The sequence below is a fragment of the Euleptes europaea genome, chromosome 14 (assembly GCF_029931775.1).
Source record: "Euleptes europaea isolate rEulEur1 chromosome 14, rEulEur1.hap1, whole genome shotgun sequence".
Taxonomy (NCBI): Eukaryota; Metazoa; Chordata; class Lepidosauria; order Squamata; family Sphaerodactylidae; genus Euleptes; species Euleptes europaea.
Genome location: NC_079325.1, coordinates 50,181,006 through 50,318,758, shown reverse-complemented (window position 1 = coordinate 50,318,758; position 137,753 = coordinate 50,181,006). Strand labels below are relative to the sequence as shown.

At 48.0% G+C, this 137,753-nt stretch overlaps 2 protein-coding genes across 2 annotated transcripts; one reads left to right on the top strand and one right to left on the bottom strand.

The window, feature by feature from the left end:
- Positions 1-34,741: 34,741 nt before the first annotated feature.
- PLPP7 (phospholipid phosphatase 7 (inactive)) lies at positions 34,742-71,198 on the bottom strand. Its single transcript, XM_056860647.1, has 2 exons — positions 70,745-71,198; positions 34,742-35,116 (listed from the first exon to the last, which is right to left on the bottom strand). Exons 1-2 carry the CDS (start codon positions 71,193-71,195, stop codon positions 34,752-34,754), a joined length of 816 nt encoding a protein of 271 aa, XP_056716625.1. The 5' UTR covers positions 71,196-71,198; the 3' UTR covers positions 34,742-34,751.
- Positions 71,199-91,468: 20,270 nt separating this feature from the next.
- FAM78A (family with sequence similarity 78 member A) lies at positions 91,469-120,324 on the top strand. Its single transcript, XM_056860471.1, has 2 exons — positions 91,469-91,878; positions 119,796-120,324. Exons 1-2 carry the CDS (start codon positions 91,490-91,492, stop codon positions 120,322-120,324), a joined length of 918 nt encoding a protein of 305 aa, XP_056716449.1. The 5' UTR covers positions 91,469-91,489.
- Positions 120,325-137,753: the final 17,429 nt, after the last annotated feature.

The following is a 137,753-nucleotide window of genomic DNA, read 5'->3' as shown; positions in this document are numbered from 1 at the left end:
AGGGTGGCTGCCTGGGCTGGCTTGTAGGCCAGATAAGAGCTCTCAAGGGGCCGGACCCAGTCCGCATGCTGTATGTTTGACACCCCAGATGTATACTGATCTGAGTGCCTTGGAAGAAGAGAGGGATGAAAAATGTACCCGATGGACAGTTTCCTGCCACAATCTATCATTCTGTTTGGAAAACGCCAGTCATTTAAATTTTGGGACGATGGTTGGAATGTGCACACTTTTGTCCACTTGAGGGCAGCACAAGATCAAGGCCGTGCCGAAGCCTCAAAGGGCGGTATTCAACGTTCTTGCCTGGGACCAGAAAAACCGCACCACCGGTCACAGTTCAGTTTGCAATGTCACCATGCAGTGTAGGCCTAATTAAAGTCGCTCCGTGGAGATCTACACTCTGCTCTGGCCAAGGTTTTAAACAAGCAAACAGAGGCGCCCCAATTTGGACTGGCCGGAAGGGGGGTTAACCCTTCTATTCCCGCACACTTTCATTGACCAAAACCACCACCAGTTTAGGGTTGCCTAGGGTTGCCAACCTCCAGGTACTAGCTGGAGATGTCCTGCTATTACAAATGATCTCCAGCCGATAGAGATCAGTTCCCCTGGAGAAAATGGCCGCTTTGACAAGCGCCGCCCCATCCCACCCCGAGAGGCACAGCCTCACAGGCTCAGCTAGCCACTGCAAGACAACCCAAGGTCTGGGGAGAACAGATTCATTTGGCTGGAAAGGACAGTGTGTATTTATGAGGTGGGATGTGATGGTTCGGGAGGCGCCCTGTGCTCTGTTTTCAACTATGTTTTGAGCTAGCCAGTGTGGTGTAGTGGTTAAGAGAGGTGCTTTGGAGCAGTGGACTCTAATCTGGAGAACCGGGTTTGATTCCCCGCTCCTCCACATGAGCAGCGGAGGCTAATCTGGTGAACTGGATTTGGTTCTCCACTCCTACATATGAAGCCAGCTGTGTGAGCTTGGGCTAGTCACAGTTCTCTTATAGCTCTCTCAGCCCCACCTACCTCACAGGGTAGGTGTTCTGGGGAAGGGAAGGTACTTGTAAACCAGTTTGATTCTTCCTTAAGTGGTAAAGTCAGCATATAAAAACCAACTCTTCTTCTTTTTCTTGAGGAACATCCCCAAAGCCTGGGTGCATGCCATCATTCACTAACAGCCCGATTCTGGCCCTGGTTACAGCATCATATGGGCACAGTGTTGCCAACCTCCAGGTGGTGGCTGGAGATCTTCCACTATTACAACTGATCTCCCAGCGACAGAGATCAGTCCCCCTGGAGGAAATGGCCACTTTGGCAACTGGACTCTATGATGTTGAAGCCCCTCCCCTCTTCAAACCCCACCCTCCTCAGGCTCCACCCCCAAAACCTGCAGGTACTTCTCAACCTGAAGCTGGCAACCCTATATGGGCAGGACCTTTATTGTAATGGCCTTCTGCGGGGGCCAGGTAGAACACGGAGGTGCCATCTTGGCAAGCGGCATGGGGTGCCTGTGGCAGGAAGAAGGGTTGCCAACTCCGGATAGGGAAATTCCTTGAGATTTGGGGATGGAGCCAAGGAGGGCACAGCTTGGGGAGGGGACAGAGCTCAGCAGGAATGTCTTTCCATAGAATCCGTCCTCCAAAGCAGCCGTTTTCTCCAGGGGAACTGAGCTCTTTCATCTGGAGATCAGCTGTAATTGTGGGAGGATCGCCAAGCCCCAACTGGAGATTGGCAAGCCAGGCAGGAGGGTAACCATGTGAAAGTGGAAGCCAGAGTTTCTGCCCTCTTGAACAGCTGTGTGGGAGAGATATCCTTCAGGTGCGGCTTAGTGAGAACAGCCGTCCCTGGGGATGGCTTCGGAGCACAGCCTGGTTTTCCCGTGCTTGCAGCACAACCAGCATCATCCTGTCCCCAAGGATGGAGGGAGCCAGCTCGGCGGTACAGAGGCTGGAAGGGGCTTGTAACCTTGCTGGGAAACGGCACTTGCTTTCTACAACCTCTAGACGAGAGACAGAAGAGATTCTGGGCCTGGCAGGGAGATGGCAAGAGCGGAACAGCCGGGACGAGTAGGCCCCGTAGGTTATTAATAACCTGCTGACTCAGAGGGGCTCTTGGGTTTCAGGGTCACAAGGAGCAGATGCTACGATGGCTGGCGGGGAGAGCTGACTCGGGTCGTTGTTTCCTTTCAAATATATCCCTTGCTCTCTTCATTAGGATGGCCAGCTCTGGGTCCAAGGATCTCTTGACAAGCATTGGCTGAGCTGCTCAGATGCTCTGCTGTGGAGCAGAAGGAGCCCTTGCCCTGGGAAGGCAGCGGGCCATCAGGGAGAAGGCCCAGCCCATGAGGGCAGGGAGAGCGGTAGGGTTGCCCGGTCCCTCTTCGCCACCGGCGGTAGGTTTTTGGGGCGGAGCCTGAGGAGGTGGGATTTGGGGAGGGGAGGGACTTCGATGCCATAGAGCCCAGTTGCCAAAGCAGCCATTTTCTCCAGGTGAACTGATCTCGATCAGCTGGAGATCAATTGTAAGAGCAGGAGATCTTGTCGCTTCCTGGAGGCTGGCAACCCTAGAGAGCAGGTGGAAGAAGAGGGAAGAGGACTGAGGAAGCCCTGCATGGATGGGAAGAAGAGTTGGTTTTTACATGCTGACTTTCTCTACCTTTTAAGGAGGCTCAAACCGGCTTACAGTCGCCTTCTCTTCTTCTTCCCACAACAGATACCTTGTGAGGTAGGTGGGGCTGAGAGAGTTCGGAGAGAACTGTGACTAGCCCAAGGTAACTAGGCTGGCTTCATGTGTAGGAGTAGGGAATCAAACCCGGTTCTCCAGGTTAGAGTCCACCGCTCTTAACCACAACACCATGCTGGCTCTTGGGAGGCCAAAGGACAGCTGGGGACAAGGCAAATGTAGTCATTGACCGCAAAGCATTTTCCAGTGGCGCTTTCCCAAACTGGCAATGAGAAGCAGGAGTTGTGAAATGGCTTCTTTCCGAGCCTCTTTGCGTCTTCTTCCCCACCATCCCTCTTGTTCAGGAAGAAATGCTACCAAAAGCCTGAACCAGGGAAGTGAAAAAATATCTAAGCATCTCTCCCCCCCACCCCGCCTAGACAAACCTCAGCTGGTTGGAAAGCCTCCAGGGAAACCCATTGCAGAGAGAGCCGCTGAGCAAACTATTGCTCCAGGCAGGGAGTGTGGCCCAGCAAAGGGACATGCCAGAATAGATGGGAGTCCTGCCCCCCCCTCCAATTTCTTCCCAGGGAATTCAATGCTGGCAGACATTGCTTGGATTGACAGCCCTGCAGAGCTTATTTGGAGGTTCCCGCCATCCCTGTAAAAATAGGACTCTCCTCTTAGCAATGCTAGCCGATAAGAATCAAGAGATCACTTTTAAGGTTGCCAAATTTGGATGGATAGACTATAAGATTAGGAAAACTTGGGTAAGCCATATATAGGCTTTTTAGCTATAAGTTCCATAAGATATTGTATAATTCTGTGATTCTACAATTTTAAATGTTTTTCCCCCCCCATAAGTTAATTGATATTCTGGAAGTTTGAATTATTGTATTGATTCTGCTTTTATTGGTCTTGGATTGTATCAAATAAATTTGATTTGAGCCCTGCAGAGCAAAGCTCCTCTGTGCTCACTCAGCCAACATACTCCCCGCAAAGCCATGAGAGATATTTCCAGCCCCGATTCTCGCTGACACCTGGCCTTGGAATCTTGACCTGGCAGCTGCCTGGGTTTAGCCCTCACCTGCTTCATGGACATCCTGCTCCACCCATCGGCAGGTGACGGGGCCCACGGTTGCCCTGGCAGGCCCTTGAGCGTGGCATTTGCCTGCTCACATCTCAAACAGAGGACGAGAGAGAAGGGAAGTGGCTTGAAGATGTCTTTGTTAGAGGATTCCAGAAGGGTAGTCCTGCCTGAGGCTAATGTGTGGCATACAGCATATGCTAGGTTCAATCCCTGGCATTGCCAGTTAAAAATGCCACCATAGCAGGCACCGGGAGCAGCCGGAATAGCCTTCACCAGCTGGGGAGGGACTGTGGCTGGGGAGGGAGTGTGACTCAGCGGTAGAGCATCTGCTTGGCATGCAGAAGGCCCCAGGTTCAATCCCCAGCATCTCCAGTTAATGGGACTAGGCAAGTAGGTGATGTGAAAGACCTCTGCCTGAGACCCTGGAGAGCTGCTGCCGGTCTGAGGAGACAATACTGACTTTGATGGACCAAGGGTCTGATTCAGTATAAGGCAGCTTCATGTGTTCATGTGAGCTCATCAGAGCTCAGAGGCTAAGCAGGGTAAGCCCCAGTTAGTACCTGGGAGACCATTATAGAAGAGGGGGCTCAGTTAGGAAATGTAGGCGTAACCAAAACTTAATGGTCTGGGTCCAAGCCCTAGTCTCCAAAAAACCTTGTCCAGTTTCAGACACAGAGCAGCATACCCTACACTGTTGGGAACACCAAGCCAGTGGTCGAAATTAATTAATAGGAAAATCAAGTCTGTTGGCATTTCATTTGACTCTCTTTTGATGCTTGGGAAAGAGATTGCATTTAGATCAATACGTCAGTGCCTACTAGATATAGAAATGCAGACCCTGACCTCCCTAGCTAATAGATGTTTCATGGTGTTATCCCAGTCTACTGATCTGCAGCTTCCTACTTATCTGTCAGACTGCACTGGCTCCGGAGCCGCCGTATGGGCTCTGGTCAGGACCCCTGCGCTTGCCCCTTCCAGGTCCAAGCCCAGGTGTCCTGGGGTAAAGAGGGACCCTACCGGCCGTTCGACCTTGCAGTCGTATTGTGGCATCCGGGACAGCCCGTCAGCCAGGCTATTCTCCCTCCCCGGGACGTGCCGAATTGTGAAACAGAACTTGGAGAAGAAGTCCGCCCAGCGAGGCTGTTTGGCAGACAGCTGCCTCTGCCCCAAGATAGCCTCCAGATTTCGGTGATCCGTCCAGACCTCAAAAGGATCAGCCGCACCCTCTAGGAACTGGCGCCAGATCGTGAGGGCATGCTTAATCGCCATGGCCTCTTTTCCCCCAATCGGCCAGTTAAGTTCGGGACCAGAGAATTTCTTAGAAAAATAGGCGCAGGGTCTGAGCACTCCCTGAGCATCCCTCTGAAGGAGCGCACCCCTCATGGCCTTCTCCAAGGCATCCACCTGAAGCGAACAGTCAGGGTGGGCTAGAATGGGTTCGGAGGTAAAACGCCCTTTCAGAATCTTGAATGCCACCTGACAGCGGTCATCCCAACGTACATGATAATGAGCAGCAGTAGCCGCCTGCCCCTTCCCCTTAGTCTTAAGTAGGTCTGCTTGGCATGCAGAAGGTCCCAGGTTCAATCCCCAACATTTCCAGTTAAAGGGACTAGGCAGGTAGGGGATGTGAAAGACCTCTGCCTGAGACCCTGGAGAGCCGCTGCCGGTCTGAGTAGACAATACTGGCTTTGATGGACCAAGGGTCTGATTCAGTAGAAGGCAGCTTCATGTGGTCAATTTGGCCCCCAAGTGAATGAACGGAAATAATTGCACACATGTGGGCGTCCAATGCCAGAGTCCTATTTCCCTTCCATCCCCTTGGTAGCCCCCAGATGGTGAGCATGGCTAAATGTGTCTGAGTCACTGCTATTCTACATGTACAACCAGTCCCATTGAAACATTCAGATCCTTTTTTTTTTTTTTTTTTTTTTAAGTAATACTGTCATGGGGTCAGTTAACTCTCTCCAGTGCAGGGCAGGTTTTTTTCAGAATAAATGCAATGTAAGAGTGTGGGCTTTTCCGCATTCTCAGTTTCCTCACTTGTAAGTTCCTGTTTCTTGGGGGGGGGGGGAATCGGTGTTCCAGTTCCACATGTATTTTGCTCCCTCTAGTGGTTAATTCGATATCAAACAAGTTGATATCCAGCACATCTACCTGCAGATTTAAACTGCAGGTTTTTATAATGGATAAAACTTGCTTGATATTGAATCAACCACTAAGCTTTTTTGGGAGAAATGGTGAGGTACTGCATTCACCTTTTTGGTGGGTTGTTTTTTTATATTTGTGAATAAATAAAGTACTGTAAAGTATCATAAGTATTCTTTGCTCTTTCCTCCAAGTGGAAGCAACCCAGGTAAGCGCTGCCAATATAACATCTTCCACTTTAGAGAAATGAGGAGCACATAACAGTATCTTCTTATTGTTTTAATTAAATTAATGCTTCAAAAACTGGATGAGACTAAAGGTTTATCTGGTCCAGGATCCTATTTCCTAATCTGCAGTTCACATAACTCCATTGATTCTACTTGAATGTCTCTAATCCTCTTTGAATGCCATCCAAGCAGGAGGCCATCACAACATTATGGCAAAAAAATCCACACATTAATGATGTGCTTCATTGGAAATTGTAAATTTATATTCTTTTTTCCATAATTTTTCCCATATTTCCAAATCGATATTATATCCTAACTCCTTCATCCATTTTTTCATCACTGGTTTAATTCTTTCATGTTCTAAATTCACTTCAATTAATTATTTATAAATTCATCCTATCAATCCTTTATTTCCCTTGTTTAATATAATTTCTAATTTGGATTTATTTTCATTAAATCCCTTCAATTTATCTTTATTAAATATATCTTTTAGTTTGTAATACATAAACCAGTCTTTTATTTTAAGCTCTTCTCTACTCTTTAGCCACCAAATCCCTTCCTTACACTCTATAATCTCTCTATAAGAGAAAACTTATATAAAATGTTTTATAGATGTATATTACCCCTGTTATGATAAGCAAAATGAAAAAAGGTGATTCGGATTTATATTGGAAATGCGGAAAAGATAAAGGAACATTTATGCATGCATGGTGGACTTGTAAAATTTTTTTAAAAAATTGGAGAAAAGTATTAAATGAAAGCAACTATTTGATTAACTCCAAAGTGAAAATGGAACCTTCCTTTTGTTTATTGGGTATACCTAAAGATAAATTAGATAGATGTGATAGAGTCATATGTCCATATAGTTTTGCAGCGGCAAGAATTACAATAGCTAAAACCTGGAAGCAAGTAAATAAACCTTCAATTAATTCTTGGAGAGAGAAATTATGGATGTATATGCGAATGGCCAAACTAACTGAGTCCTTACGTGGGAAGGATATGGAAGACTTTAAAAAAACATGGTCAAAGGCCGTCGCATATTGGGACAAACTGGCGAAAATGAATTTTACTAATTTAGTTAATGAGTTGTAGATAACTGATTAATAGTATTTATAATGATTTTATTATATTTACTCTTTAAAACTGTCATAACACTTCTCCGGAAGTCCAATGTGATGATGGGACACAATGTCAGGGTGGGTGGTGGTTTTTTCAGGGCACTATGAATTTTGTAATCTTTTACTATAATAAGTAGTTTTAATTGTTACCGGTATGTAAGTCCTCTATTGTATTTTCTGTTTCTTTTGATTTGTATGTTTTGTTTTGTTTTATGTTATAAAAATAATAATAAAAATTTATTTTTTAAAAAAAAACATTAATGATGTGCTGTCTGCCCAGTCTTTATTGCCAACTAAGCGCTAATATTATGAGACAGAGAAAGGGGGGAGGGAAGCTCTTTTGCAATGATGCATAATTCGATAGACCTCTCACCTCCCCAAATTGCTTCTTTTTGAGGGAAAGTAAGCTGTGTGGGCCTGAGCCCCATGGCGCAGAGTGGTAAGCTGCAGTACTGCAGTCAAAAGCTCTGCTCATGACCTGAGTTTGATCCCTACGGAAGTCAGTTTCAGGTAGACAGCTCAAGGTTGACTCAGCCTTCCATCCTTCCGAGGTCGGTAAAATGAGCACCCAGCTTGCTGGGAGTAAAGTGTAGACGACTGGGGAAGGCAATGGCAAAGTACCCAGTAAACAGAGTCTGCCTAGTAAACATCGGGATGTGACGTCACCCCATGGGTCAGGAGTGACCCAGTGCTTGCACAGGGGACTACCTTTACCTTTAAGCTGTGTGGCCCACCGTTCCTTTGCCCTGTTTCTGTTCTTCTAAAACTGCGCACCCCTAGAAATGCTAAATTTTAAATTTTTGCTTCCCAATCTCGCTCTGGAAAGTGATGCCTACATTGCTGTTGCATAACACGCAAGGACTTCCCCATCGTTGGCTGAGACAGAAGACCTCTTCCACAAAGACCTCTTTCACAAAGCACCTCCTACCTATTTCCAAGGCAAGTTGTGCCCAAAATCATCACACCAGTGTGCCAAACTTCACCCCCTTCTCATCTTTGCCTTTTGGGTAGCCCTATCTGGAGGCGACTTGGTTCAGGAGAAAGCAGCCACCGCCACCTCTGATTTCCCCATTCATAGATGCTGTAGATTTTCATTCATTCCCTCATTCACAGGTCCGGACTGCAGAAGCCATTCATTTCAATTAGGCTGCTAGCCTGCACGTCCTATTGGTGGGCGCAGATGAGTTCCCGTAGCAATAATTATTGCTCGGTGCCAAGTTTTCTTGTAGTTTGGTAGCAGAGGACATTTAGAGGGTGCCGCTCAGCCATCGCGGGGCTAAACACACAGCCCAGACTGTTACCCTTCCTGGGATCAGCCCTTTCCTGCAGTCTCCTCACCTGGGCATTAACTCTTGGTTGCCATAGCTGTTCTGCCACCGCTCAGACCATTAACTCATGACTGCTGGCAACCATCCCCATTTGTTACCGCACCACCTCTGCTAATACTACCAGCATGAATGTGACCTGATAACTAGGGTTGCCAACTTCCAGATACTAGCTGGAGATCTCCTGCTATTACAACTGATCTCCTGCCGATAGAGATCAGTTCCCCTGGAGAAAATGGCTGCTTGGGCAATTGGATTCTATGGCATTGAAGTCCTTCCCCTCCCCAAACCCCGCCCTCCTCAGGCTCCACCCCAACAACCTCCCGCCAGTGGCAAACAGGGACTTGCAACCCTGCTGATAACTAGGCTCACCAACCTCCAGGTGGGGCCTGGAGATGGCCTGGAATTACAACTGATCTCCAGATGACAGAGATCAGTTCCTCTGGAGACAATGGCTTCTTTGGTGTGTGGGCTCTATGAAGAAGAAGAGTTGGTTTTTATATGCTGACTTTACTACTTAAGGAAGAATCAAACCGGCTTACAATCACCTTCCCTTCCCCTCCCCACAAAAGACACCCTCTGAGGTAGGTGGGGCTGAGAGAGTGTGACCAGCCCAAGTTCATCCAGCAGGCTTCCTGTGGAGGAGTGGGGAAACAAATCAGTTCATCAGATTAGCCTCCACTGCTCATGTGGAGGACTGGGGAATTAAACCCGGTTCTCCAGATTGGAGTCCACCAACTCTATGGCATCACATCCCTGCTGAGCTCCCTCCCCAATCTATGCCCTCCCCAGGCTCCAACCCCAAATCTCCAGGAATTTCCCAACCCAGAGCTGGCAACCCTACCCACTACAACAGAGCAGAAGGCACCTTGATTTCCAACCTTGCATGAAACTGCTTCTGGGGGCCCCAAATCAGCATTCTGAGACTGCTTTATGCTGCAAGTAGGACCAGGAAGAAACCCCAAAGGTATGATTGCCAGCTCCATGTTGGGAAATACCTGGAGATTTTGGGGGTGGAGCCTGAGGAGGGCGGGGTTTGGAGAGGGGAGGGACTTCAATTCCATCGAGTCCAATTGCCAAAGCGGCCTGCAGATCAGTTGTCATAGTGGGAGAGCTCCAACCACCACCTGGAGGCTGGCAACCCTACCCAAAGGGCACCCTACATGCTGTTTTCACACATCAGGACATGCATGACACACATGAAGCTGCCTTATCCTTAATCGGACCGTTGGCCCATCAAGGTAAGTATTGTCTACTCAGATGGACAATGGCTCTCCAGGGTCTCAGGCAGAGGTCTTTCACATAACCTACTTGCCTAGTTTATTTAACTGGAGATGCCGGGGATTGAACCTGGGACCTCCTGCATGCCAAGCAGATGTTCTACCATTGAGCCACAGCCACGGCCCCTTCCCTATTTATGCCAGGTATGCAGGTTATTCATGCTAGAGAGGAAACAGGAATAGTTAAGCACATGTGCATACTAAGCCAGGCTCGCACAGTTTGCAATGGACCAAGCCAAATATAGCCCAGCAGCAGCTGAAAAGGCCCCTTGGTTTATCTAGTGAAGAGGACGGGCATGGGGGTGGGGGGACAACGGAAGCCCCTGGAGACACAATACACAGCCGAGGAGACACAAATTGTACAGGGTTGTTCTAACCAATGGAGGCTAGAATCATAGAGTGTTGTGAGCACAAAAAACCTCGCATGTGAAAAAGCCCCAAGGGATCCATGAGGCCACAACCAGAGAAGGCAGAGATAGAGAGCCTGAAGAGATCGTGCCTCTGGCTTGACTCTAATCCAGGGGTGTCAAATATACGGCCTGCAGGCTGGCTCTGGCCCCTTGAGAGCTCTTATCCGGGCCATGAACCAGCCACTTCTCCCAGTCCCAATCTGGGTTGGTGAGCCCGCTGCAGCCTTGCCAGCCCCCTCCCCCAATCCCACAGCAGGCTCACCAGCCGAGGCAAGCACCCCCACTGCCGCTCCCGATCTGGGCTAGTGGGGCATGGCCCAGCCTGACCTAGGGGCACTTATGTCACATCTGGCCCTCCTAACCCCTGCTCTAATCAGTGGGGCTGGTCTCCTGAGATACAAGGACATTTTGAGCAAATATAGACTTCACTGAGGAGGAGAAGAAGAAGAAGAAAAGAAGAAGAAAAGAAGAAGTTGGCTTTTATATGCTGACTTTCTCCACCACTTAAGGAAGAATCAAACCAGCTTACAATCACGTTCCCTTCTCTTCCCCACAACAGGTACCCTGAGAGGCAGGTGGAGCTGAGAGAGTGCGACTAGCTCGAGGTCACCCAGCTGGCTTCATGTGTAGGAGTGGGGAAACAAATCCAGTTCACCAGATTAGCCTCTGCAACTCATGTGGAGGAGTGGGGAATCAAACCCGGTTCTCCAGATCAGAGTCCACCGCTCCAAACCACCGCTCTTAACCACTATACCACGCTGGCTGTAGGAGTTAGTGTCAGAATAGGGATGAGGAGTCCTGAGTTCAAATTCTCGCTCTGCTATGAAGGTCACTGGAAGCCTCAGGCAGGTCCCTATTGCTCAGGAGAACCCCTCTCTCAGGGTTGTTGTCAAAGATCAAATGAGGAGCTGTGTAAACTGACTTAGAGGAAGAATGGGGTTCAAACCATTCCGTCTGTAAGCAATAAAATAAATAATGAAAAATTGTTTAACTGGCTGCAAAATCATTTCTTGCTTTTTTTCTTTCTCCTCCTCCATCCCACCCACCAGTCATCCAGACTTTCCATTTTATCCAATTCTCTGGGATGCGTAAGGAAATACGTATGGTGACCAAGTCTTCTATCCATTAAATTACAAGCCACAGAGCCAGCGTGGGGTAGTGGTTAAGAGCAGTGGACTCTAATCTGGTGAACCGGGTTGGTTTCCCCACTCCTCCACATGAAGCCTGCTGGGTGACCTTGGGCTAGTCACAGTTCTCTCTGAACTCTCTCAGTCCCGCCTACCTCACAAGGTGTCAGTTGTGGGGAGAGGAAAGGAAGGTGATTGTAAGCCGGTTTGAGACTCCTTAAAGCAGGGGTGGGGAACCTTTTTTCTGCCAAGGGCCATTTGGATATTTATAGCATCATTCGTGGGCCATACAAAATTATCAAATTAAAAATTAGCCTGCTATATTTGGTCAAACATTTAGCCAAGAGGCACGACCGGAGACTGCTCCAAGTGTCTGTCACGTAGAGCGACTCGCTTTTGAGCTATGCCATCTCCAGCTGGGCCCAAGAGATTCAGGCAAGGCAGCAAACACAAGACGGAGTGAGCGACAAGTCACTCAGGGCTTGTAACCAAAGGAGCCCGGTCCAGTAATGCCCCGATCCGGCACTTTCCCGCCCTATGCGTCTTTTGTAGGACTTAGAGGCGAAAGAACCAGAAGGGAGAGTGGGTACTGATCAAGCCCCAAGCAGGCAGCTGCCCAGATGACCCCCCCCCCCGGCGTGGACAAGCAGGCAAGCATCCAACCGGTGGCGCACTCGTCCACCTGGTGGCACAGGATGGTCTGTTGCACCAGCCGGGCGTAGCTGTCCAGCTGCACGCCGGAGTTGCTCCTCCTCCGCATGGTCTGGGCCGGATTCTACAGCCGGCTCCTGCTACCTCCACCTGCAGGGATGAAATGAGGACACATTGGCTAAGAACTCCCCCCCCCCCCGTGCATTCTGGCCCTGCCTCCTTTAATCCCTCCATTGTCACCACTTCCACCCCCAGCCCTCTTGTAGTATAGAGGGAATACGTTTCTCCACGGCCCGGGTGGGAAAGGGATAACACAGTTTCTTGGGCGGTCCTAGCAGCTCCATAGCTAATGACTTTTCTGCAAGGGGGAAAGAAGGTTCCTTTTCTCGGCAAAACAAACTCACATCTGCCTTGAATAGAAGCTATTCCTGTCCACGGGAGGGGGTGGATCGCCAGTCTTAGATCCTTCTGAGCTAGAGATCTGCCAGGACCCACGAAGGTCCAGACCAAATGATTTCGTGGGCCTTATAAGGTCCCCGGGCCTGACGCTCCCCACCCCTGCCTTAAAGGTAGAGGAAATCAGGGTATAAAAACCAACTCTTCTTTGTCTTCTTCTTTTTAATTGGTATGGAATTTTTACAAAGGATTTGAAATTGCAATTACTGTGTTGAAGGAACATGAGATTAAAGATGAGAAATCATACATATGATATGTTTCCTAAAACCCATTTGATTGGCTAACAATTATGTAGTAAATTATATGTCAATTTTCTATTTATCCATATGGCCTCCTAGAAAGTATTAAGTTCTTCAAAAGGCCTATAAATTGTAAAGGTCAGTTACGTATGGGCCAGGGTAGCCAACTGCATGCATGGAGGGGGGGAAAAACCTCTTGTCCATTTAATAGATTCATAATGGGATGTTATTTACCTCCATCTCATGGAAAGCTTGTCTGCCCAATTCCACACATTAAGCCTTTGTTAAAGAGACATGGCATTTTTCTAAAGGGAACTGTATGGGCAACTGGTTCAAAACAAAAATAAGCATTGCGAGCTGAAGGGCTGCAGCTAAATTTGTGTGCTGTGGCTTCAGGTAATTTACCATGCAATTAGCACAATTTGCATCTCATTTCATTATCAAAACCACCGCCAGGGAAAGCACATGGCAAACCTTGCTTTGTTAAAACAGACTTTGAATTAATCAACAAATCTAGGGGGGAAACATGACTTTTGGCATACCAGCAGTCCAATCTACGTACTGCTTTGTCTGAGAGCAGACGCCAATTTGAAGGAAAATATCACTCACCTTTGAGTAGTAAAAGTGAAACATGAAAGAATTAAAACTGGTGATAAAATCACAGACGAATAAGTAGGTTCAAATCAAGCATGAACTCACAGCTTGAGTCACACATAGGGTTGCCAACCTCCAGGTGGTGGCTGGAGATCTCCCACTATTACAACTTTCTCCTGGAGAAAATGGCCCCTGGAGTAACTAGCTGAATATGCAGTGATGGCCAAACTGATGAATATTGTCAATAAAAAACCAATGGAAGAATTTTGGGAGAACTGGAAATTATATTACGAATATGTGACCAATCAACTCATGTGAAACAAGCTTATATAGTTTTTGCGAATACACAGAGATGTTAAGTAGTTTATTAATTGTAACCTATTAAAGTGGAAAGTAGTGTGATGTTTTTCCGATTAAAGAATAGTACCTTTGTACAATTAATTGTTTGCTAGATACTATAGCAGATGATATAGTAGTTGATATAATTCATAGTATTGATAAGTACTTTGATATAATTCAAAGTATTGATAAGTAATTGATCAGGGGTGTCAAACATAAGGCCTGATCCGGAGGCCAGATCTGGCCCTTTGAGAGCTCTTATCCGGCCCTTTGAGAGCTCTTATCCGGCCCTTTGAGAGCTCTTATCCGGCCCCCGAGCCAGCCGAGGCAGCTGCCACCACCTCCCCAGTTCTGAGGTATCAATGATCAAAGACTGTTAAATAAAAGAAAATACTTAATAGTGTTATTGTGTTAAGCATGTTTGTATTTTAAGTAAAAAGTAAAGTAAAATAAATATCATTAATTGGCTTTGCCTGTGTCTTCTATAAAATTTGTATCTCCGGTAAAAAGGTAAAGATCCCCTGTGCAAGCACCAGGTCATTCCTGACCCATGGGGTGACGTCACATCCCGACGTTTACTAGGCAGACTTTGTTTACTGGGTGGTTTGCCAGTGCCTTTCCCAATCATCTTCCCTTTACCCCCAGCAAGCTGGGTACTCATTTTACCGACCTTGGAAGGATGGAAGGCTGAGTCAACCTTGAGCCGGCTACCTGAAACCGACTTCCGTTGGGATTGAACTCAGGTCGTGAGCAGAGCTTGGACTGCAGTACTGCAGCTTACCACTCTGTGCCACCGGGCTCTTACCTGTATCTCTAGTACCGGGCATTAAATTTTATGGTATACATGGCCTGGCCCGACCAAGTGTCCTTTATATCATATCCGGCTCTCGTAACAAATGAGTTCGACACTCCTGCTTTATATGGTTAACTTTGTATGAGGGGGGAATATAATATTACAGAATGTAGTATTTATGTTTATAGGGATTTAAATGACGATCTTGTTTTAGATATGTTTTAGATAAGGTACCAGGTTTATGAATTTGGAGTGTATGTTGTAATGTTGTGTGTGTGTTGTTGTTATTTTGTTATGTTTGAAATAATACAAATTTAATTAGAATCATAGAATCATAGAGTTGGAAGGGACCACCAAGGTCTAGTCCAATCCCCTGCACAATGCAGGAAATTCCAAACTACCTCCAGTGACCCCTACTCCATGCCCAGAAGATGGCCAAGATGCCCTCCCTCTTATGATCTGTCTAAAGTCATAGAATCAGCATTGTTGACAGATGGCCATTTAGCCTCTTCTTAAAAACCTCCAGGGAAGAAGAGCTCACCACCTCCCGAGGAAGCCTGTTCCAGTGAGGAACTGCTCTGTTAGAAAATTCTTCCTAATGTCTAGACAAAAGATTTACCCCCCCCCCAACAAAGAGCATCATTAAAATAATCAAAGCCAGAGCTAAAATACCTACAAAACAACAATTAAAACAGATGGTGTTATTTGCCATCTATATTGGGGTCCCTTCAGAAAATTAGTTACCTTGGAAGGTGGGGAGCCTATTTAGGTTTTAACTGCCTTCCCTGGGATTGTGGTTGTCCTACAGGTCAAGGCAACTTGTACTCCTCTTCAGAAAGAAATTTTTGGGGGATAACACTACAGACTGCATGTCTGGTGGATTCATGGATTATAAATCCTCCATGAGAGATAGTCTGGACTTGGGTCATGGTCTGCAGAGTCCATAACGGAGAATCTCAACCTCCAGGTGGTGGCTGGCGCTCTCCCCCTATTACAACTTTCTCCTGCAGAAAATGGCCGCTTTGGCAATTGGACTCTATGGCATTGAAGTCCCTTCCCTCTCCAAATGCCGCCCTCCTCAGGCTCCCACCCCCAAAATCTCCAGGTATTTCCCAACCTAGAGCTGGCAACCCTAGTCACACACCAGAAATATTCCCAAATATTATTCCTTACGTGGTTTGGGACCAACATATCTAAAGGACTGCCTGTTCCCTTAGGAACCCACTAGACCATTACAGTCATCTTTGGATCGCCTGCTTTGGGTGCCCTTCTGAGATTAGGAGGGTGACAACCTGAGAGAGACCCTTGCGGCACCAAAACTCTAATGATTCTCTCCCTTTCTGTTGCCATCGTCTGCCAGGGGGTGAAGATTTGTTTTGTTTTGTATGGCATTCCCTCAGTGATCCGTAGTGTAGTGGTTAAGAGCGGTGGTTTGGAGGGGTGGACTCTAATCTGGAGAACCAGGTTTGATTCCCCACTCCTCCACATGAGAGGTGGATGCTAATCTGGTGAAATGGGTTGGTTTTCCCACTCCTACACCCGAGGACAGCTGGGTGATCTTGGGCTAGTCTCATCAGATCAGATCAAGTTTATTGCCTAAGGCAGGGGTGGGGAACCATTTTTCTGCCAAGGGCCATTTGGATATTTATAACATCATTTGTGGGCCATACAAAATTATCAACTTAAAAATTAGCCTGCTATATTTGGTCAAACATTTAGCCAGGAGGCACGACCGGAGACGGCTCCGAGTGTCTGCCACATAGAGCGACTCGCTTTTGAGCTCTGGTGTCCCCAGCTGGGCCCAAGAGATTCAGGCAGGGCAGCATCCTTCTGAGCTAGAGATCTACCAGGACCCATGAAGGGCCGGACCAAATGATTTTGCGGGCCTTATATGGCCCCCGGGCCTGATGTTCCCCACCCCTGGCATAAGGCCATAGGCCGTTACAATCTAAAACAATATAACAAGAAGTTAAAATATACAAAACCAGAAACTAAGCTGTGGATCACTGCGATATGGTTTTGGAACAAAACCAGAATCATTAAAAGAATACGGAAATTAAAATACGCCTATTTGGCTCTATCCAGCTTTACCGCCTTTCGTGATTTGCTTGGGCTAGTCACAGCTCTCTTAGAGCTCTCTCAGCCCCACCTACCTCAGAGCGTCTGTTGCGGGGAAGGGAAGGTGATTGTAAGCTGGTTTGAATCTTCTTTAAGTGGTGGAGAGAGTTGGCATGTAAAAAACTCTTCTTCTTTCCTGACCGGTGTTTTAATTTTTTTTGACGTCTTTGTATATATTTTAGCTTTAATTGTTCTAATTATTTGAGGGGGGGGGGTTAATGGTTTTAAAATGTGAGTTGATGGTGCATGCTTTAGTTTGTTCGCTGCCATAAGGCGCTCTTTATTACACCCAGAACATCTCCTTAGCTGTTGAGCACTGCAGCACGTTCGACTTCCGCTTGCGAGTGTGTGATAAGGCCTTCGCTTTCCGGCTTCCCCAGCCGTTCTGTCTGCGCCAGATTAGCCTGCTGGGTTCACAGGAAGAGGATTATCTGGGAAGGAAGCAGAGCCTCAGCAGCTGTTGTCACAGGAGTCTTGAAAGAAGCAATTTTCCCCCCCTTCTCTCAAAACACACATGGAAGGTTTTGCGTTGGATTTGCCACTCTTTAGATGCACTTTCCCCCTGTTCATATTCTCAAAACTCAACAATAAATTGCCATGCAGAGTTTTGAGAATTCAGATGGGGGAAATGTGCATCTATAAAGAGGCAAATCCAATGCAAAACCTTCCATGAATAAATGGCCAGGGGGAGCTTGAAACCCATAATGCCCCCCAGCTCCCTCGAAACACACAAACACGCTGAATTTTCCTTGTAATTCAGATGGGGAATGCTAGCTTCTCAGAGGTCACTCTGTTGTCCAGATTTCAATTCTGGGTCTGCGGTCCAGATTTAAATTTGCCATTTCGTAGGCTTGCCGACCTCCAGGTAGGTATATGTTTCACAAATATTCACATTATGTTAAAGTTCATGTGATGTGAAGGTAGTCCCAGTGGCAAGGGTTTCTGGCAAGAAGGTAGTCTTTTCTTTTTGCCACAGTCTTTTAGGTATAAGGTCTCACAGGTGGCAATTTCCAATTAGTAGCCAAGTGGCAATCTTCAGATTATAGGACAGGGTGCCGGATATTCCCTATTTCGACCATTCGGGGTCTTCTTCATCTGTCATATATATATATACTTACCTTTAAGATAGTTTGCTACACATTTTGCTGTATGTGTTTAATATATTCACTGTTAAGCCATGCTATCTTTAGTCTTTCCTGTGCTAAGTTTCTAACCCCTGGGGATAGCGCAGAGGTGTTTATTTTTGGTTGCCCAACCTCCAGGTACTAGCTGGAGATCTCCTGCTATTACAGCTGATCTCCAGCCGACAGAGATCAGTTCACCTGGAGAAAATGGCAGCTTTGCCAATTGGTCTCTATGGACTCTATGGCAATTGGACTCTATGGACTCTAAGTCCCTCCCCTCCCCAAACCCCGCCCTCCTCAGGCTCCGCCCTCAAAACCTCCCGCCGGTGGCAAAAAGGGACCTGGCAACCCTACATTCCACTGCAGATCCCTTGCCCCCCCCACCTTTCATCAAGGCCATATTTGTCTTCTACGTGACTTTATTTTCCTCCCCGTTGCCACCATCTCATCCATAGTTGTGCCTACACTGCAGGGAGCGGTGTGTGACTTTCTTGTACTTCTCCCCCCCCCCCCAATGGTGTCAGAGGGTTTGAAAGGAGCAAGGAAAGGCAGTCAGGGTGTCCTGGGACTGGCTCTGACTACACCAGCCTCACTAGGCAGAAAGCCAAACCAGTAGGGGACACAGACAGGGGAGCTGGGTGGCCACATCATGGGAGCTGATTGGCAAAGCCGCGCGACACCTCCATCTCCACGCCAGCGAGCCGGAGCAGAAGTCAGCTCCGAGTCCTTATTGGAAATCTGCAGGGCAGTGGCTTTCGTGACGCCTCCGGCACAGTTTCCTTCAGGGCATCCCCTTTCGTTTCTTCACCGGCGTGAATTGAGACTGCTGCACCTCGGCCATGCCGCGGGCCATTTGCGCGGCTTGAACAAAAAGGCCTGTGGCGTTAAATTTGTCCAGATGCCACAGTTACGAGTTTCAAGTCAGCAGCCAGTTCACCCACACAGAGGGAGCTGCAGTCGATCTGCTGAGGCTTCCCCATCCCTCCCCACCGCGTCTTCCCCCACAATAGGGTTGCCAACCTCCAGGTACTGGCTGGAGATCTCCTGCTAGTACAGCTGATCTCCAGCCGATAGAGATCAGGTCCCCTGGAGAAAATGGCTGGTTTGGCAATTGGACTCTATAGCACTGAAGTCCCTCCCCTCCCCTCCCCAAAACCCACCCTCCTCAGGCTCCACCCCAAAAACCTCCCGCTGGTGGCGAAGAGGGGCCTGGCAACCCTACCCCACAAGCATGTACATCATTTTAAAAATTTCATTTTTATCCCCCCTTTCTCCCCATTGGGGACTCATCATTCTCCACTTCTTCCGTTTATCCTCACAACCACCATCTTGTCAGGTTAGGGTTGCCAACCTCCAGGTAGTGCCTGGAGATCGCCCACTATTACAACAGATCTCCAAGCGAAAAAGATCAGTTCCCCTGGAGAAAATGGCTGCTTTGCCCAAGGTTACCCAGCTGGCTTCGTGTGGAGGAGTGGGGAAACAAATCCAGTTCACCAGATTAGTGTCTGCCACTCATGTGGAGGAGTGGGGAATCAAATCCGGTTCTCCAGATCAGACTCCACCGCTCCAAACCACCGCTCTTAACCACTACGCCACACTACACATAGCTATACTTAGTGTGAAATATAAAAAAAGATTCCTGCTTCATCTGTCTGGGCATTTTGCAATGCAATCCTCAGCAGAGTTACATTCTTCTAAACACATTTTTTTTACTTCTATGGACTTAGACTAGTGTATTTGGGATCGCACTACAGGTTGAGTATCCCTCATCCGGACTGCTTGGGACCAGAAGTGGTCAGTGTTTCGAGTCTTTCCATATTTTGGAATATTTTAGAATTTTTGCATATACATAATGAGAATTGCTCAACTTTAAGGTTGACAATGAGGAAACTGAAATTGTTCAAGACTTTCTATTCCTTGACTCCATCATCAACCAAAAGAGAGATTGAAGCCAAGAAATCAGAAGGAGATTGAGACTGGGAAGGGCAGCCATGAAGGAGCTAGAAATGATTCTGAAGTGTAAGGATGTGTCACTGGCAACCAAGTTCAAGTTAATTCATGCCATCATATTCCCTATTATTATGTATGGGTGTGAGAGCTGGACAATGAAGAAAGCTGATAGGAAGAGATTCCTTTGAAATGTGGTGTTGGAGGAGACTGTTACAGATACCCTGGACTGCCAAAAGAATAAATCAGTGGGTTATAGATCACATCAAGCCTGAACTGACCCTTGAGGCTAAAATGACTAAACTGAGGCTATCGTACTTTGGTCACATTATGAGAAGTCAAGAGTCACTGGAAAAGACAATTACGCAAGGAAAAGTTGAAGGTAGCAGGAAAAGAGGAAGACCCAACAAGAGACCCAACCAGAGACCCAACTACTGAGGGCTTGTGATTAATGCCTTCATGCCAGCTCAAAAGGTCTGGTTTTCGTATCAGTCCAGATAAGGGATACTCAACCTGCATTAATCTTTGATATATTCAATGTGGCCTTTAATTCAGCTTTGTGGTGTACTTTCACACACACACACACACACACACACAAATCTAAAACAATTTTGTATGGTGGACACGGAGACAACTATTTTATTTACGGTTTGCAAACTAGAAATAAGAGCATCTGTTAGGCCCTTCTACGCCGTTCTCACGGTGCCAGGATTGTTTTTAAAAGGTGTCAGATGTTGACATTTCTTCAAAGCAATCTCAGCAGCAAGACAACCACGTCTGTTTTAGTTGTGCCAAAGGGTTGTGCAAGGTACTGAGATCGCAGCCGTTGTGCTGCCCTGGCAAAATTGCCTTGCTCGTTAGCTGGTAATGCCGTTTCATGATTAATTAGCAAACCAATCTGAGTCCCACGATCTGATATCAGTATTAATCATAACACCTTTGAAAGAACCACAAAGTGACATCCGTTGCCCATTTGGCAGCCCTCATAGCACAGGAGTCTTTGCCCTGTTCTGTAGCTTGAAAGGTCGTGGGATATGGGGCAGGAGAGAAGGCAGGATGTGGGAGGAGAGGAAGAGAACAAGATAGTGTGTGTTGTTTGCAAGTAGGTTATCACTGCATTTTTCACACCAAGAGGCAAGTTATCCGGTGCAACAGATGCTTACGTTGGCACAGGCCTCTGAGAAGGAGATCGCCCATCACAGAACAAGCTCAGAGCGCGAGGGATGGAGGAAGGAAGGTCAATGGGGGGGGGAATGTGGGCAGGCCACACAACCTGTGCAGAAAAACGGTGCTTGGGGAAAGGGTAGATTCATAGAACCAGAGTTGGAAGGGGTCATCTGGTCCAACCACCTGCTCAGTGTCGGGAATCCAAAACCAGAGCATTTTCAACAGATGGTTGTCTGCCTCTGCTTGAAGACCTCCAGCAAGAGAGACCCCATCCAACCTCCATGAAGAAGTTTCTCCTGACGTTCACCCAGAATCTGCCCCGTCTGTAAAGTAAGCCCAGCATGCCCCTGGGAGCAGCAGAGAATCTGGCTTCACCCTCTTCCATAGGACAGCCCTTTAGGTATTTGAACAGTATGATCACACCTCCCCTCAGAGTATGATCACACCTCCCCTCCTCTTCACAGTCTAAAGATACCCAGTTCCTTCAGGTTTTCCACATTAGACTTGTTTCTAGACCCCTTCCCCCTACAGTTGCCAGGTCCCTCTTTGCCACCGGCAGGAGGTTTTTGGGACGGAGCCTAGGAGGGCAGGGGTTTGGGGAGGGGAGGGACTTCAACTCCATAGAGTCCAATGGCCAAAGCAGCCATTTTCTCCAGGTGAACTGATCTCTATTGGCTGGAGATCAGTTGTAATAATGGGAGATCTCCAGCTAGTACCTGGAGGTTGGTAACCCTATCTGTTCCCCTGAAGAAAACAGCAGCTTTGGAGGGTGGGCTTTGTGGCATTATATCCTTGCTGAGCTCCCCCCCCCACGCACCCCCCAAATCTCAAAAATTGCGGCATATCCTCAATTTTCTTTCTCTGTATGCAAAGAAAATCTCTTCCTTTTCTGCATGGAGCTAGACACTGCAGAAAAACACATGCGCGTAAAAGGCCAGTGAGTATACATTGAAGGAGTCTTTCCGAGGCTGAGCTTGTTAAGTAAAAAATCCCACAAGGTCATCTGTGGCGCTAATACTAGGTTGGCTGTGGCCACCCAACCCACCGGGATCTTGACTACCAAAGAGGCCTCACAGTAGCCAAAAGCATCTGGGCAGAGGTGACGGACAGGTTCCTTTCCTTAAACCTCCAGCAAATGAATTCTTGCATAACAGTGTTACATACACACATACATGCACATTGTGTTCTCTGCAGGATTATTCCCCCTGCAGAGAAACAAAATTACGCTGCAGCTTGATAGTATTACAGGATTGGGCGGGGGGGCATTCCAGCCATATGAGGACATGCAATGTTGCACCCCCAGGCAGACAATACATTCCTATGCCACCACCATATAGACGGAGTTTGCTTGCTAGGGCTGCCAACCTCCAGGGGGGTGGCTGGAGATCTCATGGGATTACAATTGATTCCAGGCAAAAGAGAACAGTTCCCCTGGAGAAAATGGCCGCTTTGGAAGGTGGACTCTGTTGCATTATTAGGGTTGCCAGGTCCCTCTTCGCCACCAGCAGAAGGTTTTTGGGGCAGAGCCTGAGGAGGGCGGGTTTGGGGAGGGGAGGGACTTCTATGCCATTGAGTCCAATTGCCAAAGTGGCCATTTTCTCCAGGGGAACTGATCTCAATCAGCTGGAGATCAGTTGAAATAGCAGATCTCCTGCTACTACGTGGAGGTTGGCAACCCTATGCATTATACCCCACTGAAGTTCCTCCCCTCCCTAAACCCCACCCTCCTTAGGCTCCACACACACACCCCCAATCTCCAGCTATTTCCCAACCTAGAGCTGGCAACTTTATTGCTTACAAACCCAGTGCATGTGTACTGGGTAGCCTCCTCACCCACAAAAGTGGAGAATGGCCACATAGGAATGTTCTGTTTCTGCATTCACAGCAGGGACTTGTCCACAATGGGGAACTGCCCCTCTATGAAAGTTACAATTATATTTTTTTCGCAATTCAGAAAGCATTTCTTTACTTTTGGAGAGCAGCATCCTGAATATGAACGCCCCCCCCCCATGTTATTCTGTTTTCCAAACCTTGTTGTTAATATTCTTTCATTCATCCATACGCAACCTACATTTCACAAATAATGTTCCATCCCAAAATGTGTGTTTATATACTTAAGGGGGTGGAAAGGATGAACGCATAGTAGGGTTGCCAGGTCTGGGTTGGGAAACACCTGGAGATTTTGGGGGTGGAGCCTGAGGATTTGAGCAGGGGTGGGTACTCAGTGGGATCTAATGCCATAGAGTCCACCTTCCAATGCAGCCGTTTTCTCCAGCTGAACTTACCTCTTTCACCTGGAGGTTGGCCACCCTGACGCATAGTGACAACTGAACTACAGGTGAATTCAATCTCATCTATTTTCCCGGGATATTTTCCTTTTTCTTTCTCTTTTTTATTGAATTATGTATAATTATACATTTCTACAATTAACTGACTATATAAAAACCACAAAATAGATTGACAGAGAAGAGGGAAGAAAGATTGAGACAAAAGAAGGGGAAAGCGGTTAAAATGTTAAAATCTCAGTGGATGACTTTGGTCCAGTCACTCTCGTTCAGCCTAACCTACCTCACAGGGTTGTTGTGAGAATAAAAGGAGGGGGGAGGCCTAGGGTTGCCAGGCCCCTCTTCGCCACCAGCGGGAGGTTTTGAGGGCAGAGCCTGAGGAGGGCGGGGTTTGGGGAGGGGAGGGACTTCAATAGCATAGAGTCCAATTGCCAAAGCGGCCATTTTCTCCAGGGGAACCGATCTCTATCGGCTGGAGATCAGTTGTAGAAGCAGGAGATACTACCAGGAAGTTGGCAACCGTAGGGAGACCACATACTCTGCCTTGTGCTTCTTGAAGGAAGGGAGGGAGGATAATTTTAATGACAACAAGGGTTCCTGTTTACCTTTGCCAAATGTTAAAAGGTAATTCAAAGAGAGAGAGAGATTGAACAATGGCTTCCCCATTAAGCTTCTTGCTGGCTCAGATCCTATCCCGAAACAGCTTGCTAGCTTAAAAGAGAGAGAAGAGCAAAGGCAATGAAACCAGTCAGATACACACTCTCTCCCCCCGCCCCACCCCCCGTCCATATGCCTGGAGGTTGTAATCCAGATTTGCTACATGCTCGGTGCTTTTCATTTTTATATAAATTAAAACCTCCTTTGCTGCTGAATTTAATCAGCCTTAAAGTCCAGAGCTGGAGGCATGCTGGGGCTTCGGCAGCATGCAAAAACCGAGTCGTGCTGCTTCTCTCTGTTGGGGTGTGCAGGCTGTTCTGCCTGGATTTTCATTTGTAGCTTCGAGATTTGCATCCCATGTCGTCACAGGCCAGCGCTTCTCAGACTTCTGTAACCCGAGGAACATTGATTTTCGAAAGGACAAAGTGAGGTGTGCCTCACAGCCCCTGAAGTATTATTTGTACCCCACCCTCCCCAGCCTCTATGGTTTCCATAGAGTGTTTGTAGGGTTGCCAAACTCCCAAGTGGTGGCTGGAGATCTCCTGCTATTACAACTGATCTCCAGCCGATAGAGATCAGTTCCCCTGGAGAAAATGGCCGCTTTGGCAATTGGACTCTATGGCATTGAAGTCCCTCCCCTCCCCAAACCCCACCCTCCTCAGGCTCTGCCCCCAAAACCTCCCACCGGTGGCCAAGAGGGACCTGGCAACCCTAAGTTTTTGGAGGACAGTGCTAGAGCATCCTGCGTGATGCCAGCCCTTCCGGGGTCAACCTAGAAATGATGTCATTGGCAGCACTCACAGGTTGCCACCCCAACCCCACCTCCAATAGGGTTGCCAGCCTCCAGGTACTGGCAGCACGAGGGCTCAAATGCAATAAACATAAATTATGGCGTAAACAATTTATTATAAAGCAAAATAGAGCATTAACTTCATGCCGTATTATTAGTGGGCATTAGCTTCATGCCGTACAGTGAAATGAACAAATGTGCGATCGTAGTGGTAAACAATTATAATGAAGCGCAAACGCAAATTTGACAAAAGGCACACAGCCTTAATACACAGCAGCACCCCACATGCAAGTTTGAAAGGAAATTTGATGGTGGGTATGCTCAGCCCAAGAGGTGGGAGTCCAAAGAGCTTAAAAGCTTGAGAACGTGTGGCTGGTCGTACATCCACGTTTCAAAGAGGCTTCTTCAGCTCGATGTGCTTTACTTTAACCGGCAACAATTAAAGACGAATTGTATATGAAAAGCCGATATAGGACCGTTGTGCTGTAAAAAACAAAATTCTTAGATATACATTCTGTACAACAAATGCTGAGTTCTGTATCATTCCCTGTGAGCAGGGGGCGTGAACGAAGCTTACACGGGGAATAGCGTCCTCTGCATAAACTATAAGTCGTGCATACTTTCCTCCTGGGATGGTATAGTGTTCTGCTCCACTCTACCTCAAGTAGTGAGATCAGCCAATTAGAGCAAAGCAGGTGGAGCCAATTCGGCCGATGGCGAAGAGGGACCTGGCAACCCTAATAATGCAAGAGTCCACCTTCCAAAGCGGCCATTTTCTCCAGGGGAACTGTTCTCTTTTGCCTGGCAACCCTAACTTCCAAGGAGCTCCCATCGGCAGCAAGGGGAGACCTGGCAACTCTAAAACTGCATCAGGGTCTTGGTCCAGCTCAGGGGGATTCCTAGCCCCTGACCTGAAGAATGTTGTACTGTTGAGGTTGCCAGCTTCCAGATGGGCATGGTGATCTCCCAGAATGGCAGCTCACCTCCAGACAACAGAGCAGTTCATCTGGAGAAAATGGCTGCTTTGGAGAGCGGACGCCACAGCATTATACCCTGCTGAGGTTCCTTCTCTCTCCAAATCCCACCCTTCCCAGGCTCCAACCCAAAATCTTCAGGAAATTCCCAACCCCAAGTTGGCAAACCTACCCCACACCCTTGTTGAGCAAGGACTTTCTAAGGTTGTTTATGCATGGGTACTTTCACTCACTTTCACCCCCATTCTGAATCGGTTGTTCCTTGGAGTTACGGATGAGTTTTCCATCCATTAGAGATGACCTTGTGCCCAGCCCATATTTTTGATGATTGTTTTTAAAACTTCGCAGTGGGGAAGAGATCTGTCTTTCATTGAACATCTGCAGTCTCTCTCCACTGTTAATTGGGTGCCAGGTTAGGAAGAAGGGGCTGCCCTGATGTGATCTGACAGCAGTGTTCAATTTTGCAAGGATGCCACTGTGGCAGCTGAGCAAAATGCCAGCTCAAAGTTGATCAACTCTGATGGAGTGGGGAGAAGGGAGAGGCAGGTGGGTATCTTGCCATCTCTGACTGTTGCTATAGAGACCAAAGCAAATTCCTTGTGTTCAGTGGCTCAGCAGAGGCAAACGGCACAATCCCCACAGTTGTTTCCATGCAGAGATTTTACAAAGTCGAAGGAGTCTTCAGAAGCTGGTGTCCCCCCACCCCACCTCACAAGCCAATGGCAAACTTCATTGAAATAAGGCACTACCAGTTCCCAATATCCTGACCTGGATGGGCCAGGCTAGTCTGATCTCATCAAATGTTGGAAGCTAAGCAGAGTCGGCCCTGGTTAGTTCTTGGTGGGAGACCACCAAGGAACATAAGAACATAAGAAAGGCCCTACTGGATCAGACCAAGGCCCATCAAGTCCAGCAGTCTGTTCACACAGTGGCCAACCAGGGGCCTCTAGGAAACCCACAAGCAAGACAACTGCAGCAGCACCATCCTGCCTGGGTTCCACAGCACCTGATATAATAGGCATGCTCCTCTGATACTAGAGAGAATAGGTATGCAGCATGACTAGTATCCATTTTAACTAATAGTCATGAATACCCCTTTCCTCCAAGAATATGTCCATTCCCCTCTTAAAGCCTTCAAAGTTGGCAGCCATCACCACATCCTGGAGCAGGGAGTTCCACAATTTAACTATGTGTTGTGTGAAAAAAAACTGCCTTTCATCTGTTTTGAATCTGTCACCCTCCAGCTTCAACAGATGACCTTGCGTTCTAGTATGGGAGAGGGAGAAAACGTCTCCCTGTCCACTCTCTCCAAACCATGCATAATTTTATAGACCTCTATCATGTCTCCCCTTAGCCGCCTTCTTTCCAAGCTAAACAGCCCTAAGCGTTTCAACCACTCCTTATAGGATAGTTGCTCTAGTCCCCTAATCATTTTGGTTGCTCTTTTCTGCACCTTCTCAAACTCTGTAATATCCTTTTTTAGGTGTGCTGACCAGAACCGGACACAGTATTCCAAGTGTGGTCTCACCATAGATTTGTACAAGGGCAGTATGATATCAGCAGTTTTATTCTCTATTCCTCGTCTAATTATGGCCAGCATGGAATTTGCCTTTTTTTTACAGCAGCTGCACAACTGATCTCCAGCCGATAGAGATCAGTTCCTCTGGAGAAAATGGCTGCTTTGGCAATTGGACTCTATGGCATTGAAGTCCCTCCACTCTCCAAACCCCGCCCTCCTCCGGCTCCACCCCAAAATCTCGAGGTATTTCCCAACCTGGAGCTGGCAACCCTAAATAGTGATGTGTGGCCCCCATCTGCAGATATCTAAATCCCCAGATCAGGGCCACACAGATTTTCCTGCATATTTGGGGGACACTTCAGGTTTGCAGAAAAATCCGAAATCTTAAAAATAGATAAATTGGGGGGGGGGATTTAAATTTCACCCAGAATAAAAGAGCGTGCTCTGCGGAAGCACAGATATGTCATGCACAGTTGATATAGAGGACAATTATATTTTACTCCAACATAACTTCAACCAAAAGAACAAAACCCTCTTGGCTTTAAATCACTGGAGGGTAAACTATTTAAGATTAAATGACTACAAAAGGTAGAGCCGTGCCTTCAGCAGTGTGTGACTGTGAAGGAGGATGCTTTGGCAATGATCCTTTAGCAGGAGGTACTGAAAGTGCATCCCCTTTTTCATCAGAGACCTGCAGGAGGGAATGGAGTAGACGATGAGAATCACTAGAAATCCAGCAAGAGACAAGAAAATCAAAACAGCCAGCCGCTGAAGAGGGCATAAAATAAGAGGAAAGCAAAGGGGACTTTCCTAGTTGTTATCTTGAAGCCTGGCAGCGTTCCCACAACTGCAGGCACATGCAGAAAGAGGCGAAAACGAAGACTTTGACATCAAAATTGGTGTCTGGCTCATGGTGCTACCGGCAGAGTGCTTTCCCCTTCCATTATAAAAGGGAAGGCGTTTATGACATTATTCAGTACACAAGAAGGCTTCTAAAGCAGCTGTACAATGCACCTGAGATTATTTTTACACCGATTGTGAGACATGTAAGTAGAAAAAACATTTGGTGAAGGCAATTTGCAATGCTGGGCTTTCACAAATACTTGCAGAGCCTTCAAACCACGGACCGTGCCACTTCACAGTTCATCGTGAAGGCAACATCACAGTGATCGTGGGGGCTTCACTTTTGTTGTGAGAACAGCACAACAACATTTGGATGCTATCTGCTTAATTCAGAGCTATATGTTTGCAAAAACCATTGGGAAGATCCAGACCAAACCTTGGGCCTTTTATGCATGGCTGTTTCCCTCGTGGTCACCCCTCCAAGGACTTTTGGGTCTTTGTGTTGATTATGCCTGCTGTTTCCGACCATCAGAGGTCGCCGCGTTCTCCCCCTGTGCTTCCCTGCGTTTTGCCCGCGTTTTCAAATTGAGATAAAACAGGTCCCTCAAAATGTGGGCAAAATGCGGGAAACGCAGGGGGAGAATGTTCATGGAGGAGAGGGCTATCCATGGCTACTAGTCAAAATGAATACTAGTCATGATGCATTCCTATTATCTCCAGGATCAGAGGAGCATGCCTATTATATTAGGTGCTGTGGAACGCAGGCAGGATGCTGCTGCAGTCATCTTGTTTGTGGGTTTCCTAGAAGCATTTGGTTGGCCACTGTGTGAACATATTGTTGGACTCGATGGGCCTTGGTCTGATCCAGCATGGCTTTTCTTATGTGGGATACAAGGTGACAGAGTTCATCCTCCAAAGCATCCATTTTCTTCATGGGGACTGATTTCTGGAGAGGAGCTGTAATTCTGGGGGATCCCCAGGTTCCACCTGGAGGCTGGTATGCCTACTTGGACCCATACGTATGTGCTGTATGGGAGCCAGCAAGGTGTAGTGGTTAAGAGCGGCGGTTTGGAGCGGTGGAGTCTGATCTGGAGAACCGGGTTTGATTCCCCACTCCTCCACATGAGTGGCAGAGGCTAATCTGGTGAACTGGATGTATTTCCCACTCCTACACATGAAGCCAGCTGGGTGACCTTGGGCAAGTCACATCCTCTCAGCCCCACCTACCTCACAGGGTGTCTGTTGTGGGGAGGGGAAGGGAAGGTGATTGTAAGCCGGTTTGAGTCTCCCTTAAGTGGTAGAGAAAGTCGGCATATAAAAACCAACTCTTCTTCTTCTTCTTCTTCTTCTTCTTCTTCTTCTTCTTCTTCTTCTTCTTCTTTTTTAGGGTTGTGTTCAAATGCTGAATGCTCCTGCAGGATTCCTCGAAACTACTTGATCTAGACTTTGGAAAATTGGTGAATCCACAGGCAATTGTACTAGGGTTGCCAACCTCCAAGTACTAGCTGGAGATCTCCTGCTATTACAACTGATTTCCAGCCAATAGAGATCAGTTCCCCTGGAGAAAATGGCCGCTTTGGCAATTGGACTCTATGGCGTTGAAGTCCATCCCCAAACCCTGCCCTCCTCAGGCCCCACCCCAAAAACCTCCCACTGGTGGCGAAGAGGGACCTGGCAACCCTAAATTGTACTGCAATCCCTCCCACATGTAAAGAATTCTTCTAGGTTGCTCTCTGCACCTCTCTGAGAATACTTTCAGTTTCCAGTTTCATTCCCAAACCATCATCTGCCATTCAGTTGCTGGGTAATTTGATTTGCCTGGAGATTTGGCTTGTTTGACCCCATTTGCAGGTGTTGTTTCAGTATGCATTCTTTATAGTGAAATTATGTATTTTCCTTTAAAGCTGCCTCCACCGAACAGTTAGAAACTTCTTTTGGTAAGTGATTCAGCTTTAGCTCTACACAGTGTAAGTTACACTATATTTGCTTGTCTTTGCATCAGCAGTTATTGAATCCCACCCCCACCCCCAGGGGTTGATCTGACTTTTCAGAATTGGCTGTTTATTCGGTATAACACTATATTTTGCATAAAAACCTGGCAGTGCCCCCCCTCAAGGCTCCACTACATATTTATTTAAAACATTTCTTTCCAGCCTTTCCACCCAAATAGGGTCCCCAAGCAGAATTGCCAACTTCTAGGTGGGGGCCTGAAGATCTCCCAGAATAACAACTGATCTCCAACGACAAGGAACAGTTCTCTTGGAGAATAATGGCCGCTGTATGGCATTATACCCCACTAGGATTGCCAGTTCTGGGTTGGGAAATACCTGGGGATTTGGGGGGTGGAGCCTAAGGAAGGTGGGGTTTGGGGAGGGACTTCAATGCCATAGAGTCAATTGCCAAAGGGGCCATTTTCTCCTGGGGAACTGAACTCTGTCACCTGGAGAAGAGTTGTAATAGCAGGAGATCTCCAGCCACCGCCTGGAGGTTGGCAATCCTATACATCGCTGAGGTCCCATCCCAAATTCACAGCCATCATCACATCCTGGGGCAGGGAGTTCCACAAGTTCTAGTCCTAGTCCTCCCCAGGCTTCATCCCCAAATATCCAAGAGTTTCCCAGCCTGGATCTGGCAGCTCTGCCCTCCCCCACCGGTGGCCAGGGGAGAACTGGCAACCCTAGGTCCAAGGGTAATAAAGAGCGCATTGCAACCTTCTGTGTAGCTCAGGGGAATTCAGGCTCACAGTTAGGTTATAAAAGAACTAAAGCAAACAAGAACAGTCCTGTTGGATCAGCTGAATGGTTCATCTGGCCCAGCTTTCTGTTTCCAAGAGTGTCTGTCCACATGCTTCCAGGATGCCCACAAGCCAGCCATGAAGGCAATGGCCATTCCCTGATGTTTGCCTTCAACTGGTATTTAGAGGTAGAGTGCCACTGAGTTATGATGGCTCCATTGTGGTTTCGTTGAGTTACCATGGCCAAAAAATGTAAATCTCTCAAATTCCATTTTGTAGCCAGTGCAAGGGGGGGGGGGAGGATCAAGCTGTAGCTGACTTACAGAGACCTCATAGGATTTTCAAGGCAAGAGGCATTCAGAGGTGGTTGGCCATTACCTGCCTACCAGAGGTTGGCCATTACCTGCCTCTTCATTGCAACCCTGGACTTCCTTGGTGGTCTTCCATCCATGAACTAACCAGGGCTGACCCTTGTTAGCTTTTAAGAGTTGACTTGGGGGTGGAGCTTGAGGAGGATAGGGTTTGGGGTGGGGTGGGACTTCAATGGGGTATAATGCCATAGAGTTAGGGTTGCCAACCGCTAGGTAGTAGCTGGAGATCTTCTGCTATTACAACTGATCTCCAGCCGATAGAGATCAGTTCACCTGGAGAAAAATGACCACTTTGGCCATTGGACTCTATGGCATTGAAGTCCCTCCTCTCCCCAAACCCCACCCTCATCAGGCTCCACCCCCAAAATATCCTGCTGGTGGCAAAGAGGGACCTGCCAACCCTACATAGAGTCCACCTTCCAAAGCAGCCATCTTCTCCGAGTGAACTGATCTCTGTCGCCTGAAGATCAGTTGTAATAGCAGGAGATCGCCACCCACCACCTGGAGGTTGGCAGCCCTACCTGGTCGCCTAACTCACAGCTTGGGCCTCCAGTTGTTGACACCTATAGCTCTGCCTTAGAAAGCAGCCCTCTAATCATCAGCCTATTAATTTTGAGGATCTGAGAAGGAAATGAATCGGGTAGGAGAAGAAAATGGGCCGTTGCCCCCTTTCTTTTGGGAGGTCCCCTCCAGCTGCCACAGCGACTTGGAACAAGCTTCCCTTTTGATTCTGCCAAGTGCCACTGCGGTGGCTGGCTTGGCAGCAGAGGACCCTTGAAATTCCCTCTGGTGTCAAGTGCAACGGGATCCCTTCTGTGTGCCGTGCAAGCTGATGCCTCTCCAGTGACTTCCTCGGCTGGAGAGCTTTGCCAAGGATATATTTTCTATTTATTTGCTCCTTCTGTTCATTACCAAACAACAAACAAACAGGCAACAGTCCTGAGCCGAAAGGCAGCCCGTACCGACCAACGTTTCCCATCAGGGTGCCAAGCCGGTGCTCTGTTTATGGAGACCGGGCCTCTTGAGTTTCACTTTGCCAGACAGATATATGACGGGTTGGGATTTAATCTTGCTGTCCCCTTGAAAGTAGTGTTGACAACGGACCTAAAAGAAGTGTGCTCCTGTGCTTTAAACAGCAGGGACATGGGGGAGGGGGCTTTTTCCAGCCTAAAGAGAGACATGTGTGTGTAAAGTGCAGTCAAGTCGCAGCCGACTTATGGCAACCCCTTATGGGGTTTTCAAGGCAAGAGACTAACAGGTGGTTTGCCAGTGCCTTCCTCTGTATAGCAACCCTGGACTTCCTTAGTGGTCTCCCATCCAAATACTAACCAGGGCTGACCCTGCTTAGCTTCTGAGATCTGATGAGATCAGGCTAGCCTGGGCCATCCAGGTCAGGGCAAGGAGAGACATTAATACCTGCTAATGTCTGCTCGTCAGCCTGTAGTTAAAAGGCACAGGTGCAAAAGGCAGATTGAGAAGTTGAAAACCCCAGTAGCCTGTGGTGAGACTGGGCACATACTGAGTATCTACATGGGTTTTGGAACTGTCGTCACTTTTACAGGTTCAGGAACTTTGGGGGCTGTGCCCTCCACAGGATTTGGCCGCCAGACTTGGCTTTGCCATTCTACTTGGTGCTCCCTTTGACGAGATTCTTTGGACCAGCCTGCTTTCTAGGATATGATCTCTCTTGTCTATACCACATTCTCACATGTACGCATGAAGGTGCCATATACCGAACCAGACCCTTTTCCCATCAAGGTCAGCACTGTCTTCTCAGACTGGCAGCAGTCCTCCAGGAACTTAGGTAGAGGTCTTTCACATCACCTACTACTACTTGATCCTTTTAAATGGAGATACCGGGGATTGAACCTGGGACCTTCTGCATGCCAAGCAGAGGCTCTACCACTGAGCCATAGCCTTTTCTGAGTTGACAAGGAAGAAGAGTTGGTGGGTTTTTTTTAATATGCTGACTTTCTCTACTACTTAAGGAAGAATCAAACTAGCTTACAAGCACCTTCCCTTCCCCTCCTCACAACAGACACCCTATGAGGTAGGTGGGGCTGAGAGAGTGTGACTAGCCCAAGGTCACCCAGCTGCCTTCGTGTGTAGGAGTGGGGAAACAAATCCAGTTCACCAGATTAACCTCCGCCGCTCACGCGGAGGAGTGGGGAATCAAACCCGGTTCTCCAGATCAGACTCCACCGCTGGAGTTCTGCTGGGCCTGGATCTGGACCAGCCCAGATCCTCATTGTTCCTCTCAAGTGACTGACCTACCCACTAGCATGTCTCTCCTTACAAGACTTCTATAAAACTATTAAAAGAAGAGAGAAGGTCAAGGTTGGTGTACCATTTATTATTCTTAAAGTTTGGCTGTGTACCCATCTTATACAAGGGACCACAGTTGCATACAACTCGGAGAAAACCCTGCCCTTGTGATAGCTCAGTGCATTGCCAGATGGCAGCTCGTTGATCTGCACTGCATTTTTAAATTTCCTGGTGCAATGGAAAATGGGGGCAGCCATGGCTTCTCCCAGCTGTTCCCACCCCAGGCTGGTGGTCCATCCTTCCTTTGTTTGCTGGGCAGCACAGGTAGAATTGCACTTGTTACAGCAAGCAGGAGAGGAGGAATGGGTAGAAGACACTGCAAGTGTCTCATGTCCCACTTCAATGGGGGAAACTGAAAGACTTTGGCCATTAACGCATGGCTAGGTTGTCATTTGTTTGTCCCTGTTCTGTCTCACACTTTCCAATCCCGCGTTCAAAAAATTGAATGCATGGGGCGACGAAGAAGGGGCGCCTGGAGGAGTAGCCGCCACTCTGCCAGGTGGAGGCAGTGGCTGGAAGTGTGCGGCAGGTGGGGGCGGCAGCGACTGGAAGTGTGTGGCGTTGGCACTGGAAGGAGCCGCTGCCACTCCACTTCTGGCAGTGGGGCTCTGTGCACTCATCTTTCTGGGCTGCAGGCTGCTGAAAGGTGGGCTGAAATCCCGGCTGGTGCTGGGGGGAGGTGGAGGAGAGCACAGGAGAGGGGGGAGAGGGGGGAGAGGGGGAGAGAGAGGCACGGGGTCTGGGGAGGCAGAAAGGTGCCGCTGCTGCTGCCGCCGCCGCTGCCAGAACTGGGCAGTGGCTTCTCCTGGCTGGGAGTCGACCCAAGCGCGCACGGGCAAGCACTCACAACTGCTGCGATGCTTAATTTTAAATTTGGACAAAGCAGGAATTGGAAAACCTGGGGAAGTTTCGGAAGGAGGTGGGTTGATTCCACAAGCAGGAGACGACCATGCGTGTTGACTGGGGAGATTTGCTACATTCGCAGGAGAATCGCAGGACAAAACAGCCGTGCGTTAACGCTCATGGTGTTGCTTTCTGGGTTGGCAACCGGCAGCCCTAAAGTTCACCTCCAAATTTCCAGCTTCCACAAAATTCAAACTGAATGCACAACCACATGAAATAAAAAGGGCTGTGGGAGAGCGTCCCATCTTAAACAAATACACAAACAGCAACATCTTTGTTCTCTCTCTACAACCAAATGAATTAACCCACCCAATCTGGAGTCAAGAAAACATGGGCAAAATCCCACTATGGGGGTCAGCGGCACAAGCCCAGCCAGTTACCAGAAGGCATTTTACTAGATGCAATTAGATCACTGCCACGACGGAAGCAGGCTTCTTGGTTTCCAACTAAGATGTAGAGGATTTGTGTATCATCCCCATCTTCCAAATCCCACACTTGGAAAAGCATGTTTTAGTTTTCTTCGGTGTATAAAATAAGTGTGGGGGTGCTAGCATTCACCACATGGAAATCAACATTTGGCAAGTGTTGGAGGACATCCACATCAGCTCCACCAGCCTGAACTGCAAATAGCCAAAGACAAAACCAGAGAAGACGTCGGTGATGTGATGCCGTCCAACCATGACCCGGGAAATCCCCACCAAAAAGGCCCAGAGAACGAGCAAGATCCGAAGCGGGACGGCTAAGACCAGGTGGTTGAGGAAGAACTTGGACACCATGGCAGCCCGACTGGCATGTCCAGCAGGAAAAGCGTAGATGTCCATGGTCAGGTAGTCCAAAAGGCCCGGGCTGATGTCGTACGGCCCTTTCCGCTTAGCCAGCTTCTGTAAACCAGCAACGATGAAGATGTCCAGAAACAGGGCTGGAGCAGAAAAGGGGAGGAAAGGAAGAAAAGCATCAGAGAGATGAAACTGCTGAGGCCAGGAAAATGTATAACCTGGTATTTTATACTGAGATATAAAAATTCACTTTTTTTAAAGGTTTGTCTCTGTTTTATCTGGCAAATAGAAGAAGAAGAGTTGATTTTTATATACCGACTTTCTTTACCACTTCAGGAAGAATCAAACCAGCTTACAATCCCCTTCCCCTCCCCACAACAGACACCCTGTGAGGGAGGTGGGGCTTAGAGAGCTTTAAGAGAGTTGTGACTAGCCCAAGGTCACCCAGCTGGCTTCATGTGTAGGAGTGGGGAAATAAATCCAATTCACCAGATTAGCCTCCGCCGCTCATGTGGAGGAGTGGGAAATCAAACCTGGTTCTCCAGATCAGAGTCTGCCGCTCCAAACCTATGCTTTTAACCATTACATCACACTAGCTGTTAATAAATTATTATTATTATTATTATTATTAACCTGCTGAGGCCAAACCTATAGTCAAAGAGGTAGCCATCAGGTGACAATGTGCCTCTGTTGATGATGTTGCATTCCCTTGAAAATTTTAAAGTTGCTGACGCACTTTTTTTTCTTGGCACATGTACAAAACAAAAATGTGTGTGAGAGAGAAAAAGAATTACACACTATGAAAAGAGCCTGTCTGTAGAGTTTCTGCATGAATCACTGTTCTGTGCATGCTTCCTGACTGGAAATGCCCATCAAATACAGACATAACAGACACCGTCCTCTGAGGACAGGCGTGCATTCAATCATACACCCCCCAAAATTGCACTTTTTGAATAAAGGCTGACTTGAAAGGGGCAAGTCCAGCGACGTGAGTCATGCAGGGTTGCTACGGGCAGCCTCCTGTGTGTACTTTAGGCTCACAGGAGATTTCAATTAGTCTGTGCAACACAGCATACCTACAGCTTCCTTGTGGCATGCAGTTTGGAAATTACTGGCCTGTGTCAAAAGACAACAAGCATGCTATTTAGCCAAGCTACCATGTGACGACTGCCATTACCATGTGATGATCACTCCTGTTAATATTTGACAGACAGGAAGAAATATGCGTTGTCACATTTGGGGTACTTGAGCTGAGCTGAATTCAGATCTAACTTTAGCTACGGTCTCACTAAGTAATGAGAGCCAAAGTGGTGTAGTGGTTAAGAGCGGTGGTTTGGAGCGGTGGAATCTGATCTGGAGAACTGGGTTTGATTCCCCACTCCTCCACACGAGCGGCGGACGCTAATCTGGTGAACTGGGTTGGTTTCCCCACTCCTACACATGAAGCCAGCTGGGTGACCTTGGGCTAGTCACAGCTCTCTCAGCCCCACCTACCTCACAGGGTGTCTGTTGCGGGGAGAGGAAGGGAAGGTGATTGTAAGCCGGTTTGATTCTTCCTTAAGTGGTAGAGAAAGTCAGCATATAAAAACCAACTCCTCTTCTTCGTTCAGCCTCTGACCTCAACTCTTTCAGTTTGTTCAAGAGCCGCTGCCAAGATAACATCCTTACATTTCCCCTCTCCTGGGGTCTACATGGTTCTTGGTAGAAAAGAGGGATGGAAGGAAGGAAGGAAAGAGGAGGGGTTCAGACCTGACATTTGGCCTCTCTTGGTAGTAAGCTGCTCCTGAAAGAGTAGACTGCCTACCTACCCCCTAGGGTTGCCAGGTCCCTCTTCACCACCAGTGGGAGGTTTTTGAGGTACTAGCTGGAGATCTCCTGCTATTACAACTGATCTCCAGTCAGTAGAGGTCAGTTCCCCTGGAGAAAATGGCCGCTTTGGCAATTGGACTCTACGGCATTGAAGTCCCTCCCCAAACCCTCCTCAGGCTCCCCCCCCAAAACCTCCCGCGGGTGGGGAATAAGGGCCTGGCAACCTTACCTCCAGGCTATAGAAATCAGTTTCCCTGGAGAAAATGGCCACTTTGGCCATTGGACTCTGTGGCATTGAAGTCCCTCCCCTCTCCAAATTCCACCCCAAAAATCTCCAGGTATTTCCCAACCTGGAGCTGGCAACCCTACTCAGGCATGAGACTCTGCAGCTTAAGTTGCTTTAAGGCAGTGGTTCTCAACCTGGGTCCATATGGCCCCCCAGGGGGGCGCACAGGATATTCCAAGGGGGCCACAGGTGAAAATTGCTGCGGGCATTTTGTGTGGCTATTTATGCTTCTTTGTTCTTTGGCTATTTACATAGAATCATAGAATCATAGAGTTGGAAGGGACCACCAGGGTCCAACAAATCATACAATCGTAGAATCATAGAGTTGGAAGGGACCACCAGGGTCCAACAAATCATACAATCGTAGAATCATAGAGTTGGAAGGGACCACCAGGGTCAAACAAATCATACAATCATAGAGTTGGAAGGGACCACCAGGGTCCAACAAATCATACAACATAGAGTTGGAAGGGACCACCAGGGTCCAACAAATCATACAATCGTAGAATCATAGAGTTGGAAGGGACCACCAGGGTCCAACAAATCATACAATCGTAGAATCATAGAGTTGGAAGGGACCACCAGGGTCAAACAAATCATACAATCATAGAGTTGGAAGGGACCACCAGGGTCCAACAAATCATACAACATAGAGTTGGAAGGGACCACCAGGGTCCAACAAATCATACAATCGTAGAATCATAGAGTTGGAAGGGACCACCAGGGTCAAACAAATCATACAATCATAGAGTTGGAAAGGACCACCAGGGTCCAACAAATCATACAACATAGAGTTGGAAGGGACCACCAGGGTCCAACAAATCATACAATCGTAGAATCATAGAGTTGGAAGGGACCACCAGGGTCAAACAAATCATACAATCATAGAGTTGGAAGGGACCACCAGGGTCCAACAAATCATACAATCGTAGAATCATAGAGTTGGAAGGGACCACCAGGGTCCAACAAAACATTTAAATAGCTACCTTTCTACCTGTAGGACAGGGGGCCACAGGAAGGAAACAAGGTTGGAAGGGGGCCACGGTCGAAAAAAGGTTGAGAACCACTGCTTTAAGGTGCTGCAGAGAATTCTTATGAGGCTGGAGGGGAGGAACCTTAGGAAGTCAGAGGGTAAAGAGATCGTGTGTCTTGGCACTGGGGAAGCCGCAGCGAGCATAATAAAGGCAGGTCAGGGGTCTCGGTGTCATGCCGTTTGATGTTTCTGCGCAGGCTTCGCTCCCAGCGTTGTCCCCCACTCCTGTCCCCATGTTCCTTTGCCTACTAATCAGCATGCAGAATTTTCACAGTTCTGTTGGTGTCAGCATGGTTTTCCGAAATAGATACAAGTGGTGCCGTCACTCCGGCTCATGTTCCCTTGCAATCGTATCTGACCTACATTCCAAGACGGACTTGGCTAAACTGGCTGGCTAAACTGCCGCCACCACCATTGCAACCACGTGGTCTGAAAAACGGGGCCAGGACCCCTGTCTCTCTGCAGGCCCTGGCGAGCCACCATTCTCTGAAGGTGTCCCTGCTAGGGTTGCCAGCTCCGGGTTGGGAAAGACCTGGAGATTTTGGGGGTGGAGTCTGAGGAGGGCGGGGTTTGGAGGGGAGGGACTTCAACGACATAGAGTCACCTGGAGACTGGCAACCCTAGTCCCAGCCCATAGAAGCAATGGCCTTCAAGCTGTGTTCTGGGGGACATGGGGGTCCCTCCAAAGATTAGTAGCTGTTCCTCAATGATAAGATCCAAAATGGCGGATAAATTTCAGTGCCTCTACCCATCATCCCCTACAATGCTGGGGAGTGTTCCCAGTTTATGAGGACCAGCACTAGCATCCACAGGCCCGTCCCCTGTGTGCATTCTGGAATGCGTCTCTGCAACATGGAGAGGTTCCATGACAGACCTGCAGGAACCTCTGTGGGAAGGGGACCCTGCATTAGGCAGAAAGGCGTAGGGTTGCCAGATCCAGGTTGTGATACTCCTGGAAATTTGGGGATGGAGCCTGGGAGGGACAGGGACCTCACTGGAGTACAATGCCACCCTCCAAAGCATCTATTTTCTCCAGAGGAACTTATCTCTGTAGTCTGGAGATGAGGTGTAATTTCAGGGGCTCCCCAGGCCCCAGCTGGATGCCATCATCCCTAGAAAGGTGGCATAAAAATGTTTAAACAAACAAACAAAATATAAAGGTTAACTCAAATGAACATATTTGAGTCCTAATCTGATTAGGGTTGCAAACTCCCAGTTGGGAAATTCCTGGAGATTTGAGGGTGGAGCCTGGGGGTGGGGTTTGGGGAGGGGAAGGACCACATGGAGTCCACCCCCTAAAGTAGGCATTTTCTCCAGGGGAACTGATGCCCTATAGTCTGGAGATCAGTTGTAATTCTGGGAGATCTCTAGGCCCCACCTGGAGGCTGGCAACCCTAGCAATTGTGTCTCCACCTTTAGGTCTTTGGAGCCTTAGAAGGGCCAGAGGAAAGTGTGATAGGTTATCAGTACCCTCCATTAAGCGCTTCGAATTCTACCATTTAAAGCCGGAGGAAGGAGAAGTAGCCAGCGTCAAGTAACAATCCAGAAATAGATTCTAGCGGGTAGTAACTTGTGTGTAAAGTTTCGTTCCATTTCCTCTCGGATGGTATCCTGAGTATTGCAATCACCTCACAGAGTCTGGAGGAGGTCAATAAGGAATCTGCCTGGAGATCAGTTTTAATTCCAGGAGATCTCATTCGTATCTGGATGGTGGCAACCCTAGAGTACCTTCAAAATATATATGCAGATGAGGGCACTTTCAGTAGGCACGTGTTTTCTTATTGCTTGCAGCCCTGGGTCAGGGCAAGCCACCTATATAGGGTTGCCAGCTCCGGGTTGGGAAATACCTGGAGATTTTTGGGGGTGGAGCCTGAGGAGGGCGGGGTTTGGAGAGGGGAGGGACTTCAATGCCATAGAGCCCATTCGCCAAAGCAGCCATTTTCCCCAGGGGAATTGATCTCTGTTGGCTGGAGATCAGTTGTAATAGCTAGAAATCTCCAGCCACCAGCTGGAGGTTGGCAACCCTACACCTCAAGCCCATATTTTGCACAACTGTTAAAAGCATAAGAGTTCTGTTCTCCATTGCACCAAGTGACGCTATTGGCCACTACTGCCAATAGCAGTAGTACTGCCAATAGTAGCTAAGCCTCATGGTACACTCACCCTGCTCTTTCTCCTTAATTCAGCTGGGCTGAAGAGTATTTCACTAGTGTGGCAGCAGCGATGTAAAGAAGATGAAATATGCAGCTAGAATGGTTTTTTTTTTCTTTTCCAAATCCTGCTGACTTCAGGAGGTGGATTGCTGGCAGGCCTGCAGGGTTGGTGCTTGGTGTGCAAGAAATAACCTCGTACTTGCTTATTGACAACAATTAGACTTTACGGTGAAGTTCGCATAAACTACACCTGCACATAATTGCCAGTGTGTCTGGTAATATTTTTTTAAAAAATTAAACATGGACAAATGCTTGCTGTAACCTTTCTGGTGTTCCCATTCCCACTGAGCAAAAAGCAAAGATTACAGGTTGAGTGCCGGATTTCTGACCACTAAAACTCTTTAGTTATGTTTTTAGATCTCATGGCTCTACAGGCAACTCGAGTTCCTTGAAGACCCCTCAAACCAGCTTTGGAAACGCACCAAACGGACACTTTCTCTAAGAAACAGTTAAGACTTTTCTTTGTGGGTGTTCAGGTGTTTAGTGATCAGGAGAAGCTAGTATAGGTGAAGGATCTTAGTTACAGGTTTGGGGCTAATGAAGAAGAAGAAGAAGAGTTGGTTTTTATATGCCGACTTTCTCTACCACTTAAGGAAGAATCAAACTGGCTTACAATCACCTTCCCCTCCCCACAACAGACGCCCTGTGAGAAAGGGAAGGCTGAGAGAGTTCAGAGAGAACTGTGACTAGCCCAAGGTCACCCAGCTGGCTTCGTGTGTAGGAGTGGGGAAGCAAATCCAGTTCACCAGATCAGCCTCCACCGCTCATGTGGAGGAGTGGGGAATCAAACCCGGTTCTCCAGATCAGACTCCACCACTCCAAACCACCGCTCTTAACCACTACACCACGCTGGCTCTGCCAGCATCAGAAGTAAGGGCACATATTCACACACACCATTGAAATTAGATTTCCTTTGGCATCGTGGAGCTTCCGTGCTTAAGAAACTGTCCTCATTCTTGCCTGTTTCTGGCAACCTTGACGAAGCCTCCTTCAGATCAGAATCCTCCCACTGGGTTAGACCAAGGCCATTTATGCATGGCTGTTTCCTCACAGTCATCCTGCCACTTCTTCAGGGCTTTGCTTTGATTGTGGTCATTCATGCATGGGAGTTTTACCTGAGGTTCCTTGCTTTCTGGACCCACACTTTCCTGTTGGGAATCTCTGCACCAGCAGAGGCAAGAGGCAACAGCCTAAGAACTCTAGGAGAAGAGGCATACTGTGCTGGGGATGGAACGGGAAAGGACTGAATTAACTAGGTTGTCTTATTTTTTAAGAAAACTGGCCCTGTTCCTATGCCATTACAGGAAACCTGACATGCAGAAATTAAGCTGGCAGGAGTAATTGCTGGAATGAGTAGATTGTTAAGGTTGGAGGGGACAGTTCCTCGGAAGCAGAGAATAAGACATGTTTTATCTCTGACATGCAGAAATTACGCAGGTGAAACTTTTGCCGGCTTGGAAATCAGCATCGGGAGCTAGGCACTGCACAAAAAAATAGCTTCAAACAGAACAAAGAGCCCCCGCCAGAAGACTTACAATTTAATCAGATAAATAATACAATGTAAGAAGTGTGAGTGTGGGATAAGATCCCCCATAATATGTGGTGACAGCTAGTACCTTAGATGACTTTTAAAAGGAATGAAATTAATAGAGGTTTGGGAGCAAGCCTAAGCAGGTAAGTCTAATTTTATTCAATGGGGCTTACTCCCAGGAGAATGTTCTTAGAGTTGAAGCCTCAGTTTATCAATTACTATCAGCCACAAGGGCTAAACAGAACTTCCTTGATCAGAGGCAGGATATCTCTGAATATTGGGTGCTTGGGATGACATTGTTTTTTAAGCGTTCAGAGGTATTTGGTTGGCTACTTTTTGAAGCACAATGCTGGACTAGGTGAATCGACTTGGGCCATTTATGCAAGGGTGTTTGTTTGCAGTCACCCCGCCGACTTCTTCAGGGCTTTGCTTTGGTTATGCATGCATTTTCCCACCGTCAGAGGTTGCCTCGCTCTCCCCACACTTTTCCCCCACATTTTCTGGGTGTTGGCTAAACACAAATCCAGAATATGCTGCAAAACATGTGGAAACATGGGGGGGGAGAGCGAGGCTACCTCTGATGGTCGGAAAATGCAAACATAAGTCATTTATGCATGGGTACTTGGACTCATGTTCGCCCTCTGTCTGACTCGGTTGTTCCTCGGAGTTCTGCATGAGTTTTCCATCCATTAGAAATGACCTCGCTGCCAGCCCTCACAATGTTCGGGTCTTCCCATTCCTTTGTTAACCTGACTCTTCCCTCTCCCCTGAGCTCAGCCCAGCTGAAATCTCCGTGCAGAAGGCAAAGCACTGGACACAGAAGCTTGGTTTCTCTCACAGCCAATCACAAAGCAGCATGTAAAGAGGCGGGGATTCAAGTGCATTCTGCTTCCTGCTTCCTTGGGGCTCTATGAGCAAAAGAAAGGATTTTTAAAACCGAGGCTTGGATTTCTCCCCCCGCCCCCTTCCTTTCAGATTTCTCCAGGTTTTTTGATTGTTCTTGAAATGCTTTTTTATGCGGCAATTGGGTTTGGGTGGGATTTTCCCTCACAGTAAGCACTGTAAAGTAAGCCAATTACAAAGCAGCATTTAAAGGGGCAGGACTTGATTTGAATTTGGAGACTACCTAGTTAATTCAGTCCTTTCCTCTTCCATCCCCAGCACAGTATGCATCTTCTCCTAGAGTTCTTAGGCTGTTGCCTCTTGTCTCACCTGGGCACTCAGGGCCAAAATGTGAAGAGGGTGTGTGTGTATAAAGTGCTGTCAAGTCACAGACAACTAATGGGGACACCAGAAGAGATGTTCAGAGGTGGTTTGCCATTGCCTGCCTCTCCGTAGAAGCCCTGGACTTCCTTGGTGGTCTCCCATCCAAGTACCAGCCAGGGCTGACCCTGCTTAGCTACCAAGATCTGAGGAGATGCGAATCAGAAGTGGCCATGATGCATTTTAAAGCAATGGTTCATCTACCCACCCATGAGACTACAAATATAGTCTTGTAAATAAGACTGCAAAAGATGCTAGCCCTCAAAAAGGTTTGCTGTCTTGCTGGGCCATCCATGACTAACAGCCCATTCCTGGGGGTGGGGGTGGGGGGGTTAGGTAGCAGCCAGAAAAAAAGAAAAACAAACACACTTAAAATAAAAAGTAAAAAGAAAATGCCCCATAGACTTTAGCGAGACTATGCCATCTATTTTGCTGCTGTAGTCCGCTGCAGCGTGGAGGGGCGTTCCCAGGGCGAAAGGGGTTAGGATGCTGCCTAAAGGCAGCTTTGCCCCCAGGCACGCCCGGGAATGCCTCCCACGACGCTGATGTGGAACGATATGTCGGGGAAATGCTGGTGGGAGTCCGTGCCAGCATCTGAGAGCCGCGCTGCTGCCGTGGCCCAGGGGGGTTGGCATAAGTCACCCCATGCCAGAGTCTGTGCCAGTTTGCATGGCGCAAGTGGCACTGACACCAGCCACTTGGGGGTCACGCTGGCTCCTATGGGCATTTGCCCCTCCCTTCAGGATTGCACGGCCATTCTATCATTTTTGGCACCCTTGCCTGTTAGAGATCCTTACTGACCTGTTACTGCAAGTCATGATTATTATGATTACCGATTGTCGCTATTTGGATTCTCTGTTCACAATTAATTAAACTCGCCTTCCCCAGCTAACAAATGTAAAGTGTACAGCTCAAAATATTGCAGTTCCTGTTTAACACACAGAACACTCTCACAAAGCATACATTTGGAAAGGGGGAAAAGAGACCTCATTTGTAGGGGGAAACATGATCAAGTGTCATCTGAGTGTGGGGATGATTAATGATGGCAGGTTGTTCCACAGCGCCCTTCAGTAGACGTTCAAGGCATTTAATCAGATGAAAGCCACTCGAGAGACAAAAGTTCTCTGCTTACCCTTAATCAAAAAAACCCGAAGCTTTTCTGCAATAAGTAAGCAATGCAGATTCAATGCACATGAACGATGCTTGCTCCTAATTACCATATACACGTGCAGTCCCAGATACTTTGATGATGAAAAAAATCTGAAAATGGGACATGGTATGTTTAGTACCTGCTAGTGATTAAAGACATTCCCGGCAGAAAACTGAACATTGGCACCCACAGAGCTAAATAAGCTGATTATTAGAAAAGTTTAGAAATGGGGCATTTTAAGACCTCATCCTCAAGGTATTATTATTATTATTATTATTTATTACATTTCTACCCCGCTCTCCCCAACCCAAAGGTCGGGCCCAGAGAGTATGATAGCAGGGTTCATGCCTTTCTGGGTGAGGCTTTACCACCTTCCCAAACTGGGTTTTAAAGAAATCTGAGACTTCCTCGTAAGCAACAGAAATGTGAAGCTTAAATATTCTGGTATTCCTTTTAGCATCTATAAAACTGCTAGCATCAGGTACACACAAGGTAGATTAAAAAAATAATAATCCAGAAACTTTTGCCTTCCTTAGATGAAAAAGAACTTCACCAAGTTACCCCTGGGACCCTACTGCCTGGAGATCAGTCATAATAGCAGGAGATTAATTGTGAATTTTTGCACATCCACTGTTGTACTGAATGTATGTGTGGTTGGTGGTTTCATTACCACATACTGTAAAGTGTATATGTAGCTATAATATATTGGCATTGTTATCAGCATTGCTCCTGTACTGGTTTTCTCATCCTCCTGATAATAGTACAGAGGGGTCTTTTTTTCTCCTTCACTGCCTGGAGGTTGGCAACCCTATGCATTTGTCTCATGCATGTAGTCAAACATATTGACTAAATAGGGTTTTGTCTGTTTGTTTATTATTGAATTTATATCCCGCCCCTCCCTGCCCAAAGTTGGGTCATCATTTAAGTGTTATCATAAATTAATCTTAACTTTATTGTCTAATTGCTGATCCACTCTGAGCCAGAGGAGATTTTTGGTGAGTAGAGCTGGGCAGGTCAACCCCCACCCCGCCCCCAAGTTGCTTGAACCCAGGGGTTCCCAATGCATTGCCTGTGGGCTCCGTAGTGCCCGCCAACACATTTCCTGACACCCAGCAAGTGTTTTTAGAAAGTGGTCCGGGCGAGGCAGGGCTTTTGGTCAGCAGAGCTGCTGGTTGGCTGCGCAGATTTAAGGCATTCTGTTAAACAGGACTTCTGCTTTAAATGTTAAAGAGTTACCATTCATGGGCGAAAACGCATGGTCGCTTTAGCCTCCTTTAATCCCTGTTTCAGCCAGGATTCAGCCAGGATCGAACACATGTGTTTCGCCTAACGTGCGTTCGATCCTGGCTAAAACAGAGATTAAAGGAGGATAAAGCGACCATGCGTTTTCGCCCCGTGAGAGCTATGCATAACCTCGGGACCTGACATTTTGTAGCTGGCTCCACCTCCTGCAGCAGCCATTCTGTAGTTTGCCCACTACCCTGTGTTGAGGGTTGCCAGGTCCCTCTTCGCTACCAGTGGAAGGTTTTTGGGGCGGAGCCTGAGGAGGGTGGGGTTTGGGGAGGGGAGGGACTTCAATGCCATAGAGTCCAGTTGCCAAGGCGGCCGTTTTCTCCAGGGGAACTGATCTCTGTCGGCTGGAGATTAGCTGTAATAGCGAGAGATCTCCAGCTAGTACCTGGAGGTTGGTAACCCTAGTTCCAGGGTTGTTATGTAGAGGAAGGCAATGGCAAACCACTTTTGTTAGTCTCTTGCCTTGGAAGTTGGCACCCTACCTGTGTCAGAATTACACAGGTGCCCACAGGCTCAGAAAGGTTGGTGACCCCGCTTTAATCATGGTTGGGGGAAATCTTTCAAGATGTTATGCTCTTGGTGCAGTGACCATGTGTTCAGAATGAATGCAGTGCACACAATCATCCCAATATATACAGTCGCCATTTTTTCTAAAAGGGTCAATGAGTAGATTTTCTGCCTCGGTACACATGTACCAGTCCCCAGATTAATTGCATGTTCCGAAGCTGGAGTATGCACACATTGCCCCTTTAAGCAAAAATGGAGATTGTGAGTGGTGCATTTGCACCACGTCTTGTCTCCATTGCTTGAATTTTGCAATCTACATGCATGGACTTGAAATTATGATATGCACTGAGCACTTTTGCCTATATTTATCTTTGTGTAAAGCTTGTATGCTGTTATATTGAATTCACTTTGAACCTTTTGTAAATTTCCTGTTTGCTCAACCAAGGTTGTGCCTGTTAGTAATGACCTTTAATATACATTTTAAGAGCAATTTTGTATTGTAGTTACCTTATTTTAGGTTTACTTTTGCTGGTGCTTGCACCTTGAATTCTAAACTACCTGGAGGTTGGCAACTCTATGCATTTGTTTCATGCATGCAGTCAAACATATTGACTAAACAGGGTTTTGTTTGTTTGTTTATTATTTAATTTATATCCCGCCCCTCCCTGACCAAAGTTGGGTTTGGGGCAGCGTACATCATGTGGCTTCGCTCTTCCTGGGAGTTTCCACACATTTTCCACGCGTTTTCTGGATGCTGGCTAAACACGAATCCAGAAAATGTCGGCAAGACGCGTGGAAATGCGCAGGGAGAGCGAGGCGGCATCTGACAGTTGGAAAATGCAAGCATAATCAAAGCAAAGTCCCAAAGTAGCGGGAGGAAACATCCATGATAAATGGCCCATAATTTATATAGTCTCAATTCAAGGCACCAATAAAATAATATATAAACCCTCAGTCAGGCGAAAGAAGGCAGATGCGCAAGATAGATCTAGCTTAATTATTAGGGTTGCCAGGTTCCTCTTCACCACCGGCAAGAGGTTTTTGGGGTGGTGCCTGAGGAGGGCGGGGTTTGGGGAGGGGAGGGACAATGCTGGTGAGTCAAGGGATGTGTATCCTAAGATAACAGGCGTTTCCCAATTCCTGGTCATGGGGGCAGAGAGAACCGTGCAGTCCAATGCCATAGAGTCCAATTGCCAAAGTGGCCATTTTCTCCAGGTGAACTGATCTCTATCAGCTGGAGATCAGTTGTAACAGTAGGAGATCTCCAGCTAGTACCTGGAGGTTGGCAACACTATTAATTATACCAAAAGCAGGAAAAGGGAGGCCAGTTTTGATGGAAATGGTTGCTGTCCTCAACCATTGGCCTGGGGGAGCATCATCATCTTGCAGGCCCTGCGTAACTGAGCTAAGTGCCGCCGGGCCCCGGTCTCATTAGACCAGTGGTTCCCAACCTTTTTTTGACCAGGGACCACTGGGACTTTTTTGTTCGGTGCAGGGACCCCAAGGTTCAAAATAAAAATTCAGAGAATTTGAAAATAAACTTTAATCATAACTGTTAGTTAAACATTAAACTTAGAATAATATTTGAATATATTTTTTTATAATAGAGAACTTTTAATTGAAAATATTAATTTATTATGGGGTTATAACTTTGTTTCGCGGACCCTCATTTAGTTCTCGCGGACCCCTGGGGGTCCACGGACCCCCAGTTGGGAACCAGTGCATTAGACAGAGAGTTCCACCAAGCCAGAGTCTGAGCCGAGAAGGCTCTAGCCCTGGTCGAGGACAGCTGGATACTTCTCGGGCCGGGGACGGCCAGCAAGATGTTGTTAGATGAGCGTAATGCCTTCTGAGGGGTGTATGTGGAGAGGCGGTTCCCCAGGTATGATTTACCCACAAGTCCCCCCCCCCCCACAAACACACTGATACCAAAAACAGGTTGTGGGGTAGCTCTGATTTTCAGTAGAAAATGGCAGTGTGGGGAAGGGTTAAATGACTCCTCTCCCCTTTAAATAGGAGCCCCGTGGCGCGAGTGTTAAGCTGCAGTACTGCAGTCCAAGCTCTGCTCACGACCTGCGTTCGATCCCAATGGGAGTCGGTTTCAGGTAGCCGGCGCAAGGTTGACTCCGCCTTCCATCCTTGCGAGGTCGGTCAAATGAGTACCCAGCTTGCTGGGGGTAAAGGGAAGATGACTGGGGAAGGCACTGGCAAACCACCCCGTAAACACTGCCTAGGAAACGTCGGGATGTGACGTCACCCCATGGGTCAGGAATGACCCGGTGCTTGCACAGGGGACCCTTACCTTTACCTTTTACCCTTTAAATCACAGCCCCAGTCATGCATTGTGCAAAACTGGTAAAAAGGACTACATGTCGACTGCCGTTCCGCCTTTTGAGAAGGGATCGCTTGGGTGGAAAAGCAGAAAGTCATTTTGGAGCGGCAATCTATCTCTACGTGGCTGAAGGGTGGGAGCTGCTTTTTAAGCTGCCTCAGCAGAAAAGGTTCTGGGATACAGGGTCAAGGAGGAGATCGGAAGAAGCCAAAGACGCATTAGACTCCCCTGTCTGAGATGATTAGGACGAAGGAGTAAAATTGCCGGCTGACCAGGGAGCCTCCGCGCAGGATGCCCTTGGGAGTGTCACATTTGTATCTCAACCAATTAATTTCGTGTGGCTTCTTCCCAGATGACTCCGAAATGCAGTGGCTCTGCAGAGACTCCAGAGAAAGAGAGAAAAGTCTAGCAAAGGAAACTCAGGCAATGTGAAAGCTGGTCCCCTGCATGGTTCTCCCCACCCCCCACGACCAGGAACTGGGAAACTCCTGTTATCTTAGGATACACATCCCTTGACTCACCAACATTGTTCCTTAAACATTTCAGGAACAAATCGGGAGCGCAAAGGAACTGCAAGTGAGCGCTCTGCTTCGTCGCTTCTGGTGTATCTGTGGGGCTGCCATCTGTTTCCTTGGCTCTGCGCCTATGCTTTTAAAATCCATCTGGCTGGCAAAACCTTTCGCAGGCAAAGCCTTCCCCACAATTAGGGTTGCCAACAGGCCTGGCCAGGGGAAAAAATCCTGTCCCTTTAACAGAAGTTTTGTCACAGTGGTCCTCCAGGACAGCGGATGACCAGGAATTCTGTAACTTGATTGGCCAGTTCGCCCCTGGATAATGCAGAAAGAGTAGCAAATATGGAGGGGTAGCAAATAAGGTAGAAGACAGAGTCAAGATACAGGATGACCTTGACAGGCTGGAGAATTGGGCTAAAACTAATAAAATGCATTTCAACAGAGATAAATGTAAACTGCATTTAGGTAGGAAAAAATCAAATGCATAATTATAGGATGGGGGAGACTTGTCTTAGCAGTAGTGTGTGCGAAAAGGATCTCGGGGTCTTAGTAGACCAAACACAACACGAGTCAGCAGTGTGATGTGGTAGCTTAAAAGGCAAATGTGATCTTGGGCTGTATCAACGGAAGTATCCAGATCACGCAAAGTGATGGTATCGCTTTACTCTGCTCTGGTTAGATCTCACCTAGAGTACCGTGTTCAGTTTTGGGCACCACAATTTAAGAAGGATGTAGACAAGCTGGGATGAATCCAGAGGAGGGCAACAAAGATGGTGAGGGGTCTGCAGACCAAGTCCTATGAGGAAAGGTTGAAGGAGCTGAGTATGTTTAGCACAAACAGGAGAAGACTGAGAGGGGATATGATAACCATCTTTGAGTACTTGAAGGGCTGTCATATAGAGGATGGTGCCAAGTTGTTTTCTGTTGTTCCAGAAGGTCGGACCAGAACCAACGGGTTGCAATTAAATCAAAAGAGTTTCCATCTAGACATTAGGAAGAATTTTCTAACAGTTAGAGCTGTTCCTCAATGGAACAGGCTTCCTCAGGAGATGGTGAGCTCTCCTTTCCTGGGGGTTTTAAGCAGAGGCTAGATGGCCATCTGTCAGCAGTGCAGATTCTATGCACTTAGGCAGATCATGAGAGGGCATCTTGGCCATCTTCTGGGCATGGAGTAGGGGGTCACTGGGTGTGTGGGGGGGAGGTAGTTCTGACTTTCCTGCATTGTGCAGGGGGTTGGACAAATGACCCTGGTGGTCCCTTCCAACTCTATGATCCTATGAGACTGAGAATGCCCAGGATAATGCCAATCACCACTTTGGGGTCAGGAAGCAATTTTCCTCCAGGCCAGATTGGATAGGAATCCTGAAGGATTTTTTTGGCCACCTTCTGGGCATGGAGTAGGGGTCACTGGGTGTGCTTGTGCGGGAGGCAGTTGTGAATTTTCTTCATTGAGCAGTGGGCTGGACTAGGTGATCCTGGTGGTCCCTTCCAATTCTGTGATTCTATGATTCTATGCTTTGGCCAAAGACTACCAAGTTTATGGCCAAATTTACATTGAAACCAATGACTCTAATGGCCAAATTAATCTTGATGCTGGTGGTCAAGAACTTGCCTGTGTGGTTTTTCAGGTGTCCAGAGTCTTGTTTAAACTCCATGTGCAATGTTAGCATTCCAGTATCATGCCAGTTCAGGCTATGGACCTCTGGTATGCTACCACTGCCACTGAGGGCATTGAGATGCTCCTGGATGCGTGCATAGCATTACCAACCTCAAGGTGGGGCCTGGAGCCCTCCTGAAATTACAACTGGTCTCCAAACTACTTAGATCAGTTCCCTTGGAGGAAATGGCAGCTTCAGAGAATCTCGGCAGATCTCGGAAGCTATGAAGGGTCAGCCACGATTAGCATTTGGATGGGAGGCCACCAAGGAGTTACAGGAAGGGTTGCCAGCTCCGGGTTGGGAAATACCTGGAGATTTTTGGGTGGAGCCTGAGGAGGGTGGGGTTTGGAGAGGGGAGGGACTTCAATGCCACAGTGTCCAATTGCCAAAACGGCCATTTTCTCCAGATGAACTGATCTCTGTTGTAATAGCAGGAGATCTCCAGCTATTACCTGGAGGCTGGTAACCCTAGTTCCAGGGTTGTTATGTAGAGGAAGGCAATGGCAAACCACTTTTGTTAGTCTCTTGCCTTGAAACCCTATGGGGTCACCATAAGTCGGCTGTGACTTGACAGCGCTTTATACACATGATTGTGGCCAAATTGTGTGTGCGTGTGTCGGTGGGGTGGTGGGGCAACTGGATATTCAGGCAGGCATGTGTGGCAAGCATGAGATAATACTGCCAGTCACCATCATCCTATGCAATTTATAAAATCCTGATTGCAAGAGGATGTGTCAAGCCACCATTTTCTGGTATAAACCTATCCACCTGCCTAGAGAGAACTGAGGAAGAAGAAGAGTTGGTTTTTATATACTGACTTTCTCTACCACTTAAGGAAGACTCAAACTGGTTTACAATCACCTTCCCCTCCCCTCCCCACAACAGACACCCTGTGAGGTAGGTGGGGCTGAGAGAGCTTTAAGAGAGCTGTGACTAGCCCAAGGTCACCCAGCTGGCTTCATGTGCAGGAGTGGGGAAACCAACCCGGTTCACCAGATTAGCCTCCGCCACTCACGTGGAGGAGTGGGGAATCAAACCCGGTTCTCCAGATCAGAGTCCACTACTCCATACCACTGCTCTTAACCACTACACCATGCTGACTGAGAGGTGATACGATAACCTTCTTCAAGTACTTGAAGGGCTGTCATATAGAGGATGATGCGCAGTTGTTTTCTGTTGCCCCAGAAGGTCAGACCAGATCCAACGGGGTGAAATTAAATCAAAAGAGTTTTCGGCTAAACATTAGGAAGAACTTCGTGACAGCTAGTGTGGTTTCTCAGTGGAAGAGGCCTCCTCAGGAGGTGGTGGGCTTGTCTTTGGAGATTTTTAAACAGAGGCTAGATGGCCATCTGTCAGCAAGGCTGACTCTGTGAACTTAGGCAGATCATGAGAGGAAGGGCAGTAAGGTCAGTGCTTGGCTCTTTTGGCCCTTTCTTACATGCCCAGGGTAATCCTATTTGCCACTTTGGGGTCAGGAAGCCATTTTCCTCTAGGCCAGATCGGCTAGGGATCCTGAAGGGATTTCCCCCCATCTTCTGGGTCACTGGGGGTGTGGGAAGGAGGTAGTTTTGAATTTCCTGCATTGTGCAGGGGGTTGGACTAGATGACCCCTGGTGATACCTTCCAACTCTATGATTCTACTGCTCCTCACGGTGTCTTCCTGCCATCTTCTAGGACTGGCAAATTGGCCTCTGCCCATTTTCTAAACTGTGGGCCCAGGCCTTTGGAACAGCCTCCTAAAGGAAGGGGTTGCCCACCTTGTTGGCTTTGAGGAAAGTCCACAAAGCAGCCCTGTTAAGAAGGTGAAAGCAACTGTGTGTGTGTGTGTGTACATAGCAGGGCTGTTCTGTTGAATGCACTTTCTCAAAGCCTCTTTGTATTGAATCTTCTTAATGCATCTTGGGATGGACTTTGCTTGTTTCAAAAGTATCACATGCTTTGTTGGCACATGTTCTCATGAGTTGCCTTAAGCCTTTTTGGGGGGTGGGGGGAAAGGCAGGATAGAAATATTCAAATAAACAAATATGCAATCAATAAAATTTCATAATACATTTAACCGCAAGGGTATTCAACATTATTAACACGGTCACTTAAAAACAAAAAGGAAACTCGGAAGTTACAATAACCGTCAGCGCCGCAGATAAAGGTACTCTACTGCACCATGAACCTGATGAGATTTTCACCTTTTTCTAAAAGCTAGCCCTGCTAACATCCTCAGGCAGACCACTCCATAAAGCTGGACAACGGCTGAAAAAGCCGTGAGTGGCTTGGGGAGGAATGAATCTTCCTAAGGGACGGAACAGTGAGCAGGAGCTGATAAGAGGATGCTGCGATCAGGGTTCGTACAGGGTCAACTCTATACAATGCTAAGAAAATGACTTGGAGGCAGCGAAGACACAACTGCCTTCGGTGTGAGATAAAGCAGCGCGTGACTTAAAGTACACGGAGAGACAGTTAAAATCCTGGTCTCTGCCTGGAACCCCCTGCATGAATCTCTAAGTGGCCCTGCTTCTTCCTTCCTTCAGATCCCTCCCCAAGGGCCATCTGTTCCATGAAGCTGCAGGCTCAAATTGTTAGCGCTGCTCTCCAGTACACGTTCCTTGATATTTCCTCCTCTTTCTCATCTGCTCTCCCTCCACTGTAAGGTTGCCAACCTCCAGGTGGGGCCTGGAGCGCTCCTGGAATTACAGCTGGTCTCCGGACCGCAGAGATCAGTTCCCCAGGAGGAAACGGCTGCTTTGGAAAGTAGACTCTGGGGCATTGTACCCTGCTGAGGTCCCTCCTCAATAGGGTTGCCAGGTCCCTCTTCACCACCAGCAGGAGGTTTTAGGGGCAGAGCCTGAGGAGGGTGGCGTTTGGGGAGGGATTTCAATGCCATAGAGTCCAATTGCCAAAGCGGCCATTTTCTCCAGGTGAATTGATCTCTTTCGGCTGGAGATCAGTTGTAATAGCAGATGTCCAGCTAATACCTGGAGGTTGGCTACTCCCCAGCCCCACCCTCTCTAGGTTCCACCCCCACATCTCCAGGAATTTTGCAACCTAGTGTTGGCAACCCTTTTTCACTGCCAACCTCATTGTCAAATGTAGGCTGTCAATTCCTTGTGGCAGGGACTCTATATTTGTGCTTCCTTAGCTCTATAAGACATTTACATTAATGGTGCTATCATCTGCATAGCAAATTTAGAAGTAAAAACAGGTTTTGGATAACTGCTTACAAAGCCAGATTCATACCCAGAACAATGAGTATCAGATTCAAAGCAGATTATATGGGCTTCTATCCTACATGGTTAGGGTTGCCAGGTCCGGGCTGGGAAATAACTGGAGATTTTTGGGGACAGAGCCTGAGGAGGGCAGGGTTTGGGTTCAATGCCATAGAGTCCAATTGCCAAAGAGGCCAGTTTGTCCATGTGAACTGATCTCTATAGGTTGGAGATCAGTTGTAATAGCGGGAGATCTCCAGCCACTACCTGGAGGTTGGCAACCCTATACATGGTACAAGTGGTGTAGTGCTGTGTTAGTAAATGGTCCTGCAAGCCCCATTCCCTCTTGGTCTGGAAACTTGGAAAAGTCCCTTCGCTTCCCGGGTCTCCACCTGACAAGGCTATCCCATTCCCTTGGGGGTATTAAGTTCCATCTGCTTAATAACCACTCCCACCAACAAAACCCAAAGAGTAACTAACTCCCACTGGAAGTCAGTCAGCCAGTCTGTATTATGGCCCACAGGCCATTCAGAAGCAGAAAAAATACCGGAAGGATTTGTACTTCCCACAATCTATACTGCAATTAAAGGCTCTACCTAGTTGCTGCATCTTCTGTTTCACTCCTACTAGCTACTGTGGGGATGATCTACTTTCATGTTTTTGCCCTTCAGGGCTAACAAGCTTGATCATTTTGCAGCTCTTCGGAAAATAAGATCCAATTAGGCATGGTGTGTTTCCAGAACTCAGGTTTCAAGCATTCAAAACATAAGGAAGTTTAATAAAAAAAAGAGTACACATGGTTTGTACAAGCAACAGGATGAGCAAGGATAAAAAGAAATTGTGAAAAAACCCAGTCCTCTAAACCCTAGCTCAGTGGTCGGCAAACTCATTAGTCAACAGAGCCAAATAACAACAGTACAACGATTGAGATTTATTTTGAGAGCCAAAACGCCTTTTAACAACCATTCATGCACAGGAGGTTTTGCCTTGGATTTGCTGCTCTCTAGATGCACATTTCCCCCATCTGCATTCTCAAAACTCTGCAGGGGGGCTTATTGTTGAGTTTTGAGAATCTGAACGGGGAAAATGTGCATCTGAGTGGCAAATCCAAGGCAAAACCTCCCATTCATAAATGGCCATGCACAAACGAGAAGGAGAAAAGCTATCGTCACCTGCACACGCACCCCCCCACACACACACACCTGGTGCCCCGCAGCCATGCCCAGCCAAAAGTTCTCGGACTCCACGAAGCCAGCCCGGCCGCGGCGAGGGAGACTCCAAAGCGGAGGGTGGGGCAGAAGGCAGTGCCCCCGACCCGCTCTTCCCTGCGTCCCTGCCATGCCCCGCACCTACCTCGGCCGCAGCCGACTCCCCGCGGCTCCTCGCCCTCCGGCTCCAGGGGGCGTGCTTCCCCAGCCCTTCCTCTGGCCAGCCGGCCCGGCCTGCCCAGGTCACGACCCCGCACCTCCGCCCCCTGGCAGAGGGCCGCAAGCCAGGGGGGAGCAGAGGCGAGGCAACAGCCGCCCGCCCACTTGCCGGCCGCTTGCCGCCTCCACCTGCAGGGAGGAGCCGCAGCACGCTGCCGCCGCCTCCTCCTCGAGAGCCACACTCAAGGACCCAAAGAGCCTCATGCGGCTCGCGAGCCGCGGTTTGCCGACCACTGCTCTAGCTGTATACTTATCCTAAATGATGTTAATTATTATAGGCTCTTAACGTTGCGCCATTTAAGATTCCTTCATTACCGTGGTTTTCAGAATTTGGGACTTCTCCCCATTGTCCCTCAACACTTGGTCAAGATGGACTCCCTAGGTAAAGGTTTAGCCCCCTATGGCTTGCACCCACCCGAGGAAGATGAACAAAGAGAAGAGAGCTTTCTTCTCCTGTCCTGAGAGTTTGTAATCTCCCCTTTGGATCTTCCAAGAGGAAGAAACTATCTGGCCTGATGGCTCCTCTGTGTCTGTCTTTTAGCTGTGTCTAGCACAGGTATTACTCTGGCCAGAGACATCTGCATCTCTAAACACTGGAGTGCTTGGTGCTTGGGGGACTGATGACTTATCTCCCATACCATTGCTCTTTGCCAGCTGTGAATTTGCAGTGGAACTTCAACACATGAACAGAGTGCAGTCCCAATTACTGAGAAATCAATGAGATATCTGTGGGTGAGAAACATTTCTTCTTGTCCTGCATAAATGTTAACTTTTCCACCTCCAGCCTCCCACTGTACTCTTTCAGGGCTCCTGAAACTGTCACCCTGTCGGTCAGTGGACCTCCAAATAAATCATGGGGATTGAAGTTGAGGGAGGCAGGGATAAGGCGAATTAGTAAAAATGGCTCTTTCCCTCTTCTGTGAGCACAAGCACATAGTGTGAGTGGAAATGGAGGTTAGGGTTCAAGCCATTGGTTTTTGGTTTGCCAATTTGCCCCCAAGTCAGATAAATTCAGTAAAAGGGAGGAAACTCTTGAGGAAATCACAGGCTGTGTTGTTTGAAATTTTGGCAGTTATTGGCTATGCAAGTTCTGCATTAAAACAGGATGCTGGGAGATCTGTGTATGGCTCTTCCCAGCATTGCCTGCTGACAGTTTCTGCATTAAAACAATTCTGTGCTGTTGCAATATTCACAACATTCTGTAAGAACCTCACTCCGGAGCCGATGGATAAGGAGAGCTCCCTTCATGCAAAAGAAGGCTAAACCAGAAATGATGCTCGAAGATCTTTCTGGCATTTAAAAAAGGAAAATAGCTGCAGAACACCCTGATTCAGATTATGGCTGTAGTATGGGAGAAAAAAGAGGTTTAACCCTTTGCACACTCCTGGTGCTACTAACTGCTGGGGAGGCCATTTAAAGTCAGCAAAGATGGGGGGGGAGCTGGTAAGTGTGCAATTTGCAGGTAAGTGTGCAATTTGAAATTTAATCTTTAAGATGTGCAATATTAGAGGAATCTATATGAAGGACTGATGAAGAATTCTACCCATAAGAATTTGAAACAGCCGTATCCTCCATCAAGTTACTCCTCTAAAATTGGTATTTCTGCTAGATTTGCACACTTACCTGCATGGGACTTATAGAAGAATGCAGCACCTTGCCAAAGACCTTGCATTTTTGTGAATTTTGTTAGTGTCTGTGTCACCATCCATGTGGACTTGTTTGGTTGTGCTTGTTATTTTTGTATGCTTGTACATAACACTGTATGTTTATATGTATAGTTGTATTTAGACACCATAGGATAAACATTGGTTACACTTAACAGTAATTGTTATTGTACATTTTTGTCGCCCCTGTACTGATTTCCTAAGTACCTGGAGGTTGGCAACTCTACTCCCTGTGGAACTTTGCATATACACAGCGTCTTGTTTAAACAAGGCTACCCAGGCAAAGCTGCTTTGTGGTGTGTGCAGACAGTTTGCATGGGTAACAACCCAATTTAGAACATAAGAGAAGCTATGCTGGATCAGACCAAGGTCCATCAAGTCCAGCAGTCTGTTCACACAGTGGCCAACCAGGTGCCTATAGGAAGCCCACAAACAAGATGACTGCAGCAGCAGCATCCTGCCTGTGTTCCACAGCACCTAATCTAATAGGCATGCTCCTCTGATCCTGGAGAGAATAGGTATGCATCATGACTAGTAGCCATTTTTACTAGTAGCCATGCATGGCCCTCTCCTCCATGGACATGTCCACTCTCCTCTTAAAGCCTTCTAAGTTGGCAGCCATCGCCACATCCTGGGGCAGGGAGTTCCACCATTTAAACGAGACACTGAGCATGTGCAAAGTTCCACCGGGAAGGTGCTTTTGTGGCCTCACTAGTGTCACATTTAAGGACAGCCTAACAAGTGAAGTCAAGAATCAGAAAGGGAGAACACATCATAGGCCAATTAGACCCTCCCTCATTGCAGAGTATCTATGTAATCCACAAGCTATTCCAAAAACCAGGCATCTCACCATGGGAGAAGTGTAATAACAATTCTTAAGTTGATTTACAAACACTTTAAAAATTGGTTCATTATTATTTAAAAAGAATGAGTTGTTGTGTTTTTGTGTGAATGATCCCAAGTGCCAATGAAAGGGGTGGGTACCAAATCATTATCACCTAATAAAATGCCCACCCAAACAATATGCCGCTGTAGCGGTGTGGGAGGGCAATTGCTAGGTTTTGCTTAATTTTGTATGCCTGTAATTCTTGATCATTGATTTCCAGACTTCTTAACTGGAAACCTTAATCTGAGGCATGCTTGTTTCTGGGCATGCAAATAGGTATAAAATGAGGGTAGAGATTTGCAGGAATGGTTGATGATGTCACAGAGGCACAGATGGCTCTCTAAAGCAAGAGAAATAAATGATATTCTCTTCTATCCTATGCATTTCATTTGGGGGGGAGTATTTTAGGGTTCTCTCCAAGGTGAAATGTTGCTGGTTCCCTAAACCGTTCCCCAAGTTTCTTTCCTTGCCTTCATCAGATTTCTTTGCAAGCCCAAAGTTCCCCCAGATTTGTAGGTACAGATCTTCTTCTGTACTGGGTCCCATTATGCAGATTCTTTGATACACACTCCGGGTCCAGGTTCAGAATTAGATATAAGGTGGAAAGTGCCATCAAGTCACAGCCAACGTATGGCAATCCCATAACATAAGGTTTTCAAGGCAAGAGACAAACAGAGGTGGTTTGCCATTGCCTTCCTCTGCATAGCAACTCTGTACTTCCTTGGTGGTCTCCCATCCAAGTATTAACTATGACTGACCCTGCTTAGCTTCCGAGGTCTGACGTTATCAGGCTAACCTGGGTAATACAAGTCAGGCCATTACATATACCCGTGTTGGCGAACCTATGGCACGCGTGCCACAAGCGGCACGTCGAGCCCTTTCTATGGGCACGCGTGGAGCTGCCGGGCCCCCCCGCCCGTCCCCCGCCCATCCCCCGCCCCCTCCTTGCGGCCTCGGCGCCATCTGCCTCCGTTGCCCCGCTCCGCCTTAGCAGCAGCAGCAGCGCCGTCGGCCCACCCAGGCGCCGCTCCAGATCCGCCGCCGCCCGCTCATGCTCGGCCCCGAGGGCTGCCCTGCCGGCCGCACCGCTACGCCCACCGAGTCGCCCCCGCCCCCTCCTCCGCCCCCTTGGCTGCCCGTCCCCCTCCTCCACCCCTCCTCACGGCCTCGGCGCACGTTTCCGCCGCGCCGCAGCCAACTTTGTCGAGGGGCGGGGGCAACTCGGCGGGCGTAGCGGTGCGGCTGGCAGGGCAGCCCTCGGGGCCGAGCATGAGCGGCCGGTGGCGGCGGCAGGTCCAGAGCGGCGCCTGGGTGGGGCGGCGGCGCTGCTGCTGAGGCGGAGCGGGGCGGCGGGAGGCTTGCGGGAGGCTTGCAACAGGCGGCTCTTTTGCTTGGACTTGCCACTGAGATGCACATTTACCCCATCCAGATTCTCAAAACTGCATGGGGGGGGGGTTTGTTGTCTATTTGTGAAAGAAAGGTTTTGCCTTGGACTTGCCACTCAGATGCACAACTCAACAATAAGCCCCCCTGCAGAGTTTTGAGAATGCAGATGGGGAAAATGGTGTTTGTCAGTCATTGCCATGATTTAATTTTATGGATGACAAAGGATAGTACAGTTAGTTCTGAAAATGAAATCCTTCAAGTGTGGAATTCTCTGCCAAATAATTTTAAATCAATGAAAGCACTTGGGATTGCTTTCCTCACTTTGTTTGGATCATTTTATGCTTGTGAGCATAAGATGTTAACGTATGAGTTGTTTTTTTCTAAACTAAAACCTCAGTATTCAGGTTAAATTGCCGTGCTGGCACTTTACGATGAATAAGTGGGTTTTGGGTTGCAGTTTGGGCACTCGGTCTCTAAAAGGTTCGCCATCACTGCCTTAGGCAGATGATGAGAGGGAGGGCATCTTGGCCATCTTCTGGTCACTAGGTCTGGGGGGGGAAGTAGTTGTGAATTTCCTGCATTGTGCAGGGGGTTGGACTTGATGACCCTGGTGGTCCCTTCCAACTCTATGATTCTAAGCACAGTTCCTCTCTTTCGTAATTTCCTAATTCTATCCCATTTCAACAGCCAAGCTGTGAATGCTGAACAAAGGCTGAGCCAGAGGTTGGATTGTGGCCCAGTGGCTGCGTCAGAAATTCTGCCTGGCATGTCAGAATCAGAATGGGGCCAAGTTAGGTGCGGAAAATCTGCATTCCTTCCCCCCCCCCCCCGGCTCCAGGGTGCCATCAATTCTGATCAGTGGCATAATACAGGATTAAATTGACTCTCCGAACATCCGGCCATTCCCATGTCTGGATCTTGTATGCTCGAGCCAGTGTGGTGTAGTGGTTAAGAGCGGCAGACTCTAATATGGGTTTGTTTCCCCACTCCTAAACATGAAGCCTGCTGGGTGACCTTGGACTAGTCACAGTTCTCTCAGCCCCACCTACCTCACAAGGTGTCTGTTGTGGGGAGAAGAAGGGAAAGAGATTGTAAGCCACTTTGAGACTCCTTAAAGGTAGATAAAAACCAGGTATAAAAACCAACTCCTCCTCCTCCTCTTCTTCTTCTAGCTGTTCCTATTTACCAGGGTTGGTTCCCATTTTTTGCCTCTTGTCCCTGGTAAATCACTTTCCTTATTGCTGCCTTTTTAATAAAGAGTCCTTACTAAATGTTCCAGTGGGATTTAAAGTTCAATCTCTGAGGGGTGAATGCATGAATTTTGTAAGCCACCTTGAGCTGCTGTGGAAGGTGGAAACGATGGGATACCATTATTGTAATTTCTATTTCCAATAGCCAAGGTCTGTCCCTATGCAAATCAACAAATCTGCACAATAGGGCCAGTCTTGGCTACAATTGACAGTTGTGAAAGTTTTGGAGAAAACCCACGTTAGTATGAGCAACTGAACTTGTAAAAAACACAGAGAGAAGAAAAAACAAACAAATAATAAAAGGATTTTGCGCGCAAAATCCCCAGAATGTAGAAGTTCAATTGGATTTTGCTGGCTTTATGGGCATGCTAGGCTAGCCTGATCTCATCAGATCTTAGAAGCTAAGCAGGGGCAACCCTGGCAAGTAATTAGATGGCCATCCTCCAAGGAATACCAGGGTTGTGATGCGGAGGGAGGCATTGGCTTATGGCAAACCACCTCTGAACATCTCTCACTGACAAGCAAGTCTTCTATTCGATGAGAAGTTACTATATAGAGGGAGAACACAACTTGAAATAGTACATTCCAGGCACACGTTTGCAACTCAAGAAACCACAATCCTAAACAGGTCTGCTCAGAATCCTAATCAGGGCTGTTCAATGGGATTACTCTGAAGAAACTGCACTGTGATTCTCTGACAAACCCCGAAAAGCCACCTAGACCTGTAACCTCAGATACCTTCTCTGCCATCTTTCTTCAATCCCTTTATGATTATTTATTATCTATATATTTAATTCAGAATCAGGACCCACCGTGTGGATCAAAGAATCTCCATAATGGAAGCAGGTGCAGAAGAAGGAGATGTCACTACACATCTGGAGATCTCAGTAGCCATTTTGAAAGGCCTACTTATTGCCTCCGAACATCTCTTGCCTTGAAAACCCCACGGGGTTTCTAGGGTTGCCAGGTCCCCCTTCACCACCGGTGAGAAGTTTTGGGGTGGAGCCTGAGGAGGGCAGGGCTTGGGGGGAAGTCAATGCCATAGAGTCCAATTGCCAAAGCGGCCATTTTCTTCAGGTGAACTGATCTCTATCGGCTGGAGATCAGTTGTAATAGCAGGAGATCTGCAGCTTGTACCTGGAGGCTGGCAACCCTACTGTCGCCTGGAGATCACCTGTAATTCCAGGAGATCCCCAAGCCCCACCTGGAGGATGGCAACCCTGGGCGAATGCTGTGAACAAGACAATTTGTATATTACCACATTCCTTGGGAATGCTTTCCACAAGTAGGAGGCGAAGCCCGCCTGACTTTCATCCCCCTTGATAGCCCATGTATGCCCTCCCCCCTTTCTCTGTGCATACAAAAGACCTGCTGGCAAAATGATGGAGACACTTTTTCTCCCTGCATTGCAAGGTCACCCCAGGTCAGCGCTGCCTGCTGCAGTCAGGTGGCTACACAGGCACTTCAGTATCAGGTTGCGTTGCAGGTCACTTTGTCCCGGATTGCCACAACGCTCCTGGAAAGCCCCCCCCCCCCTTCTGATGCATGACCCGGCTCGGCTTGAGAGAGATGGATTGGTATCGACAGAAATCCAATTCTGATGCAATTTTGCACGCTCGGGACGGCTTCTTCTGCAACAAATCTCACAGCTGTGTTCACAAGAGTGTTAGGGATGTGTGGGACCAAACGGTGCATCCGTGACAAGTTTGGGAGGCAGGATCTGTCCCACCCTGCCAAAGCCCCAGAGTGGATTGTGGGATCCGAAATTCATTTGTTTTCTCATTTCCATCCCACTTGTCTTCCAACAAGCTCAGGACAGCTTATATGGTATGCTGTGCCCCCCCCCCATTTTTTATGCTCACAACAACCCTGTGAGGAAGGTCAGACTGAGAGATAGTAACAGGCACAAGGTGACCCAGAGAGGTACAGGGTGTGCTACCCCCCCACACACACACAGTTGTTCTGAATGGATTCCCCAATACACTATGAGCATCTGCAAACTTCTGCACATGTTCCAAGTAGGGTTGCCAACTCCATGTTGGGAACTTCCTGGAGATTTTGGGGGTGGAGCCTGAGGAGGGTGGGGTTTGGAGGGGGAGGGACTTCAATGCCATAGAGTCCAATTGCCAACGTGGCCATTTTCTCCAGGGGAGCTGATCTCTGTCACCTGGAGATCAGTTGTAATAGCGGAAGATCTCCAGCCACCACCTGGAGGTTGGTCACCCTGCCTCCGAGATGCCATGCTGGAAGCTTTTGCTCGTGCCACTTCTGTACCCACCATCTGCCAGAATGCATTATTAACGGCTTCTGATCCCCAAACGCCAGCCAAAGAGGTAGGGGATGCAATGCTTTCGAAAGGCATTCAGGCTTGCAATGTGGATACTCAATGGGCAGGGCCTTCTTTAACTGAGGGGGAGCAGCCACCAAGGACACCCATCTTTACATCCTTGCTGCTCAAACCTGGTGCTTAGATGGTACTGCTACGGGAAGTCCCTTGGCGCAGAGTGTGATTGGACCCCTGGGGAGAAGTTGCTGAAGCATGCTGGTGGCCTTTTTGACACTTTTCATGCAGCGGAGGGTAATACATATTTAAGGTAAATTATTAAATTGTTGAGAAATTTGCTATGTTTGATGCCCGAACAAAGAGGGATTACTGTTATATAGCTATATCTGCCTGGACCTGGATGGCCCAGTCTAGCCCAATCTCATCAGCTCTCAGAAGGGTCAGCCCTGGTTAGTATTTGGATGGGGGATAGGGTTGCCAGCTCTGGGTTGGGAAATACCTGGAGATTTTGGGGATAGAGCCTGAGGAGGGCGGGGTTTAGAGAGAGGAGGGACTTCAATGCTGAAGAGTCCAATTGCCAAAGCAGCCATTTTCTCCAGGTGAACTGATCCCTATCGGCTGGAGATTAGTTGTAATAGCAGGAGAGCTCCAGCCACAACCTGGAGGTTCAAAAACACAGATGTAGGCTAATAATTCACTTATGTCAATATTTTATACATATATAATAATCCTGTAAGGTTGCACTATTACTTCATAGCGCCTTTTCAACCAACAAAAGTTAATATACAGAATTGTATATACATCAGGTAGGAGCCCCATGGCGCAAAGTGGTAAAGCTGCAGTACTGCGGTCGAAGCTCTGCTCACGACCTGAGTTCGATCCCAACGGAAGTTGGTTTCAGGTCGCCGGCTCAAGGTTGATTCAGCCTCCCATCCTTCCGAGGTCGGTGAAATGAGTACCCAGCTTGCTGGGGGTAAAGGGAAGATGACTGGGGAAGGCACTGGCAAACCACCCCGCAAACAAAGTCTACCTTGGAAACGTCGGGATGTGACGTCACCCCATGGGTCAGGAATGACCCGGTGTTTGCACAGGGGACCTTTACCTTTTTATATACATCAAGGCAATATTTTTAAGATAATAAAATTAAACAGAAATCAACAATAGGCTCTGAACATCTCTTGAACATCTCTGAACATCTCTCTGAACATCTCTTGACTTGAAAACCCTACAGTGTCCCTGTGAAGTCAGCTGCAACTTGACGGCACCCTACCACCCCTAGATAACACCAATATCTTCTATAACAATAATATTTACATGATCGATTGTAATTGGAATTCTTTACATATTCACAGGGTGACTTGAAGGGTCATCCTAAGCAAAGTTACACCCTTGAAGTCGGCGAGGTCTAACTCTCCTTGAGGAAGTAGCCGAGTTAGTCTGTAGCAGCAGAATAATATTTACGTCCAGTCGTACCTTAAAAACCAACCAAAATTTTCCAGGGTATAAGCTGTCATGAGTCAAAGCTCACTTTGCCAGGTACGTGCTTAGGGTGACACAGTTAGAAAAGTTTGTCAGGTTTCAAGGGATCGGTCCCTGAGGCTAAGGGGGAGGAGCCTGAGAGATCAGTGGGCGGAGCCTAGTGATTTCTGGCAAAGGCAGGCGACGCCCCCTGGCTATGTCTTTGATTACACACATTACCTATGAGTGCATTTGGTTTTGTTGTTTATTAGTTTTTTTTGTTTTTTTTTAAATAATTTTTATTAAATTTTTAACAAACCATACAGTGTAAAAAGAGAAAAAGAAAAAAAAATACAATATTAATAAAATAAAGAAAAAGTGTAAAAGGGTATTTACACAACATCAATTTTCAATATCCGTTACAATCATCAGTCTAATAATTCAAAAATACCCTTTCTCCCCCACCCAAAGAAAAAAAGAAATAAAAACAAGTGGCCCATCACTGGACTTCCGAAGAAGTGTCAGGTAGTTTTTTTTTATCAGTTGTCTAAAAGTTAGTTTTACTTTAAAAAAAAATTATTTTCTATATCTCACTAAATAACTTCATAAAGTTCATTTTTGCCATCTTATCCCAATATGAGGTGGCCTTAGACCATCTTTGTTAAATTCTTCCATATCATTTCCATTCAAAAATTCCGTTAATCTGGCCATCCTCATATATAACCATAGTTTCTCTCTCCAGTCTATTATTGAGGGTTTATTTGTTTGTTTCCAAACTTTAACTATCACAATTCTTGCAGCAGCAAAACTATATTGGCAAATAATTCTATCCCGGTCATAAATATTGTTTGGTGGAATTCCCAGAGGTTTTGTTGTTTATTAGTAAAAGATTTTCAGCATTTAATAAGCTTTGTCTTATTATACGCCTTTTGGTTTAAATTTTGAGCCCCTTGCTGCTCTCTCTTACAGTTTCCACGACCTCCAGGTGGCGGCTGGAGATCTCCTGCTATTACAACTAATCTCTAGCTGATAGAAATCAGTTCCCCTGGAGAAAATGGCCACTTTGGCCATTGGACTCTATGGCATTGAAGTCCCTCCCCTCTCCAAACCTTGCCCTCCTCAGGCTCCGCCCTCAAAATCTCCTGGTATTTCCCAGCCCAGAGCTGGCAACCCTACAAGCTGCCCACCCAACCTCTCCTTTCTGGCCCCTAACCCCGAGACTTCAGTCCTTCTCTTGAAAATTTGGAGGAGGAAGCTCAACCCATGAAACTTTAGGTTTCACCTAAACCTGGCAACCCCGGATTCATAGAACCATACAGCTGGAAGGGACCTTATAAGTGCAGGAAACCCAAAGCTAGAGCATTCCCTACAGACAGCTTGAAGACCTCCAGTAAGGGAGAGCCCCTGTGCCTATCAAAACATCGAGCCCTGCTGGATCAGACCAGTGGTCTATCTAGTCCAGCATCCTGTCTCATACCGTGACCAACCAGTTCCTCTGGTAGGGTTGCCAACTGCCAGGTAGTGGGGGAGAAACAGGCACCTCTATACTAATACCAAAGGTTAGGAAAACAGTATAGGGGCGAAAAACATTTACAAACAAGGTGCAATTTTTATATAAGCTACTGAGATTCCTATAAACATACAATGTACAAATACAAGTAACCACACTATAACCAACACATAGTATGTACAAAATATACAATAAAGGAGCAAATTTTTCAGATGAATAAGAAGCCACAATCTTCCTATTGAATTGTGGCTTCTTATTCATCTGAAAATTGAACTTGAACTTATACATACTTGGTACTCTGCTGAGACCTTTGAAAGATTTTTTGCTCCTTTATTGTATATTTTGTACATACTATGTGTTGGTTATAGTGTGGTTACTTGTATTTGTACATTGTATGCTTATAGGAATCTCAGTAGCTTATATAAAAATTGCACCTTGTTTGTAAATGTTTTTTGCTCCTAACTAGCAGGAGTAGCAGGAGATCTCCTGCTAATTCAATTGATCTCCAGCCGATAGAGATCAGATCACCTGGAGAAAAATGGCCGCTTTGGCAATTGGACTCTATGGCATTGAAGTCCCTCCCCTCCCCAAACCCCGCCCTCCTCAGGCTCCGCCCCCAAAATCTCCCCCCGGTTGCGAAGAGGGACCTGGTAACCCTAATCTCTGAAGGTCCAACAACAGGGCAAAGAGGGTGAGGCCTTCCCCTGATGTTGCCTCCTGGCACTGGGATTCAGAGGTTTACTGCATCTGAACATGGAGGTTTCCTTTAGTCACCATGGCTAGAAGCCTCCAGAAATCCTTTTCAATCCATCACATCCCCGTTTTGAAGCCCTATAGGTTGGGCTGAGAGACAGAGATGATCCCAAGGTCACAGAGTCTAGCAAAGTGGGGGTTTGATCCTGGATCGCTAACCACTACCCTACGTTATAATCTTTTCTCAAGCGCATGTGGATTTGTCCCTGGGTTTTTTTGGTCCTGTTTTGACCTGTTTTGGTCCTCTTATGACCCATAACCACCATGACAAGCACAACATTGCGATGGAAAGGACATTCCTTGGATTTTCCACTACAGATGCTCAACTAAGACATTTGAGCATCTGTAGTGGAAAATCCAAGGAATGTCCTGTGAGAAGTGTGCGTGTGTTGGCACACAACCACAAGCTCAGGATTACGTAGGCAAAGGAATGATTGTGACAGGTTGTGAGCGCCACAGACCCAAAGGGATGGGGTCTCACTAGGGTTGCCAACTCCTGGTTGGGAAATTCCTGGAGGTTTGGGGGTGGAGCCTGGGGATGGTGGGGTTGGGGGAGGGGAGGGACCTCAGCGGTATATAATGCCATAGAGTCCACCTTCCAAGGCAGCTATTTTCTCCAGGGAACTGATTTCTGTAGGCTGGAAATGAGTTGTAATTCCAGGAGATTTCCAGGCCCCACATGGAGGCTGGCAAGCCTCGGTCTCACAGTGCTCCCAAAAGGTGCGCAGCTCAGACTTCTGAGTGTCTGCAGTGTGTAGATCCTTAATGTGAATGGGAGAAGCTAATTCATTCATAATCTTATTTATTGGCATGATAGCTAATTATGAAAGACAGGCAGAGACTAGCGGCACCGGCGTAGGGGGGCGTTCCTGGGGCAGGCCGGGGGGAGGAGACGCTGGTAGGCAGCTTCCTCTCCCTTTTCACCCCATTACGCGGGCGCCGGGAACAGCGTCGCTGTTCTCTATGGGGCGAAAGGCCCCATTTAACAAAAAAAAAAAAAAAAAAAACATCCGTGAAAAAGCTTTTTTTTGTTTTTTGGCAAATGGCTTTAGGAGGCGGCTTGCCTGCGCCTTCTCCCCGCCGTTCCCGTACGCCAAATCTTGGGGATGCACAGTTAATCTCTAGCACTTTTGTTACAGAGTTATAATGGGAATGTGGAGGCTGCACATTGTCCCTTATAACACCTCAGTAAAAAGAGCTAGAGACTCCCCCCCCTCAAAAAAAAAGGTAGCTGAGAAGTCATAGATCGTGGTGATAGAACACTATAACATTACAGTGGTCTAGCCATTTCTGATTGTTTTTAAAGCCAGGCTGAAGCAAGGAAAGTACAGGGGAAAAACCTGCGTGGACACTCTATTGCAACTGCAATTGCTTCTGCATTTATGGCAGCCACACAGAGAATAATCTTTGAGTAGAAGCAGTCTGTCTTCACCTTAAGTGTGCCTGAAGAGATTTCAATCCACCTTTCTGACCCCAAAAGAAACTTAAAACTGTTACATCCAAAATTTTCTGGCCTACTGTTGGACAGAACAGATGTCAAAGGAAGCAGATACAGGGAAGAGGATGGGAAGGAAGTCTGCCAACTAGGGTTGCCAGCCTCCAGGTTGGCCCTGGAGATCTCCCAGAATTACAATTGATCTCCAGTCGACAGAGATCAGTTCACCTGGATAAAATGGCCACTTTGGCAATTGGACTTTTTTAAAAATAATATTTTAATTAGGTTTTGAGGGTCACAGAAAATAGAGGGAAAGCGGGTAAAATAAGAATTTGGACATTGTTGGGTCGGTATCCAGGCCGGGCCCTCATGCATGTAACCTCAACTTTACATCTCTCAACGAAGTCAATTTGAGAAAAAGATAAATGAAAATTCTTAACTGGTTAAAGTTGTCTAAGTTAATAATTGTTCTATAATTTCAAAACCATTTTCACTTTATCTAATTCTAGGATTACTTCTCTAGTCACATATATACTATAAATTTACAGCATTTCTATCATAGAATTGTTGCCCTCTTTGTTCATGTTCCTCCAGCATCTTCTTCTGCAACAGATTGGTTAATCTTGCCATATCTGCATATTCATACATTTTTGTAATCCTCTCTTTTAGCAAAATATTGTCGAAGGCTTTCACGGTCAGAGTTCATTGGTTCTTGTAGGTTATCCGGGCTGTGTGACCATGGTCTTGGCTTTTTCTTTCCTGACATTTCGCCAGCAGCTGTGGCAGGCATCTTCAGAGGAGTAACACTGAAGGACAGTGTCTCTCAGTGTCAAGTGTGTAGGAAGAGTAATATATAGTCAGAAGGGGGTTGGGTTTGAGCTGAGTCATTGTCCTGCAAAGTATTAAAGGTAATGTGCAAATCATTGTCCTGTAAGAATCAAGATAATGTGCTAATGAGGGTGTGGTAAGTTAATGTGGAACCATTGTCTGGAACATTCCTCTGAAGATGCCCGCCACAGCTGCTGGCGAAACGTCAGGAAAGAAAATACCAAGACCACGGTCACACAGCCCGGATAACCTACAAGAACCACTCTTTTAGCGTTTGTGTCTTCTTGTCTTTCCAATATTCTGCGTACAGTATTCTCGCCGCCGCCACCCCGTATTGATATAGATCTCCCAGAATTACAACTGATCTCCAGCCGATAGAGATCAGTTCACCTGGATAAAATGGCCACTTTGGCCATTGGACTTTATGGCATTGAACTCCTTCACCTCCCCAAACCTCACCCTCCTCAGGCTTCACCCCCAAAACCTCTGCCGAGAGGGACCTGACAACCCTAGGACTGCAGAGATCAGTTCCCTTGAAAAAAATGGCTGCTTTGGAGGGCAGACTCTATGGCACTGGTTCCCAACAGGGGGTCCGCGGAACTAAAATAAGGTCCGCGAAACAAAGTTATAAACCCATAATTAACATTTTCAATTAAAGGTTCTCTATAATAAAAAAAAATATATATTCAAATATTATTCTAAGTTTAATGTTTAACTAACAGTTATGATTAAAGTTTATTTTCAAATTCTCAGAATTTTTATTTTGAACCTTGGGGTCCCTGCACCGAACAAAAAAGTCCTAGTGGTCCCTGGTCAAAAAAAGGCTGGGAACCACTGCTCTATGGCATTGTGCCCTACCAAGGTCCCTCCCCCTTCCAAATCCCACCCTCCCCAGGCTCCACCCCAAAAATCTCTAGGAATTTCCTAACCCGGAGCTGGCAACCTACGTGGCAAGGAGACGGGCCTTTAGGAAGCGGAGGGAAGAGATGTACAAACCTTCAAAGTAACTCCTGTCTTCGCCCAAAGCTGTCTGGTCTACTCTTGGATAGACAATGTTCAAAGAAGCAGAGACAGGGCAGGCATGGGAGCGAAGCCCGCCAGCACATGTGGGAAGAGGACCAGCCTTTATGAAGTTTTTAAGAAGAGGTTAGATGGCCATCTGTCAGCAATGCTGATTCTGTGACCTTAGGCCACTGGTTCCCAACCGGGGGTCCACGGACCCCCAGCGGTCCGCGAGAACTAAATTAAGGTCCGCGAAACAAAGTTATAAACCCATAATAAATTAATCTTTTCAATTAAAAGTTCTCTATTATAAAAAAAACACATATTCAAATATTATTCTAAGTTTAATGCTTAACTAACAGTTATGATTAAAGTTTATTTTCAAATTCTCTGAATTTTTATTTTGAACCTTGGGGTCCCTGCACCGAACAAAAAAGTCCTAGTGGTCCCTGGTCAAAAAAAGGTTGGGAACCACTGCCTTAGGCAGATGATGAGAGGGAGGGCATCTTGGCCATCTTCTGGTCACTAGGGGTGTGGAGGGGGGAGGTAGTTGTGAATTTCCTGCGTTGTGCAGGGGGTTGGACTTGATGGCCCTGGTGGTCCCTTCCCACTCTATGATTCTACGATTCGAAGTGGGGAGGGGGATCGCAAAGCCTGTTAACTATCTCCCACAGTTCAGCTGTGAATCGGGTATGGGAGGGGACTCACTCTCAAACCCCCCCCCCGCCACTCATTCCACAAAGACATCCCTGTGATCGGTTGGGAAAGTCAGGAGGTTAAAGCCGGCAGTATCAATATTATAGGATATGGCAGTGAGAGAACAGTCCCTTCTTATCCCCTTCCCCCCACCTGCCACCCCTGTTGCCTGAAGATACTCTGCGTATGCTCTGGAACATCACGCTTCAGCTGTAACAACCAGCATTGCTGCTATTAGAATAAGTAAGCAGCATAGGCAGTTAGCCTCTTGTTATTTTGTATGCATTATGACTCCAGTAAACTATAAGCCTTGTTTTTAAATAACTTTTCTTGAATTTCTTCAATAAAGCGTTTTGGTGTCACAAAAAAAAAAGAAGTGGGGAGGGGGGGAGGTGTGCCACTCACCCAGCAGCAGGTTCATGAGGACCTCTTGGCCCGCCAGGGTGCTGCTCTTCACCAGGCAGATCAGCGTGCCCCCGATCCAGGGCACCCCGTGCCCGGTCAGCCCAATGAGGCTGATCATGGAGCGGGCATTGCCCCAGGCCGAGGCGTTGCTGGCGCACACCCCCAGCCTTTTGGAGATGGAGATGTCAATGGCCAGCAGGGAGTTGAAGGCGATCCCTTTGAAGGAGGGGTTCAGCTGCATGCAGTCTTCCTCGGGGAGCTGCTGGGAGTGCCTCCGTTCCTTGGAGCCCTCGCTTGGGGCAGGAGCAGAGCCAGCCTGGCTGTTGGGTCTCCGGCCGAAGCTTTTGGGCTCCTGGGTTCCTTTCAGGGGCTGGTTCAATGACATGAACTCCGCTCGGTTCAAGACATTGTTTTTGTCTCTGGCTCGGGACCGGCTTTGGGAGGCCGGCATGGTGAAGCTCTCTCCCAAACACAATTCAGCTTAATTCCCCCCCCCCCAAAAAAAGCCCCTCCAGATAATCCACAAAATCCCCCTCCCTGAAACCTGGGCGGCCCCTACCCCACCTCCCTCCGAAGTCATGAGCCTGGTAAACTACCCAAAGAGACAGCAGATGTTAAATATAGAGCAGGAATGCACATGGCTGTTTACTTTGCAAGCCCACCAAGCTTAGAGAGGTGGGGACCATGACAGTCGCATCAGCCAGTCTGGAACCGGAGGGATGCCCATACAGCCAATGGGGATGCTGAAAGGAGGGTAATTTGACAAGCCGAAAGGTTTGGTTGCTTCTGGCCTGCTCTATTTAAATCTTCCAATTGCTTATCCCCCCCTCCAAGGTCTCAGAGGAGGACGGGAAATGTAGTTTGGGGCTGCTTTTGTTTGTTCTTTGCCCATTCTCTGCGGTTATTTTGCGACTGCTGGCATCGCACAGCGTGGGAAGATGGGCAGCGATAGGGAGAACATGTGATATTTGATTGCAGAATTTGCAATCGGATTCGGCAAGGACGGATGCTACCCATTTTGGCTAGCCTTCCCACTAGGCAAAGATCCACCCAAATAAAGATAATACTTTCAGACAGGAATACTGAGACAGCTCATAAAGTCGCCAAATATGTAAGGTTAGGTATTGAGCTCAGGAGTACTTAACTCTGTTAATGGAAATGGACTATACCACTGAATGGGTAATATTAATGTAAATATTTAATTTTATTGCAAACATTTTATTCTAATTGATGTTTTACGTACAGATATATTGTTATATTTTTTACTTTTTAATCATTGTTAATCCCTTTTAATATCTTACCAACAGATATACTGTTACATTTAACCTTTTTAATCAATGTTGAATATTTGACTATCCTTTGAATATTTGCTTTGCTGGTCAATGACCGTAATAAATTGAATTGAATTGATAGGTAGAACTGTCCTTTTTCAACGGCTCTCGAGGCAATGCAGGCTCCCGGCTCTTCTGTCTCAACAGATGTCTAGCACCAAGGAACTTTAGATGAAGCTTTTTTTCTGGCACAGTGGGAAAAGCTTCATCTTCTCAATTTTCTGTCTGCCAAGCTGCTGATAATGGCCCAGGAGCCGAGCCATTAAAAAAGGTGGCCGCTATGGGGGTAAGGCACTCACATTGCTTAACAAAGACATCACATAGGGTTGCCAACTGACCAGGCTTTCTCAGGTCCTAGTCCGTCACCTTAACCACTACACCACGCTGGCTCTCATCTGTAGGGAAAAGGATACTAGACTAGATGAACAACTGGTATGGCCCAGTTCCTCTTTTATGCTTGTGGGTCAGAGCATAAAAACCAGCCAGGCGGCAGCAACAGAGCACTCAGGCGGGTATGGAGAGATGAAAACACCAAACCCACAGTGAAAAGGGGTCTGGAGGTTATATATAGGTAGCCGAGATCAGCAGGCACTACAGAAATGGTGGTGGGGCTAGAAGGACAGTGAGGTGGGCAGCCTGCTTTTCTTTTGAGCCAAGAATGTGACACATAGCAAGGGAGGTAGCTGTGAACCCAAAGACCCAACGAGATCCTAAGGACTTATCGCTACTGGAGAGCGGAGGGTCCAGGTAGCCCTCCTCGACCTGCAGCAAGGGAGGTCATGGGCATCTGGGTAACAGAAATGAGGGACATGCATACTGGATGGGGGATACACTTCTGGGCAACAGTGTGTGTGAACAAGATCTTGGGGAATGGGTGGATCACAAATTGAATATGAGCAGCCAGAGTGATGCAGTGACAAAAAAAGCTAATGCGATCTTGGGACGCATCAACAGAGGCATAACATCCCAGTAGCAAGATGTCATAGTTCTGCTGAACACTGCATTGGTCAGGCTGCACCGGGAGTATTGTGTGCAGTTCTGGAGGCCCCACTTCAAAAAGGATGTGGACAGAATGGAGCAGGTGCAGAGGAGAGCAACAAGGATGATCCGGGGCCTGGAGACCAAGCCCTGTGAGGAAAGGCTGAGGGAGTTGGGAATGTTTAGTTTGGAGAAGAGAAGGTTGAGGGGGGGACACAATTGCTCTCTTTAAGTACTTGAAGGGCTGCCACTTAGAGGAGGGCAGGGAGCTGTTCCTGTTGGTAGCTTCCAAGCCATCTTCAACAGCTGCCCTCTCCACTCCGGAGCACTTTGCAAGGCCCTCCCCACCTGGGTACCAAGGCTGGAACAGGTGGGGAGGGGCCGTGGCTCAGTGGTAGAGCATCGGCTTGGCACGCAGAAGGTCCCAGGTTCAATCCCCGGCATCTCCAGTTAAAGGGACTAAGGCAGACAGGTGATGTGAAAGACCTATACTGAGACCCAGGAGAGCTGGTGGCCGGTCTGAGTCGACAATACTGACTTGGATGGACCAAGGGTCTGATTCAGTGTAAGGCAGCTTCATATCTATCTATCTATCTATCTATCTATCTATCTATCTATCTATCTATCTATCTATCTATCTATCTATCTATCCATCTATCTATCTATCTATCTATCTATCTATCTATCTATCTATCTATCTATCTATCTATCTATCTAGGGGAGGGGCTGTGGCTCAGTTTGTAGAGCATCTGCTTGGTATGCAGAAGGTCCGAGGTTCAATCCCTGACATCTCCAGTTAAAGGGACTAGGCAAGTAGGTGATGTGAAAGACCTCCATCTGAGACCATGGAGAACCGCAGTCTGAGACCACGGAGAGCCGCTGCCAGTCTGAGTAGACAATACTGACTTTGATGGGTCTAATTCAGTATAAGGCATCTATCTATCATCTATCTATCTATCTATCTATCTATCTATCTATCTATCTATCTATCTATCTCTCTGGGAGGGGCTGTGGCTCAGTTTGTAGAGCACCTGCTTGGCACGCAGAAGGTCCCAGTTTCAATCCCCAACATCTCCAGTTAAAGGGACTAGGCAGGTAGGTGATGTGAAAGACCTCCGCCTGGCGAGCCATGGAGAGGGGCCGTGGCTCAGTGGTAGAGCTTCTGCTTGGCAGGCAGAAGGTCCCCGGTTCAATCCCCAGCATCTCTAGTTAAAGGGACTAGGCAGGTAGGTGATGAAAGACCCCTGCCTGAGACCCTGGAGAGCCGCTGCAGGTCTGAGTAGACAACATTGACTCGGATGGACCAGGGGTCTGCTTCGGTAGAAGGCAGCTTCAAGTGTTCAGGTGTTGCTCCCCATGGGACCCCCCCTCCCCACCCTGAAATCCGAGGTCTTTGTCTGCAGATGCCCTAATGGCCCGCTCAGCTCTGGAGCCCAGGCCCGGCGTGCTTCGGATGCCGGCTAAAATGACCGGCACTTTAACATTAAACCCCCCTCGGGCTCCCCCGCCCCTGCAGTGGGCAGGGTTCCTGCCTGCCTGTTGCGCCCCCCTGGTTGGATTTCCAAAGCGGCGGCGGCGGCTCCCCCCGGGCTATTTCGAGCGTGCCACCCGACCCCGCGGCGGGGTCTATTTTAGCACCTTGGAGAACTCCCAGCCCGACAGAGGCTGCCTCCCAAAGCTGGAGCCTCTCCGCCTTCTTTGCCCGGGATGGGCAGGCGGGTGGTTCCTTGGGCCAAGGATTGACGCATAAGCTAAACAAGCTATAGCTTAGGGCTCCACTCTCTTGGGGGCACCCCAAAAAATTTAAAGGAAAACAACAACAACTGGATGCACATTTCCAAGAGGAAAAGAGGAAGACCCAACAAGAGATGGATTGACTCAATAAAGGAAGCCACGACCCTCCATTTGCAAGATCTGAGCAAGGCTGTCAAAGATAGGACATTTTGGAGGACTTTCATTCATAGGGCCGCCATGAGTCGGAAGCAACTTGACGGCACTTAACACACACACACATTTCCAAAATATAAGATAAACAACAAATAAAATAAAACCTACATACAGCAACAGTGTTTTGTTACGTGCAAGTGGGGTTAGATACCGATTAGGTCCATAAATTCCCATATAGCATATATTCGACACAAAAAACAGCGCCCATTTGTTGTTGGCAAAGGACAGCTGGACATATAAAGGGCCCCATTACCTTCAATAGCTTAGGGCCTCATCAAACCTAGATCCGGCCCTGTTGGCCACCGGCGGCAGCCATCTGCCAGCAATCATGAGTCTATGACCTCAGGCAGATGATGAGAGGGAGGGCATCTTGGCCATCTTCTGGGCATGGAGCGGGGGTCACTGGGGGTGTGGGGGGGAGGTGGCTGTGGATTTCCTGCATTGTGCAGGGGGTTGGACTGGATGACCCTGGTGGTCCCTTCCAACTCTACGATTCTATGATCTGACACCAATAATGATTCTATGACCTTGGGCAGTTCATGGGATGGAGGGCATCTTGACCATCTTCTGGGCATGGAGTGAGAATCACTGGGGGTGTAGGGGGGAGGTGATAGTGGGTTTCCTGCATTGTGCAGGGGGTTGGACTGGATGACCCTGGTGGTCCCTTCCAACTCTATGATTCTATGATTCTGTGATCTGTCAGCAGTGCTGATTCTATGACCTTGGGCAGTTCATGGGAGGGAGGGCATCTCGGCCATCTTCTAGGGGTCACTGGGGTTGTGGGGGGGAGAGGTAGTTGTGAGTTTCCTGCATTGTGAAAGGGGTTGGACTAGATTACCCTGGTGGTCCCTTCCAACTGTATGAGTCTATGATTCTCCCTGGCAAAGGGGACACTGCTAGATTTTCCCTAGCTGGAGGACTGGGGAAAAACACACTGGGAGAGGACGGGATTTGCAGGGGATAATCGGTGGTGGGTGCTCCAAAAAGGCTGGGCAATCTTCCAGCCGTCCAGAGAGAGCGAGCGTGGTATAGTGGTTAAGAATGGTGGTTTGGAGTGGTGGACTCTGATCTGGAGAACCGGTTTGGATTCCCCACTCCTCCACATGAGCGGCGGATGCTAATCTGGTGAACTGGAGTTGTTTCCCCACTCCTACACATTAAGCCAGCTGGGTGACCTTGGGCTAGTCACAGCTCTCTCAGCCCCACCTACCTCACAGGGTGTCTGTTGTGGGGAGGGGAAGGGAAGGGGATTGTAAGCCAGTTTGATTCTTCCTTAAGTGGTAGAGAAAGTCGGCATATAAAAACCAACTCCTCCTCTTCTTCTTCTTCTTCAAAAGGGTCTTGTCTATTTTTAAAGGAAAGTTAGGGATGTCTGATTGTAGTGGATATGCATTCAGGTGGGATAGGAAAGCTTTTTAATAAATAAGCATTCAGCAGCTGGGTCTCTCAGCCTCCCTAGCTGCAAGGCCTATGTGCATGCTTTGGGACTTTCTTCTGAGGTATACCCATAGGATCCCGCTGTAGATGGCTTGGTATTGCCTGAACCCCAATCTCTCCCCCAACTGAAATGCTTCCCAAGTGGAATTCTATAACCGAATTTCAAATTTCAAATTTCAAAATTTCAAAATTTAAAATTTCAAATTTCAAAAATTACTGAGGAGCACCTGGATCAAGCTGGTCAAGGCAGGGTAAGGGCACGTTCACCTTCTCACCTCAAGCCCAGGATGTGGTGATGGCTGCCAACTTGGAAGGCTTTAAGAGGGGAGGGGACATGTTCATGGAGGAGAGGGCTATCTATAGCTGCTAGTAAAAATGGATACTAGTCATGATGCAAACCTATTCTCTCCAGGATCAGAGGAGCATGCCTATTATATTAGGTGCTGTGGAACACAGGCAGGAGGAGGATGCTGCAGTCGTGTTGCTTGTGGGCTTCCTAGAGGCACCTGGTCAGCCACTGTGTGAACAGACTGCTAGACTTGATGGACCTTGGTCTGATCCAGCATGGCCTTTCTTATGTTCTTATGCCTATTATATTAGGTGCTTTGGAACACAGGCAGGACAATGCTGCTGCAGTTGTCTTAGGGAGGGGCTGTGGCTCAGTGGTAGAGCATCTGCTTGGCATGCAGAAGGTCCCAGGTTCAATCCCTGGCATCTCCAGTTAAAGGGACTAGGCAAGTAGGTGATGTGAGAGACCTCTGCCTGAGACCCTGGAGAGCCACTGCAGGTCTGAATAGACAATACTGACTCTGATGGACCAAGGGTCCGATTCAGTATAAAGCAGCTTCATGTGTTCATGTGTCTTGTTTGTGGGCTTCCTAGAGTCACCTGGTTGGCCACTGTGTGAACAGACTGCTGGACTTGATGGGCCTGGGTCTGATCCAGCAGGGCCTTTCTTATGTTCCTATGCTACCAGCAACTAACATGCCCAAGTACTAATATGGCCTCCCTCCAAAATTTTGTCCAATTTTCCCCACTGCTCCCATTAACCAGCAAGACTACCTGGGAGAGGCCTGTTCCATCAGACTGCTGTTACCCTGGAATGGAAAGTCGTGGGGGGAGCAGCGATATCCGCTTTCCATGCAACTGTCCCTTGATCTTGATCTGGACAGATGGCAGAAAAACTGAAACCCAGTAAGGGCACACGAAAAAGAGTTTCATGCGAGAAAGAAGAGCCAGAGGAGATACCTTTGCTAAGCAGAGCAGAAGAGGGAGATCCAGGACTTGTGGCTGAGTGGTAGAGCATCTGCTTGGCATTCAGAAGGCCCCAGGTTCAATCCCCGGCATCTCCAGTTAAAGGGAACAGGCAAGTAGATGATGTGAAAGACCTTTGCCCGAGACCCTGGAGAGCCGCTGCCGGTCCGAGTAGACAATACTGACTTTGATGGACCGAGGGTTTGATTAAGTATAAGGCAGCTCCATGTGTTCATGTGACTTCCAGTGGGCAGAAAGCTGAACATAAGACATTACAATACCAAACAGTGGTACCCTTTAAGGCTGCATGAGCACTCCGTGGCATCTGCACATTGTTTCACTTCCCTCTCGTGGTGGTCATACAAAGCAGCATTCATGTACACTGCCACATCTGTGAGCAACCTGCCCCCTACCCCACACAGAAGAAGAGCTGGTTTTTATATGCCGACTTTCTCTACCACTTAAGGAAGAATCAAACCGGCTTACAATCACCTTCCCTTCCCCTCCCAAGAGACACCCTGTGAGGTAGGTGAGGCTGAGAGAGTGTGACTAGCCCAAGGTCACCCAGCTGGCTTCATGCATAGGAGTGGGGAAACCAACCCAAACTAACCCTAACCCTAACCCTAACCCACCTAAGGTCAGAGGCTATCCGTTGCATCTGTGGAAGATTTACTGCCCTGGCTTACAATCCGGCTCACAGGCCGGATAAGAGCTCTCAAGGGGCCTGATCCGGCCCTTGGGCCTTATGATTGACACCCCTGCTTAAAACTTAAGGCAGGAAACAACATTGTCACCAACATATGTCATTGTTTCCCCCCATTTTACAGATGGCAAAACTGAGGCTGATGTATGGCACCTAGTAAATACAGGCTCAAAGCCACCTAGTAAATACAGGCTGGATCTTGGCGTTGGATGTTGGTATCCCCTTTGGGAACTAATAGCCAATCCCGAGAAATGCCCTGGTGTTTTGGCTTGTACTGTGAACTGAACACACACACAGGTATCTGAAGAAGTGAGGTGTGGCTCATGAAAGCTCATACCCTGCCAGAAATAATTTTGTTAGTCTTTAAGGTCTCTTGCTCTTTTCTACTACAGACAGAGAAACAGAGAGACAGAGAGAGATGAAGCAGTCGTGTACCAGATCAGTCTCAACATCTCAGTGTTGTTGACTGGCTGGCAGGGTCTTAGGCAGACAAACGTCTTTCCGAGCCCCTGTTATCTGAGATAATTTAACTGGAGATGCCCAGGACTGAACCTGCACCTTCTGTGTGCAAACCAGGTGCTCAGCCTCTGAGCTGCATTCCCTCCCCTAAGATAAGGCAGTGAGGAGTAGGATTTCACGGGGCTAGACCTGACTCCCCTGTGGATTGGGCGCTGTCGCTGTGCCAGTTGGCAGCTCCTGCGCCAGATCAAGCCTGCAAAGCAATTCTATCTGGCCTCTGGCAACCGTGCCAAGTTTTCAGAAGGCATAAAAAAATGTCCCCTTAGAATTTCATTTGATTTTGAAATTGCTTTCCACAGCTGTCAGAGGCAATCCCACGTTAACGCGGTTCCTCTCTGTTGGTTACTGATGTTTGGGATGAAGGACTGCTGGCCGGTTTCCACCTGCTGGATGCTGGGATTCTTGCAAATGATTCCCAGCTAGGTGGACCCCTGGCCTGATCTTTAGAAGCACTTCTCATATTCATAAGCAAGAGAAAGCACTGGAGAGCCAACGTGGTATAGTGGTGAAGAAGAAGAAGAAGAAGAGTTGGTGGTTATATGCTGATTTTCTCTACCACTTAAGGAAGAAACAAACATGCTTACAATCTCCTTCCCTTCCCCTCCCCACAACAGACACCCTGTGAGGTAGGTTGGGCTGAGAGAGTGTGACTAGCCCAAGGTCACCCAGCTGGCTTCATGCATAGGAGTGGGGAAACCAACCCAAACTAACCCTAACCCTAACCCTAACCCACCTAAGGTCAGAGGCTGTCCGTTGCATCTGTGGAAGATTTACTGCCCTGGCTTTACCTCCCTGCAGTCAGCTCCCCTGGGAGAAGAGGCATGCTTCTTCAGAATCCCTTCCAAGACAGAGATTTCTTGCCCTCAGAGAAGGCTGCCCCATCACATGCTCTGGGCATGTCCTCAATCCTGCAGAGTTGCGACAGGCAGCCTCCAGAAGGCTGATCATCTTCCCACTCTAAAAGCAAAACTTTAGGGGTATATTAGTGAAGGAGACCTTAACATTCATGCAGCAAAATAGTGTGCCAGCTACCAGTTTGAGGTGAACTCTAATAGGACCAGACCATACACAAAGGTGTCCTGGAGGGCCCCCGAAGCAACTTTTTTTTTTAATGTGATTTTTTCAACAAAATTGATGGATGGTGTTTGTTATTAAAATAAGGCTATTTTAGTGATAGAAACATAAGGTTGAAGCACTTAATATTGTCCTTAGAATATTATCTAATACTGATTTCATATGGCCTCAAAATGTCCCTGTAATTGGTCAAATGTCAAAATTTTCTCAGGGGCTTGCTGCGCCCAAACCCCCAGCTGTATGGGCTTGCTGAGCTCGCCAGAATCTATTCATAGCTTACATTTTGACAGCTGGATCCTCAAATCCTTTGTTGGTGCGCGGCTTAATAGGTCTATAGCTCAACCCTTAGGCTAGAGCCAATCGGAACCATAAAAAGACATCTGAATTCTCAATTCAGGCTGCACTCGTCTTGCTTGTACATTTTAACACCAAAAATCAGATTTTTCACCTCTTTATCCTAATGAGCCCCCTCTGATGAACTTGGAAGCAATTGAACCTCTCTTTTAGAAAATGAAACAATACATCTGCATAGAACAACCCCACTAAGGAAGATAACAGCAGTTACCCAGACCTCATTGCTGGTAGGAAGGGGCTCACTGTCTGGCCCATTTTCAAGGACTCCACCCCACCACCCTGTTCTCTGCCATTTGGGCCTCGAGGTCCTTGCAAGGGCAGCAAGGCCCTTTGGACCTTGTGGGATGTTGCCCTGTCGTTGCTGGTTGTGAAGGGCCCCCCATACAAGTTCAGGGTCCCAAAAATGTAGGACCGCCACTGGTTGATGGAGATCAAACATAGTTAAATTGTGGAACTCCCTGCCCCAGGATGTGGTGATGACTGCCAACTTGGAAGGTTTTAAGAGGGGAGTGGACATGTTCATGGAGGAGAGGGCTCTTCTATTAAATAAAGGGCTTTGGAACGCAGGTAGGACAATGCTGCTGCAGTTTTCTTGTTTGTGGGCTTCCTGGAGGCACCTGGTTGGCCACTTAGTGAACAGACTTGATAGACCTTGGTCTGATCCAGCATGTTCTTATGTTCTTAAGATTGGAATAGGCTATCTAGGGCCAAGCAAGGTGGGTTCACCACCTTCGGCAGAAAGGTGTAACCGTGTCTGGAGCAAAACTTGGATGCAATTGAACTCCAGCCTGTGAGAAAAGGAAAGGGCAGGGCGAACGGAGACGGAATCTAGATGAACCAGCAGAGAGACAACCGGCCTGTGGGCAGCAGGGAACCTCCTAAATTAGAAATTGATCAGACCAGCAAAGTTAAAATCGCCCCCAAGGCTTGGGGAAAAAAAAGCAGTGTGGCTGAGCAGGCAGTGACCTTATTTGAAATTTCATTCGGAAAGAGCTGCCCAGAGCTACACAATCTGCTGCAGCTCAAATTCGCTGAGCTCCAGGGGGAAGCGAACAAGCTGGACAGCAAAAAGCTACGCAGACAGGCAGACACATGCTCTCTCTCGTTCTCTCTTCTGGTTCTTATTCGGTCTTAGGGTCTAAAGCAGGGACCCCCAACCTTTTTAAGCCTGTGGGCACCTTGGGAATTCTGACACTGTGGTGGGCACAGCTCCAAAAATGGCTCTCCCGGGAGACAGAGGAAAACCCAGTGCAGGGGAGGTGATTTTAAAAATACACTAGAAAGAGGAGTGAGAAAAATAAAATAAAACCAAACATTGTGGCGGGAGCTGCATCTGAAAAAAATATTTTATTATGCACAACCAATCAGATCTCCAGGGACCAACCAAAACCCCTGCTGGGCAAGAAGAAGAAGAGTTGGTTTTTATATGCCGACTTTCTCTGCCACTTAAGGGAGACTCAAACCAGCTTACAATCCCCTTCCCTTCCCCACAACAGACACCCTGTGAGGTAGGTGGGGCTGAGAGAGCTCTTAATAGAACTGTGACTAGCCCAAGGTCACCCAGCTGGCTTCCTGTGTAGGAGTGGGGAAACCAACCCGGTTCACCAGATTAGCGTCTTCCGCTCATGCGGAGGAGTGGGGGATCCAACCCGGTTCTCCAGATCAGAGTCTTAACCACTACACCGCCCTGGCTTTCAGCAAGAACCCACATGGTTCCACTAACTTCCTAAAAACACTTGGGGGGCGCCAGGAATTGTATTGGCGGGGTGCGGCAGCCTACTGGCCAGATCTAACTCTCCAAACTCTACTCTGGCCAGATCTAACTCTAACTCTTTTTTTCTAGCACTGGAAGGCTCTTCCCCATAAAGCCGTAAGCGACAGAAGTAGCTAGACTTTTTACAGCTTCCATTTCGATTTCGTGCCAGCCACTTCCCAGCTGCGCTGAAGGAGTGCGTCACGACAACTGATTGCTGCGTTGTGTCGAATTTATACGGAAAAGACGGCAAGGGTCAGTTGGTGCAGGAAAATATATCTCCGGGCCACCATCTGGATATCACTCTCAGGCAACCCACGCTCTGCACCCACAAACAGCAGCTTCCAAGAAGAGTACATGGTAGTAGTCTTTCTCAATTTAGGAGTTTTATACAATAAAAATGAGGCCGAGACAGGGATGAGGCACAGGTCCCTCAGCCAAGAGCTTTGGCCTCCGATCCAAAGACAGGGTCGTTCAGTCCCCTTGGTGTAGTGGTTAAGAGCAGTGATTAGGAGCGGTAGACTCTGATCTGGAGAACCAGGTTCGATTCCCCGCTCCTCCACATGAGCGGTGGACACTTAATCTGGTGAACTGGGTTGGTTTCCCCACTCCTACCCATGAAGCCAGCTGGGTGACCTTGGGCTAGTCACAGGTCTCTCCGAGTTCTCTCAGCCCCACCTATCTCACAGGATGTCTGTTGTGGGGAGGGGAAGGAAAGCCGGTTTGATTCTGCCTTGAGTGGTAGAGAAAGTCAGCATATAAAAACCAACTCTTCTTCTTCTTTAGCTTAACCTGGAAGTGTTCTTAGCTCCTCAGACTTGAGAATAATCTCAGTAACTCACATGCCAGGGGTTTCGCACTCACAGCTCAAGAGTCGCTCAGCCTGTACTGTAAAATGCGGAGCAATGCTTTGCATATTGGTGGTGGTGGAAAGTGACGTCAAGTTGCAGCTGACTTATGGCGACCCCATAAGGGTTTCAAGGCAAGAGACATTCAGAGGTGGTTTGCCATTGCTTGACTCTGCATAGCCACCCAGGACTCCCTTGGTGGTCTCGCATCCAAATACTAATCAGGGCTGACCCTGCTTAGCTTTACAGGAGAGTGGGGTAGCCTGGGCCATTCAGCTCAGGGTGGATATTAGTTGTCATTTTTCAATTGTAAGTTTCTAGACCTCATAGTTGCAGAAAGATCGCCACTCAGGTCAGCACCGAATGACTCTTTTATGCATGGATACTTTCCCTGAAGTTCGCGCCTGGTCTGACTCGATTGTTCCTTGGAGTTATGCATGAGTTTTCCATTCATTAGACATGACCTCGAGGCCAGCCTCACAAATCCCGGGTCTTCCCGTTCCTGTAATAACCCGATTCTTCAATCTCCCCTGAGATCAGCCCTGGTGAAATCTCCCTGCATAAGCCAAAGCGTGCAACAGGGGAGTTGGGGTGTGTGTGTGTGCCGTTTTTCTCACAGAAAGCACTACAGCCAATTACAAAGCAGCATTTAAAGGGGCGGGGACACAAATGCTTCCTGATTTCCAGCTCAGGGCGAATACTGGTTGTCATTTTTCAGTTGTAAGTTTCTAGACCTCATGGTTGCAGAAAGATCACAACTCAGGTCAGCACTGAATGACTCAATGTCCCCCATGCCGTTCGCAAACCTTTCTTCTTTCGTTTTTAAATGGGAAAATACCAACCCCTGAGCGGCAGCACCTCTGGCTTGCTGGAGATGTGAACCCACCCACCTCTTACCCTCCTCACAATGCCCTTTGTGAGGTTGAATGAAAGCAGAATGACTGTACATACCACTGTGAATGATCTCGGTCTGCTTCGCAGCATTTTATAAGGTCCCTGCCCCAAATTGCTTCCAACAAGCATAGATAGTTTCATCAGCGGTAGGTAGTATGTGTGAGTGAGGGTTTGCTAGGGTTGAACTAGGGTTGCTAGCTCCGGGTTGGGAAATACCTAGAGATTTTGGGGATGGAGCCTGAGGAGGGCAGGGTTTGGAGAGGAGAGGGACTTCAGTGCCATAGAGTCCAATTGCCAAAGTGTCCATTTTCTCCAGGGGAATTGATCTCTATCGCCTAGAGATTTGGGGGTGGAGCCTGCAGAGGGCGGGGTTTGGAGAGGGGAGGGACTTCAATGCCATAGAGTCCAGCTTCCAAAGTGGCCATTTTCTCCAGGGGGACTGATCTCTATCGGCTGGAGATTAGTTGTAATAGCAGGAGATCTCCATCCATAGGGTTGCCAGGTCCCTCTTAGCCACCGGCGGGAGGTTTTTGGGGTGGAGCCTGAGGAGCGTGGGGTTTGGGGAGGGGACTTCAATGCCATAGAGTCCAATTGCCAAAATGGCCATTCTCTCCAGGTGAACTGATCTTTATGGGCTGGAGATTAGTTGTAATAGCAGGAGATCTCCAGCTAGTACCTGGAGGTTGGCAACCCTAGTCTCAACTGGAAAGGCAGGAGCTAATAATGCCTTTTGTTCAGTGGCCAGTTTCCTTCCTAACAGGAGAGGGTGGTGGAGAAATGCAAATCAATTTTCCCATTTGCCAAAAAGAGAGAGAGAGAGAACATAAAAAGAGCAGAATTGGGGAGGGGCAGTGGCCCAGTGGTAGAGCATCTGCTTGGCATGCAGAAAGTCCCAGGTTCAATCCCCGGCATCTCCAGTTAAAGGGACTAGGCAAGTAGGTGATGTGAAAGACCACTGCCTGAGACCCTAAAGAGCTGAAGGGAGGGGCTGTGGCTCAGTGGTAGAGCATACAGTTGGCTTGCAGAAGGTCCCAGGTTCAATCCCCGACATCTCCAGTTACATGAAAGACCTCGCCCTGCATGAGACCCTGGAGAGCGGCTGGTCTGAGTAGACAATACTGTCTTTGATGGACCAAGGGTCTGGTTCAGTATAAGGCAGCTTCATGTGTTATCTGAATAGAGATGAGGGTTGGGAGAGAACAAATTAAACTTCAAAAAAAATTTTTGTTTGTTTTTTATAACATAAAATAAAACAAACAATAAGATAATAATAAAAGAAAATAGAAAAGAAAATACAAAAGAGTATCAATGAAATAATCTACATTAATACAATCTAAAAAAATTTAAAAATAGAAAGTTCAAAGAACCCTGTCGAAGGCTTTCACGGTCAGAGTTCATTGGTTCTTGTAGTTTATCTGACCACGGTCACACAGCCCGGATAACCTACAAGAACCAATTCAAAGAACCCCTTTGCCCCTCCACCCACCATAAAAAGTGACCCATCACCAGACTTCCAAAGAAGTGTCTAAACAGTTTTAAAGATATCATTATTAACAATAATATAAAGAATATAGAAAACCTTTTTCTCACTAACTAATTTAGTAAAATCCATTTTTGCCGGTTTATCCCAAGAATTTGTATTATGAGTATTTTAAAAAATAATAAAAATAAAAACTACGTGTATTTATGAGTAGAAAAGAGCAAGAGTCTAGTAGCACCTTAAAGACACGGCTCACGAAAGCTCATACCCTAACTGAAAATATTTTTGTTAGTCTTTAAGGTGCTACTGGACTCTTGCCCTTTTCTACTACTGCAGACAAACATGGCTACCCACTGTGATGTAGTTATGAGTATTTAAAAAAAAAAAAACTGCATGTATTTATGAGCATTTTAAAAAATAATAAAAATAAAAACTGCATGTATTGATGAGTATTTTAAAATAATAAAAAACTGCATGTATTTATGAGTATTTAAAAAATATTAAAAATAAAAACTGCATGTCTTTATGCGTATTTTAAAAAATAATAAAAACAAAAACTGCATGTCTTTATGAGAATTTTAAAAAATAATAAAAATAAAAACTGCATGTATTGATGAGCATTTAAAAAAAAAAACTGCATGTCTATGGGTATTTTATAAAAATACTAAAAATAAAAATTGCATGTATTGATGAGCATTTTAAAAATAATAAAAATAAAAACTGCATGTCTTTATGGGTATTTTATAAAAATACTAAAAATAAAAACTGCATGTATTGATGAGCATTTTAAAAAATAATAAAAATAAAAACTGCATGTCTTTATGGGTATTTTATAAAAATACTAAAAATAAAAACTGCATGTATTGATGAGCATTTTATAAAAATAATAAAAACAAAAACTGCATGTATTGATGAGCATTTTAAAAAAATACTAAAAATAAAAACTGCATGTATTGATGAGCATTTTAAAAAATAACAAAAATAAAACCGGAATGTATTGATGAGCATTTTAAAAAATACTAAAAACAAAAACTGCATGTATTAATGAGCATTTTATAAAAATACTAAAAATAAAAACTGCATGTCTTGAGCATTTTTTAAAAAATGCTAAAAATAAAAACTACACTACCCAGCATTCCCGAGGGGGCTGGGAGGAAGTGCCCGGGGAGCTGAGACAGCTGCAGCCGAGCGAGAGGCGTGCGGGGGGGGGGGAGGGAGAGAGGGAGGGGGCGAGGGAGGGCAGGATGAGCCGGCGAGCTGGACTGCGCTCAGAGCCGGGCTGCCGTGCGGGGCGGGCGGGCGGGCGGGCGAGGGCGGGGCGGCGGCTGTCCAGCATGTCCCGCCGGGGCAGCCCCCGATGCGGCAGCAGAGCCTGAGAGCCGGGGGAGGGGGGGAGAGGGTCTCTCTCCGGACCCCCCCCTCCCCACGCCTCCTGGGCGCTGCAAAGGCGCGCGTTTGGCGAGCCCCGGGATGCGCACGACACGCGTCCGCGCCGCGCGCCCCGGGGGGGGGGGAGATGCCCGCCGGAGATGCCGCAGCGACTGCCCGCCGGAGCCCTTGGCAGAGGGGGAAGGCAGGAGGGGGTAGGTGGCGCGCCGGGGGAGGGGGAGAGGGTGTCCCCCCCCCCCGGGCCGGTCCAGGGAGCTCTTTGCAGCCGTGCTGGCGGGACGGGCGCGCTGCAATCCGGGCCCCGACCGGACCCGCGGGTGCACGGCGGGTTTCGCCTTGCATTCGCCGCTCTCCAGATGCACATGATGCACAGGCGGCAGGCAGGGACTCTCTGCAGTGGTTCCCAGCCTGGGCACCGCTGGGGTGTGGGTGTTGCAGAATTATTGCAAGGGCTCCACGGAACCAGATGTGCGCAAAGCGGTGTCACTTTGAGCTTTTTTTTTTCTCATTATGTCTTTTCTCCATCAGCAGATGCTAACAGGACGGTTACTATCGTGTGGGGCTCTGCAAAAGGTTCAGAAGGGGTTCTCAAACTTGGAAAGGTTGGGAACCACTGCTCTAAAGCAGGGGTGGGGGAGGTCAGGCCCGGGGGCCGTATAAGGTCCGCAAAATCATTTGGTGTGGCCCTTCAGGGGTCCCGGCAGATCTCTAGCTCAGAAGGATGCTGCCCTGCCTGAATCTCTTGAGCCCAGCTGGGGACAGCAGAGCTCAAAAGCGAGTCGCTCTATGTGGCAGACACTCGGAGCCGTCTCCGGTCGTGCCTCCTGGCTAAATGTTTGACCAAATATAGCAGGCTAATTTTTAAATTGATAATTTTGTATGGGCCACGAATGATGTTCTAAATATCCAAATGGCCCTTGGCAGAAAAAAGGTTCCCCACCCCTGCTCTAAAGGAAGCCGCGGCCCTCCGTTTGCAAGAGCTGAGCGAGGCTGTTGAAGACAGGGCATTTTGGAGGACTTTCATTCATAGGGTCGTCCCGGACGGGAGGTTGTGCCTGGGATTTGCCACTCTCTAGATCAGTGGTTCCCAACTTTTTTTCATTGGCGTACCCCCTTGGCAGCTCATTTCTATAAATTGTACCCTTCATATTGCTTGAAATGTTTGTAATTAATATAGTTGCTGCTGTTTCAAATGTATATTTCGGGCATTATTCGATTTTTCCCCCCAACTACCCCTAAATGCCCTGGTTCGTACCTCTGGGGGTACACGTACCCCAGGTTGGGAATCGCTGCCGTAGGTGCCCGTTTTTCCCATCCAAATTCTCAAAACCCAACCATAAAGCCCCCGTGCAGAGTTTTGAGAACTCGGAGGGGGGTGGGGAAACGTGCATCTAGAGAGCGGCAAATCCCAGGCAAAACCTCCCGTGCATAGATGGCCCCTGAGTCGGAAGCGACTTGATGGCACTTCTCACACACACACACACACACACACACACACACGCGCGCGCGCGCAGATGGAGAGGTTTCGCCTTGGATTTGTGGCTCCAGATGCCCATTTTCCCCATCCGGATCCTGAAAACTCTGCACGGGGGCTTATCGTTGAGTTTTGAGAACTCGGATGGGGAAAATGCATGGAAAGGGGCAAATCCCAGGCGAAACCTCCCATGCATAAATGACCTAAGCCCCCCCATGCAGAGCTGTAAGGTTTCGGATGGGGGGAAACGTGCATCTGGAGAGGGGCAAATCCCAGGCGAAACCTCCTCCCGTGCACGAAGAAATGTCTCAGGATTCACAAGTCACCCCCCGGGCGGAGTTGGGAGAATTGGGAAGGGGGCAGTGGGCATCTGGAGAGCGGCGAGACCTCCCGGGCGTCGAGGGAATGCAGCCAAACACGCTTCTTCTTCTCTCTCTCTCTCCCCCCCCCCCGCTGGGCTGCCCTCTGCAAGGTGGTGCAGGCGCCCGGGCCGGGGCTCTGGGGAGGCCCCGAGCGGGATGGCCCAGGGGGAGGCGGGGGGGGGTCGCCAGCTTTCTCCCAGGGCGCGCACCCCGCCGGCTTGCATGCATGCATGCATGCAGACGAGCCGGGGGGGGGCTCTGTTTTGCCCCTTCCCGCCTCGCCCTCCTCCCGCGCCTCCTTCTTTGCAAGCCGCCCCGCCGCTCGGCCGCAGGGGCTGGTTTTGCAAGCCGGGCCAGGGCGTCGCGGTGGCGGGGGAGACCCGGCGGGCGGGCTTGCATGCATGCGTGCAGACGAGACGCCCGGGCGGGCGAGCCCGGGGCTTGCAAAACAGCCCCGTTTTGCAGGGCTCCGTTTTGCAAGCCCCGGGCTCGCCCGCCGGCCCGCCCGCGCGTCTCGTCTGCATGCATGCAAGCCCCGGGCTCGCCCGCGCGTCTCGTATGCATGCATGCATGTAAAGCCGGGGCGAGCCCGCCTGCGCGTCTCGTCTGCATGCATGCAAGCCCGCCAGCCGGGTCTCCCCCGCCACCGCGACGCCCTGGCACGGCTTGCAAAACCAGCCCCTGCGGCGGGGCGGCTTGCAAAGAAGGCGGCGCGGGGGGGAGGAGGAAGAGGATTCCCCCCCCCCAGGCGAGCAGGAGGGTGCTGGGCTGGCAGGTGATGCCCTCCCGCCTCCCTCCCTCCCCCCCCCCGCCGCCTCTCCCAGGTGGGTGTCATCGAAGATGTCACGGAGAGGCGATTGTGCGGTGCGCCGGGCGGTCAGCGGCCGGAGGGTGGGCGCGCGGCCGGGCGGGGCGGGGAGGCAGCCAGAGCCGCCGGCCGAGTCGCTCAGCCCCGGCCGCTTCTGCAGACGCCCCGGCGAGGACCAGGGGGAGAAAGTGGCGGCGGGACTTGGGGGGTTCTTTGCCCGGTTCGCTCCCGGCTCGGAGAGCCCTGGCACGGACCCACAGGCGGCGCTTGGCAAAGTAAGGGAGCCCCCCGTGCCCAGGACGGGCGGCCACAGCGACCCCTCTGGGGAGGGCCAAGGCGCGCGGGGCTGCTTTTTGCCTGGGGTTTGAGCAGATCTCAGAAGCTCAGCAGGGTCAGCCCTGGTTGGTATTTGGATGGGAGGCCACCAAGGAAAGCCAGGGCATCTATGCAGAGGAAGGCACTGGCAAACCGCCTCTGTTGGTCTCTTGCCATGAAAACCCCAAAAGGGGTGGCCATAAGTCAGCTGCGACTTGGCGGCACTTTACACACACACATGCCCATTTCCCCCATCTAAATTATCAGTACTCTGCATGGGGCTTATGGTTGAGTTCTGAGAATTTGGATGGGGGAAACGTGCATTTAGAGAGCGGCACATCCCAAGGCAAAACCTCCCGTGCTTTCTCTGCCTATCCGATCTGTCTGTCCTCTAACTACCAACCGTCTTAACTCACCTTAACTCATGCCAGTGGGCGAGTCTGGATTTTACGCACAGGCTTCCGCTGAAGCCTCTAAAAAAGGGACCTCGTTTTGCCTGGGTAGTGCCCATTGTGCCTGCATCCCAAAGGGCAGCCAGAAAGAGAGGAGGGGGGAATAGGAATGAAGGGGAGGATCTGAGCAAAATCCTAAAAGAGGCATATTTGTGAATGGGGATAGATTGCATACTTGCCGTTCGTTTATTGTTCTGGCCTTTTACCCAAGAGTCAGCATTTTTGGAAAGGGAGGAAGGAAGTTTGTCTGTTAAATAACAGGGCAGGAAAAAGTGGCCGCGTTCCAACCTAGCGGATTGATTTCTGTAGATCGATGGATTTCTCACTGGTTGATTTCTGTCGATCGATAGATTACTCACATACGGTGCATTGGGGTTAAGGATGCTTCGGTCCGGGTTGAATGGGGAGTAATGTTTCTTGTTTAGAAGCAGCCAATTCCAGCAGGGCTGTTGTGTTAGTCTGTGATCTCAGAACCCAGAGAAAAGTTGTGTGGCATCTGAAAGGTTGGCAAATGTTTCTCTGGCGTTGGGTTTTGTGGGCCAGAATCCTCAAAAGCAGGCTGTTGTTCGTCAGGCCCATGAAGGAGGAATTCTGTTCAAGACTCTCCATCGGAAGAAGGCTCTCAACAGGAATGAGAATTGGTTGTTTACAACCCCCCCTTCTTGCCTAGATTTTTCTTTTAAAATGCAAAACAGGGCAATTTTGATGTGCTGCAAAACTCTGTGATTTATTATTTATTGGTCGCTGTTTTTCCTTATAACGTCAGTGACGTGTTTTAGAAGCCCAGGGGAAAAAAACATATGTGTGTCTGTGAAATCTTATCAGTCTCTTATTTTTTGCGAGTTTCTTTTTAAAAAAATAAATATCCTTTTTTCTTTGTTTCTACCAAGGGGAAGTTATGAATGACTGGAAGTCAGGAAGCGAAATCTCCAGGCTGACAGCAAGAAGCTGAGGGCAAAGGAAGAAAAGGGGGTGGATTTCTTATTCATATAAACTGTCAGCGTCCTGCTTTAAAAGAATTTTTTTTAAAATCCAAAGAAAATAAAAGGGAATACAAGGCCAGTTTATGTTTGGGAGTAAAGGACGGATTGCATCTCTTGGAAGAAAGGGAAGGTTAGCTTGTATCGTCAGACCGAGAAAAAACAAGCTCCACTTGGTAATTATTTATTGAACTCAAGTCTTTTCCTTTTATATAAAAGCATCCCTCCTCCAAATTCTTTGAGAGACTTTTTCAACTGTCCTGACCAGGAGAGTTGGATACAAAAGGGGCGCCTGCAAAGTGCGGGGGGGATCCGTGGCAGCCCTTCTGCCGGCGTTCAGGTCAAATTAGCCCCCACCAAAAAAAACTTTCTCCAGGATGCGTTTTCTATCCTATGGATATCGGTTCGGAGAGGGCAGATGAGGCGGATCTGAGGCTGCTCGTGTGCTGCATAGGGTCCATGCCTGCCCTCCCTCAGGACTGCTGGAGTGTTTTGGGGATTGTCCTGGTGTTGTGGGCCATGGGCTGCATTCAGAGCATTAGCTGCAAATCCAAAGGCATTCGGGAGAGCATCTCCGTCGTAGAGGTCAAAGCCTCCATCGATCCCGTCCCCACCAACATCGACGAGTCGTCCAGCGTGGTGTTGAGATACCGGACGCCGCACTTCCGGGCCTCAGCTCAGGTGCTGATGCCGCCCATCCTCAAGAAGGAGACCTGGATCGTGGGCTGGATCCAGGCGTGTAGCCACATGGAGTTCTACAATTATTACGGGGATCATGGGATGTAAGTTACCCTTTAGCCTTTTCTTTGATCGACGGGCAGCGGTCCCCCCCCCTTGTGGCGGATGGGGTGTGTAGAGGGGGGAGGGCTTTCGTGTTGGTTGTATCCACTCACGCTGTGCGTGATCTGCTTTGAGTCTCAGTGACAAAGCCAGGCTGTAAATATAGTAAGCCAATAAATGAAATTAAAATAAAATAGAGCCCTGTGGCGCAGAGTGGTAAGCTGCAGTACTGCAGTCCAAGCTCTGCTCACGACCTGAGTTCGATCCCAAAGGAAGTCGGTTTCAGGTAGCCGGCTCAAGGTTGACTCAGCCTTCCATCCTTCCAAGGTCGATCAAATGAGTACCCAGCTTGCTTGGGGTAAGGGGAAGATGACTGGGGAAGGCACTGGCAAACCACCCCGTAAACAGAGTCTGCCTAGTAAACGTCGGGATGTGACATCACCCCATGGGTCAGGAATGACCCAGTGCTTGCACAGGGGACCTTTACCTTTAATAAATAAAATAAATATGTATCGCAAGCAGTTCTGGAGGGGTACAGTTCCCTCCCCAGGATCCTTGGCTGAGGAGTTGTTTACTGCAGAGGAGTCTCGGAGGGCAGCAATTTACTTTTTCTCAGTACTAAGGAGAGGCAACTTGTTCATTGGGGGGGGGAGTGGGTTAAGTGTCTTGGTCATACTGATGGGTGATGGAATCTTGAGACAATGGGATGGAATCTTGGGACAATGGGATGGAATCTTGGGGCGCTGGCCTTTGTTCTCGGCAGGTCCTGGCCAAGCGCCCATTTGTTAAGATGCGTTTTGGTTTCTCCTGGCCGATGGTTACCATTGCTGAGATGGAAGGGGTTTTGTGTGTGTGAAAGAAGCTGGCCCCATGGTTCACCTGGCCATTGGCACCGCTGTTAGGGTTGCCGACCTCCAGGTACTAATACAAAATAGACACTTCTGTGTACTCAGTAGTTGAACCAAAATTCACTCAGAAAACATATATTCAAGCAATTTCAATAGAATTCCAATATTACTATCATATTCCAAAGGTCATATCAAAGCACTGGTCATAAATTAAAAGATCACACAATATATTCACAAGTATATAAATACAGGTAAATATACAAATTGCTACTTATAAATAAATAAGGCAAGAACTTCTGATGAATATTTTGTTGCTAAAAGAAGAAGAAATATTATTAGAATAATTATTGATATGGGGATGTGTTTACTTACCAATGAGTAGAGATTTGTATACTTACCTGTATTTATATACTTACTTGTGAATAGCTTGCATCCAGGTGGTGGGTGGAGATCTCCCGCTGTTACAACTGACCTCCAGACGACAGAGATCAGTTCCCCTGGGGGAAATGGCCGCTTTGCCAATTGGGCTCTATGGCATTGAAGTCCCTCCCCTCCGCAAACCCTGCCCTCTTCAGGCTCCACCCCCAAAATCTCCAGGTATTTCCCATCCCAGAGCTGGCAAACTACAAATGCAGAGACAATCTAGACTTCAAATGTGTGGTTTCTAGTCCAACAGTCCAGTCCCATTGGACCACCTCAGTTTACAAATAAAAATAATCCAAATGTTCCCTTATATTTTCGTTTTTCCCCTCCGAGCCCTGTGGCGCAGAGTGGTAAGCTGCAGTACTGCAGTCCAAGCTCTGCTCACGACCTGAGTTCGATCCCAATGGAAGTTGGTTTCAGGTAGCCGGCTCAAAGTTGACTCTGCCTTCCATCCTTCCGAGGTCAGTAAAATGAGTACCCAGCTTGCTGGGGGTAAAGGGAAGATGACTGGGGAAGGCACTGGAAAACCACCCTGCAAACAAAGTCTGCTTAGGAAACGTCGGGATGTGACGTCACCCCATGGGTCAGGAATGACCCGGTGCTTGCACATGGGACCTTTACCTTTTTACCTACCTCCTGCTGCCCTGACCTGGATGGCCCAGGTCAGCCTGACCTCGTCAGATCTCTGAAGCTAAGAAGGGTCAGCCCTGGTTAGTATTTGGATGGGAGACCACCAAGGAATACCAGGGTTGCTGTGCAGAGGAAGGCACTGGAAAACCACCTCTGTTGGTCTCTTGCCATGAAAACCCCCCAAAAAGGGGTGGCCATAAGTTGGCTGCGACTTGACGGCACTTTACACACACACACCTCCTGCTAGTGTGGCGTAGTGGTTAGCAGGTCAGCCTAGGACCGAGTTTCAAATTCCTGCTGAGATGTGATGTTCAGTGAGCCAATTGTTTTCTCTCTTTCAGCCTAGCTTACTTTGCAGGGTAGTTGTGAGGATAATATGGAAGAAGGGAGTAGCATACATGCTACCCCAAGCTCCTTAGAAAAAAAGGCTGGTCTTCTAACAAAGTATGCTGAATAGAATAGATGCTCTTGTGATTTGCTGGGGTGCTTGAATTTGTTGTGGAATTTTTTAGTGCTTCATATGAATCCTTGTAAGAATGAAGACCTGCCTTAAAATGAAAGGGCATTGAAGCAAAAGCTTTTCTGATCATCCAAAATGTACCTTACAGAATTTTTACTATTTTGAAGCTTGGAAACTAACAAGATACTAAAAAAAGTATTAACCCTGATTAAAACAAAATTGACCCTGCAGACAGTAAATTCTCCTATCACTAACTTGTATTCATTTATTTTAAAAATGCTATTAAGTTTCTAAAATTTGTGAGTATAGGGTTGTTTGGGACAGTGGAGGGAGAGGCTAAAACATGAGAAGAAAGGAAGTGAGTTCTTGAAAAGCAAGAATGAATTTGCTTTAAAACAAAACAAAAAACCCCCTCTTAATTCTACTCTGCATAGGGCAGCGCAAAGTTGTGAACTCAGGATGCAATCCGCAATGAGCCATGAAGTTCATTGTATGGATTCTAGGAGACCATACACCCTCACCCAGATCTACCTTACAGGGATATTAGATTTTTGAAAATGGCAAATTAGAACCCAAAACTGCTTTGGGAACTTGGAAGAACTGGGCAATGCGCTTTTCAATAAAATAAAGTGCTCCGTCTGTAAGGAAAGTGAAGCCAGGGTCATTCATGAACAATTCAGATGACTTCTGCGTGCATAGGTCAAGATTTTCCGCAGGCTGAAGATTATTTGGTCACTGCAGGGACCAGAGCTTTGAAGGCACATAGGAGAAGGGGTGTGATGTGTCTCCAAACCACAGTTCATCATCTTCCGCGCTGAGGAAAGATTTTAAAAATGCACTTGTGAACTCAAACAATCACTGTGGCTAAAACTTTGTCACCTCACAGAGGCCTCTGCCCAGTAGTAGATCCTAGAGAGGCTGCCAGTTTGACTCAACTTCTGCTCTCCAGTCACAAGCAGGGAACAAATTTTTTGAAGGGCTGGAGTATCTGAAGCCTGTTTAGCGGGCTACTTTTCCACTATATTCTTTTAAAAGTATGGTGCAACCAGTTGCATGTTGCACATTGTGCGTTTTTCTGCAGATTTCCACTGGGAGTTGTGTTCTCCTCCAGATCCGTCATCACTGTGTCATGGTCTATATCCCCAATTGTTTAAATAAATAGTAAGCAAAGCTGCCATTCTGCTCATGAGCCAGTCATAAACATTGTGTAGTTTTTTAAAAAATTTATAGTGTGAGGTTCATCTATGTTGATATGTTAGCATTAATGGCTGCTAATGGCCGCTGGTCTGTTTGGATGGGCAGGGTTTTGCCCAAATGCATTTTTGCAAAGCGCCATGGAATAATGTATTTTCCATCCACTTTCTGTGCACTTTAGTGATCGTTTGCAAGTGGATTTTGATCCAATTGCAAAGTGCATTGAAAATAGATTGAAAGTACATTATTCAGCATATGTGAAAGTGCCCATCGTTTTTACTCTCCACTCCCCCCCCAACCATGTTGTTACTGCACTGTGTTCCATAGGCAGGTCTTAAATGTAACAGAAGTCAACACCCACAGCTACTGCACAGCCATAAACCTGTTCAGCAACTGCTCCAGTGGGGTGGCAGAGGGGCATGGAGATCTAGGGTTCAGCTCACGCCTGATTGTCCAAAAATGCTATGTTCTTCTGCCAGAGTTCTCCGCATTCCTCACAGGGCCCTCGCTTTGCATGCAAGAAGGACCCAGGGTCTATCCTTGGCATCTCCGTCCAAAAAATCTCAGAAAAAACCACATCTAGGCAGAGTGGACCGACAACGTGACTCTGCTCAAGGCACTTTGGTATATAACCCCGGCAGAGTGGCCGGATCCTGTCCTCTGCTGGCTCTATTAATAAGGACCGTAGGTGGAAATGTTCTGCTTTGAAATCCAGATTCTTTTTATGTGCAGCCAGTTAGAACTTCATGGGAGCAATACCCAGGATGCCTCTATAGCAGGGGTATCGAACTCATTAGTTATGAGGGCCGGATAGGACATAAATGTCACTTCATCAGGCCAGGCCATGCGTACCATAAAATGTAATGCCAGGTACATGAAATACACACTTTACAGAAGACACAGGTAAAGCCAATTAATGATAGTGGGTTTTTTTACTTTATTTTTTTACTTAAAATACAAACATGCTTAACACAATAAAACTCCTACAATATTTTCTTTTATTTAACCGTCTTTGATCATTGACACCTTGGGACTGGGTGGGGGTGGCTGCCTCCGTTGGCGAGCCCGCCCAGATCAAAAGTGTGTGTGGGGTGGTTGCCGCAGCTGGCCAGATAAGAGCGCTCAAGGGGCCAGATCCGGCCCCCGGGGCCTTATGTTTGACACCCCTGCTCTATAGTCCAGTTCCTTCCTGCAATATATAGATAATTAAATGGTTTCTTTGTTTGTCAGCTGGTACTTTACACAAGCCCTGACCTGGATGGCCCAACCTCGCCCAATCTTGTCAGATCTTGGAAGTTAAGCAGGGTCGGCCCTGGTTAGTACTTGGGTGGGAGATCACCAAGGAAGTCCAGATCCAGGGTTGTGGTGCAGAGGCGGGCCATGGCAAACATCTCTTGTTTGTCGCTTGCCTTGAAAACCCTACCGCGTTGCCCCAAGTCGGCTGTGACTTGACAGCACTTTGTACCACCGCTTTATATAGAGTATAGGAGGATCGTTGCCGGACTGGAATGAATAAAAGTGTGCAGAAATATTTCAGATTCCAAACTGCCAGCATTTTATTTACTTATTTGTATTTTACTTCAATGACCTGCCACTTTCCCCCAAAAGCGGCTTACATTGTCTCTAAAGCAGCTTACCCCCTCCATTTTATCCTCACAGCCACCCTGTGAGGTTGGTTAGGCTGAGAGTATGGAAGTGGCACGCTTCAATGGCAGAGTGGGGATTTGAACCGACACTCTAACAACTACCCCCCACAAGTGTTAACAACTGGTTCCATTAGGATCATGGGCAGGCAGACACTCAGTATTTCCCCCTACATTTTTGACTTTCTGTCTTTTCTGTCTCTATCCCTATTTTGGAAACCCTGCTGTTTGCCACAGTTTCCCTTTTCTTTTAGAAGCCCTGCAAAAAAGGAGAAACACTTTGAGGAAGCACTCAGTTTGGGGTCTCTGTCATTTAAGGTTCGCATGCTGTAAACAAATCCCCGAGTTGATGCTGCTACGGCAGAGAGATGCTGCTGCTGCTGCTGGCAGAATTTGGCATCGCTCGGGATGATAAAGATCCAGCCAGGAGGACTTTTGCTTGAGGACTTTTGCTTCCTCCGTCCGCTGCAGAGGCTGACGTGCAAGTCTGGCCAAAGCCAACCAAGTGGGATGACTCTTTGCTTCTGCTGCAGTGGCACTGGATCAGTCTTTGAAAGCACTTCTGCAGCTTCTTTAATATAACTTCCAGACGTACCTTTAAAGATGAAGGGCCTGCCTGTATGTGGTCTTGGCTGTGAGTTCAAATCCTACCTCGGGTGGGGGTTCATTGCATGGCCTTTGACAGAACTATGGCCTTATATGCAGGGCCGTTTCCCCGCCGTCACCCCTGCCGACTGCTTCGGGGTTCCTTTGGATTATGCATGCCTTTTCTGCCTGTCAGAGGTCACCTCGCTCTCTCCACGCGTTTTGCCTGCATTTTCTAGATTCTGGCTAAAAATGCATCTGGAAAGCATGGGCAAAATGCGCAGGGAGAGCGAGGCGACCTCTGATGGGTGGAAAAGGCATGCATAATCAAAAGGAAGCCCTGAAGCAGTTGGCGGGGGTGACTGTGGGGAAATGTCCCTGCATACAAAGCCTTTTTCTTACCTTTCATTCCCTGAGGCTCAACAGTAGAGTACCTGCTTGGCATGCGGGAGGACCCAGGTTCAATCCCTGGCAACTCTGGTTTTAAAAATGATCGGGCAGTAGGTGATACGACAGACCTCAGCCTGAGACCCTGGTCTGATTCCGTGTGAGGCAGCTTTGTATGACCCTCATCGATCCAAGAGAAACCGTATTAACCGGTCTTAGAGTCATTGTGGAAATGCTCGCAATGCACATTTCAAAAGGCTTTGCAAATTTAGAAGTGCTTTTGGCATGGTAGGTTTTGGGCTGGCTTCAGAAGTGCTGAGTCATAGTACCTTACATGGCACATGGCAGGTGAGCTGGCAGGTGAGGTGGATGGATTGCGGAGAAATTGTGCGGTCATTCTAAAGGAGCCTGCCCACCTGGAGTAAACTGGGAAGATACGGTACTCACTGCAAATGAACACCCACCCCCCCTTTTAAAGAAAGATTTCAACAGTGAGAACTTTGCAATATGCATAAAGATTTATTAGCCAATAATTACCAAACTGATGTTGTGTTTTGTGTCTCTCTAGCAATCCGTAGAGGAAATGGCTTATTGCAGTGGTTTTCAGATTGTTTTGCAAGGAACCCTGCATGTGGGGGAGAACGCACATCTGGTTGGGTAGATCCAGGAGAGAAAAATAGCAGCCCCTTAATGAGGTTAGGCCATGCTTAGTGCAAAACAGATTTCAGGTTGTACCAGAAGCTACTGGGAGGAAGAGGTAGGCTGTGGTTGGTCTCCCCTTGAACATCTCAAAACCTGTGTAACTTTGGGTCTGCCAGAAGAAGAGAGAGAAATTTGCTTCAAATCAGGAACTGAACCGGGAGCCCTCTGCTTCCTCCTTTCCCCAGGCCACCAAGCTGTTTAACCCTTCAAAAAACAGGAAGTGAGGGCTGCCCAAAATAGGGAGGGGAAATCGCAGCCCTTTCCACTGCAAGGCCAGGCAGGAAGTGAGCAGACCCCCAAAGCGTCAAAGCGAGAGTAGCAGCGTGCAGAGGAGGACAGAGAGCGTCAGAGGCAGGCAGGAGTTGCGGTGACTTTGCAAAGTACTGAGCGACACGTGTTAGTCACTTTAGAAACAATCTGTGAGGACGCGGGTGCACGATCCTCTCCTGCAGAATTGTGGGGTGCTGAATAAGGAGGGTCCTGACCTAGATGGTCCATGCCCACCCAATCCCGTAAGATCTCAGAAGCTAAGCAGGTTTAGCCCTGGTTAGTATTTGTGTGGGAGACCGCCAAGGAAGTCTAGGGCTGCTAGCTCTGTTTCTTGCCTTGGAATCCTTACGGGGTCACCGAAAGATGGCTGTGACATTATGGCACTCTTTTGCTGCTGAATAAGGAGGCTTGCGAAGTGGGCTTTGTGTATTAAAAGTGTGGAATTAAAAAAAAAATGCAGAAGATGTACAAAGCAAACCAGGTTAACTGTTGGAAGTGTTCAGAAACAGAGGGAACATATTTCCATCAGTGGTGGGCATGTAAAGAAATTCAATCTTTTTGGAAAGTCATACATAAAGAAATACAAGAGATGTTGAAAACGAGCTTTCAATTGGAAGCTAAATATTTTTTATTGGGAATAACTCCAACTCAAATACCTGTAAAGTATAAAGAACTTTATCAATATGCAATGACGGCTGCGAGACTGTTAATAGCACAAAAATGGAAGGACAAGGAGACACCTGACTTAAAGATGTGGATTACAAAAATGCATGAATATGCAATGCTGGCAAGACTTTTGGCCATATTGCATTATGAGATGACCGAAGAACCCACGCAAAGATGGCGGCCTTTTTATGAAAGATACTGATGTTCTGATGTTCAGAAATATGTTTATTAGACAGAGTTAACAAGAATTGATGTAGTATAAGAAAATTGTATTAGATTTAGGAAATAAGGCCATTAATAGATTAGAGAGACATTCTATGTAGATGATGAAACAGTCCGTGTGCCGGTGAAAAACAGTGAATGTAATTCTATTTTCCTTTCCCTAATTTCCCCTTTTTTCTTTGTATTTTGAAAAATATAATAAAAATGTATATATATTTAAAAAAGCAGTTTTGAACATGCGGAGGGCTGTATCTATATCTGGGCATCTCTTTTTGCCTTAAGATAGTCCCCATTTCAGGCCCCAGTGTTTCCCGTAAGATAACCAGTAGCAGGAGAAAGGATGGAGAGCCAGCGTGGTGTCGTGGTTAAGAGCGACGGACTCTAATCTGGAGAACCGGGTTGGTTTCCCCACTCCTCCACGTGAAGCCTGCTGGGTGACCTTAGGCAAGTCACAGTTCTTTCCGAACTCTCTCAGCCTCACCTACCTCACAAGGCGTCTCTTGTGGGGAGGGGAAGGGAAGGCGATTGTAAGCCGCTTTGAGACTCCTTAAAGGTAGAGAAAAGCGGGGTATAAAAACCAACTCTTCTTCTTCTTCTTGTTGTATTCTCTGCTAGTGACCCTGGAGAGCAGAGGAAATGGTATGGAGCATGGTGGACTTCCGGATGACCTTGACATAAGACACAGTCACACATTCTGTACGGCATGGCATGTGTGAAGTTTTTGCAGTTCTGGGAGGGTGGCTCAAACTTGGCCTTGGCAGTAATGGCACATGAGTATAGGCTGGCTTGGACGGTGCCTCCGGGCTTGGTTTCCTCTTGGCTGCTGGTGGCCCTTCTGGGGCAGCAGCTTGAGGGTAGGGTTGCCAACCTCCAGGTACCTCACAGGCCACGTTAAAGAAGGACTCACGTCCTCTAAACAGAAGTTGACTGATTTATTGGCTGACGAAGCTATTTTGGATCGTGAAAACGCAATTTGAGTCCGGAAAAGCGTCCAGGAGTCCGGGACTCTCATCGCATTACACCAGCGGACCACTCGTGGAAGAGCCGCTGCTTGCTGGCTTTTTGCGAATCCCTTTTTCCCCGCGAGGTTTTCTCCCCCTGCAACACCATAGGCTGCCTTCCAATACAGCAAGCTACCTCTTTGAGGGAGCTCTCCGTTTTGCCGTACTGTGTCGCCCAGCTGATGTCATTCTGCACCTCCCTTTCACCGCTTCTCAGCGGGTTGATACGGAGAGCGCGCGCGGCTTCTGCCGGCACGGAGCGCACAATTTTGAGTTTCATACAACGCATCCAGAGCATACACAGCACTAGAACGCTACATAATATTGAGAAAGAGACTGATATTTTGATATCAATTCAAAGTGTGCACGCGCAGTGTGAAGGACCCCAGCGCTCCTTACTCTTAAGGAACGTGAACTTATTTCCAGTTCTTTATATAGTACGGTGCACCATTGTAATATTATTCTTGGCAGTCATTCATGATTTTTACATTTTGGTGGGAGACTTTAGTTGTAGTATAGTGTGGGTTGTAGACATTAACATCACAGCTGTTAATATTATTTTGTCAGGATATAGTGGCTTAGTATAGTACCTGTTAGCATTATTAAAAACTGTACATCTTTTCTTTGCAGTATATAGGGTGATTGGTGGATTTTTTACCACATACTGTGAATTGCATAGCTACAATATATTTGGCAATGTAACCTCCAGGTACTAGCTGGAGATTTCCCACTGTTACAACTGATCTCCAGCCGACAGAGATCAGTTCCCCTGGAGGAAATGGCTGCTTTGGCAATTGGACTCTATGGCAATGAAGTCCCTCCCCAAACCCGTCCTCCTTAGGCTCCGCCCCAGAAATCTCCAGGTATTTCCCAACTCGGAGCTGGCAACCCTATCTGGGTGCTAGAAGATTGGCTGCCCAAATGCCCACTCTTGCCGTTTCTGCCACCAAGAGACACTGCATGTTTCTTATTCAAAGCTCATCTTTAAATATGATAGAAACCAGGGGTCCCCCAACATGGTGCTCATGGGTGCCATGCTGCTTGCCGACACCTTTCCTGGCGCCCAGCAGGTGTTTTTAGAAAGTGGGTGGGACCAGGTGGGGCTTTTGCCCAGCGAGGCTTCTGATTGGCCATTGAAGATTAGATTGGCTGCGCCGATTTATTCAGGTGCTCCTTTGGCAGCAGCTGCCACCACTGCACAAGTATTTTTACAGTGCGAATGAAGGTGAGCTTCAATAGCCGTTTTGTACCTGGCCCCGCCTCTTGCGGCAGCTATTTTGCAGCAGCCATTTCAGAATTGCAAAGATGCCCACAGCCTCAAAAACTTTGTGGACCCCCGATCTGAAGAGTAGCATTTTCAGCCTAAAAGAAAAGAGAAAGATGACATGAGCCTTCCAGAAACGGGAAGTGAAGCTCTGCAGAACTCTGCAAAACATTTCTCGGCCGGATGCGTGCTGCGCTTGTGGGCAAATTTCTCCCGTCTCATCTTTTCCCCTGTAGGAGCAGAAAGCTGGAAAGATGAGGAAGTCCCTAATGCAGTGGGACCCAGGCGTGTGGGGAGATCTGTCAGGCTTCAGCAACACGTTGCGTTTCTTGTAAAGGAACTTTACTCCAGGCGTTGCAGCGAGTTTAAAGTTGTATTCAGAAAGTCAGCGAGTTCAGCAAGTCATAGAAACTTAAGGCTAGAATACAGGCATGGGGAAAACTCGGTACATATATAGGGTAAATACAATGGGGTTGATTGGGTTTGGGATTCAAAGAAACGTTAAGAAGTTAACTGCCGGTAACGACTTAAGGCAACGCATACAGGAAGTTAACGTGTGCATTAACTGGCTGATCTTCCCGAGCTCCCGACATAGTTCCGCGGGACCTGGTATCAGATCAGCGATTACTCGGGCTGGTCTCCATTGAGGTGCAGATGTCGGGCGGGAGACCGAGTGTAAAACGGGGGGGACGGAGTGCACAAAAACTCCATTGTCTGTGTGGGGAACCATCTTGTTTTTACCCGGGGCCGACAGGGAGCCTAGCTGACCAGATCACACCATCTGATTCTCTGGGTGCTCAGAAGCATTCTCCCCACCCCCCATTCTGATACCTAGTCTGACACCTGATTTCACAGGGCTAACATTTCATAGAATCATAGAGTTGGAAGGGACCCCAGAGGTCATCTAGTCCAACCTCCTGCTCAGTGCAGGATCAGCCTAGAGCATCCGTGTCAAGTGCTTGTCCAGCCACTGCTCAAAGGCTTCCAGTGAGGGAGAGCTCTCCACCTCCCTAGGTGTCTGATTCCACTGCTGAACAACACTTACTGTAAAAAGTTTTTTCCTAATATCCAGCCAGTACCTTTCCGTCCTCAATTTAAACCAATTATTGCGAGTCCTGTCCTCTGCTGCCAACAGGAACAGCTCCCTGCCCTCCTCTAAGTGGCAGACCTTCAGATATTTCAAGAAAGCAATCATGTCTCCCCTCAACCTCCTTTTCTCCAGACTAAGCGTTCCCAACTCCCTCAGCCTTTCCTCGTAGGGCTTGCTCTCCTGATCATCGTCGTCGCTCTCCTCTGCACCCGCTTCATTCTGTCCACATCCTTTTTGAAGTGAGGCTTCCAGAACTGGACCCAGTACTCCAGGTATTGAGGAGCTCGAGATAAAGCTCATCTTGTTACTTCTGAATTCCAGATACACCAAGAGTGGTGAAGAAGTTACACATTTTATTTATTTATTTTCTTCCTTTATACCCTGCCTTTCTCCCCAATGGGGATCCAAAGGGGCTCACATTGTTCTCCTCTTCTCCATTTTATCCTTACAACCATCCTGCAAGGTAGGCTAGCTGAAAGTGTGTGACTGGCCCAAGGTCACCCAGAAAACTTCCATGGCAGAGTGTGGATTTGAACCCGGATCTCCCAGGTCCTAGTCTGGGACTAATCACTATGCCACTCTGGCTCTCATGTTGGCAGTGCCAAGGCAAAAGGCCCGTGGCCATCGGTGCTTTGCAATTACACATTGTATCTCCAGGTTAGCCTGATCTCGTCAGATCTCAGAAGCTAAGTAGGATCTGCCTTGGTTAGTACTTGGATGGGAGACCACCAAGGAATACCAGGGTTTCTCAGTGGAGGCAGGCAATGGTAGTTTATGCATGGGTACTTTCACTCACATTCGCCCCTAGTCTATCTCAGTTGTTCCTTGGAGTTATGCATGAGTTTTCCCTCCATTAGAGATGATCTCGCTGCCAGCCTTTACAAATCCCGGGACTTCTCGTTCCTCTAATAACCTGAGTCTTTGATCTCCCCTGAGATCAGCCTGGGTGAAATCCCCATTCATAAGGCAAGGCGCGGGACACAGAAGTTTGGTTTCTCTCCCAGAAAGCTCTACAGCCAATTACAAAGCAGCCTGTCAAGGGGTGGGGATTAAAATGCTTCCTGCTTCCTCAGAGATCTTTCTGAGCAGAAGAAAATATTTTAGAAACAAGGGTTGGGTTCTCACCCCCCAGTTCCTTTTAGAGAGCTCCGTTTTTTTAAATGCTTTTTTGTGCAGCAATTAGGTTTCTGTGAGGGGGGACTTTTCTCTCACAGCAAGCACTACAGCCAATTACAAAGCAATATTTCAAGAGACGGGGACTCAAATGCTTCTTGATTTGAGTTTGCAGACTGCTGGTACATAGATTCCCAACAGGAAAGTGTGGGTTCAGCGAGCAACGAACCTCAGGTAAAACTCCCATGCATAAACGACCGAAGGCAAACTTCCTCTGAACATGTCTTGCCTTGAAGACCCCATGAGGGGTTGCCATAAGTTGTCTGCAAGTTGGTGGTGCACTCTGCCACCACCATCTCAGGGCAGAACCCTACCAGTAAAACTAGATTGCACCAGTCAAACTAAACCTTCTGCTTTGCTCCATTTCTTGAACATGACCTGCCTGGACACTGGTTGTAGAGCATGACCCCCCCCCACACACACACACATTGGGCACTGTGATCCAGCCAATAAGGCTAGTGGTGGGATTAATATCTGGTCCAGCTGGACTGTCCCTTTATTAAAGACAGTCGGGCTTGGCAGCCAGAGAGAGACAAAACCCATCTGCATTTGGCATATTTCTGATTGAGGCAGTGAATTGACGGGAAATTATTGTTCATTGCTGGGCAAAGGACTGTGGAAATCATATTGCAGGGACAGTCACAACCACACAAAGACACCCTCTCTGCAATGTCACCTTAAGAGCAAGACTTTTTCTCATCTCAGAGATTAATTTTTTCAGGCAGCATGTTAGAAATCCAGTGGATTCCCCCCCCCCCCCGATGCCTACTAAACCTGCAATCCTCTTAAAGAGAAAACTCCGTTCTTCTCCCTGCTTCCCTGAAGGGGAAATGAAATTGGAAAGCAGTAAGAGAGGGGTTATGCGTTCACTGCAGATTAACCCCAAACTGGATTTGATCCGCTGAAGGTTTATCCTGTAATGACGATGCTGAAGAGTTCTGTGTAACTCAGAAGTTTGCATAGTTTAGGGCAGAAATGCTGCTGTACCTGTTTTGCATTTACTATCCTGTGGCCTAAATAGAGCAATAGCTCTACAGCAGGGGTCTCCAACCTTTTTGAACCCGCGGGCGTCTTTGGCATTCTGACATGGCACAGTGGGCACCGCAACAGAATGGCTGCCACAAAGTGGCTCCCTCAGGAGGTGGAGCCAGCCACAAAATGATTGTCACAGCTGAACTTCAAGTCACACAGGGAAGGTCCTTGTGCCGTAGTGTCAGTCGCTAACAATGGTAATAATAATAGTAATAATAATTTTATTTATACCCCGCCCACCCCCGGCAATGCCAGCCTCAGGGCAGCTCACACCATAACAATATATTTTCCATACACGATAAAACCATTCAATCGTACACGAATTAAAACATTGTGCATGCTGAGCTTAATTCTGTAACAATTTCACTGGAGCCAATATATAAATTCCTACAGGGAAAGTTGTAAATACGGTGACCGTTCTTGTAGGTTATCCGGGCTGTGTGACCGTGGTCTTGGTATTTTCTTTCCGGACGTTTCGCCATGCTGGCGAAACGTCCGGAAAGAAAATACCAAGACCACGGTCACACAGCCCGGATAACCTACAAGAACCAATGAACTTTGACCGTGAAAGCCTTCGACAGTACGGTGAACACATTTGCAGAAAAGAAAGGACATAAAGGAGAAAGGAGGTATTGAACGGAAGGGAGTAGGGGCGGAAGGCCAGCTTGTGGATGGTACCGCTGCTGCCCTCAACCATAAGCCTGGCGGAACAACTCTGTCTTGCAGGACCTGCGGGTCCCAGCAAGGTCCCACAGGGCACGGGTCTCCTTGGACAGAGAGCTCCACCAGGCTGGGGCCAAGTCCAAAAAGGCCCTGGCCCTGATCAAGGACATCAAGACACTTAGGGCCAGGGATCTGCAGTAACTTGTTACTAGTTGATCGTAGGGCCTTCGGGGGGTATATAGGGAGAGGCAGTCCCGAAGACACAGTGGTCCCAGACCATATAAAGCCGTGGTTCCCAAACCTTTCGGGCCACCCGCCCCCTTGGTTCCACAAACTCAACCCCAGCGCCCCCTACCCTATCCAACACAGTTGAAAGGGCCCACCTCTTGCCCCCCCTGCTGCCCCCCGTGCCTCTTGGTGCCCCCCTAGGTAATCCCACCGACCCCCAGGGGGATGATACTGCCCACTTTGGGAACCACTAATATAAAGCAACGTTTAAAAAAATCTCCAGTAGTCAATCGAAAAGCCTTGCTGGGCAAAAGCCCTACCTGGTATCGCCCGCTTCTTAAAAGGACTTAGCGGATGGCACCATGTTGGGGAACCCTGCTCTGCAACCTAGCTCACTGACTCTGGCCAGTGCTCCGCACTTCCACTCCTTCCCCCTCCGTAGGTTCCCCATTTTGTGGTTTCTCTCGGTGAAGTGAAGACTTGTGATATCCTAACAAATGCACAGATTCAGCAGGCTGATGGGAGACGAAGAAGCAAGCACCCAGGTGGGCATGAACATAAGGTTCTTCAGCATGCCCATTTTCAGGAGGCAGGTCCCGAAACCACTTCCAGGCCTTCTTGTGTTTGTAGTCAGAGACACTCCAGTGTTGGCCCCACCATAAAGTGCAGATTGGCGTGCTTCACACTACAGTCCGAGGGGGCTTTCAAAAAAGTCAGATCAGCTGAATGGTCCTTCCTTCATGAGAAGGTTAGGTTATGCAAAACCTCAAAGAAGAGCTGTTTTGCAAAGTTGAAAATAATGGCGTGGAATGGTATCCCCTCGCCTGACTTGAAGATAAAACTTTGGATGTTTTGCCCTCTTGATTTTCATCATTTTTATTTTTGGTTTTGACTGAAAATGCTGGGTACCCAAGGTTGGGTGAAAGGAAAATATATCTAAGTCTTCGTATTAATACTGAAAGTATAATTTATTAGAAGCGCTGTATAAAAGTTAAAATTATTTAAAAGCATTAAAAAAGCACAATGGCATTTCCTGAAGCTGACAACTATAACCACATACCAAACGCGTTTCGGCCTATGGGGCCTTCGTCAGTGGTTAATTAAAACCCTTTGTAAACCTGCACACATTTACAGAAATACATTAACGAATACAAATACCAATACCGTGAGAAAAGGCACGAAATGAATATATCACTCCCTGGATAAAACAGCTAATGACACTTTCCGAGAAGCGGATACTGTGTTATCTGCTATCAAGTAGATCGGTGAATTGCGTGAGAGATGTGGCAACTTTTCTCTTTATAGTGTCAAGAAAAAAATTAATCTTCATTTCCCCCCTTTTGTAAAGTGCGAAATGACAGCTGAATAGCAAATGGCTGTTAAATCTACGGAAAGGAAATCAGGTGTGTAAGGTAAATCAGCAGTGCGGCCATCAAGGAAGAGGCCAGCCAGGTTTCTAATAATGCCTGGCTCCTAAGATCCTTTGCATAGAGCATAGTTTTAATTTCACATTACCATAATTACACACAAACAAATGGGTTGGATCCTGTTTATTTTTTTAGAAGAAGAAGATGAAGAAGAGTTGGTTTTTATATGCCAACTTTCTCTACCACTTAAGGGAGACTCAAACCGGCTTACAGTCACCTTCCCTTCCCCTCCCCACAGCAGACACCTTGTGAGGTAGGTGAGGCTGAGAGAGCTCTAACAGAGCTGTGACTAGCCCAAGGTCACCCAGCTGGCTTCATGTGGAGAAGTGGGGAAACAAACCCAGTTCACCAGATTAGCCTCCGCCGCTCATGTGGAGGAGTGGGGAATCAAACCCAGTTCTCCAGATCTGAGTCCACTTCTCCAAACCACTGCTCTTAACCACTACACCACACTGGCTCTATTTTACTTAATTTATACCCCTACCTTTCTTCCAGCGGGGACCCAAAGTGGCTTACATCTTTCTCCTCTCATTTTATCCTCACAACAACCCTGTGAGGTTGGCTTGGCTGAGCGTGTGTGACTGGCCCAAAGTCACCCAGCAAGCTTCCATGGCAGAGTGAGAATTCAAACGTGTGTCCCCCAGATCCTTGTCCAACATTTAACCACTACACCACACTGCCCCTAATCCTGTGGCACTGTTGTGCTAGTAGCGGCCCTTTCCTCTGGCTCCAGGAGCCTTACTCTGGTGCAAGAGCCTCCAGAGGGCAGCAGTGCTGCTAGTGGAAGGGATCTGTGGAATCCAACCATAGGCTGCATTTGGACATTGAGCTAAGTCCTGGTTTATCAACTGTGGTTGATCAAAGCCTGGTTTATTTCTGAATGCAGGTGGTTTGTTGGCTGGCACAAGACAGGGATTTCTAACTGGGGTTTGTTGCTGGTTTGTTGGGATGTCTGCAGTCACAAAGTACTGTTCATCCATGTGATCTGAAGAGAGTGGATTCATTATCCCATATGATGTTGGAATGCCCCCAATACAATTCTTATCGCAATCAATGGATTACTCCTATCTTAATCAAATTACCTGCCACAGTAGCAAAAGATAAAACAGTCCCCTTTTTGCTGGCGGATAGAGACCTAAGAACTACATTGGCAGTAGCCAAGTCTCTATCCACCATATTTTCCTTAAAGAAATAAAGGTTCCCCCTTTTACTGCTCAAGACCTTTTAGTCAAGAGAGCTTGAAAGAAGGAAAGGAAAAGTACTGTTCATCGAATAGCAGCGCACTTTACAGCTGCCTGGTCAAAGGGACAACGAGGCGGGGTGGATACCCCCTCTGCTCCCAGGCAACAAACCAGGGTCTGTATGTACAAGCCAGGGTTTTGTCACTACATCTGATTGACTAACCAGAATGTGCTGCACAGCCCCATATTCACTTGATGTCTGAGCACAGAAATCCAGATTCGCGCTGTATACGAGGAGCGGCATCTGGCTTCCCAAGGAATTTGGCTTCCATTTTTAAATAACAGTTTTTTGCCCATAAGAACATAAGAAAGCCCATGCTGGATCAGACCAAGGTCCATCACGTCCGGCAGTCTGTTCACGCCGTGGCCAACCAGGTGCCACTAGGAAGCCCACAGACAGGATGACTGCAGCAGCACCGTCCTGCCTGTGTTCCACAGCACCTAATATAACAGGCATGCTCCTCTGATCCTGGAGGTAGCGGCATGCTTGAAAATGCGGGCAGTGTAATCTCAGATTCCCAAAGGGTAGGAGGGCAGAGAAATGTTAAAAAAAATATGCTAATATGCCTAATCTATGCAGGCTGCAGAAACAGATTTATAAAGTTTGGCATTCATGTGGCCGTGCTTATAGTCAGTCCCCCAAGAGGTTTTTCCATCCCTTTGCTGTCTGTTTTCATCAGCGGCTCTCCCAAGAGCTGAGTCAGACATCACCTCAGCCCGATGCTTCTAAGTGGAGATGCCAGCAGTTCACCTCGATGGGGTCTTATTCAGTTGTTAAATTTATGGACTGCCATTTGGCCGTCATGGAACAACACAGGGCATACTTGAAGATCCCAGGAAGTTGCCCATCCAGGCATGGACCAGATTCAGACCAAATGCCAGCGTGATGTAGTGGTTAAGAGCGGTGGACTCAAATCTGAGTTTGATTCCCCACTCCTCCACATGAAGCCTACTGGGTGACCTTGGGCTAGTCACAGTTCTCTCCGAACTCTCTCAGCCCTACCTACCTCACAAGGGGTCTGTTGTGGGGAGAGGGAGGGAAGGTGATTGTAAGCTGCTTTGAGACTCCTTGAAGGTTGCAAAAAAGGGGGGTATTAAAACCAACTCTTCTCCTCCTTCTCCTCCATCTCCACCTCCTCCTCCTCCTCCGTCCTCCAGCCATGCCATTATGTAGTTACAGCTCTTTGCTGTACCTCTGAGCCAGGGTCTTTCCCTTGGATGAAGGCTGTCATCTTGAATCTTGCTCTGAGGTTGCCAGGGTAGGCACTGGAGCTAGGATTGCCGATCTCCTGCCCATTTGGTATTTTGGCCTCAAATGTTATACTTGGCATTTTTGTTTAGTATCAGGTATGGACTGACTGAGGGCAGCAGGAAAAGAGGAAGACCCAACAAGAGATGGATTGACTCAAGAAAGGAAGCCACAGCCTTCGGTTTGCAAGATCTGAGCAAGGCTGTCAAAGATAGGACATTTTGGAGGACTTTCATTCATAGGGTCGCCATGAGTCGGAAGCGACTTGACGGCACTTAACACACACACATGGACTGACTCCATAAAGGGAGCCGTGGCCCTCAATTTGCAAGACCTGAGCAGGGCTGTTAAAGATAGGACGTTTTGGAGGACATTGATTCATAGGGTCTCATGAGTTGGAAGCGACTTGACGGCACTTAACAGACACACACACACACATCAGGTATTTTGAACTAAGGGGCGGTGAAAGATTTCATTCATTTCCCCAGCATTCTGATCCAACTTCCATCCTGCCCCCTCCAGACACCCAACGTTTACTGAGCCCTGACCAAACAAAAATCACCAAGTTCCAGCCTGGTTCTGACAAAAACTCACCAGGTGCCACCCCTAGTCACTGATATCCCACCCCTGGCACCACCCACAACTGAGGTCTTTTTAAAATTGTGTTTCCCCCCCCCATCAGAAAAATGTGTACAAATTCTACAAGCCCTGTAAAACATGCAATGTCCAGCAAGAAAATTAGATAAGGATTTAAAAAGCTGGAAATCAGGATTATTATTAATCTTTTCTGTAGCAATTTTTAAAATGAACAATGTGCTGTAGCGTAATTACCTTGGCCATCCTCAAAAATTTTCCCATTTTATAACGGGGTAATGTGAAGGCTTTACAGGGGAGTAGGGGCTTGTGTAATCCTGGTCTCCCAAATCCTCTGCCCGCTGCTATCAGTTTGCCTTTTAACCAAGCCAACTCAAGTTTCTTGCCTACAAAAACTTTCATTAGCACTTCTGCCATTTAAGTTAATAATTTAACAGCACCCCCCCTTACCTGCTCACCTGGAGGCAATTGTAGATCCCTGTAAGAGACCAGGAATGAGCTTCCTAGAAGCTTGAATGATATCTCATTGGTTCTCCGTCGCATGGGATGGAAGGGGTAAAGATCACTTGCGTGACTAGAAGATCTGTGTTTCTTGTTTGTGTGTGCTGCATATATTTGTGCCACCAAATGCAGGGAAGTACAGAAACAATACCAATGCTACAGATTAAAAAAACACTTTAAAATCCCTATCATATTTTTGCACACCAAGAGAAAAATGCAGGCACAGATAAGCAAGGCAAGTGTTCACCCCTTAGATAAGAGACTATATACTTCTGGCACTGCAGATATTTTTCAAACTCCTTTCCAAGTTAAGGCTGTGTAGCTACTCATATTGCAGCATTGGTCACTATGGATGTGGACAGAAATTTCACACAGATAATTTTGATTAGTTTCATGCACTAATTTTTAAATATACCTGAAGATCCCAGGAAACTTATGCTCATCAATTCACACTTACTGTGTGTGCTAGCAGAGCATTTTAATTCCCAGCAACCTGGGGACACTTTCCATCAGCCTGAAATTTGTCAGGGAGGGTTCCTTGGGTGAGGTGTGCACTCCCTGGGAATTCAATCCCAATTAGGGCAGGGGGAGTTAGAGCCAGGCATGTGTTTCCCACTGGAAGCAACAGAAGCAAATAAAGAACAGAACAAAGCACCTGACCAGTTGCGATAACTACAATGAATGAAATGAACTTTAAAAATTAGCGCACTGGGGACATAATAGTCCTGACCTACTTTACTCAATTTTATTAGAATTACTGAGACAGTAGGAAACACATATAGTTCTCTGAAAATGGTGTATAAACCCTAGAATGGGTGTCAGGGCTGGATATGACATAAAAGTCACTTGGTTGGGTTGGGCCGGGCCATGCCTCGCCATCCCAGGTCGAGAGTGGGGGGCTGGCTCGCAGGTCGGATCCGGCCCGTGGGCCTTATGTTTGACACCCCTGCCCTAGGACATTAAATGTTTATACTGGAAGTCAGGGTCAGAGGGTTGTGGTTGAGTGTGTTGAATCCTCCCTCAGCCATGAAGCTCATCTGAGCCCGTCACACACACACAGTTTCATCCTGTCCAACCTTACAGGGCTGTTGTGAAGATAAAATGGGAGAATGATGTACTCTGTTCTCTACACTAGGAAGGCATCCTCTTCTGTTGTGCTATAATGGTACCCATATTCTAAGGCCAACTTTGGCCTCTGTGGTAGTCTTGTCTGTGTTTTATTTGCATTTAATTAAAGCAAAAAAAAATTGTGCCCCTGTGATACTTAGAAATGACAGGAAGGAAGACCGGCTGACATTTGCATCTACAGACCATAGTTAGCTGTCTTATAACATCCCACACTTCTCTTGAATTGCTTCAGCAGTGTGGGTGGAAGAGATGCCACTGGAAAATTAAGAGGGAGGGGAAGGAAATAGGCTACGCTTGGGGAACTCATAGTCCTTCAGCCAGGATAAAACCTCCAAATCCCCTTTCCCCCTAGAAACTGTGTAAGGGCATCTCTGTTTTCCCGGTCATTAGAAAAACATCTGTGTCTTGGTGACATCAGTGGACATTATACCAACTCCAAGCCTCCTCTCAGACCTATTTGCATGCCTAGCAATCAAGACAACTCAGACTAAGAACCAATTCACAGGTGAAAAAGACTTCACAAGTGCCCCAAAGATTCTGATCCATCGTGCACTAGGAGTTTTGTGCTCAGAGCTTAATTCCCTGATCACACAGGCTTAATTTGGATGATGGGTGTGTGCGGAAAGAGGAAGAGACTTATGCCTCCCCCTCGAGCAGTTTTTCCAATCTGAAATGGTTCTGGTGAAGGGTCGGCCCAGACGATGAGACAAGTAGTTAAATTCTGTGCTGCGATACACAAGATCCATCAGACAAAGCGGGGGCTTGGCAATCTAACCTAAAACAGAAAATGTTATATTAACCTGAGGTTTTTAGCTAATAGTAATTTGTTTAATTTATTTAAGAATGATACATCCCATAGTTTTAGGTATTGTATCTTTTAATTCTGTCTTGTAATTGATATGAATATTTTAATGGCTTTGCCGTATTAATAATAAATCTGAATCTGGTGAGTTGCTGTTTGTCTTGTTGAGGAAGCTCGTGTACTGATACGCTACAAGCAAATTTCTCCAGCAGGTCAAGTAGCAGCTTGCTGGGGCCAATTTCAGGTGGAGGAACCATGTAAAGGGAGAGGACTTCAGGTCAGGCTCACCATTTGCTGCGGTCCTGATCCAAACTGGGCCAGCATGTGCCTGGAAATGATGTTCTGAGCACAGATCTCAAGTATTATTTCCCTTGCACCAATTGTTTCTTCGCCTTCGTGGATGCAGGAGGACAGAGACTGGCGACAGCCAGCAGGCCTGCTCCCAAGACATTTTCACTGGGAGGTAGAGATTTTTTTTTCATTAGCAAATCATAGAATGAAAACGTTAGAAGGGACCCAAAGACCATCCAGTCCAACCTCTTGTGCTATGTAGGATGGCCTAAAGCCTCCCTGACAAATTACGTCCAACCTCTGCTTAAGCACCTCCAAGGAGGGAGAACCCACAACAACCGTGGGCAACCGATTCTATCCCCTAAACTGTCCTTATTTTAAAAAAGTTTTTTTTTTGTGCTGGCAAGTCACAGCTGACCTATGGCAACCCCGTAGGGTTTTCAAGGCAAGAGACCTTCGGAGGTGGTTTGCCGTTGCCTGCCTCCTTGTCCCGCCCCGGTATTCTTTGGAGGTCTCCCATCCAAGTAGTAGCCAGGGCTTAGCTTCTGAGATCTGATGAGTTCAGGCTAATCTGGGACTATCCAGGTCATTATCCCGCCGATATCTTACCACCCGTAATTTAAACCCATTATTACGAGTCCTATCCTCCACTACCAACTGAAACAGCACCCTACCCTCTGCTAAACAACAGCCCTTAAAATTCTTAAAAAGAGAAGAAGGGTTGGTTTCTATACCCTGCTTTTCTCTACCGAAAGGAGTCTCAAAGCGGCTTACAATTGCCTTCCCTTCCCCCTCACGACAGGAACCTTGTGAGGTAGGTGGGGCTGAGAGAGTTTGGAGAGAACTGTGATTAGCCCAGGGTCACCTAGCAGGCTTCACGTGGAGGAGTAGGGAATCATCATCATCATCAAGCCTATTGCATTAGCAAAAAAAAAAAAAAAAGCCATAGCTGCAATTCAGAATAAGGTGGAAATTCCACCAAAATAAAATCAATAAAATTAAAAATAGTAACATAATTTAACATATTTTAAAGAATTACGGGGAATCAAACTTCTTCTCCAGGCTGAGCATACCCAATTCCCACAGCCTTTCTTTGTAAGGCTTACAGTGCATTCCTAAGGAGAGTTACTCCAGTCTAAGGGCCCATTCCCGAAAATCGGGCCCAAAGCCCTTAGGAGGCCGACTACGGCCTCCAACGGCGCCCGGAAGGCGCACGTTGGTGTTAGTGGCCCCAGCGCCGGCGTGCAGGGTCGGCCACGTTGGTCAGCCTCCTGAGCCCTTTCGGCTCAGGAACGCCCCTTTTTCTTTTTACAATGATACGCCAGCTTTTTGCTGGTGTATAGGGTTGCCTCCAACGCCCGGTGCGGCGTTTCAGGAATGCGCTGTTAGTCTCCAAACCCCCCAGATCCAAATGATCAATTGTACTGGCTCAGAATGTGTAATGCCCTCAATTGAGGACAATGAAGTAATTGGGGGAGGCATTGTAATGCTACAGTTCTTTACATACTTGGCTGTAAGAAGCGAGTAAAGCTCCTCGAGCTTCGCACTACCTATTCTGACCGGCAGTGGCTTTCCAAAGAAGCAGCCTTTCCTGTGCTACCTGCGATGCCAGAGACTGAACCTGGGACCCTTTGCATGCAAAGCTGGACTTTTGCCTCTGAGCTGCGGGTCATCTATTGACTAGGTGCTGTGGCTCAGTGGTAGAGCATCTGCTTGGCATGCAGAAGGTCCCAGGTTCAATCCCCGGCATCTCCAGTTAAAGGGACTCGGCAAGGAGGTGATGTGAAAGACCCCTGCCTGAGACCCTGGAGAGCCGCTGCCGGTCTGAGTAGACAATACTGACTTTGGTGGACCGAGGGTCTGATTCAGTATAAGGCCGCTTCAGGTGTTAGAGCTGTTTCCGTACACTTTGCATGATGAGCTGGGAAGTTCTGTTGTGTCGTTGTTTGCAAAGGGGAGTTTAGCAGGACGGCTGCCTTTGTAGACCCTCATTCCAGACAGGTGCAGAATCTAATCCCACTATGGTTGCCAGCTCCAGGTTGGGAAATACCTGGAGATTTTTGGGGCGGAGCCTGAGGAGGGCAGGGTTTGGGGAGGGACTTCAATGCCATAGAGCCCAACTGCCAAAGTGGCCATTTTCTCCAGGTGAACTGATCTCTGTCACCTGGAGATCAGTTGTAATAGCATGAGATCTCCAGCGACCACCTGGAGGTATAGGGTTGCCAGGTCCCTCTTTGCCACCAGCGGGAGGTTTTTGGGGTGGAGCCTGAGGAGGGCAGGGTTTGGGGACTTCAATGCCATAGAGTCCAATTGCCAAAGCAGCAAAGAGTCTCTAAGCAAAGCGTTCTCCAGGGGAACTGATCTCTGTCGGCTGGACATCAGTGTAATAGCAGGAGATCTCCAGCTATTACCTGGAGGTTGGCAACCCTAAATCCCATATCTTCTCTTTTAACGGGGGGGGGGATTCCGCCTTCAGGTTGAGTCAAGGGCAACAGCTGGCGAGGGGGTGTGGACTGTGGGCCGAGGGGGCTCCCCGTCAGCCATAAAAAGGGCCGCGAAAGCCCCGTTCCATCCTCCTCCTGCTGAAAACCTGTAGGCGGATTTAATCACTTGTGAAGCCCAGCGCGAAGCATGTGTCACTACAGCGAGGAGGCCGGGGGTTGTGCAAACTTCCTCCCCACAGATGCATGTGCGCGAACATTTCCTGTGAGTCTCCTGCCATCTGCTTTTACGGCCTCCTCGGCTTCCCTCTGCAGCTGTGCAGCTCTCTCCTCCCTCCCCTCTTGCAAAAGAATTGCCACCCGGGGGTCACGCAAACGAGGCAGCTCCACTTGCCTGCTGTCGGCAGCACCCAGGAAGTTTGCAGAACAAGCGATGCCCCGGCAGGTGCCGTTCTCCCCCCACCCCAATTAACAGGCAGCACAAACTGCTGGGCTCTCGTCGTTCTCCCATCCATTCCAGTGGGGCGCATGCCGGCCGTCTAGTGCCGTGGGTTGTGTCCCGTTGGTTTAATGTGCTGTCATTTGTTGTTCTGAGCGAGGGGGGCGCGCGTGCGTCTTTGCCACATCTCATGTATCAGATGCAGGACAATTGCCTCTTCCCCACTGTCAATCTGCTGTCACAGTGCAAGGAATTCCCCCCCCCCACACACACTGGGTACATCCTATCTTGAGTGCGGTAAGTACAATTTACCCCTTGTGGCTTCCAGTTAGCATCAATAAGTTGATCACAATAGTCCCCTGCCGTTTCAAAAACTGCTTTAATTTTTGTTGTCGTTGCCGAGTGCCAACCTCTCTGTTCCAAGGACATAAAAGACCACGCCAGGCACTCCTCCGCTCATGCGGAGGAGTGGGGACTCAAACCCGGTTCTCCAGATGAGAGTCCACTGCTCCAAACCACTGCACTTAACCACTACACCACGCTGGGGGAGAGGGACCATGGGAACTCTCTGCCCAAGGCCCCTCAAAACCTGGAAGCGGGCCTGGTCACTCAATACCTAATTCTGCACTCGAGAGGGACGATTATGCAACCGTGGAACGCACGTAGTCCTGTGCACCTATATTTTCTGTCTCGGCTGTTGTGTGCCTTCCTTGAAATGCCCAGAGGACCATCTCAGCTCGGGGCAAAGGCTGCGTGAACCTTTGTGCAAAAAGCACAGCTCAAAAAACCCATTCGGCCGTATCCCTAAAGTGGTCTCTGCTAGAAGGTCAAGGGAAAGCCTGCCGGGTGGCCGGCAGCACACGGCTGCGGTCTGAGCGCGGCCAGCGATTCATCTCCCCTCGAGAGGGACGGCCAAATTCATCCCCAAATCCTCCTGGCTTCTCTCCGTTTGTGTGTGTTTGCAGGGCGCCGGGAGGGGGATGAGTGACGCAGATAGGAGGAATCGCCCCTTCGCCGGTTTCTTTCTTAAGACGGTCAGCTCTCAGTTAATCTTTTCTGTGCGGTTGTGGTCATCTGGGGCCAGGAAGGGTCTGGAGACAAAATGAAATCTGGGAATTCAGGGAATCTGTTACACTTATTTTGATAAGTGTAACCAATACATTAATACAATCATATTAATTTATAAACCAATGCATTAATATTCAATTGCCAATTTAAAAAAATTGCAAAAGCCCCAGTGGCCCTGGGGAGGGGGTGACCGCTCTTGGGGGACTGGGGCATGGAAACGACAGCGATGCGGATGCCCGGTTGCTGCCATGCTTTATCTGCAGCTACACCAGCAACGAGGAAACCACACAAGCCTGCCTTGTGAGGATACCACCAGCCCCTTGATTCTGCTGGGTGCACATGCTGGCTCTAAGATTCCCAGTAGTTAGAAGGTGGGGCTATCCCTGAGTAACAGAAGCAGAGGACAATCTATAAAATAAGCACTTTATACAAATTTCCATTCTTGGTGTATCGAGGTCACAAAACCCTATATAGTAAAGCTGCCTTGTGATTAATGAAATCTTCATTGATTCATCGAGCGCATCTGCATAACTTTGTCTATAACTAAAGCAGTGGTTGTGAAGGGGGAAATATATATTTAACACAGTTCCTCAGGGCCTGTAAGACCATTTCCATCATGGCTTGCCTCTAAGGTTGCCAGGTCCCTCTTCGCCACTGGCAGGAGGTTTTTAGGGCGGAGCCTGAGGAGGGAGGGGAGGGACTTCAATGCCATAGAGTCCAATTGCCAAAGCGGCCATTTTCTCCGAGTGAACTGATCTCGTACCAGCTGGAGATCAGTTGTAATAGCAGGAGGTCTCCGGCTATTACCTGGAGGTTGGCAACCCTACTGGCCTCCCTCCCTTTCCCTTCTTTTCTATCTGATCTTAATGGGGGACCTTGATGGCTTCTCTAGGCTGGTTCTTGGTCCTGTGTGCAGATAGTTGAGCCCCATTATTTAAATTGTTTTAAATTAGCAATTTTAATTGGGATGAGATCTTTTTGTATTTTTTTTGGAAATATTGCTTGTTTGCTGTGAACCACTCTGAGCTGATTCACATATCACAAAGTCCGTATGGCAGATGCATGAGCCACCACTAGGACTCTGGGTCAGATGTGGACCTGGAGTTCCATGCTGGCACATGCAGGCCTGAATTGGGTCGGGACCTCAATACATGAGGGAAAGGGGCTCGAGGCCTAATATGGATCAGGGCCACGGGACAGGAGGGAAAGCGACTTGAGCCGCCTCCCCCACTCTTTTGCCCATGTGAACTGGCCCCGGAAAACCATTATTTGCCCCACAGGTGAAAATTCTGTGTACATGCAAGTTTCTCCAATGGGCCAAACAGCGGCTCCCCTGGACCAATTCATGTCAAGAAAAAGACCTGGTTGTAGCTTCTTCTTGTGCACGGTGGTTCCTAATCCAAATCAGGGAGGGGCTGTGGCTCAGTTTGTAGAGCATCTGCTTGGCATGCAGAAGGTCCCAGGTTCAAGCCCCGGCATCTCCAGTTAAAGGGACTAGGCAGGTAGGTGATGTGAAAGACCTCTACCTGAGACCCTGGAGAGCCACTGACAGTCTGAGTAGGCAATACTGACTTTGATGGACCAAGGGTCTGATTCAGTATAAGGCAGCTTCATGTGTTCATCTGTGCAAAGTCCACATGAGGGACACATGGACTTTGTAATGTGTGAATTGGCCCTTAGGTTGTAGAAGATGCCTGCTTGTGCCACATAAATCATTAGAGAAAAGTAGTTCCCTACCCGGGGGGTGGGGGGGGGATACCTCCAGAGTGGCTGCTCTGTGCAATTTTTCTCAGTACTTAACGTGAAAATTAGAGGGGGTAGCTTTTTCCTTACAAAATTTGCTGCCCCGTTAATCGATCTGGGTCATACTTAGGGTTGCCAGCTCCGGGTTGGGAAATACCTGGAGATTTTGGAGGTGGGGCCTGAGAAGAGTGCAGTTTGTGGAGGGGAGGGACTTCAGTGGGGTATGATGCCATAGAGTCCACCTTCCAAAGTGGCCATTTTCTGCAGGTGAACTGATCTCTGTCGCTTGGAGATCAGTCATAATAGCGGGACATCTCCAGCTACCACCTGGAGGTTAGCAACCCTAGTCCTATTTTCAGGGGCCAGAAAGGTTTTAAACACTAGTCTTTCCGCCTGCTTATCTGACTAAATGCTGCAGCCCTATATATGGCGCCCACGAGCTTGTTCAGCCCTGCCGTGGCCTTCCAAAAGCAAATCCGCCCCTTCTTTTGCTCTTTCTCCTTCTCGAATGCAGGTCCAGCTGGGAATTGCCGGATCTCCTGGAAGGCAAGATCCAAGCGATTAGCGACTCGGATGGTGTCAACTACCCGTGGTACGGAAACACCACGGAAACCTGCACCATCATCGGCCCCACGAAGAAGGAAGCCAAGTTCAGCGTCAGCATGAACGACAACTTCTACCCCAGCGTCACGTGGGCGGTGCCGGTGAGCGAGAGCAACGTGGCCAAGCTCACCCACATTCACCGGGACCAGAGCTTCACCACGTGGCTGGTGGCGACCAACACCACCACCAGCGAGATGGTGACCCTGCAGACAATCAAGTGGCGCATGAGGCTGGGCATCGACGTGACCCCCAGCAAGCCCCTGGGGCAGCGTGCCAAGCTGCGCGAGCCCTCGGCTCAGGAGCAGCCGCAAATTCTCACCAAGAACGAGCCAATACCGACGAGTGCCCTTGTGAAGCCCAATGCCAACGATGCCCAGGTACTTATGTGGAGGCCCACCGATGGGCCACCTCTAGTGGTGATACCTCCCAAGTATCGATAATGAGAACTCCGGTGTCCCCGCGGCGCGGAAAGGGGGGACCGAGGAGGAGAAAAACCACTTAGCGTTTAAGAAAACATATATTTAAGCAAAAACAGAGATGCACTTTTTATTCATTTGAGAAAGAGAAAAAAAATGCAACCATTCTACCTTCTCCCATCGGAACGGATCTCACTGTGCTACAGAAGCTCAAAGGAAGGACTCCCCTCCGATTATTATGGTTGGGGGGTGGCGTCATCCGACATTGTCGAATTTCTAAGGGTGGGAACACACAACGCCCTTATTCCCAGCTCTGTAAAAGTTTCTTTTTCTTCCTTTGGTGGTTGTTTGACGTTTAATCTCATTTAACTTAGCTTGGATCACGTGAGAGAGAAAGAGAGAGAGAACAGATTGCTTATGTGGGAAATTTTATTTGAGTTAGGAGCAGAAGGGGAAAAATAAATGTATTGGTTGGGGAGCGGAGGGGATGAAAAGTTCCGGGGACAACGATGTTGGTTATTCTTCTTCTTTCTTTTTTTTTTTAATGAGGGCGGGTTTCTTTCTCTCTTTTTTAATTGATGAAAAATGTTCCAAATTGCATACCCGAGTCACGCGGCCTTATGTAGATTTTACTTTGCATTGCCAAACTTTTGCCTTAAGCTGCATTTAAACGGAAGATGGGGGGGGGGGATAGCAAGCAAATGAGATTCTTCTCCTTACTGGATCATCGAAAGTGGGATGCTTTGGTCTGACCGCAAAGGATTCTCACACTTTTATCACAGCCAGCTTCCCTAAAGAAGGTTTGCTAGCTTTTCTCCCCTGGTGTTAAAGAACTGCACAACAGGCTAAAAACTCCACTGGTACAGCATAGCTGTGGAGATGAAGTGGCAGAAGAAGCTGCACCTGCTAAATTTCTGCCTGTCTGCAGCTGCTGGAGACATAAAGAGTCTGGGAGAAAAAAATGGCATTCTTATTCTATGGGGTCTCCCCAAGATGCTTGGATAGAGGGGGCCATTGTGTTTTTATCCTACTGATGGGCCTCTGCTTCCCCTTTAGCAAGGATCTTTACTTCTAATGGAAGGGAGACAAGCTGCCTGCTTCCCTCTGTGACCATTTTGACTCGTGGTTGCTAGAGAGGAAATTGTGGGCAGTCCTGTGGCTGTCATGTTTAGAAGGATCCATTTCAAAACAGGGGATGACAAACGAAAGGTGTTTTTAAAGGTGAGGGGGGGTTAATACAGAGGCACTAGAATAAACCCCTTGTAGCACATGGGTTTCTTTCTTACATTCACCAAAACACATTTTTCTTTCCAAAAAAAAAATACGGGGCAGTGGATAATACCGGTCAGAAACTATTGGGATGTTTCAGAGTGCCTGCCTTCCTTCTGCGAATGGGAGAACTTGTTACGCTCATTCAAATGGGAAAATGTATTCTAGCTATCTAGTAGCAGAGCGTCCGCACTGACCATTTACCATGGGTTGATTGCTGAAATGGCTGCTATTATGCACTCTACTGCTATAGAGTGTGCACTTGACTGGGGTAATGTGGGGTTAAATTACCACTAAGTATCTAGAAGTGGCTTATCACTGTTTGCCTTGTTGGGGCTGGGGAAAAAATGGTTATATGAGCAGAGCTATCAAATGTTGTCCTCCTGGGAAGAAATATTTTGTTAGGGGGTCTTTTCAAAGGTCACTTTGTAGACACTCCATATTTTCATGCGGGAGGATATAGGATAGGCATAAATCCCCCCTCCCCTCAATAGGGGAAAGACAGAAAGGAACAGGAGTAATTACTCCTGATTGAAGAGTCTTCCGCAAACAGGGCAGAAGTGAAGTACTTTACAAGTGAAAATGGGAGTTTACTATTGGAGTTGGAAAGTGTCAGTGGAAACAAGGAATACTTTTGCCGTCTGCTGTGTTCTATCAAACCTATTTTTGAAGGCTTTTCAGGACATGGACAGTTGTAATCTGACGAGTTTCAACAACCCACAAAGCCAGTTCAGCACCCCAGAATGTACTACGGAGGGAATTGACCCAACCCGCCCATCGTTTTTACCGTCTTGTCAGCCCGCCCCAGAGTCGGTTTTTGGTCAGCCAAATACCAGGTTTCTGTACGTTTCGTTGTCAAGCCTGTGAAATTGCACCTCTGCACGGTGGGTTCCGTTTCTCTAGCACCAAATAACCCTGCAAGGGGCTCTACCTAAGATATGCGTCAGTGTATCTGCACTTTATGTTTAGAATACCCCCCCCCAAAAAAAAAATTGAACAGTATCCTCATCAGTCCTCCTTTTAGCATTTGGAGAGAAGGCTGATCAGAGCGTTCAGGTTTTCCAGGAGTTGCTTTCTGCTCATTCTGTTTCTGGTTTGGCAAAGTGCTTGTTCATACATCGCAATCTACCATGCAAAACATTCAAATAACATTCAAATTACATTAGAACAGTCTTACACACACCCCAAGAAGCTAGTAATTAAATATATTAAACACCCTGGTCAAAATCAGCTGTAGCCCGGATTTTCTTGGCTGCTAAAACAAAGAGTGACACTTTGTAGAAAGCATCAGGATTGGCATCTGATAGGAGAAAGAGCAGCTTCGTACAGACTCCTCCTTAAGGTCCGTTCATGAAATGGGTTTTCCCACGCTGCTGCTTTTGGAACGGACGGGTCTGATCCGACACCAAAACGGGCAACGGAAGGAAAGGACCAGCGCAAGAGGCCTTACTCGTGGTAGAAATAGCCAGCGACTCGAGCTGTCGTGCCATGAAACACGCACAGGGGCCTTGTTGCTCTTTCCATGCGGACTGCCCGGGGGCTGTAGCGTGGTCCAGCGGCTCCGCTCAGAAGGCAGAGCAAGCCGTGCAAAGGTAGTAAGATCAGGGGCCGGAAGATGAAACTTTGGGGATGGCGACGTGGACGAGATTCAGGAATGGCGCCGATGCTTTGCTTGGGAGAAGAGGGTGGCTTTGGAGTCACGTGCAGGGCCAGTGGCCACTCAGTCATTACTCAGTGGCCAATTATGCCTGGCTGTTTCCTCACAGTCGCCCCGCCAACTACTTCAGGGCTTTGCTTTGATCCATGCTTGCATTTTCCGACCGTCAAGAGGTCGCCTCGCTATCCCCGTGCGTTTCTGCACGTTTTGCCCGCGTTTTCTGGATGCTGGCTAAACACGAATCCAGAAGACGTGGGCAAAATGCCTGGGGAGAGCGAGGCGACCTCCGATGGTCCGAAATTGCAAGCATAAGCAAAGCAAAGCCCCGAAGTGGTGGAGTGACCGCGAGGAAACAGCCATGCATAAATGGCCAATGAGACCAAAGCCCAGCATCCTGTTTCCAACAGCTACCAGGCAGATGCCGCTGGAACTCACACAAGCCAGGCAAGAATGCAGCGGTCATCCCCTGTTCCTTGTCCCAGCTTCGGGTATTTGGATGCTGGAGTTTGGTCTAATCCAACGAGGCAATTCTGAACCCTGTCAGTAACGGTCACCTCTGCCCACATCATTTTGTACATCTTTTTTTTTTTTAATTGCTGATAAGATGGGGATTTATTTAGAAGCTCAGTGCTCCCTGCTGAAGTGCGGGAGCATCTTGTAGCCTTTTGAAAATGGGGGGGACACACACACACACCCATGCACACCAGCAAGAATCCTCCCCAGCCCAGCAATGCTCCATCACTGTGAATCTCAGCCCCCTCCATTTTTAAAGGAGATCGAGGCTGCGCATCTCCAATCCTGGAGCTTCTCTCGCACCCTGCACCCCTCCCCTCAGCCATTGCAGGGGGACACACTGGTGTGTTACAAAATAATATAGGAGGACTCTTCAAAACCAGAATAACACAGCAACACGCTGCCGTGACTCATGGTTGCGCCTGATCTCCCTTCCTCCAGCCCGTCAAAATAGCTGCCCTGTATCCATCGGCAATTTGACTCGCCTCCAATCTGCTATCGCCAGCTTCGACTTTCTTGGACGTGTTCTCTTCTCTGGAGCCCGCTGGGCTGCAGGAACAGAATACAGAGCGAATTCAGCTGGGCAAGGCTTGTCCTCTCATTGGGAACGCTCCCCGTACTAGAAACAGGGCCGAGGAAGAAGGGCCAGTAGCGGCTCTCGCACCTGGGACCTTCCACGTGCACACTGCAGAGTAACTCCCAAGGAGGGAAGCCTCCTTGGCTGTCTCCGCGATGCGTGAGAGAAACCAGCGGCTTCCTGCAACTGTTCTCAAGGGTTGCCATTGGGAGCCAGTTAGAAGGCTGCAGAAAGGAAGACCCAGCCGGAAGGGCCTGGCTGAACTGGCAATGTGCCCATTTTGGGCTCCAGCCAGGCTAAAGTAACAGGAGACAAGTCCTCGCCCATAGTCGTGGTCAAGCGGCGCACATGCACATCTCTTAGCACCCCAACACTGTGACCGAAGTGGCACGGCTTCAGTTCGTGGCTGCAACCTGTGGTTAAATGCACCCGATGGTATGGAACCTCTCCCCAAAAGGCCATGTTGAGCCAGTAGAGAGGGGGGTTGTTTGCAATGAGGGGGGGGGTCTCTTTCACCCACCAGGGGCACAAGGGGGGGGTTGGGGAGGAATAGGTGGGAGTGAGAGGGTCCCCCGAAACCACTTCCTCATCAAAAGGTGCCTGGAATTGCTTTGCAGCAATAAGAACAGTCCTTGGTCTTTGCAAAAATACTGTGAAACATGTTAAAAGTTATACCAAGTCTGGACGTTTAAAAAAGGGGGGTGTTAAAAAAAATGCAACACCCTTGCTATCTTAAAAAAATACAAATAAAGCAGAATTTTCAGAGAATCGTCTCAAGTGATTTTATTTTCTAAGGCACTTGTGCCCAATGGGTACCCAAATTATTTTTATACCATGCATTACAGTTGGGGGGATTATAGTGTGGAGGGGGTGCCCAAAGCCAGCCTGTGGGCTGTATGACTCCAGACAGCACCTGTGACTGAATCCTCACCCCCACACAAAATCCAACCAACAAAATCCTGCATATGGAAATCTAACTTCTCAGGAAGTGGTTAGGCCACAACTCTTCTTCCTGATATGCTAATGTTCTATCAGAAGAGAGCATTTTCTGTGTGGTTGAGCACGCAGTTGCATGAGACCCCGCAACCCATAGGGCTTCCACGTGTATATATCTCAGCTATAGGAGCCTTATCGAGTCCAGAGTTTACACATGTATCCAGGGGCAATTATTGGTGTATACCAGCGTCTTGGAATCGGGCAATGCCTCGTATAAAGTGCACAGATTCTCAGAAATGAACAGACATAGGTTTAAAGTTGAATGTCTGGTAAGAAAACATGGCATAGGAAATTGGCAAACAATACAAGTGAAAGGAGCATGTGTGCACGCATACACATGCGTGCACGCATATATCAGCGTTATAATCCTAACTTGTACTATAGCCTAATCTAAGCAGTTTTGCTAGTGTAAAGAGACATGGGTGGGGGGAGAGGAAGGATGTCTACAAACCTGTGCGGTAAGTGGGATCCAGGAAGGTTCGTCGGGAGGAAGGAAAAAGTGGAGGCCATGAAATGGGGCCTGGAGCATGGTCTTCAGGGTGTCTGCACTGGGTCGCAGGGGCAAGGCAGCTTCACACACACATTCCCGCTTACACTTCCACATGGTACCAGAGTTCCTAGGGCTATCGTCATCCCCGACAAGTGTTAACGATAATGGGGGAAATAGGATGCTCCTCAAAGGGGATTGGGTTGGAGCCAAAAGTTTTAAACCTCATTGATAGATTGGGGGAATAACGGGTAGGTGGGGTATAGTCACAAGAAGGGGGGGTATTGGGGATGCCAGTGTCTTTGATAAGGTTTATCGCCCAAATAGAAAAACAAACTGAGTGATAACGGTTGCGGAGATCTATATGGTTGAGGAGCTCAAATTCTGGGGGAAACATGACAAAGAGAATACAAACCCACCTGAGAGATGGTTGGGTTTACCAAGCCTGTATGTTTTTATGCAGTGCAAAAGTCAACGGAGACACTGCTTTTACTTTGGAAGGATGGGGTGATGGTGGATTGGTGCTTCCTTTTTCGGGCGAGTGGTCAATTACTGTGCTCCATCCCTTTTGAGGTACATGCTTCAGGGCACTGAAATTCCACTTCTGCCTCCCAGGTTAGAAGGCTACCTACCTACCTTCCTATATTCCAAAGTGTGAGTGAGGCCGAATTGAGAAATAAATAAAAGGAATGAATTAACCTTCTGGGGGGATCTTATGGGGTTTTCAAGGCAAGGGGTGAGCAGAGGTGGTTTGCCATTGCCTTCCTCCACGTAGCAACCCCTACCTGTGATCTGGAAATGAGTTGTAATTCTGGGGGGATCTCCAGGCCCCACCTGGAAGCTGGCAACCCAAATCCCCCCAAACCCACTTTTACCTTTTAAAGAAATATTTCAGCTCCCCTTTTCTCTTCCGTGTCCCCTCTTATTGCCTCTTCTCTCACCTTCTCAACCTTTATCCTACTCTGTCTCCTCGTGACTGCGGTGTGGGGTATCGGTTAGATTGCTGGACAAGGAGCCGGGAGACCCAGGTTCAAATCCCTGCTCTGCCATGGAAGCTTGCTGGGTGAGCTTGGGCCAGCCGCACACCCTCAGCCTAACCTACCTCATAGGGTTGTTGTTGTGAAGATATAATGGAGGAGGGGAGAATGATGTGGTAAGCGGCTTTGGCTTCCCATTATGAGGAAATCAAGGTATAAGTATATTCATTAAAAAGATTAATAACAAATAAAAATATCTACATAAATATTATCTCACTGGAGCCCGGTTGTAATTCCAGGAGATCTCAGGGCCCCACCTGGAGATTGTCAACTAGGGTTGCCATGTCCCTATTTGCCACCGGCGGGAGGTTTTTGGAGCAGGGCCTGAGGAGGGTGGGGTTTGGGGAGGGGAGGGACTTCAATGCCATAGACTCCAATTGCCAAAGCGGCCACTTTCTCCAGGGGAACTGACCTCTATCGGCTGGAGATCAGTTGTAATAGCAGGAGATCTCCAGCTAGTACCTGGAGGTTGGCGACCCTATTGGCAACCCTAACCTGGGTGCCTCGCCAGTGAAATCTCAGCTTGGGACCTGGAATCTCTGTTGCAGAAGGCCTGGCAAATCTCTGCAGAGGTACTTGCCAAAGGTTTGAGAACAATGTGTGGAATCTCTGGGCCCAAGATCCTTGTCTGAACGAGGGACTATTTATAAAGCCACAGAGGGATCACACAAGAAGCAGGCAACCGGAGTCAGAATCTCACACCTCCCTCTCCGCAGCTGTTGACAGGCCCCAGATAGCCGTGGCTCCTGCCGAATGCCGGAGCCCCAGGCAAAGGAGGGCAGAAAAACAGGAAGCCTGGCTGACCCCCTCCCCATGCAACCGCTACCCACAAGCAGAGGACTTTTCCTTTGCCGACTCCAAAGCTCTGCTCAGCTCACCATCGTTACGGTTGCCAACCTCCAGGTACTAGCTGGTGATCTGCTATTGCAACTGATCTCCAGTCGATAGAGATCAGTACACCTGGAGAAAATGGCCACTTTGGCAATTGGAGTCTATGGCATTGAAGTCCCTCCCCTCTCCAAACCCCGCCCTCCTCAGGCTCTGCCCAAAAAACCTCCCATTGGTGGTGAAGAGGGACCCGGCAGCCCTACTTGTACTGCACAAGGAACCAGTCCCGTGAACCTTAATTTTCACACAGTCGTCTGTTCCCTTCTACCAAATTTTGCTCATAGAAGGATTTTCATTGTTTTCATTTTTATTTTGTGCATCAGTTGCATGTATAAAAGATTTTTGTGTGTGCCGTCAAGTCACAGCTGACTTGTGGCAACCCTGTAGGGTTTTCAAGGCAAGAGATGTTCAGAGATGGTTTGCCATTGCCTGTCTCCGCATCACGACCCTGGTGTTGCTTGGAGGTCTCCCATCTAAATGCTTGCCATGGTCAAGGCTCAGAATGTGTGACTGGCCCACAGTTACCCAGCAGGTTTCCAAGGTGGAGTGAGGATTCGAACCTGGGTTACCCAGATCCTGGTCTGACACTTTAACCTCTACACCACGCTGCGTCTCACACGAACGGGGCCCACCGAAACACACAAGAGACAGAATCAAAAAGAGGTAAAAGGGGCCAAACCAGCCGATCCCTCATTCGTAGGACGACATGTGCAAAATGCCCCTTAGAGCGGGGTGAGACTGCTGGCAAGTGCGTTTGGCAGAGCCACAGCTAGTGGACAGGATAGCCCTGCAGGATATCCCACGTGGTGTAGTGGTTAAGAGCGGTGGTTTGGAGTGGTGGACTCTGATCTGGAGAACCGGGTTTGATTCCCCACTCCTCCACATGAGCGGCGCATAGGGTTGCCAGGAGGGTTTGGGCGGAGCCTGCGGAGGTTGGGGTTTGGGGAGGGGCTTCAATGCCATAGAGTCCAATTGCCAGAGGGGTCATTTTCTCCAGGGGAACTGATCTCTGTTGCCTGGAGTTCGGTTTTAATAGCAGGAGAGCTCCAGCTAGTGCCTGGAGGTTGGCAACCCTAGCGGTGGATGCTAATATGGGGAACTGGGTTGGTTTTCCCACTCCTACACATGAAGCCAGCTGGGTGACCTTTGGCTAGTCACACACTCTCAGCCCCACCTACCCCACAGGGTGTCTGTTGTGAGGAGGGGAAGATGATTGTAAGCCAGTTTGATTCTTCCTTAAGAGGTAGAGAAAGTTGGCATATAAAAACCAACTCCTCCTGCTCCTGCTCCTCATCCTCCTTCTGACTGTGGTGGCACAGCACTAGAGTACAAGCACACCACTCGTTTAAATTTCAGCCATTTAAAATATTCACACCCCATCTTTTGACCCATTTTGGGTCCAAGTAGAACTAAAAATTCAGACCGTAGTCAAAAAGAAAGAAAATGGAACAACCAAAGCAACCAGCAGCAACGTGAGATGAATACAAAAACCTCCATTCCTGAAAAAGGAGATCCTCAGGCGAAAAGGCTTAATTTACCACCGAACCATCATTAATTAATATTAAAAGCCCCAAAATAACTGGTACCTAAAGAATAAGAGAGGGGAAGGGACGCTGTCCCCCCTGGGAAATGAGTACCAGCCAGGACTTCTGTGTCACCACCTTTCCTCCAGGGTTCCAGCATGGTGAAGAGATCAAGAGGACTTCCTGAGCCCCAGCAGCAGCAAGAGGATGCCAGGCAAACTGGAGGCCGAGGGGCCAAATCGAGCTCTCAGTCCTGTGAACATATGCAGCTGCCTTGGAGAAAGTACACCCCCCTGGCTGGCCCATCAGGATTAATGACTCAGAGGGGGCAGCAGCTCTCCCAAGGGCTGCTGGCAGATATCCTTTTTGTGGGAGACACCTGGAACGGAATCTGGAACATGCATGTCAAGAGCCCGCTCTGCCGTTGAGGCACGGGTGTTCCCTATAACCTATGCACATGCTGCCTTCCCATATTCCTTTACTCTGATGGGTCTCTGCTACAGAAGAAGAGGAGGAGGAAGAGGAGGAGTTGGAGTTGGTTTTTATACCCCACTTTTCCTCTACCTTTAAGGAGTCTCAAAGCAGCTTACAATCACCTTCTCATCTCTTCCCCACAACAGACACCCTGTGAGGTGGGTGGGGCTGAGAGAATGTGACTCGCCCAAGGTCCCCCAGCTGGCTTCATGTGGAGAAGTGGGGGAACCAACCCAGTTCACCAGATTAGAGTCTGCCGCTCAGGTGGAGGAACGGGAAATCAAACCCGGTTCTCCAGATTAGACTCTACTGCTCTTAACCACTATACCATGCTGACTCTTTAACTGGAAATGCTACCGCTTGAACCTGAGAACTTGCACCTTCAACCTGGGGCTGCCAAGGGATGGCCCCAAGGCACCAGCTGGTTTATACAGCATCAGCTGGGTACCCAAGGTTGGGTTTTATTCCCCTCCTTTTTTCCTCCTTATACAGCATCAGCCCATCGTCCCATCTCTCTAGCGTTGCCTCTGCCGACTGGTGGCAGCTCTGGGATTCCAGAGAGAGGGTCTTTCCCACTTTTACCACTGGACATCCTTTGAACCGGGTGCTAATAGCCGAAGCTGGGATCTCGCAAAGCAAAGCACACACTCCGCCATTGTGCTGTGGGTTTTTGATGCTCTGGCGTTTGGGATGCCAAAGAGGCTCGCTGGAAGTGTCAGCGGCGCCCCATCCAGGGCACCTGCCTGCTAAAAAAAAACGCCCCGAGGGCCGGCCGGCAGACTACAGAACAGCTGTCCAATCCGCAGGCCTTCTGGAGGCCAAAGTTACATCTGAAGCTTTCAAGGGGGGAAAGCCTATCTGCCATTAGCCAGCTGCCAAAGTCAGCACTTATAAAAAGGCGCTTTCAAAAAGGAGAGCTCCGGTCACCCTGCTCCGGTCACCTTAAGGCACACGTGTGTGTGTGTGGATTACCAAGCTAGAAGAAAAGGAACATTTATATTGTATGTGTGTGTGTGTCTTTGGGAAGAAAGGCTTGTGTGTGTGTGTTTGAAGTGCCGTCAAGTCACTTCCGACTCATGGCAACCCTATGAATCAATGTCCTCCACAACGTCCTATCTTAACAGCCTTGCTCAGGTCTTGCAAGCTGGCTTCCTTGATTGAGTCAATCCATCTCATGTTGGGCCTTCCTCTTTTCCTAGCATGACTGTCTTTTCCAGTGACTCTACAGTGAGAGCCAGCGTGGCATAGTGGTAAAGAGCGGTGGACTCTAATCTGGAGAACCGGGCTTGTTTCCCCACTCCTCCACATGAAGCCAGTTGGGTGACCTTGGGCTAGTCACAGCTCTCTCAACCTCACCTACCTCACAAGGTGTCTGTTGTGGGGAGGGGAGGCGATTGTAAGCCGGTTTGATTCTCTTAAAAGGGAGAGTCGGCATATAAAAACCATATTAAAAAGCTGGCATATAAAAACCAACTACTCCTCCTTCTCATAATGTGTCCAAGGTATGATAGCCTCAGTTTAATCATTTTAACCTCTAGGGAGAGTTCAGGCTTGATTTGATCTAGAACCCACATATTCGGGGGTTTTTTGGCGGTCCACGATATCTGTAAGGCATACATTGTCTGAACTTTTAAACTCAAAGAACAAAAAGAACGAGGAAAGAGAATTTCAAATCGGCATTTGGGCCGGGCAAGAGGCAGCCGTGCCAGACACCACACTGGGCACAGGTGGCTTTCAAGCTTCTGTTGAGCACAAGAAGCTGCCTCCACACTGAGTGAGACCCTTGAGCTATCAAGGGCAGGCCTTGTCTACTCTGACTGGCAGCAGCTCTCCAGCGCCTGGGGTCAAGCTCTTTCACATGGCCTACTGCTTCTTTGAAGTGGAGATCCCAGGGACTCCTGAACTTGGGACCTTCTGCAATGCAAATAGGGTTGCCAGCTCTGGGTTGGGAAACACCCGGAGATTTTTGGGGTGGGGGGTGGAGTCTGAGGAGGGCGAGGTTCAGAGAGCGGAGGAACTTCAATGCCATAGAGTCCAATTGCAGCCATTTTCTCCAGGGGAACTGATTTATATCACCTGGAGATCAGTTGCAATAGTGGGAGATCTCTAGCCACCCACCTGGAGGTTGGCAACCCTAAATGCAAAGCAGATGCTCTACCTCTGAGCCACGGCCCTTCCCATTTATTAGGTTGCGCACCCCAGGTTTGCAGAATGACTGGCCCTGTTTGGCATGGCAAAGGGGAAGGGGTCAGGAGTTTAATTCTGTGAATTAATACCTAATTAATATCTGGTTGGTAGATTTTTTGGGGGGTAACAATGGCTCCCATTTATTTATCCCTCCCCCACGGTTGCCAGGTCTGGGTTGGGAAATTCCTGGAGATTTGGGGATGGAGCCTGCAGGAGGGTAGAGTTTGGGGAGGGGAGACTCCCCCAGCAGGGCATAATGCCATAGACTCCACCCTCCAAAGCAGCCATTTTATCCAGGGAAACTGATCCTGGTCATCTGGAGATCAGTTCTAATGACGGGAAATCTCCAGGTGCCACCTGGAGGTTGGCATCCTTACTTGAGTGCCTTGCTAGGCAGGTTAGGATATTCCTTGAGTTTTTGGGGGGTAGAACCTGGAAGGGGGAGTTTGAGGAACCTCTATAATGCCATAGAGTCCACCCTCCAAAGCAGCCATTTTCTCCAGGGGAATGGATCTCTGTCATCTGAACTTGAGTTATAATTCCAGATCTCCAGGTCCCACCTGGAGGTTGACAACTCTAACCCCTCTTACAGTAAAAAAAAAATGTCTGGCCAGGCTAGACAGCCAGAGAGAGTGGCATGCTTGCTATCTCAGAGAGCACAGCTGCCCAGAGCCCTCTTCTCGGAGGTGTTGTGTGCCTCCGCACTGGTAGATTAAGGCAAAGTATTCTGAGGTCAACAACCTTAGAGGAGTCAACTTCTATTTATAAATTGGGGGGTAGAGAACTCTAATAAAAATATCTAGTAAGATACTGCCAACCAAACCCCCCCCCCCCCCGTTTAGACAGACTTTTCTAGCTGTCCTCTATGTTTGCGTTGACTTTCCCGCTGCTCACCAACATAGAAATACCACCGATTCGGTGGTGGATGGATTCTTATAGGTGACGTATGGGCAAAATAACTAAAAACATTGCTTTGCATAGTTATATTTATTATATTGCACAAAGAAAATAGGCTGGGTGAAAACAAAAACTGGATAGGCATATCTTTTAAACAGGTAGCATGAGTGTAATTTAGGAAGGGACCACAGGGGTACATCCCATGGCGCTTGTGTGGAGGTCCCAGGTCATTTACGCAGAGGCACTTGGGCACCTGTTTGCCCCGTCTGTCTGACTCAGTTGTTCCTTGGGGTTCTGCACGAGTTTCCCGTCCATTAGAGATGACCTCGCTGCCAGCCCTTGCAATGTCCGGGTCCTTCCCATTCCATTGTTAACCCGACTCTTGTCTCTCCCCTGAGCTAAGCATGGTTGAAATCTCCATGCAGAAGGCAAAGCACAGGCCACAGGAAGCTTGCTTTCTCTCACAGCCAGTCACAAAGTAGCGTGTAAACAGGTGGCATTCAAATGCCTCCTGCTTCCTGGGGGCTCTTTTAAAAGGCTTTTTAAAACTGAGGCTTGGATCTCTCCCCCCCCCCCCCGCACTCCTTTCAGATTGCTCCATTTTTTGTTCTTAAAATGCTTTTTTATGCGGCCATTGGGTTTGGGGGGGATTTTCTCTCACAGTAAGCACTACAAGCAAGCCAATTACAAAGCAGCATTTAAAGGGGCGGGGACTTGATTGGCGCTTGGAGGCTGCTGGTGCAGAGATTCCCAGCTGGAAAGTGTGGGTCCAGCCAGCAACGAACCTCAGGTAAAACTCCGGTGCATAAGCGACCCCAGATTCCTTCCCTGATGTCTCCAGATCAAGCATCTCAAAAGGCTAGGAAAGACCCTTCTCTGCCTATGGTAGAGGAGAGCTGCTGCCAGTCTTAAACTCAAAGGATGAACAGTTCATGCCGGTGTAAGGTAGCGTTGTCATCTTCCCTCCGGATACTAACCAGGTCATCCCTGCTTAGCTTCCAAGATCTGACAAGACTGGGCTAGCTTGCACATTCCAGATTAGGCCCAAAATGTTCCTAGCTCCTTTTCTCTTTTACTTCTGTGGTTGGCATAGCCGGCTTCCTCCAGGCCTTCGGTTTCTCTCATGGATTAATATCACCTTCAGTTTGATATACTTGACAATACAGTCTGTCCCATATCAAGGCTTGCGGCAGATCATTGATTAAATGATACTTTAAATACTCTGATACAGCTGGAAAAAGGCAACACTGGAAAAATCATGACCCAGTCATCACATATTTGCTCGTTGTGTGGGATAACAGTTAGGTAAGCACCCTTAGGAATTTTTTGTCAATTTGCAAAGTGGTTTTGTGCATGCATGCAACGGTGCAATACGTTACATCCATTCTGTCTCTTTCAACAGCCAGGTGTACACACACATTCTTAAGAAGAAGAGTTGGTTTTTATATCCCGACTTTCTCTACCACTTAAGGAAGAATCAAACAGGCTTACATTCACCTTCCCTTCCCCACAACAAACACCCTGTGAGGTAGGTGGGGCTGAGAGAGTGTGACTAGCCCAAAGTCACCCAGCTGGCTTAATGTGTAGGAGTGAGGAAACAAGTCCAGTTCCCCAGATTAGCCTCCGCCACTCATGTGGAGGAGTGGAGAATCAAACCCGGTTCTCCAGATCAGAGTCCACCGTTCCAAACCACCGCTCTTAACCACTACACCATGCTGGCACTCTACATTCTATTGGCAGGAGAACATCTGTCCAGTCTTGCATTACGGGATGTCTCTATCCACCAAGCTACATTTTCAGAACAGTTCCATGGGATCCAACCCATGGCAGGGTGATAACAAGGCAGTAAAATCGGACACATCTCAAAAGCAATTCTGGCACTTAAACACTTATCAACCCACAAGGTGCCAGTTGCTATTTTTGGAATCCCAAAGCTACCATTTGAAGCATCTCAATGCATACCACAAGGGGGGCCAAGGAATGCACACCTCTATAGAATGTGGGAGCAAAGGGCTATGGACAAATGAAGTTTAGAACCAATCCTGGAAAAAAAAAGTCCTTATTGTTAGAGAAAGCCAGAAATGCTACAGACTGTTTCTGCAAATGGTCTTGATATCGAGGGGCAGCAAGAGGCTGGGGAGAATGCCACTCAGCCTGTTCCTTCCCACCCTCTTAGACTTCACATGCAGATTTGTATAGAAGCCAGTGTGGTGTAGTGGTTAAGAGCAGTGGTTTGGAGTGGTGGACTCTGATCCAGAGAACCGGGTTTGATTCCCCACTCCTCTGCATGAGTGGCGGATGCTTAATCTGGTGAACCGGGTTGGTTTCCCCACTCCTCTACATGAAGCCAGCTGGGTGACCTTGCGCTAGTCACAGCTCTCTTAGAGCTCTCTCAGCCCCACCTATCTCACAGGAGTCTGTTGGGGGGAGGGGAAGGTGATTGTAAGCCGATTCTTCCTTAAATGGTAAAGAAAGTCAGCATATAAAAACCAACTCTTCTTCTTTCGATATTTCAGGGATTGAAGCCTCTCTCTTTTTTGGCTGGTAAAAATGTGTGTTTAGCTAATTTGCATAATACCCCCCTTTCACACACCAAAGCCCTGAGTTTCTGATCGTAGAACTTGGACTTTGTAAGCAGAATTGTACAAATGTTTGTTGCCAGGTGCTTCCTAGTCTGCGTGCTCAAGTTTCTCAGCAATCCTGGTACTAGCAATGGTGGGGAGAGGCTGTGGCTCAGTGGCAGAACACGTTTTGCATTCCCAGAAGGCCCCGGATTCCTTCTCTGCCATCTCCAGTCCCTCGGGGTGGGGGGCGGGAAAGAAAAGCCTCCCCCTCTCTGAGACCCTGGACAGCATCTGTCCCTGAAGCTCAACAATGTGGAGAGACAGCGGAGCACCGGTCACATTTGGCGCCAGGCAGCTTGACTTTGCAGATGGGGGATTGAGGCTCAGGTACTCTCTGGGGGGCTTACTCAAACCATGACCAAACCCAGTCGTGAGGTCAGAGACCTCCTCTCCAGTATGATCATAGAATCATAGTTGGAAGGGACCACCAGAGTCATCTAGTCCAACCCCTTGCACAATGCAGGAAATTCACAACTGCCTCCCACACACACCCGTGACCCCTGCTACATGCCCAGAAGATGCCCTCCCTCTCATGATCTGCCTAAGGTCATAGAATCAGCATTGCTGACAGATGGCCATTCAGCCTCTGCTTAAAAACCTCCAGGGAAGGAGAGCTCACCAGCTTCCAAGGAAGCCTGTTCCACTGAGGAACCACTCTGATAGAAGATTCTTCCTAATGTCTAGACGGAAACACTTTTGATTTAATTTCAACCCGTTGGTTCTGGTCCGATGGCCCATATTATGCCACGTCAACCTATTTTTCCCACCTGACAGATCTGAAACAAAGGAGGGCGTACATGCTAGCAAGATTTAATGTGTTACCGTCAGCAATGTTACAGGGGAGATTTCAAAAAATACCACTCACAGCAAGGTTATGCCCTTGTGGAACAAACTATATAGAATCGGTTGCACATGTTCTTTTGCACCGTCCCCATTATCTGCCTTAAGTTTATTAATCCATTGTCCACTAGCAGGGAGTGGCAACCGTATGAGCATAAGGTAGCCTTTCTTATGCCTACCCAGTATGTGGCCAAAATTGACTATGTAGCCAGGTTTTTGCAGCAAGCAACAAGAAGAAGAGTTGGTTTTTATATACCGACTTTCTCTACTACTTAAGGAAGAATCAAACTGGCTTCTCCTTCAAATGAATCCTTGGGGGGGTGGGGAGGGAAGGCCTCTTTTCATACTCCCCAGTTCAGCCTATAGATACTGGCGGATGATGGCAGTGCACAGAAGCTGCTAGGAAGGCCCACTAATGCCTCATGTTTCAAAGGGGTCTGAACGGAATAAACTGCAGATTCTGATATGTCTCCTTGCAATGCCAAAGGATTTGCTACCCAGAACAATCCCAAATCTTCGAGGGCACATAAGAACATAAGAAAAGCCACACTGGATCAGACCAAAGCCCTTCAAATCCAGCAGTCTGTTCACACAGTGGCCAATCAGGTGCCTCCAGGAAGCCCACAAACAAGATGACTGCAGCAGCATTGTCCTGCGTGTGTTCCACAGCACCTAACAGAATAGGCATGTTCCTCTGATCCTGGAGAGAATAGGTATGCGTCGTGACTAGTATCTATTTTTACTAGCAGCCATGGATAGCCCTCTCATCCATGAACATGTCCCCTCCCCTCTTAAAGCCTTCCAAGTTGGCAGATATCACCACAACCTGGGGCAGGGAGTTCCACCAATGTGACAATGTGTTGTGTGAAGACTTTGTAACTAATAGAAATGGCACAGTTTAAAGCAAGCTCACACAAACTAGCAACCTGGCCAGTTGAACATGGGTTCTAACTGACTGACAGCCAGCGTGGTATAGTGGTTAGAGTGTTGAACTAGGATCTGGAAGACCTCAGGTTCAAATCCCTGGTCTGCCATGGAAGCTTCCCGGGTGACCTTGGGCAAGTCACACACACTTGTGACTTTGTAAATCACTAACCTACCGCACAGGGTTGTTGTGAGGATAAAATGGAGGCAAGGAGAATGATGTAAGCAGATTTGGGTCCCCATTGGGGAGAAAGGTGGGGATATAAATGGCGTTAAATAAATAAACTATATTTATTTATTGGTCTTGGTCTGGCAGGGCGGGGCCCAGATGGATGACCTGTGGGAACCCACAGCAGATTTGCCTGTTCCTACCCACCATTTGAAAGCTGCCTTCCAAACAAATATAACTGGCCAACAGGAAAGGATCCCATGTTTCTGATGCAAATACACACTAAAAAGGTTGACAGAACTGGAGGAGAGAAAATATTTTATTTAAAGAGAAGGAGCAACGTCTCCATTAAAAAAAATAAGCATTTTACGTGCGTTTTTCTTTTTTACAA

Coding starts and splice junctions, on each gene's coding strand:
- PLPP7 (XM_056860647.1), bottom strand. CDS start 71,195: ATGCCGGCCTCCCAAAGCCGGTCCCGAGCCAGAGACAAAAACAATGTC. Junction 35,117..70,744: donor CCTCATGAACCTGCTGCTGG/GTGAGTGGCACA, acceptor TTTCTGCTCCAG/CCCTGTTTCTGGACATCTTC.
- FAM78A (XM_056860471.1), top strand. CDS start 91,490: ATGGATATCGGTTCGGAGAGGGCAGATGAGGCGGATCTGAGGCTGCTC. Junction 91,879..119,795: donor TATTACGGGGATCATGGGAT/GTAAGTTACCCT, acceptor TCTCGAATGCAG/GTCCAGCTGGGAATTGCCGG.